The sequence below is a fragment of the Dromaius novaehollandiae genome, chromosome W (assembly GCF_036370855.1).
Source record: "Dromaius novaehollandiae isolate bDroNov1 chromosome W, bDroNov1.hap1, whole genome shotgun sequence".
NCBI lineage: Eukaryota > Metazoa > Chordata > Aves > Casuariiformes > Dromaiidae > Dromaius > Dromaius novaehollandiae.
In genome coordinates this window covers 7674679-7816893 of record NC_088130.1, presented here as the reverse complement: position 1 = coordinate 7816893, position 142215 = coordinate 7674679, and the positions used below count along the sequence as shown (strand labels likewise).

The 142215-nt window shown below is 45.6% G+C and overlaps 4 protein-coding genes across 17 annotated transcripts; 2 read left to right on the top strand and 2 right to left on the bottom strand.

Annotated features, from left to right (window-relative positions):
* Positions 1–21704: 21704 nt before the first annotated feature.
* LOC135324130 (uncharacterized) lies at positions 21705–23918 on the top strand (the record flags this gene model as incomplete). Its single annotated transcript, XM_064499700.1, has 1 exon — positions 21705–23918. A coding segment is annotated over one exon (1974 nt), but the record flags the coding sequence as incomplete, so codon positions are not given.
* Positions 23919–26167: 2249 nt separating this feature from the next.
* LOC135324132 (proteasome adapter and scaffold protein ECM29-like) lies at positions 26168–31222 on the bottom strand. Its single transcript, XM_064499703.1, has 8 exons — positions 31082–31222; positions 30821–30906; positions 30457–30535; positions 29245–29294; positions 28628–28694; positions 28396–28518; positions 27093–27196; positions 26168–26342 (listed from the first exon to the last, which is right to left on the bottom strand). The coding sequence occupies exons 3-8, from the start codon at positions 30499–30501 to the stop codon at positions 26171–26173; spliced, it is 561 nt and encodes a 186-aa protein (XP_064355773.1). The 5' UTR covers positions 30502–30535; positions 30821–30906; positions 31082–31222; the 3' UTR covers positions 26168–26170.
* A 7302-nt stretch (positions 31223–38524) lies between these two features.
* LOC135324129 (proteasome adapter and scaffold protein ECM29-like) lies at positions 38525–56937 on the bottom strand. Of its 2 annotated transcripts, none has more exons than XM_064499698.1 (4): positions 56851–56937; positions 52323–52453; positions 49126–49242; positions 38525–41462 (listed from the first exon to the last, which is right to left on the bottom strand). In XM_064499698.1, the coding sequence occupies exon 4, from the start codon at positions 41076–41078 to the stop codon at positions 39561–39563; it is 1518 nt and encodes a 505-aa protein (XP_064355768.1). In that variant the 5' UTR covers positions 41079–41462; positions 49126–49242; positions 52323–52453; positions 56851–56937; the 3' UTR covers positions 38525–39560. The 2 variants fall into 2 exon arrangements, with proteins under 2 accessions (XP_064355768.1, XP_064355769.1); XM_064499699.1 differs by having other exon boundaries at positions 41230–41462.
* A 2683-nt stretch (positions 56938–59620) lies between these two features.
* LOC135324128 (proteasome adapter and scaffold protein ECM29-like) lies at positions 59621–138228 on the top strand. 13 transcript variants are annotated; one of them, XM_064499686.1, is made up of 50 exons: positions 59621–59762; positions 64115–64326; positions 70753–70883; positions 73573–73689; positions 81352–81470; positions 82607–82747; positions 85049–85217; positions 85864–86003; positions 87694–87775; positions 92933–93052; positions 93228–93313; positions 93599–93677; positions 94840–94889; positions 95440–95506; positions 95616–95738; positions 96938–97041; positions 97794–97917; positions 101123–101203; positions 102222–102453; positions 102942–103033; positions 104784–104918; positions 106610–106775; positions 107193–107365; positions 108532–108633; positions 110272–110395; positions 111246–111391; positions 112400–112454; positions 113248–113362; positions 115240–115305; positions 115568–115685; positions 117587–117754; positions 118666–118745; positions 119497–119602; positions 121498–121545; positions 122677–122798; positions 124065–124215; positions 125105–125170; positions 128063–128152; positions 128658–128724; positions 129711–129802; positions 129884–129950; positions 130191–130382; positions 131264–131472; positions 132165–132208; positions 132819–133011; positions 133710–133863; positions 134507–134612; positions 134808–134896; positions 135697–135768; positions 136739–138228. In XM_064499686.1, the coding sequence occupies exons 2-50, from the start codon at positions 64197–64199 to the stop codon at positions 136876–136878; spliced, it is 5643 nt and encodes a 1880-aa protein (XP_064355756.1). In that variant the 5' UTR covers positions 59621–59762; positions 64115–64196; the 3' UTR covers positions 136879–138228. The 13 variants fall into 13 exon arrangements, 12 of the variants coding, with proteins under 12 accessions (XP_064355756.1, XP_064355762.1, XP_064355757.1 ...); XM_064499687.1 differs by lacking the exon at positions 59621–59762 and adding an exon at positions 60241–60384 and having other exon boundaries at positions 129884–129929; XM_064499691.1 differs by lacking the exon at positions 59621–59762 and adding an exon at positions 60241–60384 and having other exon boundaries at positions 137169–138228.
* The last annotated feature ends 3987 nt before the right edge of the window (positions 138229–142215 follow it).

Below are 142215 nucleotides of genomic sequence, written 5' to 3'. Positions count from 1 at the left end.
GGGGTGATGTCATGGTGCGGCTGCTTCCTATCATCTTGGAAAGGCCATGTCAACTGGGGGAAGTTCCTGATGTCTGGGAAAAAAGCAAACATCACACCCACCTTCAAGAAGGGCAAGAAGGAGGGTGCAAGGAACTACAGGGCAAGATGAAGTCTTCACTGGAGAACAGGAGGAAAAAGAGAAAGGAAGGATGTGATGGTCTTGGACCCAAAAGGTGTGTTGACCAGTATATTGGGAAATACTACAAAGGTGATGATGTTATATAGGAAGGAGAATTTTGGCCAGCAAAATAGACACAGGGCAGCAGAAGTGCTGGCCACATGGTTATTGTGGAGTTTCCCAGCAGTGTCAAGAGGGAACTGCAGAGGAAGAGGATGAGGAGCAGGGCTTCAACAGAGCAAAGACCTTCCCACCCAATAAAGATAAATTCATTCACAACAGCTCTGTTACCTCTCCTCCCTACAACATCACTGGATATAATGGGTGCCCTCCAACAGAAAGGACTTAAAAATCCCAACCTGGGTGTGGAGGGCCCTGACCAATGCTGAGGTGTTTACTGCGGGGTGGGCCAAATTGGGGTAGAAGGAATGGGGAAAGAAAGAGGGGTGAAGTGGTATCCTATCCAAAACATTCAGTCTCAACAGCAGGGGTGTCTACTTGTCTGCAGGGTGTCTGAGATACCACTGCACTGAGTGCAGTGCTGCATAGCCAGCACAGTCTGGAGAATGACTCAGCTCACCCTAAAAACCTAGAGTTTGTGTCAGTGGTTTAAAGACGGGAACTTGAGAAGACTGGTGGTTTGCAAAAACACCTGCAGAGGGCTGGTAAATAAAACATGGGACACACAGGAGACTAGCACTCACCTGGAGCAACAGCTAGACACCAGATGGGATATCCGAGGGCATTGAAAAATGTCACAAGATACTTGCATGTCAGCAGCTAAGGGCTGCTCTGCTGAATCCCTTTCCAGACTGCTCTGAGGATGTCCACCTCCATGAGCTAAATGGGAGATTCACTGCCCAGTTCATGTGAAGAGGGCATGGCTGACCATGAGGCCTGGCTGACCCCGCATGCTCCACATATGGCTGCAAATATGCTCCAGCTTCTCCTTGTGCCAGTCCGTGAGCTGCCCAGCAAGCCATAGGCACAAATGGCCTGTCATCAAGCCGGACCCGGGAATTGTGGAGAGGGGGCTGGAGCTGGGGAAAGGGGCCCATGTTCTGGGGAGAGGGACCTGGGCATTGTGGAGAGGGTCTCGAGGCTAGGGAGAGGGAAAAGGGCATTGGGGAAAGGGAGCCGGGACCCGGACACTGGGGAGAGGGCCCCGGGCATTGGGGAGAGGGACCAGGGGACTGGGGAGAGGGACCCAAGGCTGCAAAGAAGGACCTGGCCATTGTAGAGAGGGATATTTGCTTTGGGGAGTTGGTTCCAGGCAATGGGGAGAGAGTTGGGGACATGGGGGTGGTCTCATAGATGAAGCAGAGGGGCCTGGGGGTCCTCCAGATACCGGCAGGTCTGGCTCAGGTACTTACTGGCTGCTGGCCCAGCCCCTCACAGCTGCAGGGATCCCAGTTAGGGCTTTGGCACAATTGGGCCCATTCCCCTCCCTGGGACATCCATCCCCCCTCCCTGGGACAGGCATTGGAACAGCCAGGACAGAGCTGGCACATCTGGGACAGGTGTTGGTACCACCAGGTTAACAGCTGGCACCATTGTGACAGGAACTGTCACAGACAGGACAGGCACTGGCATGATTGGGACTGGGGCTGGCACAGCTGGGACAGGCTTGGCACCACTGGGAAAGAGGCCAGTAAAGTCTGGACAGGGCTGGCACCACTAGGATGGAGCTGGCACCATTGGGACTGGCACTGGCAATGCTGGGACATAGGTTGGCCCAGCTGGAATAGAGGCTTGCATGGCCAGGGCCTCCTCACCAGGCACTCGCCAATGTGTCAGGTCTGTGCTGTCTTGGCCAGCTCCCGGAGCTGCTTCCAGCTGAGGAGCTCCGCCATGCCCGCGAGGGCAGTCTGGGGAAAAGCAAGGAGATGAGTTTTGGCCCCACAGCCCAGCCAGGGCCCCCTCCATGGCCACTGCCCAGGTACCCTCACAGCCCACCGTTGCACCCCGTACCTGTGCCACGCTGGGGTGTGGGTTGCTGAGGTGGAAGAAGAGGGGCAGCAGCCCCTGGCGTGCCAGCTGCTTCATCTGCTCCCTCTCGTCGCCTGCTGCCCAGCCCAGCAGCTCCCCAAAGAGCCCCATGGCCAGCTCTTGCACCTATACAACTTCCTGCCAGGAAAAGCGTGGTGGCCTCAACAGTAGTGGCAGGGAACCAGAAAAGGGCCTCTACCCCAGCTCCCCGCCACCATCCTCATGTTGGGGAAGAGGGCCAGGAGCTCATGGGCCAGCCACACTGCCAGGAGGCCGGCCTGCTGCGGGTCAGCATGGCACAGCACATTGCACGGCACTGCCTGCACCTTGGTGTCCACCTCCCCGTTGGCATCCTGCAGCTGCTTCACCACATGTGGGATCAGCTCCTGCATCTTCCTTGCCTGTGGGGAGGCATGCAGCGTTTTCCTCACACAGCTGGCTGTGGAAACGCTCTGGATGCAGGCACCGATGGCAGGTGCTCACTCACCATGATGGGTTGCTCAGAGAGGGCGAGGAGGCCACGGAGCACTAGCTAGCGCATGACCAGGAGCTTGCTGTCAAGCTGTGCCTGGCAGAGGCTCAGCACCGCTTCATTGGCTGCCACATGCAGCTCAGGGCACTGCAGCAGCTGCAATGACATGTGGCTGGGGTGGCACAGTGCCTGGTGGCTGCCCCTGGGACTGGGACCAGGGCATGTGGCATGGTGTCTCTGCTATCACCTCCTGCTCAGCCTTGCCCCTGGCTCTTTCCATGGCCCCTCATCTCCTGCCCTGGCCCCTGGTCATTGTCCTCATCCCCATAGCCCCATCCCCAACCCAGTCCACAGCCCAATCTACAGCCCCTCATCCCCGACCCCATTCGTGCCCCTCACCCTTGTCCCCTCATCCTGTCCCTGTCTGGAGCCCCCTAGCCTTTCAGAAGGCATGGAGCTCAGAGGGCTGGCACCCACCCCTTCCCACTCATGTCAGTGCCCCGGGTTGAACCTTGATGAAGGTGGCCATGGAAGTGACCTCCTGGCACTTGTCCTTGATGCTGAGGGCCAGGATCAGGTGCTGGAAAATGTCAGCGTGCTCATCCAGGGGGTTCCCCTGCATCTTTCTGGCAGGAGCGAGAGATGCTGTGGGGGCTGAGCAGGGCAGGCACCCCCACCAGGACCGCCCCCCAGGCTGGGCTGGGGGGCCAAGGAGGGGAGGGGGGCTGTCCAGCAAGGCAACCCCCATGAAGTGGGTCTCAGTCCAGCTGATCATGTCCCAGCCACCCCTCTGCTGCATGGTGGTGACCTGGTCCCCATACCCAGCGCAGAATAGCAGTGCCTCCATGGCTTGCACTGATGTCCTGCCCAGGGAGCAGAGCACTGGTCCATCCCCCCATGCTCCAACAGGGACAGAAAGGGACAGACAGGGGGACGGGGTACCTGACAGGGTTCAGAACTGTGAGTTTGTCCTCTTGGCCAAACGTGCAAATGTCATCCCACACACAGATGAGGGTGAAGGATATTTGGAAGAGGACAGCCAGGTAGAGGTGGGGGAAGAGCACCTTCATCTCCTATTTGCAGGTGTGCTGTGAGAGGATGAGGAACGGTGCCCAGGTTGCCTGCAAAGACCCCAGAGACAGTCCTCGTTAGTGCTGTGGCCACATCCTTGGGGAGGCCTCCCTTACCCTGCAAGCCCATGGGGCAACTCATGGTCAGGGGGAGGATGCAGGTGAGGTCCTGGATGGTAGTGCCTGGCTTGCAGAGGAGCTGGTCCTGCAGCACACAGAGAAATTCCTGCAGCACCTTCTCAGTTGTCAAGGACAGGGAGACCATTACCTCCCACGTGGTCACGGCAACTCTGTGAACCCCAAGCCAGAAAGGTCCTGGTCAGGGTCCAGGTGTCCTGCTTGCCCTCCCCAGAGTCTGCCAAGCTGTTGGCCCCACAGGGGAAGGGGGAAGCAGAACTCCAGCCCCAAGGCTTCTGCCTCCAGGCTGGCCACAGTGGGTGACCCACCTGTCAGAGGTTGGGGAGCAGCTCAACAGGCCAGTGAACACCTCACTGGGGTAGAGACAGGTCAGGAAGAGCTGGACAAGCTTGAGGACATCCAGGGCTGCAGCCTCACTGATGCATGGCAGGTTCTTGTAGATGTGCATCACAATCAGCTGCACCTGGAGGGGACATGGAGGAGGGAGGCTTTGGCACTGGCATGCTGCCACAGGTAAACGTGACCCTTTCTAGACTAAAATTGCACCTGGAAGCCCAGTGTTCAGGGGCCATTGCTGGGGGGGGGGGGGGGGGGGGCAGTGGCTTATGTGCTCCAGCTTGGTGGCGCAGCATCCTGTCATCTCCCCCAGCATGAGGGTGGCTGCCAGGGTGTCGTAGGTGCTCGCATCCTTCATTCCGTCAATGGCCACGAGGACCACAGCCATCTACTCAGTGGTGGATAGGTATTTCGCAAACATCTGTGGGAGGAAAGGCACCATGCACCAAGTGCTCTGAGGGCATGGGGCCGGGGCACTGGTGATGATGACCCAGCTTGTCCCTCCCAGGGCCAATGGGGAGACCCTCACTGCAGTAATGTTACGGTTGGAGAAGGCCAGCCTGGTCACTGTCGGCTTCCCTGGAAATCTTGGTGTACTCTGGGATTTCCTTTCAGAGCTTAAAGCCCGGACAGGAGGGAACACAGTGGTCAAGGAGAAATGCAGGGCTGGCAGCGAGCATGGGTGCAGGCAATGCTGAAAGGAGGGCCTTGGCTCACTGCCACCGCAGCACTTTCTCACTGGATGACGACTTGGCAGAGGTTGAAAAGGGCCTCAGCAGCCACCTGGGCAGTCTCCAGCTCAGCACTGGAGCTGCACAGGGTGAGGCATCCCAGCAGCTGCCCCACAATGGGGAAATACTTCGTCCCCAGGACCCTGCAGCCCTCTTTGACATCATCAGAGTAGGGAGAGACCTGTGAGTGGAGAGGCGACACTGGCACTGGGGTCCTATCAGGCCCCTGCTCATGTCCCAGCTTATTTGCACCTCACCTCTGTCAAGGTGGAGCAGGCCAGGACCTCGCTCAGCTGGGCGATCCTGCCCACAGCCCACTGGTGCTCGTCCGGCCATGGGGATTCTGTGAAGGGCAGCAGGACCTGGTGGGGAGAGAAGCAACCAGTCAGTCCCAGGCTGAGAAATGCCCCAAATCGGTAATCGCCAGATCCCATCCCCATGGCTCCTGTCCCTGCCCTCCTCCAAACAAACCCTGCGCCCATCACTGGGGCAGGAGGGGTGGACAGGATCCTTGGGGCAGTCCAAGGCATAGTGCAGGAGGAGCCCCACAGCCCCCCCGTGCTCACCAGGGCCCGAGCTCCACGACACTCTGCAGATCCAGGAGGCCGGAGATCAGCAACGTGAAGGCCATCACCCGCAGCTTGTCATTCAGGTTGCCCAGGATGTGGAAAGGGGGGGAAGCCGAGATGGATTCTGCCCCAGCTTGGCCCTGACAGCCAGGATGAGCACTTGGCTCCTGGCAGCTCCCTCAGCCCCTACCTGCGGGTCCTCCCTTGGGGGGAAGCGAGATGTTGGCAATGCAGGCTTGGAGGAGGCTGTTTTTCTGTGTCCTCCAGCTCCAGCTTCACCCTGCTGTATGGCAAGAAACACGCAGGAAGTTTCATGCAGCTCTCAGTGACTGCATCCCAGCATGGGACCCCAGTGACACTGGCCCTGGTGGCCTGATGCCCTTGCCATCTCCTGCCTCCCCTTCAGGGGAAACCCTCCAGCCCCCCACCTGCCCCACAGTCAGGCCCAGCCATGCCGGGGGGGGGGGGGGCAGAGGCCCAAGAGCTGCCCCAGCTGGGAGCAGTGCCGCTTGCAATGCCCGGGGCTGGGGCAGGTACCGCATGGCTGTGATGGCCACCACAGCTTGCTGCCACACTGTGCCGGGCTGGGGGTCATGGGGGTCCTCTTCCAGCAGCACCTGGGTGCACAATGCAGAGAGGTCCGTGACTGCAGGGAGGGCTTCAGGTTAGGGAAGGTGTAGGGTTAGGGTTAGGATTTGGATTAGGGTTAGGGTAGGAGGTTGGTGCCTGCACGTGCATGCCCAAGTGTCCTGACGTTGATGCCCACGCAGCCCTGGTGGCAATGCCTGTGGATACCTTGTTCTTGCTGGCAAGGAAGTCCCGAATGCTATCCAGGGCGTCCTTCTGCTCTTCCCACAGGTCCCAGCAGCTGGTAGCCAATGAGCCTGGACAGGCACTGAGAGCACAGGATGAGCCATCAGAGCTGGCTGGGGAGCATGGTGTCCCCATCTCTTGGTCCTCGACACCTCTCTCCCTGCCGGTAAGGTCCTGTGGGGTTGGCCCCACACCCCCAGCCAGCACTGGGGCCCTGCAGTGCCACAGGCACTGGTGCCACTCACCTGCCGGCAGCCGCTGCGAGCTGCTCTCCCTGGGGAGATCCCAGCTGTCCTCCTCCCTGTGCACTGAGGGGCCATGGGGTGCCAGGTGACACCATGGGGGTCCACAGGGGTCACAACAGGGGGAACTACAGGTATCACAAAGGGCCCTATCATCATCACTGCAGCGATGTGTCCCAGGGGTGGCTGGGGGGGGGGGAGGGGTGCTGCTCGTTAGCTAATTACACAAGTGCAATCAATGAAGGGCCACCTCTGAGCCCCAGGTTTCCCATGTGGGACCAAAATAGGGAGGTTGGGGGGGGGGGTCCCTGTGTCCCCAGGGGCAGCCAGGGGGTTGGGACACCTGAGGGCAGCTGGGTGCAGGGCCTGCAGTAAGGCAAATCGGGGGGGGGGGCGCTAGGAATGGGGAGGGGGGCAGGTAGTTTCTGGGGTTTGGGAGGTACCCAAGATCAGGGAACCCGTGTGGGGTGAGGAAGAGGATGCAGCCCCTGGCCACCCCATGATGGTGTGGGGTGAGGAGGAGGGCAAACTCCTCAGCCACCCCACAGCAGTTTGGGGCGAGGAAGTGGGTAGAGCCCCTGGATGCCTCATGCTCTGAGCAGGGGGTTGGACTAGACGATCTCCAAAGATGCCTTCCAACCTCACCATTTCTGTGACTCTATGAAATTGATTTTACCACACAACTCTTTTCTTTGGATACACCTGCTATAGGTGCAAAGAATAAGAAATAATGCTTCCAAATGTGGGCATTTAATAGAAAACATGCTGATGTTTTTAATGTGATAAGAAGTTTCACACACATCACCTGTCATCACTCTCCAGGCATTTCTATTTGTTTCTCACAGTTTGCTGTGCATTTCCTTCCTCTTGTCATGCTTTTCCATTTCTTTTAACATGGAAAAAGGGAAGTGAACCTACACTGTGGCTATACCCATGGAGGCAGGCTCTCAAGGCAGTCCCCCAATGGGCTCCCCAGCCCTGCAGAGAGATGCTTGCCCCTGTCAGAACTTGGGATTGAGGTCACAGTCTTGATGGTAAATTTCAAAATGTCCTGTTCCTCCATGGTGAGGAACCATGTCAGCACCATCAGGGCAAACTCTTACATGGCTCTTTATGCCAATGCAGTCAGAGTGGGACTGAGCCCTGCCTGGCCCTAAGGGCCCCCTGGCCCTGCATGCTCCCAGCTGGGCCCTGCCCTCCCTGTGCCAGCTGACCAATCAGCTAGCAAGTTGGAGGCAGCGAGCCAATCTGTGTCCTGAGAGACATACAGACAGCCCAATGGCAGTGCCACATGGGCCGAGGCTGAAGTGGCCCCTTGTTCCCACTGCCCTGCTGTGCTGCCATGTCCCTGGGCGTGGTACAGCCCAGCTGTCACCCTCTACATCCCCAGCCATGGTATGGCCTGGATGTTACCTCCCTCCCCTCTGCCCCTGGGTGTGGTACAGCCCAGCTGACCCTGTCCCCTGCACTAGGCCTGGCAGAGGCCCTCTCAAATGGGGAAAAAGGAGCAAAATCCTGCTGCTCCCAGAGCTTGGCCACACAGGAGCAGCCATGTGAGCTGTCCAGCAACAGCCCTGCAGGAAGCTCACTGGTAAAAATCTCTCATCTCTTTAATTTATGTCCCCAGGGAATGGGTATAGCTAAAGGCAGAATAACCCCTTCAAACCTGAACAAAAGCGTCCCCGAGAAGTTCACAAACAGTTTAAATGGGCTTGGAGGTTGGAGCAATTTCACCTGACCTCAGAAATCATGCCTTACCTAGAGCTAAACCCAAAGGCCAGGGACCAGCACGACTCAGAAGAGAGCAAATGACTTTTCTAAGAAGGGTCGTGGGGCAATGGCATGTTCTGGGCATGAGGACATATCCTTCCAGGTCTGAACAGGGTCTCTGTCCTTTGTGTGTCCACATTAAGGCACATTTGGGACTGAAACAGGTTTGAGGTCTCCAATTTTCTGCCCATTTATGTCCTGAGTGGAGAAGGGGTGCACAGGCTCTGGGAGGAGACAGAGGCAATGCCACACATAGACACAAGCCTGGGCCACATCTCCACAGGAGCCTCCTTTCTGGAGAAGATGAGGCAAAAGCAGAGGAAAGGGACTTTCCAAGCCCCTTGGGACCACTTAATCTGTGATCCCTTGAGGTGGGAACTGACCCTGAATGGGGCTGTGAATGGATGTTCAGAGAAAGTCCCTGTTCAAAGCCCTTGGGTGAATAAAAGGAAATCCAAGGGATGGAGAATTGGGACATTCTACGTGTTGGGGCCCTTGGGGGTCCCCACCTGTGGCCATGCCTGTTCCTCTCCGCCCTGCAGCGTGTCCCTGACACACAGCCCCACGTTGGCTGGCAACCCTGTGTGAGGCGTGTGGGCTCCCGCGTGTCACAGTGGCCAGGTCCACTGTGCTGGGACCAGTGGTGACCCCAGTGTCTTGCTGCTCCCCATGGGAGAAGGTAGCTGGAGAGAGCAGTGCCGTCCGTGGGGAGTCTCGGCAGGATAGGGGAGATTGGGAGCGCTCAGAAGTGAGGGTCTGGCTCCGCTGCTGGTGCCCAGCCTGCCATCACAGTGCCCTTCTGGGGGACCTGGGATGGGGATGGGTGGGGACCACGGTCCTTGCTTGGAGAGAGCTGGTGTGAGGCAGGGACCACTCACGGTCTGCTGGTTTCTGTCAGCTGAGGTTCAGGCCTGCAGTTTCTGAAGCTCCTGGAGCTTCCCTGAGTCTTTGAGGTTGTCCTGACTCTTCTGAAGAAAGTCATGATCTTACTCCTGAATGGCTTTCTGTTGGACCTGGGTCTTGGTTGCATTGTCTTCCCAGCCAGGGCAGTAATCCACCCCAATCCATCAGAGAAATAAGAAGTTTAGCAAACCAGTCAGAGCCGTTTCTCCCCTTTGTGCCTGCCCAGAGCCCTGCAGACAGCTCAGATGCAATCTCACAAGAAGTCAGGCCTCTCAAGGTGATGGGTGGCTCTGAGATGCCAACCCTTGGTCAGCCGTGGAAGTGGCAGCTCCAAATGTGCTGCCCCCTTGGGATTAAAGTCACAGAAGCACAGATTCCTTGATTTTGGCGGGAACCTCTGTAGGTTTGGGTTCAACCCCCAGCCCAAGGCAGGGCTCAGGAGATCAGGTTGTTCCCAGCCTTGTCCAGTCAAGTGAAGCCTTGTGCCCCCTGCCGGGCAGCAGGGCTGGGGGCCGCGGAGGGCCTGGCTCCCCAACGCTCACAGTCCCACACACCACCCCACCACCGCCACCCCTGCCCTGCCTGGCTCCAGTCGCCTCCCCAGGCCAGGGACACCTCCCCCAGGGCCGTCCGTGGCCCCACCTGGCATTGCTTGGCAACAGCACCAGCTGCAGGTCATGTGACCTCCATATGCTCCCCCCTCCCCCCCCCCCCCCGTGCTGCTTAGCAACAGCAGCCCTTGGGTCCCCAGGGCTCTGTTGGCCTCCTCTGCTCCTCCCCCTCCCTCCCTCCTTCCTTCCCTCCCCCCTCCCTGGACTCCCCAGGCCTGTGGGAGAGATGCCAGGGAGGGCTGGGGGCTGCAGCCAGAGCCCTGACTGATGATCTCCTATGGTCCTGGGGCAATTTGGCAGCCAGGACTGTAAAAGGGCCCTTTCGGTGTTATTTTCTAGTAACGTGGCATAAAGTCAAAGTATCTCTCTCTGAACTGTTCTACCCACTGATGCCATGCTATTCCCATGTATTCAATGATGTGGTGACTGCTGTCTGATGGAAATTAAATGTAACTGGTTAAAATCAGCGAGAAATCACTGACCCTCACACCCCTTCTGGGCATGTTGTGTTTCCTGCATGAGCACGTTTGCTTCTCTAGGCCTCTGCCTACCGGACTAGCCGCTTCTCTGCTTGTGATGTCCTTCATGACTAACTCTTTCCAAGAAATGGTTCCCAGTGAACCCCATGGTTGCTCTTTCTGATTTGGATAAGTGTGTCTTTGTGTGGAATAACATGGAACAGAGCCTGTGTTTAACATTTGCAACCTATAGCTGATATACAGAGGAACTAAGGCAATATTTTCATAAAGTTTCCCCTGATTATTCTCTTCCTCTTGAGTGAAATAGCAACAAAAAAAAAAAAAAAAAAAATCCTGGGTGTTGACTTTTACACAAAAGCACCTCCTAGAATGGGGATTCGAGTCATATGTTTGTGGCCTTTCCACATCTCCTGTGGGGCTCAAGTGAATGAAATGTCTCCCAAATGCCTTCTTCCTGAGCCCAGGTGTCCAGGAAGGGGCATGTGTTTCCCAAAGGGAAGCCTGTGGGGGCTAGTGCAGCTCTGCAGAGCCTTGCCCTGCGTATAGTCCCACTAAGCAGTTCCCTTAATGACTGAGGGGATGGACTGGGCTCTTTACAGATGCACTGACATAAATCTGAGGGGCCTGAAAGAAATTTGGAGGGAAAACTCATTATTTGAAATGTTGCTGGAAAATTGGAGGAAAGAGATCATCACATCCCAACTTGGATGCAAAACTAGCATCATCAGCAGGAATTTGATGGTCAGAAACCTCCTGGCTCAAGGGCAAGAGCAGAAGTGCTCCCAGGAATTGTATCAGACAGGGAGACCAGGAGTGGGGAATCCTCCCCCAACAGACCCCACTGACCTCATATTGTAAGGTCACTGGGAAGGTCAGAAGGCTCAGTGGTAAAACTCATGCCCCTTCCGAGTCCTTGCTGGGGACACAGCTTTCCTCCCAATCAACAGAAGGGACACAGAGTCCAAGGACAAAGGATGGATATAGGGGTAACAGCCTGTTCTGGGGTCCTTGCCCATAGCCCTGGGGTCCCAGGTGAGCTTGTGGGGCAGTGAGCATGGGCCCATCTCAGACTTGGTGCATAGCATCCTTCAACTCCCCTGCACAGGTCACTCCCAGCCGCTCCCACTACAGGCCTTTCCCACAGAGATCAGAGCAGGGCCAGGAGCAGGGAACTCCACAGGGACACAGACTGAGTCCCCGGGTTTGGCTGGGTGCTGCACAGACCCCCTTCCCTCTCCCACAACAGCATCCTCCCATTTTGCCAGGTGTTGAACAGAGGCCTCTCCCTGGCTGATACTGGTTGCCCCTTTGTGCATGGTGCTGCACGGGCCCTCTGACCCAGACCAGGAACCACCCCCGAACATGCTGAGCATGGCACAAACTCCCCTGTAACAAAACATTGGTCCCCACCCTGGGCCTTTCACAACCATCCCCATTACCACTCACAAACCTGAACCCATTAGGCCACCACATCACTCCTTTCCTCAACATGCCCACCACCCCAGTCCTTTAGTCCTTGTCCCCTCCCATGGAGTCCTGCACAAAAAAGTTCTCACTGACGGACTCCTACAGACCTCAGGGGCTTTCCTCCTAGCCACAGGCACAGACTGGGGCTGCAGGGACAGGGCACTGTGGAGAGCAAAGCTGTTCAGTATCTGGGGGACGTCTCCTGCAGGTGTTCGTGTGGGGTTTTCCACAGAAAGAGCCATCCCAAAAGCAGTTTCTTGATAAAATACCTGTGGGCCCCTCCATTCCCACCTCCTGTCTTACCTCAGCAAAGAAAGCTGTAGCCATGACCTGCAGGTTTGCTGACTGGGAGGCCAGCCATCAGGACAGGGTCTGTACTACAGGCAGCGAGACTATCCCAGCACAGAGCAGGACACTGCAAACAGAGGGCAAGGAGGCAACACACAGTCACACAGGGAGGCAATAGCCCAGGGCCCTCAGAAATTCACCTGCTTTGATGCAGATGATGTTCTGACACTCAGGACAGCCCTCAAGGCAGAAAGGAAGGGACCCACCAGCCAGATCCTTAGTCACAGCCACCCATGAGAAGGCAAGGTGCATCCTTGGGGCTCTTACCTAGTCAGGAGACACACGCCATTGTGGTGAGCCTGGGGATCAAGGGAAGCGGACACTGCTTCCTGAGAAAACAGCCATCTTTTGTCAATGCGGTTGCCCAGCACAACCTCTAATGCCTCAATAGAAAGCCTGTTAGAAAATAAATTAATAAATAAATGGATCTTAAGCCAGAGCAGTTTAGAAAAAGATGCATCTTGAGCAGAGCTAACAAAGCTCAGCCACTTTGGGAGGAGTTCACTCAGTCATTCTAAACCCCACTGAGAAAAATGCAATGTACCCTGAAATGAAACTTTATAGCCCTGAAGTCTCCCAAGCTAAAAGGAAACTGGCCTTTCCATCCTTTTTGATGCCCCAAACCCACTAACAGCATGGGAAAATCCCAAGTCTCTTACTTATTCTATGCTAAAACCCCAGGGAATACTGAAAGGCTCTTCTAAAAAAACATTTTACAAAGAATAACTTGCAGACAACAGACAGCATTGATTTTCTCCTGTCCTTTAGGAGCAGGAACGTTAGCAGAGTACTGCAGCTCTATGAGGAAGGCACTTGGGGAGGGCCCCCAGATTGGGGGTATAGATTTTAAGGGGAGGAATGCCCATGCCGTGGCCAAATCCCCAGATGTGGGTACCTTGAGCACACCAGGCACAACTGCCCAAGGAGGCAGCACAGCACAAGTGGGACAGTCAGTCACACCTTGCAAGGCCACAAATTAAATGAGCAAAGCCTTTAGGGCATAAAAATGCAGCACCCCAAGATCTGCTAGGATCTGCAGCAATTCCCATACAGGCCAGCCCAGAGCTCCTCTCATGTGAGCACAGGCTCCACTGCCATCGAGAGCCCAGCTCCCAGCAAGGCGATCAGGCTGGGAGGAAGTTTGCTCCCAGAAATGATCTGCTGCTCCCTCAGAGGGCATGAAATGGCACCACTCAGCCTAAGCACAGGGAGCTCAATTGTGTCATGTTCGGGGACACAGCAATCATGTTCCTGCTTCAATTCAGCAAAGAAGGAAGCACCTAGAGACTGTCAGTCAGAAACATTTCCACAGGAATCAAAACAAACACTATTAAAAAATAATTACAGCAAACAGACAAAGCCAAAGCAAAACAAAGATAGACTAGAGGGGGAAAAAAATTTCCCTGGGTCAGACACTGACTGAGCAAACATGTTTTGGCCTTACCGAAATGACCAGTTGCCAGTCCCATGGGTAGCACAAGTTCCTACAGCTCCAAAGGCAGTCCATGGCCTCCTCCATTTCCAGGGCAGTGTGGCCTGCCCAGTAACACACGAGGTTTTATCTACAGTCCCTCCTGGTCACACTGCCCACTGGGGACCAGCAGAGAAGGAGAGAAACAAGACTCTGCAGGTGAGGATACACAGGAGACAAGACTAGAGCAATCAGTGGTACCATCTGCATAACACCCTCCTCTCTGGGAAATGAAGTTTCTCCATGGAAAAACAAAAGTGCCGACAACCATAACAATTTCTTGCCACAGGTAGGAAATAGGGCAGGCCAAAGTGTTCCCTCAGTGCCATGATTGAACATGGCTTGAGTCTGTGAACTAAAGCCAACTCCTTCCTCTGCCCCTTCTGCTCCTTACCTGCAAGGGTTGTTGTCACTCCTGTGCCCCTTGAGGAACAGCCTTCCCCAGATGTTCACTGGGAAAAAGGCATCTCCTTCCCCAGAGTGTTACTGATCTGCTTCAGGAGCGCTGGGATGAGCTCTGGAAGCAGGGGCTGGACAGCCTCTGTGGTCTGCAGGGTGGGCACCACCTCAGAGATGGCACATGTTATCTACAGAGAAATCTGATCAAAAACCACCTGCTGAAAACAAGGGCTTTTCCCACCAGACCCATGGCCTGCCTGCTGGCCTTTATTGTCTGCAGTTATCACTCCTGCAACAGACTGGAGGCTGGGGAGCAGCAAACTGTCTCTGTTTCCCACACTGCCAATGCTGCAAACGCCCCAGCAAAGCATCCTCTGAGTCTCCACGTGCATTCCCAAAGTGCACACCATTCCCTCAGGCTAAAACACTGTCTAGGAAGTCAGAGATGAAGCTGCAGAAATGTGTCTGCCACTGAATGTACCGTGAGCAGCTCCAAAGAAGCCGGCCTCTCATCTGGCTCATGAAGGGAGCAGTCAGTCCCGGAGCTGTTGTTTCCTGCAGTCTTCAGTTTTTCCATTAGGCACTTCAGGACCTGAATCCCAAAGAAGCTTCTCCCCAGCATCCTCCACAGCTCCACCCTGTCGCTGCAATGAAACAGAAGTTCACCATGAGCCCATATCCTCTGGTACCTGCGATGCCCTCACAAGAGGCCAAACCTGCTTGCTGCCTGGAATGGGGCTTACAATGCCTCATTCTTGACAGAGACAAAAGCACATGATCTTCCAACGTATATATTTTTTTTCTTCAAGGAGAAAAAGCAACCTGCTACTTAACTAAATTCCCCCTCATCCAGTCCAGCTGTGGGGTCGCTGACTATAGTGGGGGAAGTGGGGACTGCATATACCTGTCCATAGGCAGCCTTTTCTGTAGGAGGCTGTTGATCACAGTCTCTGGGTGAAAGTGGGCTAGGACAAACACCGCACCAAAAAGGAAAGGCCTGAGGGTGTCCTGCTTCACCGTCCACATGCGGGTATAAATGATGTTGAAGATCTCTGGCACCTGAATGGAGCAACACAAGAAAGAACAGCTCTGCACATCCTTTTCTCATCCTTCTACAAGGCTCAGGCACAATCATTCAGTGCATAAACAATTCCTGTTCCCTTGAAAATTTGTCTAGATTTAGTCCTAAACTTCATCCCTTCTACCCTAAGTCCTGGCTCACGTTTGGGGGTGAGTGTGCTCCTTGGCATACACACACATGCACACACACGTGCAACTCCCCCCCCCCCCTCCATTAATCAGTGCATGGACCTGGGCTAAACTGTTTGCAACTAATCACTTTGTGCACACAGAGCACACATGCGCATCTCACACAGAATAGGCTGCATAAGTTTGAAGATGTCTGTAGCAATGCAAGATCCCAAACACACTCTTCAAACCCCTAGAAGTGCCACACAGGGCTGTGCCAGGGCACTCAACTCCCTCCAGAGTAACCTAACTGTCTGGGAACAGAGAGACCTTGAAAGTACAGACACAGCACAAGAGTAGGGGCCCCTGGGCTACAAACACAGACCACAAATGGGCAACAACTGGTCACTAAAGGAACATTATCTCATGGGCTGGGCAACGCTGGTTGAGGTTGAGGTATCCAACGTATGGAAAATGTACCATATACAGGAAAACTTCGAGAGTATGGGGAATTGGGGACCAGTGAAGAGAGAGAAAAGGAGGGATTTTTTTTTTTTTTGTTACCAAAGTATTAAAAAGTCCCAAGCAGAATAAGGAAGGAGGAGGAAGAAACCCCCCTTCCCCACAGGAGAGGATCGTCCCCCAAATGAAGGCATTTGTTCAAGCCTTTCTCAGTCAGAAACTATGACAGGGATTTGGACAAATCAACTAGGATATTTGTCCTGTGGAAGAGTTCAGCTTCTCCTGCTGGTGTCTACCTCCAGGGAGTGATACAGACAAAACTTGCTCTGTGTCCCTGGAGAAACAGCAAGCTGTCTGTCCACCACATGTTCACGTGATGGCCCCACAGACCACACATATGGTATCACCGGTGCCAGGAGTAGGCCACAGCTCTGTAGGGGCTGTGCAGTGCAGGCCTCTGGCCCGGTTAGGCTTGTTCACCCTTCTCCTGCTCTACCTAGAGCTTATTCAGCCATAACAGCAACCCTCTAATGGCCAGGCACCTACAACCTCCCTCATCTGAGCTTTAGCTTAGCTTTGTGCAGTCATGTGGGGTAACACCTGTTGTTACCATTGTTGTGACAGCTATCTGTCACTGACCAACAGGGACATCAAGGAATTACAAAGACAGACCACAACTGAGAAAAACTGAGAAAAAAACTGGTCACGAAAGAAACATCACCTCATGGGCTGGGCAACTCTGGGTTCAGGGAGAAGGAGGTATCCAACATATGGAAAATGTACCATACACAGCAAAACTGAGAGTATGGGGAACTGGGGATCAGTGAAGAAAGAGCAAAGAAGGGGTTATGTTATCAAAAAAAAAAACCCAAAAAACGTGCAGAATCAGGAACAAGAAGGAAGGTGGCAGCCCCACTGCCACCGTCATCTTCCTCCCAGGGAGGAACTCAGGACGCCAATGCCTTGCCGCAACCCCCCTTCTTCTGGAAGAAGTAGGTGCTGTCCCCCTTAGGCCCCCAAGCAGGGTGGGCTGAGCATAACACCAGAGAAAGAGGGAGGAACAGGAAAGCTGGTGCATCTCAATTTTAACTGTCTCATTCGTGCAAAGGACCTGGACCAGCTGGGGACTTTCGACTAGAAGTGCCAGTATCCTTTTCACTGGACTAAGCAGAATGCCTGCAGTGGATACTAATGCTTGACTTAGACTGTCAATACACCCTGGGCTCTGCACAGAGTGCATTTCTTTTCACACACCAAGGGCATGAAGCACTGTGCAACAGCCAAGAGAGAAAAGTCCAGAGTCAGAGGCAATAAATGTCTGTTTTACCTCCTGGACTATTTCCCTTCCACATTCTACCAGAAAGGTGGTCATCCACTCTCCAGCCACCCAAGCACACGTGGGTCTGGCAGACAGCATGCCATCCAGGACTGTCATAATGAAGTCTGCAGCCTGTGCTGGGGGGGAGTATTTGCACACAGTCTGGAGAGAAAGGAGAAACAAGAGAGACCACATCACATCACAGCTCTGCTCTGGCTCTTCAGAAAAGAGAAAAAACTTGAGGGGGCTGTTAGTTGGACAGACATGCAGGGTGCAATCGCTTTACAGTCCTGCTGGGCATTCAGAGATTTTATGCTTTATGCAGTTGGTGGACTTGGAAGTGCCTCCCCATAAGCTGTTTGCTTATATGCAAAACTGGTATTCTAACAATAGCATTAAGTTGGATACTGAAGGTGTCACAGCTGCCACAACAGCACACGGAGATATTGGGCATAGTTGTTTTCACTGGAGAGTGAATGGCTTACGTAGGACTTGCATAAAAAAGACATGCAAGCAAATAAATGTTCAAATAAAAGAAACAGAAAAAAAATCAAAGGAAAGAGTTGAGGCTTCTCTTCAACATCTATTTTTCCATTGACATTTATGTGGGTGTGCATGTGCATGCATGAAACACACGTACATGCACAATCATATCATGGTATCTACTCCTTTCATGGTGTGCCTAAAAGATATGAACATCTCAAAAGCCTCCTACTACTTGGTAACAACAGATGTCCTGGTGTGACAGCTCACTCTGGAAAGGGCGAGAGACCCTGGAGGGGAGCAGGGAGATGTGCAGGAGCCCAGGCACTGGGCCCCCACACCACTCTCTTGGGATCATTTACCTTTGCTATTTTTGAAGAGGTCTCAAGCAGAGACTCATCATCTGGGGCATTCAGCTCCTCACACAAAAACCCGATATCATCATTCTCGGGAGTCATGTTCATGGTCTTGCCTAAAATGAACAACAGGAGAAAAAGGGGAGTCACATTTACTCAAACTGAACCACTGGCACCAGATTTTCATAAAGAAAGACCCAAGTGACAGCAGCAAAGGCCACAGGGGGAGCCCAGGGCCTTCCTGAACTCTGTGCAGCAGGATTGTACTAGCCAGGCTCTACAGCTGATCAGTCCCAGGCTGGACAGCCCCACTTTTCCCCTGAGCCATTTGCTGAGGGTGCAGGGTTGTAGCCGCAGGCCTCTCTGCTCTCAGCACCTGCATTCCTGCACAGATCATTCCCGTCTCTGAGAGGGAGGAAACCTCCCCACAAATTCCTCCGTGCAGACAGAGGCTGCTAACTAAAGTGGAGGCAAGAAGCCTAGATGCAGAAGCCAATTCTAATGAATTTCTGAGTGGGGATTGTTATTTTCTGGGGCCATGGAGTGCCTTGTCTGCTATTCTTACATCATTGCTAAGTGCATTTCTCGGAAGAGCTAAGACTGAGTGGAAAGGCATTTAAACAAAAACCTTCAAACCAAGGTCTGGACCTTCAGCTCAGATCCCTCCTCCTTAACTCCGAGCACCAAACTGATTTCCCCTCTTGTCCTCGGAAGGAGATTTCCTCCCCGGCAGGAATCAGGTTGGAGAAGCCATATGGGAAACTACCTGTCTCTCCACTCCATGAGCAGGGAGCAAGGGGGAAAGCATCTGTGAAAAAGTCAGGGACCTCATCTGAGCTAGTTCTCTGATCTCGCCCTGTCTCCCTTGGATGCGGAGGGGGACAGTCCCTGGCATTCGTGACAACATCCTGCTCTCAGGCAGCAGTGGGAAATGGCCCTAACTCCCCACCACAGAGACAGGACTCAATGACCAGGGAGCCCTTGTGACAGGGAGAAGGGAGAGAATTAATATGTGGAGGACTGGCTTGAGGGCAGAGGTCATGTGAAGATTGAACAACTAAAGGAAGCAGAACTAAGTGCATATCGCACACAGTTGATGTGAGCCAAGTCCCGTATGAGAGTAAAAACAGCTAGAGCCAAGGACACATTGTCCTTGGCTCCAAGGTGTTATCAATGATTAGTCCTGGGAACTTGCGGGTGATGTAATGCAGAAGTTGCTGGGTAAACCAAATTGCTGTTACCAATAAGGAGCTCAGCTTTTGCAATATGTATGAGCCTGATTAGTCCTATGCTATATAAAGAAAGACCACACCTAATAAAGTTGAAGTACACTGATCACTCATATTGAGCGTCTGGGTCTTCCCTCCGTCGGCTCCTCCCGTGCAAGTTTCCAACAAATGGCGCCCGAACAGGGACCCTGCCGGTCAGGGACTCGGTGATTAAGAACTCAGGAGTCGACAGAGTGCTAGAGACAGCTGGTCCTGCTGTGCTAAAGGCGACGAGACACAAAAGGGGGTCTACGTGCCAGAGTTACAGAGGAGGTGGAGAGGACACAAACAAAGGGGGTCCGTGCCCAGGACGAGACGGGGTCCTGCCAGAAAGTCTCGCCGCAGGTCTTGCAAAGGTTGCAACGGTAAGTGAGTAACCACGGCGCGACAAGCGGCTTATTATTTATTAAGATGCTTTTTAGAAAAGCGAGGTACTCAAGGAATAGAATGTCATAAGGAACTCCCAGGGCTATTAGCTTACGGAGTGGCTAAGGGGTGTTTTGTTAACCCAGATACCATGTTCGAACAAACTGAATGGAAAAAATTTGGGGACAAGTTGTTTGATGAAGTAATAAGTGACAACAAGACAGCAAAAAAGCTGATGAAGCCGTGGAGGGCAGTTACTAATGCTCTCGCACCTCAAAAAAAAAAAAAAAAAAAAAAAAAAAAAGAGAGAAAAGAAAAAAAGAAAAGAAAAAAAAGGAAAAAAAAGGAAAAAAAAAGAAAAAAAAAGAAAAAAGAAAGAAAAAAAAAAAAAGAAAGAAAGAAAGTAGCTGCCGCCGCCGCGGAGCGTTTGGGAAGCCCCGATGGGTTCAAGGAACCCCCGCATGCAGAGGTGTCCCCTGTGTTCCCATACCCATCGCCCCCCTCGATCCGAACCTTTACTATTGCCCAGGGAGGGTCTGGGAACACAGGCCTGCCAAAAGGAGTAACATTGACCATGCGGCAGATCCCCCCTCCTCCCTCAGCGCCTCCTCCCCCCCTCTCCCCCCCCTCTCTCTCCCCCCCTCTCTCTCCCCCCCTCTCTCTCCCCCCCCTCTCTCTCTCCCCCCTCTCTCTCTCCCCCCTCTCTCTCTCCCCCCTCTCTCTCTCCCCCCTCTCTCCCTCCCCCCCTCTCTCCCTCCCCCCCTCTCTCTCTCCCCCCCTCTCTCTCTCCCCCCCTCTCTCTCTCCCCCCCTCTCTCTCTCCCCCTCTCTCTCTTCCCCCCCCCCCCTTTTTCTCCTCTCCTCCTTCTCCTCTTCCTTTGGCCACAGTTATCTGAGGACACCCATCTCAGGCTATCAATGTGAAATAAGTTTTTCTCTATGATATTAATGGTCAGAAACCACTAATAAAAGCAGTTTGGGAAAAAAAAAAAAGAAAAAAAAAAAAAAAAAAAAAGGGGGTATCCCATCTTATATGGGAATAAAGCAGGGCCGGGAAGAGCCTTTCGGCTTATTTATTGACAGAGTAGCCAATGCTATACAAGCAGCAGGGGTACCAGATTACCTGAAAGGGACTATCTTGAAACAATGTGCAATACAGAATAGTAACCCTTCAACGTGTAGTATTTTAGCCACGCTCCCGGGAACATGGACTATTGAGGCGGGGCTAGAAAGAATGGCGCAGGTACCTGTAGGACCGCAAGCTATGCTAGTAGAGGCGGTGAAACAATTAGGAGAGAGCATGAGAGAGCAAGCACAGGCATTGCGGGATAATATGCAACAGAATCAAAGACAGGTATTCGCTGCCCTTGCTCCTTTGCAAAATCCCGGCGGAAATACCCCCCCTGATCGACGATCGGCACGAGAATGCCAAGCTAGTAGAGTATGGTGTCCCAACTGCAAAAGCAACAAACATGATGGAGCGGCTTGCTGGAAGGCTGGCTCGGGAAACGCCCGGAGAAGCGGGACGAGCCGCCCCGCGACGACACAAAAGGCGGCCTTCACCACAACAACTCAGCAACCCCCGCAGTTAACACAACCACCTCAGCCGGCGCCCAGCTCCACTCCGAACAGCATGAATCCCTTTGTCTTCGACCAGCCACCAGAGGGAGTCTCGGGCTGGACTTGGCAACAGCAGTAGACACCACCTTATTGGATACAAAGCCAACAAGAATCCGGACGAATGTCTATGGACCAGTAACTATTAATCATGAGCCGATAGGTGCCTTACTGATTGGAAGATCGTCCGCTACAATGAAAGGATTACAAGTTTTGACAGGATTGATCGACAAGGACTATTTCGGGGAAATACAAATTGTGGTTTCAGCAATGTTTCCACCTATGCACATACCACAAGGATCGAGAATAGCTCAACTTATTCCGCTTCCCCACCTGACTGAAGGGGTGGCACCAGCGAAAGAGCAACCACGAGGCTATGGTGCTTTTGGTTCCACTGGAAGTGCAGTATTGCTGACTGTCGGAATGCATCAAAGGCCCCGACAAACCGTGACTGTAAAGTATAAAGAAGAATCTATACGCACTAATGCCTTATTGGACACTGGAGCGGATGTATCAATAATTAGCACTAAGATTTGGCCCCAACATTGGCCAACCCGAGAGACCAGCTCTATGGTAGCTGGGGTAGGCGGGGTCACCCTCGCCCGAAAATCATCGACGCTACAATGGACTATAGGGAACAAGGTGGTGAATTGCTCCGTTTCCATTTTACCCCTACCTGAAGGAGTGCAAACATTAATAGGGCGCGATATCCTTGCCCAGATGGGTATGGTGCTTACCTCGGAACACCCTTTATAGCACTGGCCATTGCCTGGACTTTCCCAATCCCACTCAGCTGGAGGACTGATCAGCCTGTGTGGGTAGAGCAATGGCCGCTTAAACGGGAAAGTCTCATTCAAGCACATGAACTAGTAAAGGAACAGTACAAACAAGGTCATCTAAGACTATCTACCAGCCCTTGGAATACCCCAATATTTGTGATCAAGAAAAAATCCGGCAAATACAGACTTTTACATGATCTACGTGCTGTAAACAGACAGATGCATGACATGGGTGCTTTACAACCGGGGTTACCCAGCCCAGCAATGATCCCAGAAGGCTGGCACCTGCTAATCGTAGATTTAAAGGACTGTTTCTTTACCATAGCCCTCCATGAAGATGATAAACAGCGATTTGCATTTACACTCCCTGCTATCAATAGAGAGGGGCCAGACCAAAGATTTGAATGGACAGTACTACCGCAGGGTATGCGAAACTCACCAACCCTCTGTCAACTCTATGTCGATGCGGCACTTCAACCGTTACGTCAACAGTGGCCAGAGACCATAATATATCACTACATGGACGACATATTGTTGGCACAAAAAACCCCTTTTTCTCCTGAACAAAAATTTGATCTAATCACACAATTAAAGAAAAAGGAACTTGTGATGGCCCCGGAAAAGGTACAGGAATCCAGCCCCTGGCAGTATCTAGGTTGGCATATTTCGAATGCCACCATCAGACCACAGAAATTGACAATCAGGACTGACATAAGAACACTCAATGATGCTCAAAAACTATTAGGAGACCTCCAATGGATCCGTCCGGTTGTCGGCATTCCTAATGAACTTTTAAATCTGCTACGCCCCTTGCTGAAGGGAACAGACCCAGCGGCTGCCGTCACGCTCACAGAGGAACAGCAACGGGTACTCCAGGAAATTGCATCGCTAATTACTACGCGTGCTACGCACCGACGCCTGGAAAATCAGCCACTTGATCTTACTATTTTATGTGGCCCACAATACCTAATGGGAGCCATTACACAACACAAAATAAAAACGGGGGAAAAAAGAGGGTTGGCGGAACCCATTGTACTAGAATGGATAGCACCACTGTTACAACCAAAACGAACTATTCAAGAAAAAATTTCAACGCTGGCCGAACTCATTAGGACACTCTTCGCCCCTGACTTACATGATCAGCGTTGGTCAAATCTGACTGCAGCAATCAAACATAGAAGAAGTGAGAATCGTCGAGGCAAGCGTGAATTGAAAAAACTAGGTTCAGATTGTGTTGATGATGTAGAATTATGGGGGCCTGCGGAAAGGTTTTTCGCCGCAGCTTTAGCTCCTAACGTTGCAGTTGCGCATGCCATGTCTAATCTAAATAAACTTGCTTGTTGGGCTGTTAGGCAATCAAATGTTACTACACAAATTCTCTCTGAAATGTCACAGGATATGGATAGCCTGAGACATGCAGTGTTGCAAAATAGAGCCGCTATAGACTTTCTGCTTTTGGCACAGGGACGCGGGTGTGAGGATTTTGAAGGAATGTGTTGTTTTAATCTTTCTGATCATGGACAGTCAATCTATGAGCAATTGAAATGGCTAAAGGACCACACCCAGAGAATCACCGTACAGTATAATTGGTTTGATGATCTGTTTAGAAAGATGTTTGGTAATGTGAGTACCTGGATTTTGAGCTTGATCAAAGAAGGGCTACGTATTCTAGTCATAATTGTATTAATTTTAATTGCTGTAAGAGTGATTTTTGGCTGCTTAACACAAAAGCTTGAACAATTAACTAAAAAGGTCTTTCTCGCACAAAATAAAAACGGGGGAATTGTGGAGGACTGGCTTGAGGGCAGAGGTCATGTGAAGATTGAACAACTAAAGGAAGCAGAACTAAGTGCATATCGCACACAGTTGATGTGAGCCAAGTCCCGTATGAGAGTAAAAACAGCTAGAGCCAAGGACACATTGTCCTTGGCTCCAAGGTGTTATCAATGATTAGTCCTGGGAACTTGCGGGTGATGTAATGCAGAAGTTGCTGGGTAAACCAAATTGCTGTTACCAATAAGGAGCTCAGCCTTTGCAATATGTATGAGCCTGATTAGTCCTATGCTATATAAAGAAAGACCACACCTAATAAAGTTGAAGTACACTGATCACTCATATTGAGCGTCTGGGTCTTCCCTCCGTCGGCTCCTCCCGTGCAAGTTTCCAACATTAATAGGGCGGGTGTAAGAAACCAGCCAAGATTGTTGCCCAGCCCCGCCCTTTTGGGAATGGTGCCCTGGCCTTACATGATCTCGATGTCGCTGGGCAGGGCAGAGGGAGAAGATGAGGCTGACGAAAGGGAGAAGCACCCGCTCTCTTCACCTTGTATTCAGAGAAGGCAGCCTACTGGCGGGATGCAGCCGGCAAGGCGCAGGCCAGAGGGCCCAGCAGTCCTATCAGGGAGCCAAACTGCTCACAGATGCTTTCTCTCTGCAAAAACAAGAGAAGACAGAAAGGTCGCAGGCGGCCCCAGTGGCTCTTCCCCCCTCTCACTGCTGTGCTGGCCCCAAGCGTTCTCACTAGTGAACTTCAATCCCGATCAGCCGGAAAGGAGGAACGGAACTTGGCTAGCTGTACTTATGTTTTATGCAAGTTCTGGTAGCGTTATACATGGGTGGTGTTAAAGGCAGTGCCCCTGTCTGTGGCAGTCTGTCTGCGTAGCTGGCCATGTCAGTGTCCTCTGTGTGTGTGTGCCTCTCTGGGATACACGCTTGGCCTCACTACCGGTTGAACCTGCAAATAGGAGAGCAGCAGCCACATCCTGGCCAGGAAGGAGGAATTCCCGGGTCCCAGAGTTCGCCGGAGGTGGCAGCCCTTATAACATCCCTTAACAAACTGGAGCCCCAATGAGATCCAAAACCATTAAGTGAAGGCCCAAATTAGCAAATCAGAAGATTACTTGCTGGCTCCATTCCACACTCTGCAGACCAGGTCCTACCCCTTCAAATATACTTCTTTGTAGAGGAGGAAAAAAGATCACGGTAACTCACGTAGGAAAGCCATTTTACATCTAGACTTGCAACACATATTGCATACAAAGCAACACATATAAACTTTTGAACCATCTCCAACACTTGCAGACAGACTATTCGTCTAACCTCTGTCCTGCTAGGAGGTATTATCCCCCCCAATCCCTTAGGGAGCAGCTAGTTCTTGCTGCTCCTTGACAGGATTCTTCCAAGCAGGTACCTGAACAGGTCAAAGTCTGCTCTTCTCAAGTCCAGGGTTATGATCCTGTTTTTTGCCTTGTTCCTTCCTCTCAGGATCCTGAACTCCAACATCTCCTGGTAACTGTGGCCAAGGCTGCCCCTGACCTTCATATTCCCAAACAGTTCTTCCTTGTTTGTAAGTATCAGGTCCAGCAGAGTGCCTCCCCTCATCAGCTCCTTGATCACTTGTGTTGTGACATTATCATCATTAATGCACTCCAGAAACCTCCTGGATTGCTTGCACCATGCTGTGTTGCCCTTCCAACAGCTATTGGGGTGGCTCAAGTCCCCCATGAGGACCAGGGTTGGTGAATGTGAAGCTTCTTCCAGTTGTCTGAAGAAGGCCTCATCTACTTCTTCCTGATCAGGCAGTCTGTAGCAGACACCCACCATGACGTTGCCCGTATTGGTCTGCCCTCTAATCCTAAACCATAAGCTCTCGGCTGGCTCATCAGCCATCCCAAGGCAGGGTTACATGCATACCAGCTGCTCTCTCACACATACTCCCCCTCCTCACCTTTATGACCTGTCCTTCCTAAAGAGCCTGTGTCCAGCCATTGCAGCATTCCAGTCATGTGAGCTATCCCACTCTGTCTCTGATCCCAATGAGACTGTGGCCCTGCAACCACACACAGACCTCTAATTCCTCATTTGTTCCTCATGCTACATTCATTAGTGTACAGAGATTTCAGATAGGCACCCAGTCATGCTGATTTCCCAGAAAAGGCAGAGAGCTTCCCCATAATGCTGTCCTCTCCACACTTCTTTATTTGTGTGCATACACTTAAGGTGGAATCCCTTCTGCCCTGTTTTGTGTATTTCAAGGTCTCCCTTGTCTACATCACCCTGCACCCTTTGCTTGCCAGTTCACTACTTCCTCACTGGATTGGAGGTAGTCATCTCCCTCCCCCATCCTAGTTTAGAGCTCTCGGTGAAAGCACAGCATCAGTGCAAGCTAATCCCTTGGGTAAAGGATCAGTCTCCTCAGCTGCTAGATCCCTTGGGACTATTGCCAGTAAAAGGTAACTGAGTGCTAATCAGGGTACTGTGGTTCTTGTGATATTGTATGTGGTCTTCACTTAGATTTCAGCTAGCCCTGCTTCTTAAAGGGGGGGGGGAGGGAAGGAAGGAAGGAGGAAATTGCACCTATTACAAGCCTTAAGCATCAATCTTGTTACAGTATTCTCCGAGGTGGAAGCGCTGTACCTTGTCTTGAATGTAATGGACCATTTCAGGGAAGGAAGGCATCTGATTCCTAGCACTCTCCTTTTCACTTTTACCAGGAAACATTCTCAGCACCCGCTGGGCTTCTCTATGTACCTCCTCCCGCCTTTCAGAAGAAAAGAGGAGAAATAGAAGTTATTTGCACAGATGACCAATAAGAACCAAATCTTAGGGGGAACTGGAGAAAGAGAGAAAAGGGATTTTAAAAGGAAGTGACTTTTTAAAGCAAATCCCCCCCCCCCAGATAGAGGAAAAACAAACAGCTGTTGATCTTGGAGGTGGAGTGGGGGTGGTAAGAACTGCTGCTGAGTATTTGAGAGGTTTTTTTTTCCTCCTTAGTTATACAATAGTAAAAGAGATCAAAACTTGAGCAATTAAGATGAGTTGAAATGAACACTTGAATGGCAGGGACAGACAATTGCAAGTTAAATGATTTTGTGACTTAGTCACCTATCTCTCAGCTGAGTGCAGCAACTCTTCACACATGCACATTGCTAACTCTTGGCAAATACAAGCTAAAAACAGGCTACCTTAAGCTGCCAGGAAAAAAGGCATTTTTGTCACTGTGAAGGTGACTTAAATTAATGCATTTTTATCTTGCAGTTCCAAAAGATTATTAACATGCGCTGCTTTACTGACAGCGGTTCATCTGAAATTGAAAAAGCCATGAAAGAGAATGCAGGCCAAGGCACAGCGCAAGGCTGAGTAACGGTTCTCTGCAGGACTGTCAAGAGCGTCACTATGTAAAGCCCAATTTCCAAGCTACTGCACACAATTGTCTCATACACACACACACACACACACACACGTATATATATTTGGGTGAAAATGAAAAGTTAACACATGTTAAACTTACGGATCTCCTGCAGCTAACAGTAGTAAGTATCTGGAAGGGATGTGATCTGGAGGGAATACTGTGCTGGCATACTTCACGGCCACCTGACGTACTTGGACTTCAGACTGAAAGAAAATAGAGACAAACATATCACTGAATTAGGATTTTAAACAAACACTGTAATGACCTGCACTGTTGTAACTGACCAATCCAGCTGTATTCCCCTTTGATAATAGCATCATGCCCCAAACTCTTTGGACATTTTTCAGACACCCTTCTTGCTAATTCTTCAAATAGCAGGAAATAGGGAAAAGAAAAGCCACTAGTTTCTTGCATGTGATTCCCAGAAGTGTGACTGTAGTTGCACATTTAGTACTCCATGTTGTGTATAAGCCAGGATCTCTCTAATCCTTACACATTTCAGCTGCCCCATGCAAGCAGTCTTGAAACAAAGAATGAGACAAGATCAGTCCACAGAAAACAGAACTGTGAATAGGAGCAGCACAATCAAAGGTGGAAAAGAATCATTAGCTTAGTGAGGCCATCCTCCCTACTGGGTCTAGACAATCTCAAAATGGTGCTGCCTTGACACCTAGATCTCAAGAGCACATGAGCAAATCAGTCATCACTATGAAGATACAGCTTACATAGTTATTTGTGTAACCACCAGGAACACAGATACCTATGCAATCACACCAACTCCCCATGCGAACATGCAGTATGCAACAGTGAGTTATTCTGAAAACCTAAGCCCAGACATCTGGGAAATTTTGATACAAGAACAAGTTGCTCCATAAAGTAACAGAGCCAATGAAGCTTGGTTTCCTGGGGATTTGTGTCTCAAAGCTGAGCAACAGAGCCAATGAAGCTTGGTTTCCTGGGGATTTGTGTCTCAAAGCTGAGCTTGGGGAAGGGGGGGGGAGTTCCTCAGTTACCTAAAAAAATTGAAATCATACTGCAGGTTTTCTTTTGCAGAAGGAACAATCCTTTCCTCCAACCTCCTACTTTCACAAAGCTTTTTAGCAAGATATACTTGAAGCCTCTGCTCCTCTGTCAAGTTTTTTTTTTAGGGGGAAGCTATATATGCAGCACAATTGCAGAAGCTTTGTTTCTTTAGGAAACCAGCCTAAACATGGAAAACCGCACTGACATCTTTATTCCAGCCTCTGCACCTCATTAAAATTATTTAATCTCAGCCCACAGAAACCTCCACACACAGATCCAGTAATACACTCAGTAAGAGAGAACAGTTCTAACAGCACAGAACAGTAAGTATCAGAAAACACTGAGCAATAAACCTTAATTTTGACTCCATTAAAAATACCTTTATTAGGTATGAAGCCACAAGAGCTTCCATCAGAGTATGCTGGGCTCCTTCCAAGCTGCTATATGCTCCAACCATCATAGACAAGGCCTCCTGAATAGCGAGCCTGGTATCAGCCTCTTCCTGCAATACAAAACAAGAATTTTCTGTTAGTTCATGTCACTGTGTGTTGTAAAGTAAGCAAAACTGGCATGAGTTATTAACCTTCTCCCAAAGCCCCATTAGCACCTACCTTACATAAGGCTTCAAAAAACTGCTGTACCAGAGCTATATCCTTGGCAAAGAGCTGAGGCATTCGGCTGAAACAAGATATTTGCTTTTATGCAGGTTTTATTTTTTAAATTTAGATGCTCCCCATTTCACTGGTCTTCCCCTCAATCCCCCACCTTACCTGTCAGATAGAGCCAACACAGAAAGCTTGCTCTACCTTGTCCACTTCCACCATGGGACTAAGTGCCTGTCAGCTTAGCTCAGAAATCAAGATATTCTATGGACAGTCAATTAGATCAACATCATAGAGGTCGGTGTCTGAACTTGTCTAGCTTCAGGCCCTCTAGTCTTTGCTGTACATTTCTTAAACTTATGTTTCTGACAATCCAGAAAGCAGAGCCATTTTTTAAATTCTGTGCATACATTCAGGAGCTGCCATTAACCAATCCTAGTATAACAATCAGCTAACTACATACTTCATTTTACACCTCTGGAGATATCACAAGAGGAGTGCTGTTCTCTGCATGGTATGCTCAGTTGCAAAATTGCCATGTGGCACAAAGCTTGCTGCTGACAAATTAACAGATTGCTCTGGAAAAACTACTCAACATCTCATTACTTAAAATGCAGTTCAGTTACCCGGAGAGTTTTCCAACTGCTGAATACGCCATTGACAACAGTTTGGGATCCTTGAATGATAAAACAATAAACATTGGGTCAGCAAAAAGAGCTATAAGAAAACACATACATGTACATCTATCCCTTATAATTACACCTTTACTTTAAATCCTGTCGCCAAAGCTCTTAAAGAAGATTTTATGGACATGTAAAATAAAATAATTATATCCTGGAGTAAAAACACCACATGAGTGAAAAATGGATGGACTGTGGGTTTTTTCCCAGAAAAAAACCCTGAACATTACAGACGGTAACAAAATAAATAAATAAATAAATCTGCCTTCTGGTCTTTGTTAATTGTATTTTTCAAGGGGGAACAGCTAAAGAGATTTGGCAGATATATGAAGTGGTAGGCAAGTGGCAGAAACCTTTCACTGACTCCAAACAGCAGTTTCACTCAAAGGAAGCTGTCTGTGCAGTGGATCCTGGAAATGACCGATAGAGCATATTTAAATAAGCGTTTAGTCCCCTCAAACACTCCTTCTCCATGCCCTTCACATTGGCAAGGAAGGCCCACACCTCCAAACACCAGCTCAGGCCAGTAGGTCACATCCAGACACCAATGAACCAAGAAGGGGATCAAAGCTGCATAAGTAAGAGGAGGTTTGCAAAAGTCAGGCCTTGGTAAAATATCTTAGGGAATAAAAGTAACATAAATTTGCTTTCTTAATAGCCTTGTGAAGACCTATATCCTCTTTTTGGCTGGACTCATATTTTCGGTGTCTGGCAATACCCTTCCATGTGCCAATAGCCACACTGGATAAAAAGGAGAAAGATGCTACAAGTAGGCCTAAACAGCTGCTTAGCAAAATGGGGTACGCACCCAGAACTGAGGCCCTTATGTATTTCCAAAGTAATCAGTAACAGCAGCTGAATGCTACCCTGGCTCCACTCCTTAGATTAACAGCGCTATGATGTACTGAGACATTGCAAACAGTGTCCAAGCACCTATGCACAGCCATTTGAATAAATAAAACATGGTTTTGCTATAGTGGCTTTTTAAAATATTTACCTCTTCCTCTCCTACAAGCCTCCTCATTAAAGTGCTGCCCTTTGACAGTCATTTAAAACAACTACAAATAGATTTGTCAGTTCACATCATAAAGATCTTGGTCTTTGTTTTTTATTTATAGAAATAAATATGACTTCACAATAAAGATCCTTTCAACTCACCTCTTTGTATTCATCGATCAGCTTTGTAAGTCCATTTAAAAGCATCGGGCCTAAGGGCTTTATTTTACTTTCTGGACAACTGAAATTAAAAAGACCACCAAAGAAAATATTGACGCATTCTTTGTACCTCTTAAAAAAATCTCTGCTGCCAATATCATTTTTTCTCAGCTTTTGCAAGCACACATACAATAACCCAAAACACTTACTTTCCCCTGGAACTATTTTAAAAGATTAAGGGGGGAAAAAAAAGAACAATTGCCAAAGATTTTAATATTCTTTCGCTTAGCTCAGTTCTATATTTAGTAAGCAGAACTGTCTCTAAGCAAATGGGTTGAAAGAACGGCATCCATTCTCAATTACTTACATGACACAAATATGATGCACGAACTGCAGGGACAGAATTCTGAGTTTTGCATTTGTATTTGCACCAAAGAGCCCATCATAAACCACCTGGCCAGAAGAAAGGAAGAAAGAGCACATTAGACAGTGACTGGCTTCATTTTGAAAGGTTTTCTATTCCCCTTTCCTCTCCAAGCACTGCTATTAGTAGCTAAGTTTCAATTCCCTCCCTAAGCATTGGAGAAACTGCATTGCCAAGTTGACAGCTTTGAAACATAGCCTTTACCTGAATGTTAGCTGGGAATGTTTCTGCAGCTTGTCTGGACCGCAGAAGATGAGGAACAATCTTTAATTTAACACGGGTGCTGACAGGTTCTCGTTTCAGTTCTGGTTTCAGAACAGTTCCCTGTCAAAAACAGAATTGAAGTAACAGAGTATTTCTTTGGATATCAGTACTTCTAACTTAGAATCACAGAATCATAGAATAATTTAGGTTGGAAGGGACCTCCAGAGGTCATCTAGTCCTACCCCCTGCTCAAAGCAGGCCGAATCAGATCAGGTTGCTCAGGGCCATGTCCAGTCAAGTCTTGAACACCTCCAAGGATGGAGATTCCACAACCTCTCTGGACAACCTGTTCCAGTATTTGACCACTCTCATGGTTAAAAAAAAAAAAAAAAAAATCCTAAAATCTAATTGGAATATCCCATCTTTCAACTTGTGTCTGTTGTCTCTTGTCCTATTGCTGTGCACCTCCAAGAAGAGTCTGGCTCCATCTTCTCTGTATCCTCTGATCGGGTACTTGTAGACAGCAATAAGGTCTCCCCTGAGCCTTCTCTTCTCCAAGCTGAACAGGCCCAGTTCTCTCAGCCTCTCCTTGTACATCATGTGCTCCAGCCCTCTGACCATCTTGGTGGCCCTCCGCTGGACTCGCTCCAATGCGTCAATATCTTTCTTGTACTGGGGAGACCAAAACTGGACACAGTACTACAGATGTGGTCTCAAAAAGTGCTGAACAGAGGAGAAAGATCATTTCCCTGGACCTGCTGGCTACACTCTTACTAATACAACCTAGGATGCAGTTGGCCTTCTTTGCTGCAAGGGCCCACTGCTGACTCATAGTGAACTTGTTGCCTGCCAGGCCCCCCCAGATCCTTTTCTGCAGAGCTGCTTCCTAGACGGTCGGCCCCCAGCCTGTACTGGTGCATGGGGTTATTCCATCCCAGATGCAAGACTTGGCATTTCCCTTTGTTGAACTGCATGAGGTTCCTGTCAGCCCATTTCTCCAGCCTGTCCAGGTCCCTCTGAATAGCAGCCCTGCCCTCCAGCATTTTGACCGCTCCCCCCAATTTGCTGACATCTGCAAACCTGCTGAGAGTGCACTCTGTCCTGTCATCTAGGTCGTTAATGAAGATGTTAAACAGTATTGGCCCCAGCATTGATCCCTGAGGGATGCCACTAGTTACTGGACGCCAGCTAGACTTTGCACCACTGTTCACAGCTCTTTGAGCCCCGAAGTCCCAGCCAATTTTCCACCCACCTTATCATCCATTTATCCAGCCCACGTCTCACCAATTTGGTGATAAGGAATCACAGAATGGATGAGGTTGGAAGGAACCTTTAGAGATCATCTAGTCCACCCCCCACCCCCCCGCTCAAGCAGGGTCACCTAGAGCCGGTTGCCCAGGAGGGCAAGGAGACTATGGGAGACTGTATCAAAGGCCTTACACTGAAGTCAAGGTATGCAACATCCATTGTCCTCCCCTTATCCACAGCACCAGTCACCTCGCCATAGAAAGCAATGAGATTGGTCAAGCAGGATTTGCCCTTGGTAAACCCATGCTGGCTGCTCATAATCACCCTCTTGTCCTTCATGTGTCTAGAAATGGCTTCTAAGAGAATTTGCTCCATCACCTTCCCAGGGATCGAGGTGAGGCTGACCAGCCTGTAGTTACCCACATCCTCCTTCTTGCCTTTCTTGAAGATGGCTGTGATGTCTGCCTTTTTCCGGTCATCAGGAACCTCCATCGATTGCCATGCTCTTTCAAAGATGCAACCAAAGCAAAAAAGGCATTGAGCACCTGAGCCTTTTCCATGCCCCTCGTCACTGGGTCCCCTGCCCCACTGAGCAATGGGCCCACGCTCTCCTTAGCCTTCCTTTTGCTGCCGATGTACTTAAGAGAAACCTTTCTTGTTGCCCTTCACCTCCTTTGCTAGTTTCAACTCCAGCCGAGCTTTGGCTTTTCCTGACTCCATTCCTACATGCACAGGCAAGGTCTTTGTCTTCCTCCCGAGTAGCCTGTCCCTGCTTCCACCTTCTGTGTGCTTCCTTTTTGTGTTTGAGCTCAGTCAGGAGCTCCGTGTCCATCCATGCTGGCCTTCTGACATGCTTGCTTGACTTTCTGCACATTGGAATGGACCGTTGCTGTGCTCTGAGGAGGCTGTCCTTGAAAATTAACCAGCTGTCCTGGGCCCCTTTGCCCTCCAGGGAAGTTTCCCACTGGATCCTGCCAAGCAGGTCCCTGAACAGGCCAAAATCTGCTCTTCTGACGTCCAGGCGTGTAATTGTACTTTTTGTCTTGCTCACTCCTCTCAGGATCTTAAACTCCACCATCCCATGGTCGCTGCAGCCAAGGCTGCCCTTGGCCTTCACATCATCCACCAGTTGTTCCTTGTTTGCAAGTAGCAGGTCCAACAGAGCATCTCCCGTAGCTGGTTCATCCATCACCTGCATCAAGACATATTGTCTTCAATATGTTCCAGACATCTCCTGGATTGCTTGCGCCCAGCCATATAGCCCTGCCAGCAGCTCGAGGTGGCTGAAGCCCCCCATGAGTACTGGGGCCTGTGACTTTGAGGCTTTCTCCAGCTGCCTACAGGAGGCTTCATCTGCCACCTCTTCTTGATCAGGAGGTCTGTAGCAGACACCTACTACATGACCTGTGCTGGTCTGTCCTCTGATCCTTACCCACAAGGTCTCAACTGATTTGTCACCTGCCCCAAGGCAAGGCCCCATGCATTCGAGCCATTCCTTTACATAGAGCACAACCCCTCCCTCCTCGCCTGCCCACCCTTTCTTTCCTGAAGAGCCTGCATCCAGTCATTGCAGGACTCCAATCATGAGCACTATCCCACCATGTCATCCCAATGAGGTCATAGCTCTGCAACTGTGCATGGACTTCTAATTCCTCCTGCTTGTTCCCTATGCTACGCACATTTGTGTACAGGCATTTGAGATGGGCCCCAAGTTGTGCTGCTTTTACAGGGGCAGTGTGAGAGCCTCCCCTGTCATGCTGTCCCCCCCCAGACACATCTGCTCTACCCCTCGTGCTCTTGCTTCTCTTCAGGTTATGGTAACCCTCCCCCAGCATACCTAGTTTAAAGCCCTCTTCACTAGGTTAGCAAGCCTGTTTGCAAAGACACTCTTGCCCCACTTTGTCACATGTATCCCATCCCTGCTCAGTAGCCCTCACTCATCAAAGAGGGTCCCATGGTCATAGAAGCCAAAGCCCTGCCTGGGACATCAGACATGCAGCTAGGTGTCGACCCACAGGATGCATCTGCTCCTACATGAGCCTTTCTCCCTCACTGGCAGGATTGACGAGAACACCACTTGGGCCTCCAAGCCTTTTGCCCTCGTCCCCAGACCTCTGTAGTCACTCTTAATATGCTCCAGGTTACCCCTGGCAGTACCGTTGGTCCCCGCATGGAAGAGCAGCAAGGGGCAACAGTCCAAGGGCTGGACAAGCCTTGGCAGCCCCTCTGCAGCATCCCGGATCCTGGTCCCTGGCAAGCAACAAACCTCCCAAGACATCAGGTCGAGTTGGCAGATAGATGCCTCTGTCCCCTGCAGGAGAGAGTCTCCTATAACTATCATTTGCCTTTTCCCCTTTATGTGGCCACTAGGTTCAAGCTCAGCTGGCTCTGATGAATCCCCTGAAGGGTCTTGTTTGTCCTCGCCAGTGCCCAGGGCACTATACCTATTCTGAAGTTGCAGTTCTGCAGGTAGAGCAGGAACCTTCCTCCTGTTCCCAGAAGTCACAAGCTTCCAGCTTGCCCTCTCTTAGCAGCCTCCCTCCACTACCTGTTTGACCATGACCTCCGGCTGTCCCTCCTTCTTTGTTTTGTGTGGCTCGGGCTCTTGTCTCCGCAATTTTCTACAAAGACCCTGTTTCGCCTTCTGATGCGACAATCTCCCGTTCGCCTGAGACGGCACGGAGGCTCCCCCTGCCTCCGGGCCAATGAGCACTGACACCAATATGAGGATGCTACAAATGGCGTTTATTGTACGTATGTATTCGCTTATATACCTACAAGCATACTGCTATCTCTACGTCATATCCTTCCTCTTCCTTCCTCTTTCCGTGCCATCGCGAGATCTTCCGATCGCCGTTCCCTACATCTCCCCCTCCCCATGCTTTGACTATGCTATTTGCTTTAAATTGCCGTGTCGCGGGTTAAGCGTTCATAGTGTGGGTGTGGGTGGGACCACCCCTTTTCTAGCAGTTGTCTTACCAAGCATCTAAACACTAATCTACATGCTAATATGCCTAGCACGAGCATCAGCAGCAGGTGCAACTCTTCTATTAGTAATTGCCTGGCCCATGGTCCTAGCCCAAGCCAATTACCACTACTGAACCCAGAAGGTCAAGCTCTTGTGGGTCCCAGGGCAATGATGCATTTAGCGTGTTCTAGCAGTTACTAATATTGCTTGTGTTTGTGCAATGCTCTCTCAGCTTTGGTAGGTCTACGGTCAAATTCAATGGGACCCCTATTAAGCATGTCTTAAAAGGGCTGCCCCGCACCCACCAACATCAGGCAAAATTGCTTATTTCCTGTCCGGTTTGCCAGGTGAGCCATAGATTGTTACTACCCCATTTCGCTAACATTGGTTCGCCTTTCACCCCTTGGAGTCCCAGTCCCAGCATCGCTACGAGGAGAGCTACTTGGGTTGCTCCCCCTGCCATCTTCTCGGGTTTTCTGGTTACGCGTTCTTCTTGTGGTTTCACGCGCCTTTTCTCATCTGTTCTTCTTCTCCTGTCTGTTGTCTTTGCTGCTAGAAGGGATCATCGGCTTTTCAGGGTGGTCCTCCCCTGCAATAAAACTCAGACATTCATTAATTCACCTGACTCTCTGCTTCCTGTCTTGTCCTTGCCCTGAGGTCTGGGTGTACCCACTTCACAGGGACCCATCTTACCATTTCTCCCTGCCTGACCGCTGCATACCCTCGTCCTTGGGTTACCAGTTGCCACCCCTCTTCCCATTCCCCTTTTTCCGGGATTCGGACCTTTACGTCTGGTCCCTCGTGCATCGCTCGGACAGCCCAATGCTTTTCCGCTGGCGTCTTGTTCTCCTCCCCTCTGATGAACTGATTCAGACCGAATAAGGCGCGCATAATTATTTCTGATTGTTTGTGCGCGGGGATTCTTTGTGTATATCCCTCCCCCTCCCCAAGAATCTCGATCCTTTGCTTTAAAGTGCGGTTTGCTCGCTCGACAATGGCTTGACCTGTGCTATTATAGGCAATACCGTGCACTAGCTTAATTCCCCACCGTACGGCCCATTCTCTCGTGCTTTGCGCTGTGAAACACGTGCCGTTGTCTGTTTTAATAGTTTCTGGGGCACCCAGCCAGGCCATTGCCGTGTGCCAATGCAACTGTGCCGCCCGCGCTGTGACTCGTTTATGTTGGGTCGCCACGATGATACCGCTGTGTGTGTCCACTGTGACAGCCAGCCAGGGCCGTGGTCGAAGTCGCTGGCACATTGTGAAGTCCGTTTGCCATATTTGGTTTCCTTTCAGCCCCCTGGGGTTGATGCCGGCGCCCCACAGGGGTTTTTTTTGGCAATACGGGCAAGTCGCAACCACTTCACGAGCCGTGGTGAGGGGGATGTTGCAGCTTTTTGCCAGTGCTTTTGCACCAACATGGAGAAGGTCGTGCACCTGCCTTGCTTCTGCGACTGTCCACACACCTTTGGCCGCTTGATCGGCTTTATTGTTGCCTTCTTGGTACACTCCTTGGATTGCCTCATGACTCCGAACATGAATAACAGAGGCAGTGGCCCGCCGCTGTTGTAGGGCTTCTTCTAGCATTAGCGCAATGGGCGATCCGGCCCATCCGGGATACGACATGTTGTGTAACAATTTAAAGACGAACATGGAGTCTGTCACTACATTCAAATGCTCTTCTGGCCACATTTGCAATGCCTGCGCCACAGCTCGGGCCTCTAGATGCTGTACGCTACTGTCCGGCTCGCTGATCTTCACTCGGTGCCATTGGGCCTTTTGATCTTGCCACACAACAACCGCTGCCCTGGTCACCGATGACGCGTCGGTGAACACTGTGCGCCCTGGTGCAGGTCGCTGTAGCACTCGGGCTTTCAGATGGGGCCGAAGGACGGAGAGGTGTGTATACATCTCCAGCACAGGCGATAATCTGATTGTTCCTGGGAATCCTTCTAAAGCTATTGCTATACTATCTTGTTTCTGGACCACGCTGTCCCATTGACTCCTTTTTACCGGCAGGTAAATGGACTCAGGCTCCTTCGCGAAGTGCCAAACGGTGGCGGTTCGTCCCTTCTGTATCATCTGTGCCAACGCTGTTACGATTGTGACGTATGCCGTACTTATTTGGTTCGACACTATCCACCATACGACTTCCGGACGCTCCGGCGTCCCTTGTCCTAGAACGCCTATGGCTCCTGTTCTTGTAACTGCCACGTACAGATTGATAGGTCTGGCCGGGTCGTATCTCGTTACTCCGCCCTTTGCCATGAGATCTTCTATTTTTCGGAGGGCTTCTAACGCGTTCGGTGTCATCTGCCTCGGTTCCCATGGTTTGTGGCCCTTGAGCAACTCGAACAGTGGCTCCATCCACTCCTTGGGAATACCTATCAGCCCTCGCAGCCATTGGAGAGCTCCAACCAATTGCTGTACATCATGCAACGTCCGTATCTCTCTATTGAGCTTTATCGGCTGTGGGACCACAGCTCTGGGGAGGATGGTGGTTCCCAGATAGTCGACAGATTCTCCCCTTTGCGTCTTTGCTTTCTGGACGTACAATTCTGCTTCATTTAGGCAGTTAATTACTGCCTGTTCTGCCTGATCGGTTTCTTGCTGGGTCTCTGCAGCTATTAGGAGGTCGTCCATGTAATGGATGATAAGCGCGCGCGGGAGCTGCGCTCTTACCGGCTGCAATACCTTAGCTACTGCCGCCTGACAAATCGTAGGTGAAATTTTTTATGCCCTGCAGGAGGGCTGTCCATTGATATCGCGCTGCTGGCTCCTGCAGATTCTCTGAGGGCAGTGTGAAGGCAAATCGAGCTTTGTCCTGAGGGGCTAATGGTATAGAGAAAAAGCAATCTTGGATATCCATCACCACCACTGGCCAATTCTTTGGTATTGCTGATGGTAGTGGCAACCCTGGCTGGAGGGCACCCATCGCTTCCATCTGCTGATTTACCGCTCGTAGGTCGTGCAGTAATCGAAATTTAGACTTATCCTTTTTGTGTATCACAAATATAGGAGTGTTCCAGGGACTGTGGCTTTCCTCCAGGTGTCCCTGCTCTAATTCTCTACTTACTATTTGTCGGGCAGCCGCCAATTTGTCCCCTGTCAATGGCCACTGCTCTACCCACACAGGCTCATTGGAGCACCATGTCAGCGGGACAGCGAAATGAGCCCCGAGGAGGTAGGCAGTGGCCCTTACCCTAAATTTGTTGGGTGAAAGCCGCTTTGCAATAAGGCATCTCGCCCTAACAATGGTTCCCCTATGGCAGTTATGTACGGCCGCACACGGATGATCTGAGCAGGCCTATCCGGGTCCTCCAATACAATTGTGATATCGGTTTCAGAAATCATAGCCTCCGCCCTGCCTCCCACTCCATCTAACGAGCTTGCCACTTTTGCTGGCCAACTCGATGGCCACAACCACGAGGGCACACACGTAACATCTGCCCCCGTATCTAGCATCATTATTAAGGGGATGCTAGGAGGACCCGCCCCTGGTGGGCCTATCAGATGCGCTTTCACTCGGGGTCTCTTCTCACACCCTAAGACCAGGGCCACGCGGGGTTTCCCTTCGGAGTTTGGTCGCTGGAGCTGTCCACCAGCGGTGTGTTGTTGTTGACGGGGGCTACTTGAGGCCGGCTCACCGGGGAGGGGTGGCCCCCTAGTTGCCCTCCCCGCTTCTCGTTTCCCGACCGCCGACAATCTCGTGCTCTGTGTCCTGGTTTTCCACAGGCCCAGCATGTAAGGCTCCCCATACCCCTTGTTGGGTGCGCGTAACTTCCCTTATTCGTGCACTGTGCTCTCAAATGGCCCATTCGCCCGCAGCCAAAGCATGGGCCTCCTTTTGGACCTCCTCTAGCTCTAACCTCCGGCATTGCCATAACTGCTGCAGCAATCTGTAGGGCTGTGGTCTTGTCCCGGTGTTCTAATACGTACTTGATCGTCTGCCCTAGACTTGCTCCCTTAGGCGCTGTTCTTAGGATTTCTTTTGTCAACTCGTTGCCCTGTTGCTTGATACATTCCAACATCACCGCTCCTTTTGCAGCGTCTGGTAAAGATGCAAGTTCTACTGCTGCCTGTAGCCTGTCACAAAACTTGTCAAACGGCTCTCCCACTCTCTGCTTCACAGTCGTCCATGGGTCTGCCTGTTGCACCAGTGGCCCAATATCATCAAAGGCCTTTCGAGATGCTTCTGTTGCCGCCAGTATCTCCCGAGGTCTCAGGCCCGCTGCCTGCTGCTGGGGTGTAGCCATGGCCGCATCATTTCCTCTTAACCGCGCTAGGGTGGATTGGCCCAGTGGGTTCTGCGGGTCTGCCTGCGCGGCCATCAACGCCTGCTGCAGGCGCGAGGTCCACGCTTCTTTCCACATAAGGACCATCGTGGGCGATAAAACCAGTCGCGCGAGGGCGCGACAATCCCACGGTATTAGGCCTCCCGCGTGCGCCGCGTCCAGCAACGTCTGTGTCACCGGGTGTCGCAGGCCCTGTTCTTGCACTGCTTTCAATAGCTGTTGTACCGTCTTTGGGTCGAGGGGCATCCATTCCACTGCCCCCCCCCCTCCCCGGGGCAACTCGTACTGGGAAGGCCCCTATTGGCGCACGAAACTTGAGGCCACTCAGGGCACATTCCGTCGCTATCAGTTTCCAGTCTGTTAGGGGAATTTCTTTTCCCCCTCCCGCTTGGGTGGAACCTGCTGTCTCTGATAGCCCTCTTTGTTTAGCTGTTGCCTCTAATAGCCCTCTTTGTTTAGCTATTGCCTCTAATAGCCCTCTTTGTTTAGCTGTTTCTTCTTCCAGAGCTGTAAGCAGCATAAACATCTGCTCCATATCTCTTGTGACTTTCCTCCTTTTTTTTTTTTTTTTTTTTTTTTTTTTCCTTCGCCTCTGACTGCGGCGGGGGAACTCCGCCCTAGTTGCTGCACCTGAGTCTTCAGTCTCCTCCTTCCGCAATGCTGGTCGACGCCCACTCCTCTCTCGGCCAGCGCCATCTTTTCCCGGGTGCGGCACCCTCGGTCTTTCCCCTGCTTCTGGTCTTTCCCCTGCTTCTTCTCTTCTTTCGTCCTCCCACTGCACCCGAATCATGGCCCCCGGTAGCCAGTCTCGGGGATCATCCACTATAAGCGGTCTTTCCTTTTCTTCTGCCTCCTCCACTTTCACCTTGCTTTCTTTTCCTCTACCCGCCACTGGCTTTTTCATATCTCGGTCTCCACAAAGGTCTCCTGGTTCTCCTAGTTCTCCCCCTTCCATCGCCCTCATTTCTTTCCACGGATACCGCGGCGGAGGCGGAGAAGAGGGCGTTATTGGGTAAGCCTCTGGAGTTTTTGCCTCCCCCTCTCCCCGCTCTGGTTCCTGATTAACCGCCTCCTCCTTTATGTCTGTTTCCACACTCTCCGTTTTCACTTCATCCCCTACTATCGCCCCTCCCTCTATCGCCTCCGTTCGCTCCTCTGCGTTTGCTGCTGTCTGTGTCGCCATTTCCGCGGACATGTGTAGCGCCGCGCGGGCAGCCTGCCAGGTCTCAAGCTCCTCCCTAGTCCTTGCTAAAATGATCGTTATATCTCCCCACGTCTTAAGCTCTGCGGCCTTCTTAGTGGCCATAGCTCTCTGAGCAAGTGCTCGAGTGCACTTCTCCCAGTTAGAAGGGGAAAAAATGTCCCCTGGTCTAACTATCGCTCCATCTTTCAGGAGCCGCCCGACGCAGTTCGTAACTGCATCCGCTCTCATAGAGAGCACCCATTCCCGGGCACCCACGCGTACAACCTTAAGTACCGCGTCCATGATCCGGATCCTCTCGACCGCCTGCGGTCCGCCGTCTCAGCTATCACGTCGGGGTCACCACTTGTCGCCTTCTGATGCGACACTCTCCCGTTCGCCTGAGACGGCACGGAGGCTCCCCCAGCCTCCGGGCCAATGAGCACTGACACCAATATGAGGATGCTGCAAATGGCGTTTATTGTACGCATGTATTCGCTTATGTACCTACAAGCATACTGCTATCTCTACGTCATATCCTTCCTCTTCCTTCCTCTTTCCGTGCCATCGCGAGATCTTCCGATCGCCGTTCCCTACATCCATCGCAGTGAGAAGAGTTGGTGCCAATTCACATTGTTTTTCCACAGGCAAACGAGGGTATCCCATCTTAACATAAATTATGGTAAAATTCTGAAAGGGTAGAGAAAGTATATAATATTGCATCAGTACAAAAGAAAAATCCATTTTTTAAGCTCTCCCCATATGCTGTGTTAAGAAATTGGTGTAGGAAACAACGGAGGTTCTCGAAGACCCAATCCTTATTTCCAAGGCTCACAAGGACTGACTTTCCAGGGGGAGGTTCAGCAAGACCTACTGATAACAGGTTTGGGGGGGGGGGGGGCTCCCTAGCTTTTCTTGTTTACTGCCAATTTCATCAACACCTTTGAGCAAGAGTTTCAAGTAGAGCACTCATGCCAAATAACGTTCTCGGTTACCTATTTCTAAAAGGAAGTAGACACTACTGAATAAATACAAAAGTCATCAACATAGGTAAGAGAACTCTTGAAATGGTTTCTAAATCATACCTAAAAGCTGCAAATGCAATTGCAAACAGAGCCCAGTGATAGGACTGCACAGGAGAGCAATATTTATATCGATCTTTAATTGTTAGTAGTATAAGGATGACTTTTATCCAAGATAAGAAGTGACAGGTGCCCCATCCCCAAACTTCTGGCAGAAGCCCCACCCCTAGCAGCCATCACATGTCCCACTTGCCCCAGAAGTCCCTCCCCTCTTCTGGTCATGTGGTCTGTTTACTCCAACTCTGCTTGCCCCTGGGGTTGCCATTTTGTTCCCTGTGATTGGCTGGCAGGACCAGCCACCCCTTCCAGTTTCCTGGAAGTATGTCAGAACAGGAAGCCCCTGCCCACTACACGGAGGACACCATTTTTGACAATGTCATACCCCATGTATTTTCATACTGTTCTGTGATTGGCTGGCTGCCATTTTTTGATACCGTCATCCCCACGTGATCTCAGAGCACCCTCTGATTGGCTGCCCATTTCCTTTGGACCAGGAATTGCTCATATATAAAAATATATACTTTTATTTTTATATATATATATATACACATATACACACACACATCTATAAAGGAGTATACACATATGCATAAATATATATTCTATAGCTATATTTATACATAAATACATGTTATATATAAATAATATACATATATCCATAAAGGCGTAGGTATAAAATGCATAAAACATTTCAGATGATGAAATGAATAATTAAAGTTTAAATGTGAATAGAAAGTAATTAAATAAAAGTAAAAAGCAGGTTTGGGACACCCCCCCCCCCCCCCCACGACTGTTTTTACTGAACAAGCCCTAATAAGTTTGGGGTGGGGAGAAGTTCAATAGGGTGAGAGACCCCAAAAGGGGGGGGGGGGGCACAAAGAAGTTGGAACATGCCCAAGGGCTAAAGACCCGTCCTAGGAGGCCCACCGAGGGGCCCCCTGCACAACGCCTGCCATGTGCAAAGAAGAGACTAGTCCTGTAAGCCAGACCGAGAGGTGCCTGGCCCCAAACCACCAGGATGACCATGCAGTATTAATGGGGCAGAATTTGGGCTTTGCGCAGTGCTGCAAGACACAGGCAACGCTATCTGTGAAAATGGAAAACCGGAACAAAATGCCAACTTCAGAAGAATATGTGCGTAGGGAAAATAAGGAAAAGCCCCAAAGGAATTCCCAAAAAAGACCATGCAAAACAGAAGAACTGGCTGATGGGCCCATGAATCGCAAACTATATTTCGAGGTATTTCTCACACAGAGAGGGCAGGTGGTGGGGGGGGGCAGATCCTTTTGCCCACAGTTGTGGGGGAGCTTACAGCTACCCATAAGACCATTACGGGGTGCAGACCGGTGCTATATGTGTTTCCTTATCCTTAGGTAGGTACTGTAAATAAGAGGTAGAAGACTGAGCATGTAATCAAGACTGTTTTGTTAGACCATGATTACCGCGGAAGCAGGAAGACCCAGGCTTTGGGACACAGCCTGGAGACCCATGCTCTTAGTGACCACAGCTACTGCAGAAAGAGCAAGGGGAGCAGTGAGAGCAATGGGGGTGTTGCAGAGCTGAATTGGGTACAGAGGAGTGGCAAGCAAGATGGAGGGCATAAAAGGGCTGGTGGTGCTGTTAATTCTGGGGGCTTGGCTCACCAGCTAGTGAAACAGAAAAAAAACGTTACAATGAAGACTGCTAATTAGGAAAGCTAAACAAAGGGGTTACGGGGACCACAAGGGCCTTTAAACGCAAACTGCTTTTCTGAACCTAATGGGGCAGTGAACATGTCTCCTACTAGGGCAAAAGATGACCCCTTGGAAGGGACTTCCTGGTTACTGCAGCCCCCTGTAGAGCAAGAGACTCTGCCCCCACAAGTACACAATGAGGATGTCTCCCAGGAGGGGCCACCAGCTGCACTACCAAGCCCCCAGGGGGCATTTGAAAGCCCAGCTTTACCCCCACCCTCAAATGTAGCAGGGGAGGTGGAAAGGGTGGCAGCCCGACCTGTCGCTTCCATGGAACATGTGTGGCAGTGGGAATGGCTGATCCAGAGGTTTGGGGCTAGGCAATATGTAGAAGAATACAGATTTGTTAATTTAGATCAGGCATCACTACACGAAGCTTATGAAACACTTGTTCGGGGTGTAGAGCAAATTTTTGACCATTTACGCAAGCTGTTTGAACCTGGTGATTATGCTCAGCTCTGTCTTGAAGCTGTCAGCATGCACGACTCTCTATATTCTCCCACTATTAATTTAAGCAATATGAAGGCAGAGAATATTTTAGACTGGGTCAGTACTCTCCTACAAAGTAAGAGAGCTGTGTTTTGATCAGACTTTACACCTGGCTATCAGTATTGTAAAAGCCGTTGGGGGTGGGGGACACAGAATGCTACAGTCTATCCCAAATTCCAAAATTATAGACAAAAAGCGGTGCTATTTAATTGATCTAACAGCGACAATAATCTCTGTTTTGCTGGGAGTCTCACAGCGCTTACAACAGTGAGGGATCTAACACATGCAGAATTGTTAAGTGGAGCAAAAGAGCTACATGACAAACTGGGGTGGTCTGTGCACAGGAAGGTCATGCTGAGTGACATCCCCTTGTTTGAATATCTGCTACATGTTAATATATGCATCATCCTCCTATCTGAGGGCAAAAAAGGTTGGGAGATTTTTAAGCCAAACGGCAGTCTTAGATATCCCAAGACCGGTTTCCTCCTTTTACGTGATGAACATTAGTATGGTGTTAAGGATGTCAGGAAGGTATTTGGGGCAAGAAACTTTTGTGAGCTTTGTCAGACATTGTATAATCATGGCCATAGCTGTAAATCTGCTATGAACAGATCTGTAACGTAAACCAGCACCAGTACTTCATGCCCATGATCAAAAACCCAGAAGCAGGGCAGGGCTGTATTTTCTACGACATGGAATGTATGCAGGAAACTGGGACACATGTCCCAAATTACATTTTTGCCATGAAGTTAGCACTGGAAACACCTTGGGATCAAGAAGGAGGAGGGGTGGAAAGGAAAACTGAAGAAGAATGGGAGTTCAAAGGGGACACATGCCTCGTGAACTTTATTCAGTTGTTTATGGACACACAGTTTCGGGGCTACATTTTCCTAGCGCATAATGCCAAAGGCTATGATGGCTACTTCATTGTTATCCAACTTCTGAAGGAAAAAATGGATGTGCAATTAATCACCCAAGGTGGTAAACTCATGTACATAGATATACCCACCCTGAGTAGATGCTTCATAGATTCTTTAAATTTTTCACCCATAAAGCTAAGCAGCCTTCCCCAAGCATTGGGATTCCAGGGCTGCAAAGGTTATTTCCCTCATTTTTTTCAACACTGCTAAAAATAAAAGTTATGTAAGCCCTCTTCCACCACCAGAATATTATGGTATGGACAGCATGATGCTTGAAGAGTAAAAGCAATTCTTGGCATGGCACACAGCTAATCAGGAGAAGATTTTTGACTTGCAAAAAGAACCAAGTTACTATTGCCAGCAAGACGTAAAAATGTTGAGGGAGGCCTGCAGAGCATGCAGGAATGAGATTATGGTGATGACCCGTTGCACATTCTGAGAAGGAGGCGATGAAGAGGTGAAGGTGGAACGCTGTATAGACCCCTTTCAGTATACTACACTGGCCTCTACTTGCATGTCCACATACCGGTTTATGTTCCTTAAACCTAACATGGCAGCACTCCTCTCTCCAGATGGCTATCATCAGAGGAAAAAGATATTCGACCCCCTCTATTCAATGGCTTATGTACATGGCCGAAAAGGAAAATATTCAAATCTGTCATGTATTACAAGGCAGTGAATATCAAGTAGGATCCTGCTTCTTGGATGGCTTTGCAGTCATTGATGGGGTGCCGACAGCTTTCAAATGTAATGGGTGCTTTTTTCACGGCTGTATTGAATGCTACCATGGAAATGACTGGAACCCTCTGGTGGGGGGCCACCTTTGGATATTTGTATTACACAACCCAACAAAAGATGGACGATCTAAAGAGAGCGGGCTTTAGCATCAGATCTCTATGGGAGCATGAGTGGGTCACTATGAAAAAATCAGAGGGGGAGCTCACAGAGTTCTTTGCCAGGACCAAACTGCCCACACCGCTGATCCCCAGAGATACGCTTTTCAGCAGCAGGACAAATGCCATTTGTCTGTATTACAAAGCAGCCCCCAATGAAAAGATACATTACTATGATTTTATTAGTCTCTATGCCTTCATCAACAAAACAAAACAATACCCTCTTGGGCACCCCAAAGTTATTTTTGAGAATTTTGACACCCTGACGGTCTACTTTTGGATGGTAAAGGTGTCCCCACCTCATGGGCTCTGTTTCCCTGTGCTTCTGCTGACCTGACCTGTTGTCTAGGGAGGTTTGCTGCTTGCCAGGGGCTCGTATCAGGGGCATTGTGTAAGGACTGCCGAGGCTTGTCTGGCCCTCAGGCTATTACCCCCTGGTGCTCTTCCATGTGGCACCAACAATACTGCCAGGGGAGACCTGGAAAGTATCGAGTGTGACTACATGGCTCTGGGGGTGATGGTCAAGGGCATGGGGGCCCAGCTGGTTTTCTCCTTGATCTTGCCAGTGAGAGGTAAGGGCTTGAGGAGAAGTGGATAGATCCTGTGGGTCAACAATTGGTTGCGCAGCTGCTGCCGGCAACAGGGTTTTGTTTTTTATGACCATAGGACCCTCTCTGAGGACTGAGGACTGCTTGGAAGATAAAGAATCTGCCTGACTAAGCGGGGAAAAAGTATCTTTGCCATGGCCAATCTGGTAAGGAGAGCTATAAACTAGGAACAACGGGGGAGGGAGAAGATAACAAACAATCAAATGAGGAAGTGGTGGACGGGGTTGGCAAGCAAAAGGTGCAGGGTGATGTGAACAGAAGGGCCCTTGTAATCAACAGAACAGGGCTGAAGTGGAGTCACCCCCAGCATATGCAAATAAATAAGGACGTACCTACAAGACAGCATTATGGGGAAAGCTGTCACACCCTTTCTGGGAAATCAGCATGTCTGGGTGCCTCTCTGAAGTGCCTGTACCCTAATGCACACAGCATGGGGAACAAACGAGGAATTAGAGGTCTGTGTGCAGTTACAGGGCTATGATCTCATTGGGATCACAGATGTGGTAGGATAGCTCACATGACTGGAGTGCTGAATGGATGAATACAGGCTCTTTAGGAAGGACAGGCTGGAAAGGCGAGGCGGGCGAGTTGCTCCTTATGTGAGAAAAAGCAGCTGGAATGCATGGAGCTCTGCTTTGGGATGGATGATGAGCCAGTGGAGAGTTTATGGGTTAGGATTAGAGGGCAGAACAACGTGGGTGACGTGGTAGATGTCTGCTACAGACCGCCTGATCAGGAAGATGTAGATAAGGCCTTCTTCAGACAACTGGAAGAAGCCTCACGTTTGTAGACCCTGGTCCTCATGGGGGACTTGAACCACTCTGACATCTGTTGAAGTGACAACACAGCAGGGCACAAGCAATCCAGGTGGTTCCTGGAGTGCATTAATGATAACTTCCTAACACAGGTGATGAAGGAGCCAACGAAGGGAGATGTTCTGCTGGACCTGATTCTTACAAACAAGGAAGAACTGGTTGGGGATGTGAAGGTCAGGGGCAGCCTTGGCTGCAGTGACCACAGGATGGTGGAGTTGAGGATCCTGAGAGGAAGGAATAAGGCAAAAAGCAGGATCACAACCCTGGGCTTCAGGAGAGCAGACTTGGGCCTCTTCAGGGATCTGCTTGGAAGAATCCCATGGAATACAGCCCTGAAGAGAAGAGGGATCCAGGAGATCTGGTTGTTTTTCTAAGGATCACCTCCTCCAAGCTCAAGAATGGTCCCTTCCCACGTGCAGGAAATCAAGCAAGAGTGGCAGGAGGCCTGCATGGATGCACAAGAAGCTCCTGACTAAAGTCAAACATAAAAAGGAAGTGTATAAGAGGTGGAAGCAGGGACAGGTGACCCAGGAGGAATACAGAGATACTGTCCAAGTGAGCAGGGATGGGGTTAGGAAAGCCAAAGACCGTTTGGAGTTGAATCTGGCAAGGGACATGAGGAGCAACAAGAAAGGCTTCTACAAGTACATAAGCAGCAAAAGGAAGATTAGGAAAAATGTGGGCCTACTTCTAAATGGGGCAGGGGCCCTGGTGACATACGACACGGAAAAGGCTGAGGTACTCGATGCCTTCTTCACCTCGCTCTTTACTGGTAAGACTGGCCTTCAGGAACAGGTCCCTGAGACCAGTGGGAAAGTTTGGAGCAAGGAAGACTTACCCTTGGCAGTAGAGGATCAAGTTAGGGAACGTTTAAACAAACTAGATATCTCAAGTCATGGGACCTGACAGGATGCATCCACGAGTGCTGAAGGAGCTGGCTGATGTCATTGTGAGGCCACTCCTGATTATCTTTGAAAGGTCATGGCAATTGGGGGAGGTTCCTGAGGACTGGAAGAAAGCAAATGTCACCCCTATCTTCAAGAAGGGCAAGATGGAGGATCCAGGGAACTACAGGCTGGGCAGCTTCACCTCAATCCCTGGGAAAGTGATGGAGCAAATCCTCCTGGAAACCATTTCCAGACACATGAAGGACAAGAAGGTGATTGGGAGTAGTCAGCATGGATTTATGAAGGGAAATCATGCTTATCCAACCTGATAGCCTTCTACGATGAGATGACTGGCCTGGTAGATGAGGGGAGAGCCATGGATGTTGCTTATCTTGACTTTAGTAAGGCAAGAAGGGAGGAGGAGGAGGTCAGGGGGACCCATAAGTGCTGGGGAAAGACTGATAGTCACAGTAAAGCATTGTGGTCAAAGGCTTTACCGACTCATTAATCCCCTTGAGTTGTGCACCTCAATTAGTGACAATTATTCAGGAATGAAATACAAACAGCAATTCACAGCAGAAAAGGTTCAAACACTGAGCTAGACCCACACAGTGTTGATGTGATCTGTTCATGTGTTCAAAGACATGCAGATTTTTCCAATTTAAGACCCTGATCCTGCACACGTCAAGATAAGGACTAGTTCTCACTAGCTGCTTGCACAACGGGCCTCTACAATACAAGTGATGACAATTCATGCATTTCATGAAAGATCAAGAGTAACTGTCAGAAAAAAAAGTCAGTAATGCAGCAGCTTTATGAAACAAACTTTCATCCACACCATACTGTAGAGTTCTGTTAAAAAAGAAAAAGTCACTTAAAACATCAACCTTAACACAATAACATGCTTGTGAAGAACAGATACTTACAGTGACAAAAGACACCGCAGCAGGATCTTGATATTGAACTAGTAAAGTCTCTACTGGAAGCTGAATTATTGGACAACTTCTGATGTGCTTATTCAGGTGAACCAACAGCTCCATGACCTGAGAGGAAAAAAAATAAATAAAACCTCTTAAAGAACAACAGTTAACTTCACAGGTTTGGGCTTAACACATCCACAGTATACTACATGGGCCTATTAAACACAAATCAAGTCTCAGAGTTCCCAATTACTTGATCTCCAGTCTCTGATAAGATGGCAGTAATCGCTTATCATATCATCTTGGAGCCTCTGTGATATGTTTTGAGTCACTGTTGCAAGAACACATCAAACATCCCCAAATCCACTTTACAACTGGTGCCTCTGTCAGCAGAAACATCAGAAAGGACTGATTATTGAGAATGACCAATTGTTTGCTGTCCCTCAAGACTGAAACAACTTGAGTAATTTTGTACTATTGCTGTCTATGCTCTATCTTGTGGCTACAAGATAACCCCAATTTCTGACATAGAACTTGTGAAAAGTCCCAAATGACTTTAAGAAAATTGATGTTTAGTGCTGAACAAGACAGAACTGAAGTATTTTATACAAGCCCCTTCTTCCAGAAGTGCCTCACTTTTTTTTCTCTGAAATCAAAAAAGTCAGAAGTAGATTAAGATGTTGGGAACAGACTACCTCAGTGGAGTCTCTGAAACACTCCCCTTTTGGCCAAAGATAGTGTTCAGTGGCCTACAAGCCTTGTATTGTACACAAGGCGCAAAATACGGGAAAATTCACACAAGCTTATAGTGAAGCAAGAGAACCACATATATGTGACTGAACAAGTTTATTAAACTCTTTTGTAAATTATCCAAGACAGCAACCGAAAAAAAGAAAAAGTTTGACTGATGCCATGCTTCCCCAATCATTAATGCCAAATCAGTGCACTAATGCTCTCACCCAGCAGTACTAATTTGACCCAGATCAGACACGTCTGCACTTCTGTGGAATTAACCAGAGTACAATAGAAAGTTTGATTGCTTTATATGTTTTTTTCAACCTTTACTGATGTTTATGGGGAAAAAAAGTAATTTTTCCCCTCAACTCTGGCTGATAATTTAGAATTACTTCACTGTCTGTGTAAGGACAAAAAAAATCAACTATTAAATAACACTTTTGTTCATTTTTTAATTAATTCTGAAAACAGAAAACCAAGAATCAACTCCCCTTCACTGATCTGTCAAGAACAGAATTAAGGATTATTTCCTTGATTACAACTGATTTGACAAACACCAGAAAGCACAGGAAAGTGGTCATGATATTATCATCATCTTGTACAGAAAATACCATTTAAACAGATAGGAGGCGGAAGAGGAAACAAGTTTTATTTCTTTTTTTTTTTTTTTTTTTTATTCTAACACAAAACCTACACATCCACTAGGAAACTGATGTGGGATTTTGGGAGGTCTCTTAAGACTTACTTTTTAAAACTACAGTCTTGCCCCTTTCCTGAACCTCACAATACTGCAATAAACTTGGTCAACACATTCCAATTTATAAAATGAAAAATATCAGATATTAATATCCTAAGAAATTTAACCAGTTAGTTGGATGTCTTTCCTCACAGCATCATGTGCACACAATAAGCGTGTATTCAACACAACAGTTCATATTTAGTCAAAACATCTGTCTTTCAACACAATGGAAAGGATCCACATCTAGGGCCAATTTTCATGTGATTATTGTTGGGACCATGCTTTGCTGCAGAACTCTCTGAAAAATCTGTGCTCTAATTAATTGTGGATTATGAACTCTACTGAAGAGGCTGGCAATGGCACAGTTGTTTCCCCATTTTTACAACAATAAGTAATAAAAGAAAAACAAAAAAACTTTTTTTAATCTCAGCGATAGCCCATTTGTCCTAAAGAGACCAGAGCTCTGCTCAAGGGAGGCCTTGGTTCAAGTCTCTAGCCAGGCAGCTCCCTCTAGAGGGATGAACAGTTGCAAGAAGAATTCACCCTCAGCTTTCTGGCCCAACTGCTTGCTCTAAATCTGGCCAGATCTCTTATAGCCAGTTGCCACTACCCCATTGGTCTCTTCTGGTCACATCCTCCAAGCACAATAGCAAACATGAGTGGGTGTTTGTGGAGGACTGGCTTGAGGGCAGAGGTCATGTGAAGATTGAACAACTAAAGGAAGCAGAACTAAGTGCATATCGCACACAGTTGATGTGAGCCAAGTCCCATATGAGAGTAAAAACAGCTAGAGCCAAGGACACATTGTCCTTGGCTCCAAGGTGTTATCAATGATTAGTCCTGGGAACTTGCGGGTGATGTAATGCAGAAGTTGCTGGGTAAACCAAATTGCTGTTACCAATAAGGAGCTCAGCTTTTGCAATATGTATGAGCCTGATTAGTCCTGTGCTATATAAAGAAAGACCACACCTAATAAAGTTGAAGTACGCTGATCACTCATATTGAGCGTCTGGGTCTTCCCTCCGTCGGCTCCTCCCGTGCAAGTTTCCAACAGGTGTTTCTCTGCTTAACTTCCAAACCAGATCAGATCTTTTCTGCCCTTAACACTGGGTTTGGTGATCCCATCGCACAATCACTCAACTGCTATTCTGTGATACTTATGTAACAGTATGGGCCTGGAACACACCTGCTACTTAACAGAGTCCATTCCCCTGCTACAGAAAACAGCTATATCACATAATTCCTTCAGACATATTAAATTCCACCTTAAAACCAGTTGGGTTCCTGTTCCTGTAACCAGGTAAGGAATGATACCAATGAGTACATCTCGCATGGTCTTATGCAGGCAGATGCAAGCTTGCCCCACCTGTGCTATTAGCCAGATGGGTGCAAACCAGAACTCACCTAGAAGTCACATAGTTGTAACTTGGGTGACACTGACCCTAAACCAACAAGCCCTGGTCTCAGGTCAACTCATAGCTAGCTGGCTTCAAAGTGTAAACAAGCCAAGTCTGCGTACAACTGCAAAAGACCCTGCTTATATAGAGAATGACTCCCATTTTCTCTCAAGTGTTGCAACAGCACTATCCTCCGCATCACACTCATGACATTTCATGAAAGTGTACATCTTCTTATAGAAAACACCCAAGATCAGTAAATCGTGATATAGCTAGACATCTACATCTCCCCAATCAGTACAACTTATCATTGTGTTAAACTGCACCCATACCTTTTTACGAACTCCTTCCTGTGTGCTGGATAGCTTGAGGAGAACAGGGGGTAGGAATTTGGAGATAACATTCTGTAACTGTTCATCTGTTTCTGCATGGCCAAGGTGCAAGAACACGCGTTCAAGTTGATCTGCAATTAAAAAAAAAACAGAAATCAAATTCAAAATCCCAGCAGCAGGAAAACAACTTTCTCCTAACATCCCCCAATGAGTTTGCAATAAATGCCACATATAACTCTTAAAGTACTTCTACCTCAACAGCACAACACGGTTCCATTTTCTATTTTTAACACTGAATGAACAAATTGTTGATGGCAGACACCAGCTTGATGGCTTCCAGTACCGGAGCCCTCAATTATGTGCAGACCAGTCCTATCAAACGTAGAAGCAACAAACATTTCCTTGTCATGCCTCAGTGCTGTGTTTCACCTATAAGCTGGAACACCTCCAGAGGTGAAAGGAATGGTCAGTATCTCTAGTCATTCTTTGACCTCTCTGCTCTGGCTGCAAAGGTATTGTTTGTAGGGCTGGTAGCTTTTAAAAATATTCTTGCTGTGATCTGGATTCAGATCATGATGTTCCACATACTCTCCTAGATAATCAGGGCAACAAGATTCAGCCAATTCTTATTATTCCTTTTGCTACATCTAAGGTTCCAGTCACGCACCAGGACCCCACTGTGGGAGACACTGTGCAAACAGAACAAAAACACAAAATACTTTCAGTAGAACCTGAGACAGATTACAGCTAGTATCACAGAAAGGAAAAGTCTAGGCAAAGCTCAAGGTATAAACTTGGAGCAAACAGCACCATGGCAGCTGTGTACAAATGAACAGGCTGCACACTTGAAAGCACAAGAAACAAGCTTTAAAGTGAGAGAGAACTACATGAAAAGCTTGAGACTATTGTCCCAATTCATTCCAGAGTAAACCTGTTACTGATGGAAAGGCTAAATCACTACTAAATCCTGAGACATGCATTTGTAGGACACCTTGACACAGGTTAACCTGTTCTTGTGTGTTTCTGGCCTCTTGTTAAGCCACATAAGTCTCTCAGCATGATTTTATGAACTGAACAAACCTTGTCTGGATCAACTAATTATTTGTTCCAATTTGTTAACCCAGTTTTCAAAAGACAGTGTTATCATCCATAGGAATTAGATGGGGATTTCAAAACAGATGAGCACAATTTTGCTGCAACTTAAAAGACAAAGTTTCTATTATTGCTCTATGAAGCTGTTGGAGCATTGTAACAAATTTATTTTCCTCTCACCAGCATGTCTCTTGTCCAACCCTAGAAAGGAACAAAAAAAAAATTCTTTCTGTCAATAAGAAATTAGAAGTTGCAATTGGCATAAGATCAAGGGGGGAAGAATAGGAAAAAATATAGAAGCATCTGCTTTCTGTATGAACTAGCGAAAACCTCTGTTCCTAAAAAGATCAAGACCAAAATCTTCTATCAGCAACTCAAGCACAAGGACTGAGGGCCATCTGTCCTTATACTAAGGAATGGAAGAATCACTGTTTTAAGCAAAAGGATGTAGTGCCCTGATAACTAAGCTAGAAAAAAAGCAAAACATGACTGACAAGAAACCTCAACAGTATTCCCACTGGTTGGGTTGAGGAGAGTTTTTATATATATGCAGGGTTGGGAATGCCTCTATTTTCTGCATTGTGACTGTGCAGGCCACATCCACTCTGACTGCAAGGAGATTGGGCGCTATTGAGGGACTACGGGTTGTAAGAGTTCTACCAGGAGGAGGTAGAAACAGCTCCCACATAGACTGATCTAAAATGTTATTAGCTCAGATTACAGGGAGAACAAAGGGCATCCTCCTTCAGTAGAAGGGATCTGTGAGGATCAGTAGAGGGCAGGCTGTGAAAGGGTCCAGAGGCATAAAAAGGAAAAAGAAGGCCTCAGTAGCTCACCCATGGCATCCATTCAATGGTGTGACAGAAATGTCAGTAGAGTTACAGGCCAGCACTCCATCAGCTCAATTAGAAGCAGGGAAAAGTAAGAAGAGGTAAGGATCTTGGTATTTTACCACAGGAAGCAGTAGCCAAAAGAGGCCACACTAGTATAGGCCAGAGTTAAATGGAGAAGAATTTGGGTGAATGTACAACTCAGTCAAACCTTCAGTGGATAACAAGGGCATTCAAATTTAAATAGAGCTAGCAGAATTTAAGGGGGCCCTGAAACCTCTCACTATGCAGATGCAGAAGCCTTTACTGTCCTATCGTCTAATTTTGTTATCCCTATATTGAGTCCTCACAACATCCTTCCTCTGCAGGCAGCAGAATAAGCGCACATATCACTCCCAATATTTTATTTCACATTGAACTAAATAAGGCAGGCAGTTGAAAAGACAGAGGGCTACAAAATTTTAATGTCAGATAAATTACAAGCCAAAATTTTACAGTGCTTACAGTGCAAACTGACTTATTAGTGAATCTCTTGTCTCAGATTTCACCTAACATTTATGCTATCAGCTGCTTCCGGGAGTCAACAGTTTTGAAATATGTTTTATATTCTGATTTTTTTTTAATCCCAACTCCCCTGTCTCTTCACCTGACTTTTATGTCATATTTCATTTCCCTGGATTATCTCCTCTATGTAGTACCTCCAGGATGTTGTCTGTGTTATCCCTCTCAGCTCCCCATCCCCTCAGGAGCAGCTGGCCCTTGCTACTCCCTGACGATGTATACATTTCCCATTAACAGACCTTCATCCTGATCAGCCAGAGAGGGGAACAGAATGAGACCATTGGTGCTGTTTGTGTTTCTGTGAGTGCTGAGAGTTTCTGTCTGTGTTGATCTGTGTGACTGATTGTGTGTATATGTGTACTGTATACATGTGGTTGCGTGCCTACTGGGAATACAGGCTCAGCCTTGCTACTGGTTGGACCTGGAGACATGGAGCTGTGGTAGCCTTGCTTCTATTGGGCTACCAGATTTGGCAACTCCCTAACAGGCCTCACTAAAGAGGCTCACTTAATCCACCTGTTCTGTTAAAGAAATTGACTCTCAGTTCAAATGCTATTTTGTACATACAGATTTTCTTCCCTCTACTTATGCAAGATAAAGAATTAGCTACTTGCGACATTTACAGCTCTTATAAGCAGCACATCAGCTATTCTGTACAGACCTCTGTGATATGTATTTGTATAACTGAATATCAAGTATGAAACACTGCTTATGAAAGCTGATTCAAGGGACTAGTGAGACTTGGACACATCAAGCTAGACACACTTCACAATTTAACTAATCAGTACCATAGCATCCTAGGAACCCAAGAGGAGAGTCTGGGCCTTCAGAAAAACAGAACGGGAGTTGTGACAACACAATTCTGGGAACAAAGCAGTAATTAATCTTCACCTCCCCCTAAAACTAAACTCTACTTGATAGCAAGGATGCCAGGACTACTATGTTAAAGTATTTCATTAAAAATTAAAACCCACCCCATGCCTTACTAAACTCTGTAAAGAACTATTATGTTGTACTAATATCCCCAACATTTTCTCCAAAAAGGCCCTATGCCAAATAAAGGAATACTGGATAGAGGAGTGACTCAACTTTATTACTTGAATGACAGGGGAAGCTTTAGGAAAACACATGACCATTAAAGCAAAACCTTAAGTGTAGCTCAGCTAAGCAATTGTTTCTGCACTATTCTGGATGCGAGAGAAAGGATAAAGTTAGGGAGTCAAACTCTGATTCTTTCTATTGTGTCACTACTAAAATAGAAGACATTCTTGTGCAAATGATATATTTTTTTTCCTCCTAAAATCTAATATCCGGTATGATTATAGCAGCAGACAGGGAATCAGAATTCACAGGTGATACTCCTGGCTCTACTAATAACTCACTGTGTGACCAAATCACTTTTAAGGGAGCAGGAGAACTAGGCCAGTCACCAGTTTATTTTATAAGCTCTGACTGAGGGGAAAGGATTTTCCTTCTTTTAATCATATTCCTCCATTTCCACAGCAAAAGATTTTATAAAGACTTGAACTGTATATTGAAATCCAAATTTTAGCAATATGTCAGGTTTAGGATCTCCACTCAAATAGTTGACTCTCTGAAAATTACCTTCCTTTTGCACCTGAACTCTTTAAGAGTCAACTAAATGATAAGCACTACAGGTTAAAGTTTCTTATAGCCACTATTTTGAGAAAATTCTCATCATCCTAAAGAAGATCAGGTTTCTTTTAAGATATGTTGCAATTTGGTTATTTAATGCATATCACACAAAACAGTAAGTCTGCCTGAAAGTTGTTCAGTTAAACATTCTTTTGTACCTAAATTTCTTATGCTTTTGTTAAACCTTACTTCAGACTACACCAGTTTCCATTCGTGGACAAAGGAGGTACTGAAAAAAAAAAAATAAACAACCCTATCTTTCCCTTCCTCAAAAAACATACTCTTCTAAGCACACTAATAAAAATCCCCCCAATTCTATACATCTGTATGGATGCAGAGGACAAGTAACCAGGATGACAATCAAATTATTAACATGAATCTTAACTTACAAACATTCTTCCTTTCAGAGTGACTTAATACAAGAAGAATTCCCTGACTGGCAGCAGCAGTGGGGTCTGTCATGGTCACGACAATGATTTATTCCAGCTGTCAATGTAATAAATAGCTGGTCTCAGGTCAACTCATAACTAGCTGGCTTCAAAGTGTAAACACTTAAAGTCACTTAAAACATCAACCTTAACACAATAACATGCTTGTGAAGAACAGATACTTACAGTGACAAAAGACACCGCAGCAGGATCTTGATATTGAACTAGTAAATTCTCTACTGGAAGCTGAATTATTGGACAACTTCTGATGGGCTGAGGGAGCTGGCTGATGTCATTGACCATGATTACCATGATTACCGCGGAAGCAGGAAGACCCAGGCTTTGGGACACAGCCTGGAGACCCATGCTCTTAGTGACCACAGCTACTGCAGAAAGAGCAAGGGGAGCAGTGAGAGCAATGCGGGTGTTGCAGAGCTGAAAGACCATGATTATTATTAGGTACAGAGGAGTGGCAAGCAAGATGGAGGGCATAAAAGGGCTGGTGGTGCTGTTAATGTTAAGAAATTGGTGTAGGAAACAATGGAGGGTTGGCAGATGGGAGTCTTCGTCCTCCACAGGCAGTATTCTCCAGTGATTATCACCTGCCTTTTCTTCTTTGTTCGGTGACTTGGTTGAGGATCAGCAGACTCTTATGCTTCCCTTGATGGAGTTTGTTCCTCCTCACTTGGTCCCGTGGCAATATACCTGTTTTAAAGTTGCTGCAGATCTGTAGGTGGAAGAAGAAGCAGCCTTTCTTCTGTTGCCAGAAATCACAAGCTTCCAGCCTCCCCTTGGGAGGAGGACTCCTTGGAGCGTAGCCTCTAGTTGTCCCTCCTTCCTTGCCTCATGGGGCTTGGACTGTTGCCTTTGCAGGGCCTCTGCAAAGACCTTGTATATCTCCTTTTTGCCTTTCCTGATGCTATAAAGTCTGCTCACCTCCTCCTTGGCCTCCAGGCTCCTTGGCCTGGTGGCTCAGCACCTCAACCCAGAACACACCTCCCACAGGTGAGGACACCATCACCTCCAGCCCCAGGCAGAGGCACCAGGTACTTCCTGCAGCCGCAGACCTGGACAGTGGCATCCTCCTTATGAAGTTCTGTCTGGGTTGAGGCCTCTGATGTGCCAAGGACAGTTTTTCCAGCTGGTGCTGGGATCTGTGCCCTGTGCTGTTTTGACACCATCTTTGCGCAGTCTCAAGCAGAGTTTCTAGGCCACTTTGTGTCTCTGCTGCAACATCTGCTATACCTCTGTTAGCTGCGCTCCTGTCTACTGGTTATATAGTTGCTCTCCAAGCAATAGTTTAGGCAACTGGTACTTCAAATCCCTGATCAGTCACACAAAAGGTGTAGGCACTCCCTGATCAGAAACAGCTAACAGAAGATGGAAATATCTTGAAAATTCATTAAATTAAAAAAAAGTCCTCAAAATGTTTTTAAGGAGATGAGCAATGAAGAATTGATCTTGAACCCCAAAACAAATGGTCAGTTATTTTTAATCTCAAAACTGGTTAATGTCAATTTAGCTTATTGATTTTCTTATCATTAGTAAATACACAAAAAAACTTTTTGTCTCTGCCTTATACGCATTCCTTAGTTTTCAGTTGTTCTTTCTGTACAGGGAAGAGTCTTTTGAAATTCTCCCTGAACATGTTTTCATATTTAAATCTAGTCTTGTAGAGTTTAGTTTTCACTATCAGTTCTGTTAGATGAATGTGGTCTAACTGATGGCCTGTGGAATGCTTCCCTTTGTCCTCTGTCTATTCTATAGAGAAGATGGGGAATGAGTTGGGGAAGCTTCGTCCTGCCGATGTTGTCTAGTGTATGTACCAGAGTCCAGAGTCCATTGATGATAGGGAGGAGGAAAGAATCCCAAAACTGGGGTTTGGTTCCACAGATGTTGTGATAGGACTGCTTTGTTAGAATGGAGATCTTTGTTATCCAAAAATTTATTTTGAAACAGGGACTACACCTCTGTTTCAGTATAACTGGCAGGGATATTTCCTCAAAATTGAACCTTTCCCAGGAAAATGAGATTTTTTCTTGATGGGAATCACCTGCCACGAAACTACTCTTATTTGGGAAATGGCTAAGAATCTGCTGTTAGCATAGAAAAGCTGGCAAATGGGCATCATAGTGTCTGCTGTAAGTTATACTCCAAAGGTATTTTGTTTTTGAGTCTTTTGTCAATGCAGTCCTTAAAGTGATTAAGTTTCTCTGGAGAAATCCAGAGAAAGATGGTGTATGGCAGTTATGTATTTTCTTTCCTCAGTCTTAGGCTTCATATAACAGCAACCCAACCTTGTATTTCAAGTAGCTTAGAATACAAATTTCTCCCTTTGGTTGCTGAGTTTGGAAAATAATACCCTCAGTAATAATCACCTTACACTTTTTTTTTTTTTAAGGCAAATTCAACTGTTATCTAAATGTGTGTTTGCAGCTCTTTTTCACCTATTGCTACCTAAGGGTGAGAGATAATTGTGACTGGGAAGATATTGCTCATGTAGTTATCCCCAACAGGCATTCATGGTGGCAGTAATGATACTGAAGTCTCTTTTTCAAACACCTATAGAAGACAGAAATGTGGGGAGCAGAAGCTTTAGGCGGTTGGAGATTAAGAGTAAGAGGCTTTTGATAGTGGAAGCGGTACCGTCTTTGTGGTTGTGTTACATTCCTGCTAGAAGTACGTCAGGCTGGCATTGACTACAAGTCCCAACACACCCTTTAGAGTTTTAAGTCCTCGAGACTGCTACAAGCAACTACCACAGATAGGGGGAGAAACTCTGCAGTCCTGCTCGTTGACCCATTTTTCTCTTCTACCTCTTTTCTAAGTGAGGAAAAGTGCATCATTAGTGATGGAGGTCAGCATGGACTCGGGTCAGTTTCTCTTCACTCCCCACTTTTTTTCCTTTCTTTTCCCTCTCCTTTTGATGAGAACGCGTGGCAAAAAAAAAAGTAGGAAAAAAGAGGGAAATGATCAAGAATATGGACAGTAGGCAAGCACAGCTTGCTGGGTTTGGATAATGCCATCAGTTTACCTCTGTGTGGAAGTCGGGTTAATTTGTTTCTCGGGAGTAGGGAATGGAGTGGCTGAAGGCAGGGAGGGGAGGGGAAAATAGCCGGCGGTGGTAAGGGGGAGGTTGGAACGATGGCTCAGTTTTTTCTAAATATAAAACTAAAGTGAAAAGAGGGAGGGTGGTGAGTGAGGGAGTTGTGGGGCAGGAGCGCTGCTGTCTCATGCTTGTTGGTGTTTGGGAGAGTCACAGAGAAGAGGGGAAAAGCAAGGCACGGTCCGTCTTCTGCAGCTCCCCCTTCATCAGACAAAGGAGAGGGAGGCCGGGGGGGGGGGGGGGAGGAGAGGACATCCTAACCAACTCCACCCTCTCCTACACGGCGCTCCTAGTTTGAAGAGATTATTGCAGAGTAAATTCCATCCTTTCTCCTCCTCTCTCAGCTGGCAACATGTCTGCGGCAGTTTCTGCTGCCCAGGATGAGCTCAGTAAGTGAATTTGGGGAAGGGAGCTTCCGATTTTGGTCTTTTTTTTGTCGATGGGGGGAGCGGAAGGGGGGCTGAGCTGACTTTCGGTTAATAGCATATCCTCTTCCCCCCACCCTCTTTCTCCCTCTACAGGGATATATTCTCTGTTCTGCCCTTGAGGATGGTTCGGGTACCCTGTTTGTGTGTGGAGAAGGGGGGAGCTGTTTTGGTGGGATCCCTGTGTGTGTGTTTTGGATATAGTGAAGGGGGAGGGGGTGGGAAAGGGAGAGACAGGGTTAGGCCTCTGCTATGCACAGTCATGTTAGGAAATTGAAATTGAAGCCTTAGGGAGGAGATTTGGGCAGAAGAGGAGGTTTCCAATCTCAGCTCCCCTCTTCATCACTGTTGACTGCAAACATTCCTCCTTTCCCTAGGTTCTAAGTTGGGGTTGTGTTTGGGGGGACCAGGTAGTAGTGACCCTGCTTTTCTGGGCGTCTCACGGTCCTCCCTGCCCTGCTGGGAAAGGTAGGGAAAAGGAACGGGGCCGGGGGGGGGGGGGGGGGGCGCAGATCCCTGGCACATCCCACTGCCTTGTATCAGGGCTGACCTAGGACTCCGTACTGGGATATACCTGTGCAGGGAAGCCAGGACTGTCACAGGTTATCTATCACCTTGCCATCAAACACCCGCACACACATTGTAGGAGCACCTCATTGTGTTTGACACACCCAAATCCCTCTGCTAGGAGCTCTTAGGTGGGTGGATATTTGGGGGAGCCGGGAGGAGGGAGGGTGTGACATGTTGGGAGAGGGGCGCTCTAACAGGAAATGTTAACAGCCCTGTGACACTGTTGCAGGCTGGGGAATGTAGTCTTCATCTTTTAAGGACTCTCTTCTCTGTCCTTCCACCCTGTCCTTGCAATGAGGGTTACTGCTGAGTCTGCTTCAGTGGGCAGAGCAGATTTTCCTTCTCTGCTGGCTGGTTAGCTCTGGTCTCCTGGGGCCTGTGCCTTTCCTTATGCTCTGTGACCTTGTGGAAGTGACTCCTCCTTTTTGTGACTCACCTGTGAAATGGGAATAATTTCTATTCCTTTGTCAAAATGATATCCTGAGGTGTACCATCTGTGTGGTTTTTAGAGAGGCTTGGATCACAAGGAAGGTGCAAAGCTTATGAACTTAAGATTCATCTCCAGAGTGGCTGCTGAAAGCTTAATATAGACACAGTATAAACAAACATTTACTCATTTAATAATTCTCTTTGAAATGACAAATAAAAGCTCTTGCCCTCTAGAGCTTTTGTTTTGTATTATTATTAGGTACAGATCTAATACTTATTTTCCAGTGTAATTTATTTTTATATACTTGCTCAAATCTTTTTTTGCACTATAAATACAATCTCCTGCCTCACACTAGTTATGGAAGTGCACCCCCAACTATGCAGCTTTTAGTACATGACCAAAGTAGTCAGAATCTGAGTTACATATGTCTGGAGAAATGTATAACACTTTAAGGATTTTTTTTCTTTCCTTGTTTCTCTTATCATATAATAGAGCTAGTTTTTAGACAATCAAAAAAACCCGCAATAATGTGTAACTCAGCTGAGGAAAATATGTTCCTGGTCCTTTTGAGAAAGTAGATTTGGTAGTGAACTTAATGTTACCACCAAAGACTAAGGAAAAAATGATTTGAACATTTCTAAGCTACTGGCCTTCAGATCTAAGACATTACCGTGTGAGAGTGCAGCGAACAGACACAGTAGTTTGTTCAGCAGCGTCTGGGCTCTGCTTAGAACTTGTGAGGACCTTGTTGGAAGTTGCAGGGGCTTTCTGGGGACCCCCGAGGAACTAGATGGTGAGTGCTGCTAACAGGAAAGGGGAGCTAGGCAAGGACAGCTACAGGAGGCCTTAACTTCTCCTGGGAGAAGCTCTAGCTAGGTGTAGCTGCCGCTTACAAGCTCTCTTGGTTGCCCCTGATCAGAGGGAGTTGGGGCCTTTGATCCAGGTGGCCCTTGATTAGGGTGGGTCAAGCACCCTGTGAGTCAGTGCTAGGGAGAGGCCTATATAAGAGTCAGGCCTAAAGCACAGCTCCTAGAGCTCAATGAATAGAGGTAGCAGTTTGCACAGCAGTTTATGTAGATGGGTGTAAGAAGGCACCTTTGTTTCCAATCCTAGTAGCATGTGCCTCCTCAGATATGGTTATGACATGCTGCAGAACACATTCCCCAGTAGCTGTTGGAGTTGCTGCATTGGCTGTGTCAGAGGCTTCGACCCAGACAGACCCTTTGACAGCAGATGCAGCTCTACAGGTCTCAGGCTGCAGGGAGTGCTTGGGCCCTCTCCGGGAGGCCTGGGCTGACAGTCAGCTCTCCTGCAGAAGGTGTGCTGTTGTTGATGAGTTGTGCCGTCAGGTAAAGGAGTTATGGGAGGAAGTAGATAGGCTGCGTAGCATCTGAGAAGATGAGCAAGAGATAGACGGTATTCTTGGAGACCATACAGCTCCAGGAGTCCCAACCCCCCACAGCAGTGGAGTTGCCGGAGGGCTCTGTGCCGTGTGAAACGGTACATCGTAACACTGTAGAAGAAGGCTGGAAACTGATTGCTTCTCGTAGGAGGAGAAAGGCTCTTACTCTTCCTGAAGACTTACAATTGAGGAACAGGTTTAATGCCCTCCAGGCTGAGGAGGAGCTGGGTATGGCTTCAAGGGAAGCAACTGGGCTGACAGACCCTGGCCATGTGGGAACACCCGGAAGAAGCAGCAAGTGACTGTCGTGGGTGACTCCCTGCTGCAGGGGACAGAGGCACCTATCTGCTGACCTGACCTCTTGTCTAGAGAGGTTTGTTGCCTGCCAGGGGCTCGAATACGAGATGTCATGGAAAGACTGCCAAGACTTGTCCACGTGTCTGACTATTACCCTCTGCTGCTCTTCCACGTGGGCACTAACGATACCAAGGGCAACTTGAAAACCATCAAGCAGGATTTCAGAGCTCTGGGGATGGTGGTCAAGGGTCTGGGAGCCCAGGTCATTTTCTCCTCAATCCTGCCAGTGAGGGGGAAGGATGGGAGGAGTAGATGGATTTTCCAAGTTAACAACTGGCTGCGCCGCTGGTGTTGGCAACGGGGTTTTGGTTTCTACGACCATGGGACCCTGTTTGAAGACTGACAACTGATGGGGAAAGATGGGATCCACCTCACTAAGCGGGGCAGGCGTGTCTTTGCTAACAGGTTGGCCAGCCTGGTAAGGAGGGCTTTAAACTAGGAAAGATGGGGGAAGGGGAGAGTTATAGAGACAGGGTAGTCAGCAAAACACGGCTCAAGTTGGGATGCCTCCAGCGGGTGCATGCAGCTGGGGAAGTGCACATGGGACATGACTATGGGGGATTCTCTTGCACCCCACCTGGGAAACCTGCATGCTCGATTACCTCTCTGAAATGCCTGTACACCAATGCACACGGCATGAGGAATGAACAGGAAGAATTAGAGATCTGTGTGTGGTCACAGGGCCATGATCTCATTGCAATTACAGAGACATGGTGGGATAGCTCGTGTGACTGGAACGCTGCCATGGATGGCTATGTGCTTTTTAGGAAAGACAGACCAGGAAGGAGAGGTGGTGGTGGTGTTCTTTATGTGAGAGAGCAACTGGAATGTATTGAGCTCTGCCTAGGGGTGGATGAAGAGCGAGTCAAGAGCTTATGGGTAAGGATTAAAGGGCAGGCTAACATGGGTGACACTGTTGTGGGTGTTTTCTACAGGCCACCTGATCAGGAAGAGGAAGTAGATGAGGCCTTCTACAGACAGCTGGAAGTAGCCTCACGATCACAGGCCCTGGTTCTCATGGGGGACTTGAACCACCCCGATATCTGCTGGAAAGAAAACACAGCTAGGCACAAACAGTCCGGGAGGTTCCTGCAGAGCATTGATGATAACTTTTGGACACAGGTGATGGAGGAGCCAATGAGGAGAGGTGTGTTGCTGGACCTTGTACTAACAAACAAAGAAAGACTGGTTGGAGATGTGAAGGCCGGGGGCAGCCTTGGCTGCAGCCACCATGAGATGGTGGAGTTCAGGATCCTGCGAGGAGGAAGCAGGGCAATAAGTAGGATTGCAACCCTGGGCTTCAGGAGAGCAGACTTTGGCCTGTTCAGGGACCTGCTTGGAGGAATCCCATGGGTTAGGGCCCTAGAAGGAAGGGGGAGTCCAAGAGAGCTGGTTAATATTCAGGGATCACTTTCTCCAAGCTCAAGATCGGTGCATCCCAATGAGCAGGAAGTCGAGCAAAGGGGGCAGGAGACCTGCATGGATGAACAAGGAGCTCCTGTCAAAACTCAAACAGAAGAAGGAAGTGCACAGAAGATGGAAGCAGGGATGGGCCACTTGGGAGCATTATTGGAATGTTGTCTGAGTGTGCAGGGATGTGACTAGGAAGGCCAAGGCCCATTTGGAGTTTAATCTAGCAAGGGATGTCAAGGCCAACAAGAAGGGCTTCTATAAACACATCAGTAACAAAAGGAAGACTAGGGAGAATGTGGGCCCACTACTGAATGGGGCAGGGGCCCTGGTGATGAATGACACAGAGAAGGCAGAGTTACTGAATGCCTTCTTTGCTTCAGCCTACTGCTAAGACCAGCCCTCAGAAATCCCAGACCCTAGAGACCACAGAGAAAGTCTGGAGAAAGGAAGACTTCCCCTTGGTTGAGGAGAATTGGGTTAGAGATCATTTAGGCAAACTTGACATCCACATGTCCATGGGCCCTGGTGGGATGCACCCACGAGTGCTGAGGGAGCTGGCAGACATCATTGCAAGGCCACTCTCCATCATCTTTGAAAGGTCATGGAGAACAGGAGAGGTGCCTGAGGCCTGGAAGAAGGCTAATGTCACTCCAACCTTCAAAAAGGGCAAGAAGGAGGACCCAGGAAACTACAGGCCAGTCAGCCTCACCTCCATCCCTGGAAAGGTGATGGAGCAGCTCATCCTGGATGCCATCTCTAAGCATGTGAAGGATAAGAAGGTGATCAGGAGTAGTCAGCATGGATTCACCAAGGGGAAATCATGCTTAACCAACCTGATAGCCTTCTATGATGGAATGACTGCCTGGGTAGATGAGGGGAGAGCAGTGGATGTTGTCTTCCTTGACTTCAGGAAGGCTTTTGACACTCTCCCATAACATCCTCATAGGCAAGCTCAGGAAGTACGGGCTAGATGAGTCGATAGTGAGTCTAGCAGAGGGCTACGAAGATGATTAGCGGACTGGAGCATCTCTCCTATGAGGAAAGGCTGAGAGAGCTGGGACTCTTCAGCCTGGAGAAGAGAAGGCTGAGGGGGGGCTCTTATCAATGTATACAAATATCTGAAGGGAGGGTGTAGAGAGGATGGGGCCAGACTCTTTTCAGTGGTGCCCAGTGACAGGACAAGAGACTATGGGCACAAACTGAAACACAGGCAGTTCCATCTGAATATGAGGAAAAACTTCTTTACTATGAGGGTGACAGAGCACTGGAACAGGTTGCCCAGAGAGGTTGTGGAATCTCCTTCTCTGGAGTTATTCAAAACCCGCCTGGACGCAATCCTGTGTGACGTGCTCTAGGTGACCCTGCTTGAGCAGGGGGGTTGAACTAGATGATCTCCAGAGGTCCCTTCCAACCTCAACCATTTTGTGATGCATAGATTGTGGTTTTTGTTTTTTTTTTTTATTCTGTTTGCTTCTATAGAGATGCATTTATTCTACTTTTCATTAGATGTTAGTAGAAGCTGAGTGGAATATGGAGTATCATAAAAATGGAGATGTCTCTTAGGTAATTAAAGAAACAATCTCATGGAGGAATAAGAAGGATCTTTAAATTGCACTGATCCTCAGATCTGAGGACAAAAATCTAAAGCTATTTATTACATTGACAGCTGGAATAAATCATTGTCGTGACCATGACAGACCCCACTGCTGCTGCCAGTCAGGGAATTCTTCTTGTATTAAGTCACTCTGAAAGGAAGAATGTTTGTAAGTTAAGATTCATGTTAATAATTTGATTGTCATCCTGGTTACTTGTCCTCTGCATCCATACAGATGTATAGAATTGGGGGGATTTTTATTAGTGTGCTTAGAAGAGTATGTTTTTTGAGGAAAGGAAAGATAGGGTTGTTTATTTTTTTTTTTTCAGTACCTCCTTTGTCCACGAATGGAAACTGGTGTAGTCTGAAGTAAGGTTTAACAAAAGCATAAGAAATTTAGGTACAAAAGAATGTTTAACTGAACAACTTTCAGGCAGACTTACTGTTTTGTGTGATATGCATTAAATAACCAAATTGCAACATATCTTAAAAGAAACCTGATCTTCTTTAGGATGATGAGAATTTTCTCAAAATAGTGGCTATAAGAAACTTTAACCTGTAGTGCTTATCATTTAGTTGACTCTTAAAGAGTTCAGGTGCAAAAGGAAGGTAATTTTCAGAGAGTCAACTATTTGAGTGGAGATCCTAAACCTGACATATTGCTAAAATTTGGATTTCAATATACAGTTCAAGTCTTTATAAAATCTTTTGCTGTGGAAATGGAGGAATATGATTAAAAGAAGGAAAATCCTTTCCCCTCAGTCAGAGCTTATAAAATAAACTGGTGACTGGCCTAGTTCTCCTGCTCCCTTAAAAGTGATTTGGTCACACAGTGAGTTATTAGTAGAGCCAGGAGTATCACCTGTGAATTCTGATTCCCTGTCTGCTGCTATAATCATACCGGATATTAGATTTTAGGAGGAAAAAAAATATATCATTTGCACAAGAATGTCTTCTATTTTAGTAGTGACACAATAGAAAGAATCAGAGTTTGACTCCCTAACTTTATCCTTTCTCTCGCATCCAGAATAGTGCAGAAACAATTGCTTAGCTGAGCTACACTTAAGGTTTTGCTTTAATGGTCATGTGTTTTCCTAAAGCTTCCCCTGTCATTCAAGTAATAAAGTTGAGTCACTCCTCTATCCAGTATTCCTTTATTTGGCATAGGGCCTTTTTGGAGAAAATGTTGGGGATATTAGTACAACATAATAGTTCTTTACAGAGTTTAGTAAGGCATGGGGTGGGTTTTAATTTTTAATGAAATACTTTAACATAGTAGTCCTGGCATCCTTGCTATCAAGTAGAGTTTAGTTTTAGGGGGAGGTGAAGATTAATTACTGCTTTGTTCCCAGAATTGTGTTGTCACAACTCCCGTTCTGTTTTTCTGAAGGCCCAGACTCTCCTCTTGGGTTCCTAGGATGCTATGGTACTGATTAGTTAAATTGTGAAGTGTGTCTAGCTTGATGTGTCCAAGTCTCACTAGTCCCTTGAATCAGCTTTCATAAGCAGTGTTTCATACTTGATATTCAGTTATACAAATACATATCACAGAGGTCTGTACAGAATAGCTGATGTGCTGCTTATAAGAGCTGTAAATGTCGCAAGTAGCTAATTCTTTATCTTGCATAAGTAGAGGGAAGAAAATCTGTATGTACAAAATAGCATTTGAACTGAGAGTCAATTTCTTTAACAGAACAGGTGGATTAAGTGAGCCTCTTTAGTGAGGCCTGTTAGGGAGTTGCCAAATCTGGTAGCCCAATAGAAGCAAGGCTACCACAGCTCCATGTCTCCAGGTCCAACCAGTAGCAAGGCTGAGCCTGTATTCCCAGTAGGCACGCAACCACATGTATACAGTACACATATACACACAATCAGTCACACAGATCAACACAGACAGAAACTCTCAGCACTCACAGAAACACAAACAGCACCAATGGTCTCATTCTGTTCCCCTCTCTGGCTGATCAGGATGAAGGTCTGTTAATGGGAAATGTATACATCGTCAGGGAGTAGCAAGGGCCAGCTGCTCCTGAGGGGATGGGGAGCTGAGAGGGATAACACAGACAACATCCTGGAGGTACTACATAGAGGAGATAATCCAGGGAAATGAAATATGACATAAAAGTCAGGTGAAGAGACAGGGGAGTTGGGATTAAAAAAAAATCAGAATATAAAACATATTTCAAAACTGTTGACTCCCGGAAGCAGCTGATAGCATAAATGTTAGGTGAAATCTGAGACAAGAGATTCACTAATAAGTCAGTTTGCACTGTAAGCACTGTAAAATTTTGGCTTGTAATTTATCTGACATTAAAATTTTGTAGCCCTCTGTCTTTTCAACTGCCTGCCTTATTTAGTTCAATGTGAAATAAAATATTGGGAGTGATATGTGCGCTTATTCTGCTGCCTGCAGAGGAAGGATGTTGTGAGGACTCAATATAGGGATAACAAAATTAGACGATAGGACAGTAAAGGCTTCTGCATCTGCATAGTGAGAGGTTTCAGGGCCCCCTTAAATTCTGCTAGCTCTATTTAAATTTGAATGCCCTTGTTATCCACTGAAGGTTTGACTGAGTTGTACATTCACCCAAATTCTTCTCCATTTAACTCTGGCCTATACTAGTGTGGCCTCTTTTGGCTACTGCTTCCTGTGGTAAAATACCAAGATCCTTACCTCTTCTTACTTTTCCCTGCTTCTAATTGAGCTGATGGAGTGCTGGCCTGTAACTCTACTGACATTTCTGTCACACCATTGAATGGATGCCATGGGTGAGCTACTGAGGCCTTCTTTTTCCTTTTTATGCCTCTGGACCCTTTCACAGCCTGCCCTCTACTGATCCTCACAGATCCCTTCTACTGAAGGAGGATGCCCTTTGTTCTCCCTGTAATCTGAGCTAATAACATTTTAGATCAGTCTATGTGGGAGCTGTTTCTACCTCCTCCTGGTAGAACTCTTACAACCCGTAGTCCCTCAATAGCGCCCAATCTCCTTGCAGTCAGAGTGGATGTGGCCTGCACAGTCACAATGCAGAAAATAGAGGCATTCCCAACCCTGCATATATATAAAAACTCTCCTCAACCCAACCAGTGGGAATACTGTTGAGGTTTCTTGTCAGTCATGTTTTGCTTTTTTTCTAGCTTAGTTATCAGGGCACTACATCCTTTTGCTTAAAACAGTGATTCTTCCATTCCTTAGTATAAGGACAGATGGCCCTCAGTCCTTGTGCTTGAGTTGCTGATAGAAGATTTTGGTCTTGATCTTTTTAGGAACAGAGGTTTTCGCTAGTTCATACAGAAAGCAGATGCTTCTATATTTTTTCCTATTCTTCCCCCCTTGATCTTATGCCAATTGCAACTTCTAATTTCTTATTGACAGAAAGAATTTTTTTTTTGTTCCTTTCTAGGGTTGGACAAGAGACATGCTGGTGAGAGGAAAATAAATTTGTTACAATGCTCCAACAGCTTCATAGAGCAATAATAGAAACTTTGTCTTTTAAGTTGCAGCAAAATTGTGCTCATCTGTTTTGAAATCCCCATCTAATTCCTATGGATGATAACACTGTCTTTTGAAAACTGGGTTAACAAATTGGAACAAATAATTAGTTGATCCAGACAAGGTTTGTTCAGTTCATAAAATCATGCTGAGAGACTTATGTGGCTTAACAAGAGGCCAGAAACACACAAGAACAGGTTAACCTGTGTCAAGGTGTCCTACAAATGCATGTCTCAGGATTTAGTAGTGATTTAGCCTTTCCATCAGTAACAGGTTTACTCTGGAATGAATTGGGACAATAGTCTCAAGCTTTTCATGTAGTTCTCTCTCACTTTAAAGCTTGTTTCTTGTGCTTTCAAGTGTGCAGCCTGTTCATTTGTACACAGCTGCCATGGTGCTGTTTGCTCCAAGTTTATACCTTGAGCTTTGCCTAGACTTTTCCTTTCTGTGATACTAGCTGTAATCTGTCTCAGGTTCTACTGAAAGTATTTTGTGTTTTTGTTCTGTTTGCACAGTGTCTCCCACAGTGGGGTCCTGGTGCGTGACTGGAACCTTAGATGTAGCAAAAGGAATAATAAGAATTGGCTGAATCTTGTTGCCCTGATTATCTAGGAGAGTATGTGGAACATCATGATCTGAATCCAGATCACAGCAAGAATATTTTTAAAAGCTACCAGCCCTACAAACAATACCTTTGCAGCCAGAGCAGAGAGGTCAAAGAATGACTAGAGATACTGACCATTCCTTTCACCTCTGGAGGTGTTCCAGCTTATAGGTGAAACACAGCACTGAGGCATGACAAGGAAATGTTTGTTGCTTCTACGTTTGATAGGACTGGTCTGCACATAATTGAGGGCTCCGGTACTGGAAGCCATCAAGCTGGTGTCTGCCATCAACAATTTGTTCATTCAGTGTTAAAAATAGAAAATGGAACCGTGTTGTGCTGTTGAGGTAGAAGTACTTTAAGAGTTATATGTGGCATTTATTGCAAACTCATTGGGGGATGTTAGGAGAAAGTTGTTTTCCTGCTGCTGGGATTTTGAATTTGATTTCTGTTTTTTTTTTAATTGCAGATCAACTTGAACGCGTGTTCTTGCACCTTGGCCATGCAGAAACAGATGAACAGTTACAGAATGTTATCTCCAAATTCCTACCCCCTGTTCTCCTCAAGCTATCCAGCACACAGGAAGGAGTTCGTAAAAAGGTATGGGTGCAGTTTAACACAATGATAAGTTGTACTGATTGGGGAGATGTAGATGTCTAGCTATATCACGATTTACTGATCTTGGGTGTTTTCTATAAGAAGATGTACACTTTCATGAAATGTCATGAGTGTGATGCGGAGGATAGTGCTGTTGCAACACTTGAGAGAAAATGGGAGTCATTCTCTATATAAGCAGGGTCTTTTGCAGTTGTACGCAGACTTGGCTTGTTTACACTTTGAAGCCAGCTAGCTATGAGTTGACCTGAGACCAGGGCTTGTTGGTTTAGGGTCAGTGTCACCCAAGTTACAACTATGTGACTTCTAGGTGAGTTCTGGTTTGCACCCATCTGGCTAATAGCACAGGTGGGGCAAGCTTGCATCTGCCTGCATAAGACCATGCGAGATGTACTCATTGGTATCATTCCTTACCTGGTTACAGGAACAGGAACCCAACTGGTTTTAAGGTGGAATTTAATATGTCTGAAGGAATTATGTGATATAGCTGTTTTCTGTAGCAGGGGAATGGACTCTGTTAAGTAGCAGGTGTGTTCCAGGCCCATACTGTTACATAAGTATCACAGAATAGCAGTTGAGTGATTGTGCGATGGGATCACCAAACCCAGTGTTAAGGGCAGAAAAGATCTGATCTGGTTTGGAAGTTAAGCAGAGAAACACCCACTCATGTTTGCTATTGTGCTTGGAGGATGTGACCAGAAGAGACCAATGGGGTAGTGGCAACTGGCTATAAGAGATCTGGCCAGATTTAGAGCAAGCAGTTGGGCCAGAAAGCTGAGGGTGAATTCTTCTTGCAACTGTTCATCCCTCTAGAGGGAGCTGCCTGGCTAGAGACTTGAACCAAGGCCTCCCTTGAGCAGAGCTCTGGTCTCTTTAGGACAAATGGGCTATCGCTGAGATTAAAAAAAGTTTTTTTGTTTTTCTTTTATTACTTATTGTTGTAAAAATGGGGAAACAACTGTGCCATTGCCAGCCTCTTCAGTAGAGTTCATAATCCACAATTAATTAGAGCACAGATTTTTCAGAGAGTTCTGCAGCAAAGCATGGTCCCAACAATAATCACATGAAAATTGGCCCTAGATGTGGATCCTTTCCATTGTGTTGAAAGACAGATGTTTTGACTAAATATGAACTGTTGTGTTGAATACACGCTTATTGTGTGCACATGATGCTGTGAGGAAAGACATCCAACTAACTGGTTAAATTTCTTAGGATATTAATATCTGATATTTTTCATTTTATAAATTGGAATGTGTTGACCAAGTTTATTGCAGTATTGTGAGGTTCAGGAAAGGGGCAAGACTGTAGTTTTAAAAAGTAAGTCTTAAGAGACCTCCCAAAATCCCACATCAGTTTCCTAGTGGATGTGTAGGTTTTGTGTTAGAATAAAAAAAAAAAAAAAAAAAAGAAATAAAACTTGTTTCCTCTTCCGCCTCCTATCTGTTTAAATGGTATTTTCTGTACAAGATGATGATAATATCATGACCACTTTCCTGTGCTTTCTGGTGTTTGTCAAATCAGTTGTAATCAAGGAAATAATCCTTAATTCTGTTCTTGACAGATCAGTGAAGGGGAGTTGATTCTTGGTTTTCTGTTTTCAGAATTAATTAAAAAATGAACAAAAGTGTTATTTAATAGTTGATTTTTTTTGTCCTTACACAGACAGTGAAGTAATTCTAAATTATCAGCCAGAGTTGAGGGGAAAAATTACTTTTTTTCCCCATAAACATCAGTAAAGGTTGAAAAAAACATATAAAGCAATCAAACTTTCTATTGTACTCTGGTTAATTCCACAGAAGTGCAGACGTGTCTGATCTGGGTCAAATTAGTACTGCTGGGTGAGAGCATTAGTGCACTGATTTGGCATTAATGATTGGGGAAGCATGGCATCAGTCAAACTTTTTCTTTTTTTCGGTTGCTGTCTTGGATAATTTACAAAAGAGTTTAATAAACTTGTTCAGTCACATATATGTGGTTCTCTTGCTTCACTATAAGCTTGTGTGAATTTTCCCGTATTTTGCGCCTTGTGTACAATACAAGGCTTGTAGGCCACTGAACACTATCTTTGGCCAAAAGGGGAGTGTTTCAGAGACTCCACTGAGGTAGTCTGTTCCCAACATCTTAATCTACTTCTGACTTTTTTGATTTCAGAGAAAAAAAAGTGAGGCACTTCTGGAAGAAGGGGCTTGTATAAAATACTTCAGTTCTGTCTTGTTCAGCACTAAACATCAATTTTCTTAAAGTCATTTGGGACTTTTCACAAGTTCTATGTCAGAAATTGGGGTTATCTTGTAGCCACAAGATAGAGCATAGACAGCAATAGTACAAAATTACTCAAGTTGTTTCAGTCTTGAGGGACAGCAAACAATTGGTCATTCTCAATAATCAGTCCTTTCTGATGTTTCTGCTGACAGAGGCACCAGTTGTAAAGTGGATTTGGGGATGTTTGATGTGTTCTTGCAACAGTGACTCAAAACATATCACAGAGGCTCCAAGATGATATGATAAGCGATTACTGCCATCTTATCAGAGACTGGAGATCAAGTAATTGGGAACTCTGAGACTTGATTTGTGTTTAATAGGCCCATGTAGTATACTGTGGATGTGTTAAGCCCAAACCTGTGAAGTTAACTGTTGTTCTTTAAGAGGTTTTATTTATTTTTTTTCCTCTCAGGTCATGGAGCTGTTGGTTCACCTGAATAAGCACATCAGAAGTTGTCCAATAATTCAGCTTCCAGTAGAGACTTTACTAGTTCAATATCAAGATCCTGCTGCGGTGTCTTTTGTCACTGTAAGTATCTGTTCTTCACAAGCATGTTATTGTGTTAAGGTTGATGTTTTAAGTGACTTTTTCTTTTTTAACAGAACTCTACAGTATGGTGTGGATGAAAGTTTGTTTCATAAAGCTGCTGCATTACTGACTTTTTTTTCTGACAGTTACTCTTGATCTTTCATGAAATGCATGAATTGTCATCACTTGTATTGTAGAGGCCCGTTGTGCAAGCAGCTAGTGAGAACTAGTCCTTATCTTGACGTGTGCAGGATCAGGGTCTTAAATTGGAAAAATCTGCATGTCTTTGAACACATGAACAGATCACATCAACACTGTGTGGGTCTAGCTCAGTGTTTGAACCTTTTCTGCTGTGAATTGCTGTTTGTATTTCATTCCTGAATAATTGTCACTAATTGAGGTGCACAACTCAAGGGGATTAATGAGTCGGTAAAGCCTTTGACCACAATGCTTTACTGTGACTATCAGTCTTTCCCCAGCACTTATGGGTCCCCCTGACCTCCTCCTCCTCCCTTCTTGCCTTACTAAAGTCAAGATAAGCAACATCCATGGCTCTCCCCTCATCTACCAGGCCAGTCATCTCATCGTAGAAGGCTATCAGGTTGGATAAGCATGATTTCCCTTCATAAATCCATGCTGACTACTCCCAATCACCTTCTTGTCCTTCATGTGTCTGGAAATGGTTTCCAGGAGGATTTGCTCCATCACTTTCCCAGGGATTGAGGTGAAGCTGCCCAGCCTGTAGTTCCCTGGATCCTCCATCTTGCCCTTCTTGAAGATAGGGGTGACATTTGCTTTCTTCCAGTCCTCAGGAACCTCCCCCAATTGCCATGACCTTTCAAAGATAATCAGGAGTGGCCTCACAATGACATCAGCCAGCTCCTTCAGCACTCGTGGATGCATCCTGTCAGGTCCCATGACTTGAGATATCTAGTTTGTTTAAACGTTCCCTAACTTGATCCTCTACTGCCAAGGGTAAGTCTTCCTTGCTCCAAACTTTCCCACTGGTCTCAGGGACCTGTTCCTGAAGGCCAGTCTTACCAGTAAAGAGCGAGGTGAAGAAGGCATCGAGTACCTCAGCCTTTTCCGTGTCGTATGTCACCAGGGCCCCTGCCCCATTTAGAAGTAGGCCCACATTTTTCCTAATCTTCCTTTTGCTGCTTATGTACTTGTAGAAGCCTTTCTTGTTGCTCCTCATGTCCCTTGCCAGATTCAACTCCAAACGGTCTTTGGCTTTCCTAACCCCATCCCTGCTCACTTGGACAGTATCTCTGTATTCCTCCTGGGTCACCTGTCCCTGCTTCCACCTCTTATACACTTCCTTTTTATGTTTGACTTTAGTCAGGAGCTTCTTGTGCATCCATGCAGGCCTCCTGCCACTCTTGCTTGATTTCCTGCACGTGGGAAGGGACCATTCTTGAGCTTGGAGGAGGTGATCCTTAGAAAAACAACCAGATCTCCTGGATCCCTCTTCTCTTCAGGGCTGTATTCCATGGGATTCTTCCAAGCAGATCCCTGAAGAGGCCCAAGTCTGCTCTCCTGAAGCCCAGGGTTGTGATCCTGCTTTTTGCCTTATTCCTTCCTCTCAGGATCCTCAACTCCACCATCCTGTGGTCACTGCAGCCAAGGCTGCCCCTGACCTTCACATCCCCAACCAGTTCTTCCTTGTTTGTAAGAATCAGGTCCAGCAGAACATCTCCCTTCGTTGGCTCCTTCATCACCTGTGTTAGGAAGTTATCATTAATGCACTCCAGGAACCACCTGGATTGCTTGTGCCCTGCTGTGTTGTCACTTCAACAGATGTCAGAGTGGTTCAAGTCCCCCATGAGGACCAGGGTCTACAAACGTGAGGCTTCTTCCAGTTGTCTGAAGAAGGCCTTATCTACATCTTCCTGATCAGGCGGTCTGTAGCAGACATCTACCACGTCACCCACGTTGTTCTGCCCTCTAATCCTAACCCATAAACTCTCCACTGGCTCATCATCCATCCCAAAGCAGAGCTCCATGCATTCCAGCTGCTTTTTCTCACATAAGGAGCAACTCGCCCGCCTCGCCTTTCCAGCCTGTCCTTCCTAAAGAGCCTGTATTCATCCATTCAGCACTCCAGTCATGTGAGCTATCCTACCACATCTGTGATCCCAATGAGATCATAGCCCTGTAACTGCACACAGACCTCTAATTCCTCGTTTGTTCCCCATGCTGTGTGCATTAGGGTACAGGCACTTCAGAGAGGCACCCAGACATGCTGATTTCCCAGAAAGGGTGTGACAGCTTTCCCCATAATGCTGTCTTGTAGGTACGTCCTTATTTATTTGCATATGCTGGGGGTGACTCCACTTCAGCCCTGTTCTGTTGATTACAAGGGCCCTTCTGTTCACATCACCCTGCACCTTTTGCTTGCCAACCCCGTCCACCACTTCCTCATTTGATTGTTTGTTATCTTCTCCCTCCCCCGTTGTTCCTAGTTTATAGCTCTCCTTACCAGATTGGCCATGGCAAAGATACTTTTTCCCCGCTTAGTCAGGCAGATTCTTTATCTTCCAAGCAGTCCTCAGTCCTCAGAGAGGGTCCTATGGTCATAAAAAACAAAACCCTGTTGCCGGCAGCAGCTGCGCAACCAATTGTTGACCCACAGGATCTATCCACTTCTCCTCAAGCCCTTACCTCTCACTGGCAAGATCAAGGAGAAAACCAGCTGGGCCCCCATGCCCTTGACCATCACCCCCAGAGCCATGTAGTCACACTCGATACTTTCCAGGTCTCCCCTGGCAGTATTGTTGGTGCCACATGGAAGAGCACCAGGGGGTAATAGCCTGAGGGCCAGACAAGCCTCGGCAGTCCTTACACAATGCCCCTGATACGAGCCCCTGGCAAGCAGCAAACCTCCCTAGACAACAGGTCAGGTCAGCAGAAGCACAGGGAAACAGAGCCCATGAGGTGGGGACACCTTTACCATCCAAAAGTAGACCGTCAGGGTGTCAAAATTCTCAAAAATAACTTTGGGGTGCCCAAGAGGGTATTGTTTTGTTTTGTTGATGAAGGCATAGAGACTAATAAAATCATAGTAATGTATCTTTTCATTGGGGGCTGCTTTGTAATACAGACAAATGGCATTTGTCCTGCTGCTGAAAAGCGTATCTCTGGGGATCAGCGGTGTGGGCAGTTTGGTCCTGGCAAAGAACTCTGTGAGCTCCCCCTCTGATTTTTTCATAGTGACCCACTCATGCTCCCATAGAGATCTGATGCTAAAGCCCGCTCTCTTTAGATCGTCCATCTTTTGTTGGGTTGTGTAATACAAATATCCAAAGGTGGCCCCCCACCAGAGGGTTCCAGTCATTTCCATGGTAGCATTCAATACAGCCGTGAAAAAAGCACCCATTACATTTGAAAGCTGTCGGCACCCCATCAATGACTGCAAAGCCATCCAAGAAGCAGGATCCTACTTGATATTCACTGCCTTGTAATACATGACAGATTTGAATATTTTCCTTTTCGGCCATGTACATAAGCCATTGAATAGAGGGGGTCGAATATCTTTTTCCTCTGATGATAGCCATCTGGAGAGAGGAGTGCTGCCATGTTAGGTTTAAGGAACATAAACCGGTATGTGGACATGCAAGTAGAGGCCAGTGTAGTATACTGAAAGGGGTCTATACAGCGTTCCACCTTCACCTCTTCATCGCCTCCTTCTCAGAATGTGCAACGGGTCATCACCATAATCTCATTCCTGCATGCTCTGCAGGCCTCCCTCAACATTTTTACGTCTTGCTGGCAATAGTAACTTGGTTCTTTTTGCAAGTCAAAAATCTTCTCCTGATTAGCTGTGTGCCATGCCAAGAATTGCTTTTACTCTTCAAGCATCATGCTGTCCATACCATAATATTCTGGTGGTGGAAGAGGGCTTACATAACTTTTATTTTTAGCAGTGTTGAAAAAAATGAGGGAAATAACCTTTGCAGCCCTGGAATCCCAATGCTTGGGGAAGGCTGCTTAGCTTTATGGGTGAAAAATTTAAAGAATCTATGAAGCATCTACTCAGGGTGGGTATATCTATGTACATGAGTTTACCACCTTGGGTGATTAATTGCACATCCATTTTTTCCTTCAGAAGTTGGATAACAATGAAGTAGCCATCATAGCCTTTGGCATTATGCGCTAGGAAAATGTAGCCCCGAAACTGTGTGTCCATAAACAACTGAATAAAGTTCACGAGGCATGTGTCCCCTTTGAACTCCCATTCTTCTTCAGTTTTCCTTTCCACCCCTCCTCCTTCTTGATCCCAAGGTGTTTCCAGTGCTAACTTCATGGCAAAAATGTAATTTGGGACATGTGTCCCAGTTTCCTGCATACATTCCATGTCGTAGAAAATACAGCCCTGCCCTGCTTCTGGGTTTTTGATCATGGGCATGAAGTACTGGTGCTGGTTTACGTTACAGATCTGTTCATAGCAGATTTACAGCTATGGCCATGATTATACAATGTCTGACAAAGCTCACAAAAGTTTCTTGCCCCAAATACCTTCCTGACATCCTTAACACCATACTAATGTTCATCACGTAAAAGGAGGAAACCGGTCTTGGGATATCTAAGACTGCCGTTTGGCTTAAAAATCTCCCAACCTTTTTTGCCCTCAGATAGGAGGATGATGCATATATTAACATGTAGCAGATATTCAAACAAGGGGATGTCACTCAGCATGACCTTCCTGTGCACAGACCACCCCAGTTTGTCATGTAGCTCTTTTGCTCCACTTAACAATTCTGCATGTGTTAGATCCCTCACTGTTGTAAGCGCTGTGAGACTCCCAGCAAAACAGAGATTATTGTCGCTGTTAGATCAATTAAATAGCACCGCTTTTTGTCTATAATTTTGGAATTTGGGATAGACTGTAGCATTCTGTGTCCCCCACCCCCAACGGCTTTTACAATACTGATAGCCAGGTGTAAAGTCTGATCAAAACACAGCTCTCTTACTTTGTAGGAGAGTACTGACCCAGTCTAAAATATTCTCTGCCTTCATATTGCTTAAATTAATAGTGGGAGAATATAGAGAGTCGTGCATGCTGACAGCTTCAAGACAGAGCTGAGCATAATCACCAGGTTCAAACAGCTTGCGTAAATGGTCAAAAATTTGCTCTACACCCCGAACAAGTGTTTCATAAGCTTCGTGTAGTGATGCCTGATCTAAATTAACAAATCTGTATTCTTCTACATATTGCCTAGCCCCAAACCTCTGGATCAGCCATTCCCACTGCCACACATGTTCCATGGAAGCGACAGGTCGGGCTGCCACCCTTTCCACCTCCCCTGCTACATTTGAGGGTGGGGGTAAAGCTGGGCTTTCAAATGCCCCCTGGGGGCTTGGTAGTGCAGCTGGTGGCCCCTCCTGGGAGACATCCTCATTGTGTACTTGTGGGGGCAGAGTCTCTTGCTCTACAGGGGGCTGCAGTAACCAGGAAGTCCCTTCCAAGGGGTCATCTTTTGCCCTAGTAGGAGACATGTTCACTGCCCCATTAGGTTCAGAAAAGCAGTTTGCGTTTAAAGGCCCTTGTGGTCCCCGTAACCCCTTTGTTTAGCTTTCCTAATTAGCAGTCTTCATTGTAACGTTTTTTTTCTGTTTCACTAGCTGGTGAGCCAAGCCCCCAGAATTAACAGCACCACCAGCCCTTTTATGCCCTCCATCTTGCTTGCCACTCCTCTGTACCCAATTCAGCTCTGCAACACCCCCATTGCTCTCACTGCTCCCCTTGCTCTTTCTGCAGTAGCTGTGGTCACTAAGAGCATGGGTCTCCAGGCTGTGTCCCAAAGCCTGGGTCTTCCTGCTTCCGCGGTAATCATGGTCTAACAAAACAGTCTTGATTACATGCTCAGTCTTCTACCTCTTATTTACAGTACCTACCTAAGGATAAGGAAACACATATAGCACCGGTCTGCACCCCGTAATGGTCTTATGGGTAGCTGTAAGCTCCCCCACAACTGTGGGCAAAAGGATCTGCCCCCCCCCACCACCTGCCCTCTCTGTGTGAGAAATACCTCGAAATATAGTTTGCGATTCATGGGCCCATCAGCCAGTTCTTCTGTTTTGCATGGTCTTTTTTGGGAATTCCTTTGGGGCTTTTCCTTATTTTCCCTACGCACATATTCTTCTGAAGTTGGCATTTTGTTCCGGTTTTCCATTTTCACAGATAGCATTGCCTGTGTCTTGCAGCACTGCGCAAAGCCCAAATTCTGCCCCATTAATACTGCATGGTCATCCTGGTGGTTTGGGGCCAGGCACCTCTCGGTCTGGCTTACAGGACTAGTCTCTTCTTTGCACATGGCAGGCGTTGTGCAGGGGGCCCCTCGGTGGGCCTCCTAGGACGGGTCTTTAGCCCTTGGGCATATTCCAACTTCTTTGTGCCCCCCCCCCCCCTTTTGGGGTCTCTCACCCTATTGAACTTCTCCCCACCCCAAACTTATTAGGGCTTGTTCAGTAAAAACAGTCGTGGGGGGGGGGGGGTGTCCCAAACCTGCTTTTTACTTTTATTTAATTACTTTCTATTCACATTTAAACTTTAATTATTCATTTCATCATCTGAAATGTTTTATGCATTTTATACCTACGCCTTTATGGATATATGTATATTATTTATATATAACATGTATTTATGTATAAATATAGCTATAGAATATATATTTATGCATATGTGTATACTCCTTTATAGATGTGTGTGTGTATATGTGTATATATATATATATAAAAATAAAAGTATATATTTTTATATATGAGCAATTCCTGGTCCAAAGGAAATGGGCAGCCAATCAGAGGGTGCTCTGAGATCACGTGGGGATGACGGTATCAAAAAATGGCAGCCAGCCAATCACAGAACAGTATGAAAATACATGGGGTATGACATTGTCAAAAATGGTGTCCTCCGTGTAGTGGGCAGGGGCTTCCTGTTCTGACATACTTCCAGGAAACTGGAAGGGGTGGCTGGTCCTGCCAGCCAATCACAGGGAACAAAATGGCAACCCCAGGGGCAAGCAGAGTTGGAGTAAACAGACCACATGACCAGAAGAGGGGAGGGACTTCTGGGGCAAGTGGGACATGTGATGGCTGCTAGGGGTGGGGCTTCTGCCAGAAGTTTGGGGATGGGGCACCTGTCACTTCTTATCTTGGATAAAAGTCATCCTTATACTACTAACAATTAAAGATCGATATAAATATTGCTCTCCTGTGCAGTCCTATCACTGGGCTCTGTTTGCAATTGCATTTGCAGCTTTTAGGTATGATTTAGAAACCATTTCAAGAGTTCTCTTACCTATGTTGATGACTTTTGTATTTATTCAGTAGTGTCTACTTCCTTTTAGAAATAGGTAACCGAGAACGTTATTTGGCATGAGTGCTCTACTTGAAACTCTTGCTCAAAGGTGTTGATGAAATTGGCAGTAAACAAGAAAAGCTAGGGAGCCCCCCCCCCCCCCCCAAACCTGTTATCAGTAGGTCTTGCTGAACCTCCCCCTGGAAAGTCAGTCCTTGTGAGCCTTGGAAATAAGGATTGGGTCTTCGAGAACCTCCGTTGTTTCCTACACCAATTTCTTAACACAGCATATGGGGAGAGCTTAAAAAATGGATTTTTCTTTTGTACTGATGCAATATTATATACTTTCTCTACCCTTTCAGAATTTTACCATAATTTATGTTAAGATGGGATACCCTCGTTTGCCTGTGGAAAAACAATGTGAATTGGCACCAACTCTTCTCACTGCGATGGAAGGGAAACCTCAACTACAGCAAGATAGGTATGATTTTTTATTCTTGGAGTGAATTCCACTTGTAGCATTTCAATAAAATGAAATGGGTTTTTTTGATGGTAACTTGGCTGCTTAGGACGTTTGTGGCTCATACAATTTTGATTGGAGAGGTTCAGAAGTCTGGGTAGTGCAAAGAATGCAGTCTCATATTGTAATTATATACAATACCCATTGCATCAGACTTCCCATCTGATAAGAGGCCTACGTTAGAATGTATGTATCTGTCCCATTTCCCCAGCAAACTACAGATTTGAATTGCCAACTTAAGGCCCGACTTTCAGAAAACATCATCTGTCTAGCAAGAGAAGAAGCTGAAAATATCTTAGATTGGCCACCCTAAATTGGAAGATAACCAAAATTCCTATTTACTTTAGACAATGTAAGTTTTAATTAAAAAAACCCAAAAACCTGACCATTACAGGACAGAGACTGGAAACTGCTGTGCACCAAACTTCTAAAAATCCAACTACTCATTTATGGGCCTCCTCCTTATTTGCATCAAGTCTCATTTCTACCATTTTGCCAAAGGAAAGGGGCCTTAAAATCATATCTTCCTTTATACTGTCCTAGTGCTGTAAAATGAATGTATTTTTAAAGTTTTCTTAATATAAGACTCTGGAGTAAAATCTTGCTTCCCCATTTCATGAGATCAGTGAAAAAACTGATTGTCTTTTCTGGGACCATGATTTTGTCTTGCGATTCTAAAAGAGGTGAAGAAAACTTTGGGAAATCCGGCTGCATTTATGTAGAAAATATTCACTGTGCATGTACTGGGGATAAACCTGAGCAGTGTTGATCACCTTCTGTTCCAGGCATTTGCAGACTTTTCCTTGCTTGTGTTTTCTAAAGCTAACTTACTATATGTATAATAGCTTGACGTAATTGCAAAACATTAACTTAAAAATGTGGGCATCAACAATTAATTCATCTCTATAGATTGGCATGTGTGTGTATGAGTAGCAGATAGAAGGTACTGGAATACGAATCTATATACTTTTTATTAAGAATTTTTGCAATTTTAAGGATCTTGCCCAGGTCTGTCCTTAAAGGTTTACCTGTTTAATGTCAAGAATGAAAAGGTGTGGTTTTTTTAATTGGTTGCAGTAAATATAATTATTTTTCAGCCTAATGCATCTTCTAATACCAACCCTTTTTCACATGAAATATCCTATTGAACCACTGAAACCATTTAATCTTGCTGAAAAACCAAAGGCTGTACAGCTGCTCTTGGATTTTATGTTGGATGTCCTTCTTATGCCTTATGGGTAAGTAAGAGTCAAGATCTTGTAATGATGTTTTCATTGTGTGTGAAGCATATTACAAACTGCACCCAAGGAAACCTATTTAAAATATGCTGTTATATTTCCTAGCTCAAATGAAGTCAATTGCATATTTCAATAAGGTACACAGCAGGAAGATAATCTTAAGAATAGGATCAGTGCCTTCCCTGTTTGACTAAACACTGATTTTTGTTCTTAGAATGTTGTGCCATTCTCTCCTTGACTTCTTTTGGGATCAAATGAAGCTGAGACATGTGAACTGTCTTTTAAATGCCCACGCTTTTAAAACAGAATGCAAATCAAATTGTTTACTCATCTGTTCTGTAGTTGAGTTTGGGGGCTTTAATCCTTAGAGGTCCTAAGCAAGAGTAATCTCTGAAAACTTGTACTTTCCAGGATTGGCCCTTTAGTGATGAGGTTTGTCTCGCATCTGTCTTCTGATGAGAAATGTTTTAATCTTGATTAATGGCTTCTCTTGGTGTGACCATTGATTCCTAAAGCAAGAATTATTTACGATGCAACTTGAATTTACCTATCACTGCTTGTTAGGAATCTTCTGGTGTCTTAAATCAATACTTTCTCAAAAGCCACTTCCTATTGTATGTTTTTGTGTCTTTATCGCTTATTTATATTGCTTGGGGAACTTTTGCTTTGAAGAAAATTAGAAATAATTTTAAAGGCAGAACACTTTTTTTTTCCTGGTAGTTCCTCGATTTTCGGTAGGTTTTTTTCTTAAACACCTGAGTCTTACATACCCAAGTGGATCAACACACAAGAGTGACTTTTAAAGTAGTAAATGTGATGTAACACACAATGTTATGTAGCTTTGCTCTGCCAGAGGCCAAGTTCCTGTCAGCTGAATCGGGGGGGGGGCGACACTTCCTTACCCTTTCAGCGCGTAGCCTGTTTGCATCTTATGCTTTCAAGTACATAGCCTTCTGGGCTGTTCACAGCTCTCGTGCTGTGATGCTGCTCCAGGTTTATGCTGTTAGCTTCACCTCTGTACTGTTGTGGCCATAGCTTCAGGAGATGAAGTCCTCTGGCCTTTCAGTGAGACTTTAGTTCTTAATATGCTTTGGTGCTCTGCCTAAGCATGGCAAGCAGTGCCACTACTGAGAGAGACTTGAGAGGGAGGGAGGTCTAGTTTGTTTTTGTTTTCCCTCCAGAAAGTGCTGAGAGAATGCCCTCAGCTAACCTGTGGTCCTGGTCATCTGTCTCTGAAAATCTTGGTCCCTGGGGTGATGCCATTTGCAGCTCTTTACAACTAGTTTATGTTGCTTGGTGGAACTTGCTCAGTCATTGCCTGACTGTGACTCAGCCTCACCAGTCTTCATGCAGTGAAACAATAAGTAAAACTTAACTGAAGGGTTTAAAGCTCAAAATCAAGCACACATGTTTAAATTCTTCTCTACATCAAAAATTTCTCTTGAAGGTTTGGGATAAACATTTACCTTCAGTGTTGAGACCATTTACTTCCTCTCGTTGCCTGTATGCTGAACACAGAACAAATTATGGGTGTTTGGAGCAAAATTATCTTCATTGGTCTCTGCACCACAGTTTTGATGCCTTCATGAGTTTACCCAGCTTCCAAGCACACAGGGACTGGAAAAGTGGCCTTTGTGAGAGTGTGGGTGCTCACAGAGTGACTGGACTAGTCACTCTGAGAAGAACAACTGAGGACTTAACCTTTTTGTGTCTTTTGCATTCCTTTTCTGCTTAGCACTAGAAAAATGGATTTTTTTTCCAAGAGGCAATTATTTTATTTATTTTTGATATGCACGATTGTTTTCTGCCTCTTCCCCATCTTGTGTATACTTCCTTGTTTCCCTTAGTATGTTTGGTCCTTTCAAGGGAATCCTACAGATGTTGCTTAGAGCTTTGAATACAAGTTCATCAAATCTAGTACTATACAGGTATTGACTTCTAATATAGGAGAACCCTGCTAATCCTTGCTGGTCCATAACATGATAACTCTTGTCAAAAATACCAGTGGATCCTTCCCTTTCTTAACCAAGATTTAGTATCAAACAACTATAATGAGTTCTTAATTACTTTTGCAGATTTTACTGTAGCAGAAGTATAGGATGAAGTATATGAATGGCTCGCTCAGAACATCCTCTCTAATGTACTATTGCTTATGGGATAAGTGATAGTGAATCCCAATTTAGCAAGGCTCTATCTTATGTCAGAGTCACGGGTGTAATTAAAGAAGAATATTTGAAGTTGGACAATGTTATGTTTATTGGTAAAGCCTCTGACAAAACTCCTTCCCCCTCTCTTTTTTAGATATGTATTGAATGAATCCCAGAATCGACAAAATGTGCCCTTGCCACAGGGCTCTTCAACAAATCGCACAGGAGGTTCTAGAATCCATCAGCCTCCTCCAGGGATGAGCTTTTATGCAGCCAAACGGGTAATTGGAGATAGCTCATGGACACCAGAACAGCTGGAACAGGTACTTCCAATCCCTGGGACTGATCCTCCGTGAAATGAGAGTGGTAACAAAGGCTGCTACATACAGAGAAAGGGAAGGCTAAAAGAAAAACCTATAAATAACTCTTCCAAATTACCTGTGATGCCTGATAAGGTCTTTACTTGCCCTGAGGGAATTTATCATGAGACTTTTACCTGATGCATTAGAGAAATTTAAAACAATGAGATGAGAGTTGAAGGCTGCCTCCCTCATTTTGTCAGCAGTTCTCAGAATTGGTTAGTAAGCACACACAACTAAAGCCTACTCCTGCATCTTCCTCTTGGAGATAATGAGGTTGCAAAACTTTTCTGTGTTGATGAAAGCCCCAGTTTGAGCAGGGGGTTGGACTCCAGAGGTCCTTTCCAACCTAAATTATTCTTTGTTTCTATGAAACCTCCCTTTTTAGCGGAGAAGTAGCCCAGTCCCTACTCAAAGTGCTGATGTTATACTGCAGGTGCCCTGTTGGACACCATGCAAGAGGAGAGCACTGCAGAGGAGACGGAGAACATGTGAGCTTCCTTACTTAGCAAGGAAAAGCACACGTTTCAGACATCTGAATTATTACAGTTATTGTAACATATACTTTCTGGTCAGTAATCTTACCTTTATGTTCTATGTTGCTGAATAGTGTAAATCGGGGATAGTGAAGTTCATTGAAGCTGAGCAGGTGCCAGAGCTTGAAGCTGTTATACATCTGGTTGTAGCCTCCAGTGACACACGACACAGTGTTGCAACTGCAGCAGATCTTGAACTGAAGAGCAAACAAAGGTAATAGCTTGTGTGTTTAAAGAAGTCAGCAATGGTATTTCTAATGTTGCTAATTGCAACTGATATGGTGCTCTTGGAAAAAAGAAGGCTGCAGTCTCCTGAGTGGCTATGAAGTTGTTGTCTTGGATGCATTGGAAAGTTGTGGGGTAGCCTGAGTGGCCTAGCGGCTAGGAAAGCTACTCTTTTCTGGAGCTGCGGGTTTACTTGTCCGTTTTCAATCATCCTTGGCATTGCTTTTGTGCTATTTTCTTACTCCTCTGTTTCCAAATGGTCATCTGTGGGTTACTGATGGTTTACAACACCCTAGTAAGCAATTTACAGCTGGTTAACACAATTATATCCTCTAGGTTACTTTCACTTAAAAGTTTAATAAGGGGGCAAGGTGGCTTGTGAGAAATTTTGAAGGTTGACAGTGGCCCCTGGTCCAGAAAGTTTGGCACCCACTGTTGTCTGTGTTATAAAAGCTGTTGGCTTCCCTATCTTTCATCATCTAAAGATGATACTCCTGTCTTTGACTCTGCATAAGACCAAATTAATTGATGTTGGTACTATTTGCTAAGTCATTGACTGCACAGGGTTTTCTGGTTCATGTGGGAGATTTGGAGTGGGATAGGCCTGCTTTCGAAATGTATGGGTGGCTTCTGTATTACCAGAAGCGTAGGACTAGTAGGTTTGAGTCAAACGTAGTAAATGTTATGTGAAACCTTCTCCATACAAGTCTTCATGCATCTCAGTCATGGTGGGGAAGATGATTCTAATGAATGTTGACAATCTGGTTAATGAAATTAGTCTGTTCTTTACTGCTTGTCTCTCTCCGTGGTGGTATTTTGTGCCTGGAGAACAAAATACATGTTTGAACAAAAGGCAATGTTGGATATCTTGTATGAGAAATGTATGGTACTCCACTACCCACCTGTTTGGAAATCAGTTGCTTTAATGAAAGGAGGAGGCTTCCCCCCCCCCCCCCCCTTCCTCTTCAACACATGCATACTTGTCTTTTAGGCTTTTTGTGCTCTGAACAGTCTTGTTAATAGCCATTGTCAGATATTCCAGGAAAAGTCTCCTGTCAGAGATTCAAACTCCAGTCAGGTTTGAAGGGACTGTGTTCTGATTTGCTAGCTCCCAGGTTCTCCATGTGAAATGGATTTAGACTGAATCCGTTTTCTCCTGTAAGTGGATCTCTATTGCTAGAGCCATTGCAGTGATTACCATTCTGGTTGACAGGTTCATCTTAGAGACCAAGATGAAATAGCCCTAGAGTTAAAAATAACCTCTTCTCTATTGAAATGTCAAAGCACTGTGGATGGAGAGTGTGGAGAAGTTTGTTGCCAGATGACCATTCTGTATTCATTCAGTGGACAATTGCTGGGGTGTGCTTTGGCAGCCCTAATTTACATGTATTGTTTCAGTGAGAGAAAGGGAAAATGTAGGCATGTATTATTTGGAATCCTTAGAATTTGTGGATGTGATTTGTAATCACTTTTCATTCTTTACCTAATGATTGTATATTATGTGGATGTGATGTGAGAAGAGGGAGTAGAAGCCAATCTAGAGCTACTAAAGTTCAGGTACAGCATTTTGCATCACATTCGGGTGGCTTTAAAATATATATGCGTGCGTGTGTATATATATAAAAAAATTAAAGGTCAGAATCATAACATGTTAGTGTTCAACGTATCTTTTTCTTTAGCTTAATTGACTGGAATAATGCTACTATCATCAACAAAATGTATAAAGTGTACCTTGGGGATATACCACTGAAAATTAAGGAGGTAAGATTTGTTCCTGCTTCTTCATTTCTGAAGCCTTTGTTTTATCTGCCTTAGTTTACTTGTTGGAGAAAGCATATATATTTCTTTAAAATGTCATTTCCTTTGATCTCTGCTTTTGCTGAACATTTTGCCTTTGAATACATTTTTTCTCTTTCCTAATACACATGAATTTACAAAAGGTATTAGCCAAGTTTGCTTGATTTGCTGTGAGGGCAACAAGAGCATGCAGCGACAATGGTGTTCATGAGCTAAGTGAACTGCGGTTGCCAGGTGTTCTGGCAGGCTCATAGTCTTGTGAGAAGGGACCCGGCAGGGCTGGAGGAGGGGGAGAAGCCTCAACCTGGAGCAGCAGGTGCCTGGTCAAGGCTTCCATTTGCTATTTACCTGTTCCTTAGGGAGCACAGTGACATGGGGTGCTGCAAACAGGGACTAGGCAATTTGTGGGGCAGAGTGCATGCAGGGCGCTCAGGACGCTGCTCAGGCTGCTGTTTGTGGTTGGTGCTCTCAGTTTTTCCACTCACTGTGACAAGCTCAAGGCATTTTTCTGTGTGCTTTGGGGAACTGGGATGCTCTGAGCCAAGCTAGCTTCTTGCCTTCTGAGCTCTGGCAGCACAAATAGATACTTTACTTCTGGCCAAGAGTAAAACTGACCCCAATTGAAGAAATAAAGTATTTGTGTGAACTCATGTAGGGCACAGACTAAGGTATTTCAGACAAAAAAAAAATAGCAAAAGTTACAGCGTTTTCTTGCTCCTTAGGGAGTGTGGTGACCCAGAGTGCTGCAAACAAGGGCTGCAAACAGGGACTCGGCAGGTAGTGGGGCAGTTGGCAGTGCAGGGTGTCTGGGACGCTGCTTGGGCTGCTGTTTGTGGTTGGTGCTCTCAGTTTGTGCAGCAGTTCTGGGCTCTGCTTCCAGTTCTGCTGGGGGCTGCTTCTGGCATCTTCAGATCTGGGCTGCTGCTGGGAAAGGCGGACTCCTGACTAGGGAGGGTCAGGCTCCCAGAGAGCAGCAGACAGAGACGTAGTAGTTGTCACGACAATTAGTGCAGCGGGGTGCAGAGGGGCCCAGCATCTCTGCTCAAGACTGCATGGGGCTGTTTGGAGACCGTGCCACAATGGTCTCAACATGCTGCAGGGGATGCTCTCTGGCACCGGCTGGTACAAATGCCCTTGGCACATTGGAGGCCTTGACCCAGACAGAGCTCTATGGGGTGGATGCTGCTGCCCAGGTCTCAGGCTGCAGAGAGTGCTGGGGCCTCTCCCTGGAGCTGTGGGCAGCAGTGGCTTCTCCTGTAGGAGGTGTGCTCTGGTTGAGGCACTGAGTCACCAGGTGAAGAAGCTGCAGGAAGAGGTGAGCAGGCTTCGTACCATCAGGGAAGATGAAGAGGATATTGACGGGGTCTTTGTAGAAAATTGCGGAGACAAGAGCCCGAGCCACACAAAACAAAGAAGGAGGGACAGCCGGAGGTCATGGTCAAACAGGTAGTGGAGGGAGGCTGCTAAGAGAGGGCAAGCTGGAAGCTTGTGACTTCTGGGAACAGGAGGAAGGTTCCTGCTCTACCTGCAGAACTGCAACTTCAGAATAGGTATAGTGCCCTGGGCACTGGCGAGGACAAACAAGACCCTTCAGGGGATTCATCAGAGCCAGCTGAGCTTGAACCTAGTGGCCACATAAAGGGGAAAAGGCAAATGATAGTTATAGGAGACTCTCTCCTGCAGGGGACAGAGGCATCTATCTGCCAACTCGACCTGATGTCTTGGGAGGTTTGTTGCTTGCCAGGGACCAGGATCCGGGATGCTGCAGAGGGGCTGCCAAGGCTTGTCCAGCCCTTGGACTGTTGCCCCTTGCTGCTCTTCCATGCGGGGACCAACGGTACTGCCAGGGGTAACCTGGAGCATATTAAGAGTGACTACAGAGGTCTGGGGACGAGGGCAAAAGGCTTGGAGGCCCAAGTGGTGTTCTCGTCAATCCTGCCAGTGAGGGAGAAAGGCTCATGTAGGAGCAGATGCATCCTGTGGGTCGACACCTAGCTGCATGTCTGATGTCCCAGGCAGGGCTTTGGCTTCTATGACCATGGGACCCTCTTTGATGAGTGAGGGCTACTGAGCAGGGATGGGATACATGTGACAAAGTGGGGCAAGAGTGTCTTTGCAAACAGGCTTGCTAACCTAGTGAAGAGGGCTTTAAACTAGGTATGCTGGGGGAGGGTTACCATAACCTGAAGAGAAGCAAGAGCACGAGGGGTAGAGCAGATGTGTCTGGGGGGGACAGCATGACAGGGGAGGCTCTCACACTGCCCCTGTAAAAGCAGCACAACTTGGGGCCCATCTCAAATGCCTGTACACAAATGTGCGTAGCATAGGGAACAAGCAGGAGGAATTAGAAGTCCATGCACAGTTGCAGAGCTATGACCTCATTGGGATGACATGGTGGGATAGTGCTCATGATTGGAGTCCTGCAATGACTGGATGCAGGCTCTTCAGGAAAGAAAGGGTGGGCAGGCGAGGAGGGAGGGGTTGTGCTCTATGTAAAGGAATGGCTCGAATGCATGGGGCCTTGCCTTGGGGCAGGTGACAAATCAGTTGAGACCTTGTGGGTAAGGATCAGAGGACAGACCAGCACAGGTCATGTAGTAGGTGTCTGCTACAGACCTCCTGATCAAGAAGAGGTGGCAGATGAAGCCTCCTGTAGGCAGCTGGAGAAAGCCTCAAAGTCACAGGCCCCAGTACTCATGGGGGGCTTCAGCCACCTCGAGCTGCTGGCAGGGCTATATGGCTGGGCGCAAGCAATCCAGGAGATGTCTGGAACATATTGAAGACAATATGTCTTGATGCAGGTGATGGATGAACCAGCTACGGGAGATGCTCTGTTGGACCTGCTACTTGCAAACAAGGAACAACTGGTGGATGATGTGAAGGCCAAGGGCAGCCTTGGCTGCAGCGACCATGGGATGGTGGAGTTTAAGATCCTGAGAGGAGTGAGCAAGACAAAAAGTACAATTACACGCCTGGACGTCAGAAGAGCAGATTTTGGCCTGTTCAGGGACCTGCTTGGCAGGATCCAGTGGGAAACTTCCCTGGAGGGCAAAGGGGCCCAGGACAGCTGGTTAATTTTCAAGGACAGCCTCCTCAGAGCACAGCAACGGTCCATTCCAATGTGCAGAAAGTCAAGCAAGCGTGTCAGAAGGCCAGCATGGATGGACACGGAGCTCCTGACTGAGCTCAAACACAAAAAGGAAGCACACAGAAGGTGGAAGCAGGGACAGGCTACTCGGGAGGAAGACAAAGACCTTGCCTGTGCATGTAGGAATGGAGTCAGGAAAAGCCAAAGCTCGGCTGGAGTTGAAACTAGCAAAGGAGGTGAAGGGCAACAAGAAAGGTTTCTCTTAAGTACATCGGCAGCAAAAGGAAGGCTAAGGAGAGCGTGGGCCCATTGCTCAGTGGGGCAGGGGACCCAGTGACGAGGGGCATGGAAAAGGCTCAGGTGCTCAATGCCTTTTTTGCTTTGGTTGCATCTTTGAAAGAGCATGGCAATCGATGGAGGTTCCTGATGACCGGAAAAAGGCAGACATCACAGCCATCTTCAAGAAAGGCAAGAAGGAGGATGTGGGTAACTACAGGCTGGTCAGCCTCACCTCGATCCCTGGGAAGGTGATGGAGCAAATTCTCTTAGAAGCCATTTCTAGACACATGAAGGACAAGAGGGTGATTATGAGCAGCCAGCATGGGTTTACCAAGGGCAAATCCTGCTTGACCAATCTCATTGCTTTCTATGGCGAGGTGACTGGTGCTGTGGATAAGGGGAGGACAATGGATGTTGCATACCTTGACTTCAGTGTAAGGCCTTTGATACAGTCTCCCATAGTCTCCTTGCCCTCCTGGGCAACCGGCTCTAGGTGACCCTGCTTGAGCGGGGGGGTGGGGGGTGGACTAGATGATCTCTAAAGGTTCCTTCCAACCTCATCCATTCTGTGATTCCTTATCACCAAATTGGTGAGACGTGGGCTGGATAAATGGATGATAAGGTGGGTGGAAAATTGGCTGGGACTTCGGGGCTCAAAGAGCTGTGAACAGTGGTGCAAAGTCTAGCTGGCGTCCAGTAACTAGTGGCATCCCTCAGGGATCAATGCTGGGGCCAATACTGTTTAACATCTTCATTAACGACCTAGATGACAGGACAGAGTGCACTCTCAGCAGGTTTGCAGATGTCAGCAAATTGGGGGGAGCGGTCAAAATGCTGGAGGGCAGGGCTGCTATTCAGAGGGACCTGGACAGGCTGGAGAAATGGGCTGACAGGAACCTCATGCAGTTCAACAAAGGGAAATGCCAAGTCTTGCATCTGGGATGGAATAACCCCATGCACCAGTACAGGCTGGGGGCCGACCGTCTAGGAAGCAGCTCTGCAGAAAAGGATCTGGGGGGGCCTGGCAGGCAACAAGTTCACTATGAGTCAGCAGTGGGCCCTTGCAGCAAAGAAGGCCAACTGCATCCTAGGTTGTATTAGTAAGAGTGTAGCCAGCAGGTCCAGGGAAATGATCTTTCTCCTCTGTTCAGCACTTTTTGAGACCACATCTGTAGTACTGTGTCCAGTTTTGGTCTCCCCAGTACAAGAAAGATATTGACGCATTGGAGCGAGTCCAGCGGAGGGCCACCAAGATGGTCAGAGGGCTGGAGCACATGATGTACAAGGAGAGGCTGAGAGAACTGGGCCTGTTCAGCTTGGAGAAGAGAAGGCTCAGGGGAGACCTTATTGCTGTCTACAAGTACCCGATCAGAGGATACAGAGAAGATGGAGCCAGACTCTTCTTGGAGGTGCACAGCAATAGGACAAGAGACAACAGACACAAGTTGAAAGATGGGATATTCCAATTAGATTTTAGGATTTTTTTTTTTTTTTTTTTAACCATGAGAGTGGTCAAATACTGGAACAGGTTGTCCAGAGAGGTTGTGGAATCTCCATCCTTGGAGGTGTTCAAGACTTGACTGGACATGGCCCTGAGCAACCTGATCTGATTCGGCCTGCTTTGAGCAGGGGGTAGGACTAGATGACCTCTGGAGGTCCCTTCCAACCTAAATTATTCTATGATTCTGTGATTCTAAGTTAGAAGTACTGATATCCAAAGAAATACTCTGTTACTTCAATTCTGTTTTTGACAGGGAACTGTTCTGAAACCAGAACTGAAACGAGAACCTGTCAGCACCCGTGTTAAATTAAAGATTGTTCCTCATCTTCTGCGGTCCAGACAAGCTGCAGAAACATTCCCAGCTAACATTCAGGTAAAGGCTATGTTTCAAAGCTGTCAACTTGGCAATGCAGTTTCTCCAATGCTTAGGGAGGGAATTGAAACTTAGCTACTAATAGCAGTGCTTGGAGAGGAAAGGGGAATAGAAAACCTTTCAAAATGAAGCCAGTCACTGTCTAATGTGCTCTTTCTTCCTTTCTTCTGGCCAGGTGGTTTATGATGGGCTCTTTGGTGCAAATACAAATGCAAAACTCAGAATTCTGTCCCTGCAGTTCGTGCATCATATTTGTGTCATGTAAGTAATTGAGAATGGATGCCGTTCTTTCAACCCATTTGCTTAGAGACAGTTCTGCTTACTAAATATAGAACTGAGCTAAGCGAAAGAATATTAAAATCTTTGGCAATTGTTCTTTTTTTTCCCCCCTTAATCTTTTAAAATAGTTCCAGGGGAAAGTAAGTGTTTTGGGTTATTGTATGTGTGCTTGCAAAAGCTGAGAAAAAATGATATTGGCAGCAGAGATTTTTTTAAGAGGTACAAAGAATGCGTCAATATTTTCTTTGGTGGTCTTTTTAATTTCAGTTGTCCAGAAAGTAAAATAAAGCCCTTAGGCCCGATGCTTTTAAATGGACTTACAAAGCTGATCGATGAATACAAAGAGGTGAGTTGAAAGGATCTTTATTGTGAAGTCATATTTATTTCTATAAATAAAAAACAAAGACCAAGATCTTTATGATGTGAACTGACAAATCTATTTGTAGTTGTTTTAAATGACTGTCAAAGGGCAGCACTTTAATGAGGAGGCTTGTAGGAGAGGAAGAGGTAAATATTTTAAAAAGCCACTATAGCAAAACCATGTTTTATTTATTCAAATGGCTGTGCATAGGTGCTTGGACACTGTTTGCAATGTCTCAGTACATCATAGCGCTGTTAATCTAAGGAGTGGAGCCAGGGTAGCATTCAGCTGCTGTTACTGATTACTTTGGAAATACATAAGGGCCTCAGTTCTGGGTGCGTACCCCATTTTGCTAAGCAGCTGTTTAGGCCTACTTGTAGCATCTTTCTCCTTTTTATCCAGTGTGGCTATTGGCACATGGAAGGGTATTGCCAGACACCGAAAATATGAGTCCAGCCAAAAAGAGGATATAGGTCTTCACAAGGCTATTAAGAAAGCAAATTTATGTTACTTTTATTCCCTAAGATATTTTACCAAGGCCTGACTTTTGCAAACCTCCTCTTACTTATGCAGCTTTGATCCCCTTCTTGGTTCATTGGTGTCTGGATGTGACCTACTGGCCTGAGCTGGTGTTTGGAGGTGTGGGCCTTCCTTGCCAATGTGAAGGGCATGGAGAAGGAGTGTTTGAGGGGACTAAACGCTTATTTAAATATGCTCTATCGGTCATTTCCAGGATCCACTGCACAGACAGCTTCCTTTGAGTGAAACTGCTGTTTGGAGTCAGTGAAAGGTTTCTGCCACTTGCCTACCACTTCATATATCTGCCAAATCTCTTTAGCTGTTCCCCCTTGAAAAATACAATTAACAAAGACCAGAAGGCAGATTTATTTATTTATTTATTTTGTTACCGTCTGTAATGTTCAGGGTTTTTTTCTGGGAAAAAACCCACAGTCCATCCATTTTTCACTCATGTGGTGTTTTTACTCCAGGATATAATTATTTTATTTTACATGTCCATAAAATCTTCTTTAAGAGCTTTGGCGACAGGATTTAAAGTAAAGGTGTAATTATAAGGGATAGATGTACATGTATGTGTTTTCTTATAGCTCTTTTTGCTGACCCAATGTTTATTGTTTTATCATTCAAGGATCCCAAACTGTTGTCAATGGCGTATTCAGCAGTTGGAAAACTCTCCGGGTAACTGAACTGCATTTTAAGTAATGAGATGTTGAGTAGTTTTTCCAGAGCAATCTGTTAATTTGTCAGCAGCAAGCTTTGTGCCACATGGCAATTTTGCAACTGAGCATACCATGCAGAGAACAGCACTCCTCTTGTGATATCTCCAGAGGTGTAAAATGAAGTATGTAGTTAGCTGATTGTTATACTAGGATTGGTTAATGGCAGCTCCTGAATGTATGCACAGAATTTAAAAAATGGCTCTGCTTTCTGGATTGTCAGAAACATAAGTTTAAGAAATGTACAGCAAAGACTAGAGGGCCTGAAGCTAGACAAGTTCAGACACCGACCTCTATGATGTTGATCTAATTGACTGTCCATAGAATATCTTGATTTCTGAGCTAAGCTGACAGGCACTTAGTCCCATGGTGGAAGTGGACAAGGTAGAGCAAGCTTTCTGTGTTGGCTCTATCTGACAGGTAAGGTGGGGGATTGAGGGGAAGACCAGTGAAATGGGGAGCATCTAAATTTAAAAAATAAAACCTGCATAAAAGCAAATATCTTGTTTCAGCCGAATGCCTCAGCTCTTTGCCAAGGATATAGCTCTGGTACAGCAGTTTTTTGAAGCCTTATGTAAGGTAGGTGCTAATGGGGCTTTGGGAGAAGGTTAATAACTCATGCCAGTTTTGCTTACTTTACAACACACAGTGACATGAACTAACAGAAAATTCTTGTTTTGTATTGCAGGAAGAGGCTGATACCAGGCTCGCTATTCAGGAGGCCTTGTCTATGATGGTTGGAGCATATAGCAGCTTGGAAGGAGCCCAGCATACTCTGATGGAAGCTCTTGTGGCTTCATACCTAATAAAGGTATTTTTAATGGAGTCAAAATTAAGGTTTATTGCTCAGTGTTTTCTGATACTTACTGTTCTGTGCTGTTAGAACTGTTCTCTCTTACTGAGTGTATTACTGGATCTGTGTGTGGAGGTTTCTGTGGGCTGAGATTAAATAATTTTAATGAGGTGCAGAGGCTGGAATAAAGATGTCAGTGCGGTTTTCCATGTTTAGGCTGGTTTCCTAAAGAAACAAAGCTTCTGCAATTGTGCTGCATATATAGCTTCCCCCTAAAAAAAAAACTTGACAGAGGAGCAGAGGCTTCAAGTATATCTTGCTAAAAAGCTTTGTGAAAGTAGGAGGTTGGAGGAAAGGATTGTTCCTTCTGCAAAAGAAAACCTGCAGTATGATTTCAATTTTTTTAGGTAACTGAGGAACTCCCCCCCCCTTCCCCAAGCTCAGCTTTGAGACACAAATCCCCAGGAAACCAAGCTTCATTGGCTCTGTTGCTCAGCTTTGAGACACAAATCCCCAGGAAACCAAGCTTCATTGGCTCTGTTACTTTATGGAGCAACTTGTTCTTGTATCAAAATTTCCCAGATGTCTGGGCTTAGGTTTTCAGAATAACTCACTGTTGCATACTGCATGTTCGCATGGGGAGTTGGTGTGATTGCATAGGTATCTGTGTTCCTGGTGGTTACACAAATAACTATGTAAGCTGTATCTTCATAGTGATGACTGATTTGCTCATGTGCTCTTGAGATCTAGGTGTCAAGGCAGCACCATTTTGAGATTGTCTAGACCCAGTAGGGAGGATGGCCTCACTAAGCTAATGATTCTTTTCCACCTTTGATTGTGCTGCTCCTATTCACAGTTCTGTTTTCTGTGGACTGATCTTGTCTCATTCTTTGTTTCAAGACTGCTTGCATGGGGCAGCTGAAATGTGTAAGGATTAGAGAGATCCTGGCTTATACACAACATGGAGTACTAAATGTGCAACTACAGTCACACTTCTGGGAATCACATGCAAGAAACTAGTGGCTTTTCTTTTCCCTATTTCCTGCTATTTGAAGAATTAGCAAGAAGGGTGTCTGAAAAATGTCCAAAGAGTTTGGGGCATGATGCTATTATCAAAGGGGAATACAGCTGGATTGGTCAGTTACAACAGTGCAGGTCATTACAGTGTTTGTTTAAAATCCTAATTCAGTGATATGTTTGTCTCTATTTTCTTTCAGTCTGAAGTCCAAGTACGTCAGGTGGCCGTGAAGTATGCCAGCACAGTATTCCCTCCAGATCACATCCCTTCCAGATACTTACTACTGTTAGCTGCAGGAGATCCGTAAGTTTAACATGTGTTAACTTTTCATTTTCACCCAAATATATATACGTGTGTGTGTGTGTGTGTGTGTGTATGAGACAATTGTGTGCAGTAGCTTGGAAATTGGGCTTTACATAGTGACGCTCTTGACAGTCCTGCAGAGAACCGTTACTCAGCCTTGCGCTGTGCCTTGGCCTGCATTCTCTTTCATGGCTTTTTCAATTTCAGATGAACCGCTGTCAGTAAAGCAGCGCATGTTAATAATCTTTTGGAACTGCAAGATAAAAATGCATTAATTTAAGTCACCTTCACAGTGACAAAAATGCCTTTTTTCCTGGCAGCTTAAGGTAGCCTGTTTTTAGCTTGTATTTGCCAAGAGTTAGCAATGTGCATGTGTGAAGAGTTGCTGCACTCAGCTGAGAGATAGGTGACTAAGTCACAAAATCATTTAACTTGCAATTGTCTGTCCCTGCCATTCAAGTGTTCATTTCAACTCATCTTAATTGCTCAAGTTTTGATCTCTTTTACTATTGTATAACTAAGGAGGAAAAAAAAACCTCTCAAATACTCAGCAGCAGTTCTTACCACCCCCACTCCACCTCCAAGATCAACAGCTGTTTGTTTTTCCTCTATCTGGGGGGGGGGGGGATTTGCTTTAAAAAGTCACTTCCTTTTAAAATCCCTTTTCTCTCTTTCTCCAGTTCCCCCTAAGATTTGGTTCTTATTGGTCATCTGTGCAAATAACTTCTATTTCTCCTCTTTTCTTCTGAAAGGCGGGAGGAGGTACATAGAGAAGCCCAGCGGGTGCTGAGAATGTTTCCTGGTAAAAGTGAAAAGGAGAGTGCTAGGAATCAGATGCCTTCCTTCCCTGAAATGGTCCATTACATTCAAGACAAGGTACAGCGCTTCCACCTCGGAGAATACTGTAACAAGATTGATGCTTAAGGCTTGTAATAGGTGCAATTTCCTCCTTCCTTCCTTCCCTCCCCCCCCCTTTAAGAAGCAGGGCTAGCTGAAATCTAAGTGAAGACCACATACAATATCACAAGAACCACAGTACCCTGATTAGCACTCAGTTACCTTTTACTGGCAATAGTCCCAAGGGATCTAGCAGCTGAGGAGACTGATCCTTTACCCAAGGGATTAGCTTGCACTGATGCTGTGCTTTCACCGAGAGCTCTAAACTAGGATGGGGGAGGGAGATGACTACCTCCAATCCAGTGAGGAAGTAGTGAACTGGCAAGCAAAGGGTGCAGGGTGATGTAGACAAGGGAGACCTTGAAATACACAAAACAGGGCAGAAGGGATTCCACCTTAAGTGTATGCACACAAATAAAGAAGTGTGGAGAGGACAGCATTATGGGGAAGCTCTCTGCCTTTTCTGGGAAATCAGCATGACTGGGTGCCTATCTGAAATCTCTGTACACTAATGAATGTAGCATGAGGAACAAATGAGGAATTAGAGGTCTGTGTGTGGTTGCAGGGCCACAGTCTCATTGGGATCAGAGACAGAGTGGGATAGCTCACATGACTGGAATGCTGCAATGGCTGGACACAGGCTCTTTAGGAAGGACAGGTCATAAAGGTGAGGAGGGGGAGTATGTGTGAGAGAGCAGCTGGTATGCATGTAACCCTGCCTTGGGATGGCTGATGAGCCAGCCGAGAGCTTATGGTTTAGGATTAGAGGGCAGACCAATACGGGCAACGTCATGGTGGGTGTCTGCTACAGACTGCCTGATCAGGAAGAAGTAGATGAGGCCTTCTTCAGACAACTGGAAGAAGCTTCACATTCACCAACCCTGGTCCTCATGGGGGACTTGAGCCACCCCAATAGCTGTTGGAAGGGCAACACAGCATGGTGCAAGCAATCCAGGAGGTTTCTGGAGTGCATTAATGATGATAATGTCACAACACAAGTGATCAAGGAGCTGATGAGGGGAGGCACTCTGCTGGACCTGATACTTACAAACAAGGAAGAACTGTTTGGGAATATGAAGGTCAGGGGCAGCCTTGGCCACAGTTACCAGGAGATGTTGGAGTTCAGGATCCTGAGAGGAAGGAACAAGGCAAAAAACAGGATCATAACCCTGGACTTGAGAAGAGCAGACTTTGACCTGTTCAGGTACCTGCTTGGAAGAATCCTGTCAAGGAGCAGCAAGAACTAGCTGCTCCCTAAGGGATTGGGGGGGATAATACCTCCTAGCAGGACAGAGGTTAGACGAATAGTCTGTCTGCAAGTGTTGGAGATGGTTCAAAAGTTTATATGTGTTGCTTTGTATGCAATATGTGTTGCAAGTCTAGATGTAAAATGGCTTTCCTACGTGAGTTACCGTGATCTTTTTTCCTCCTCTACAAAGAAGTATATTTGAAGGGGTAGGACCTGGTCTGCAGAGTGTGGAATGGAGCCAGCAAGTAATCTTCTGATTTGCTAATTTGGGCCTTCACTTAATGGTTTTGGATCTCATTGGGGCTCCAGTTTGTTAAGGGATGTTATAAGGGCTGCCACCTCCGGCGAACTCTGGGACCCGGGAATTCCTCCTTCCTGGCCAGGATGTGGCTGCTGCTCTCCTATTTGCAGGTTCAACCGGTAGTGAGGCCAAGCGTGTATCCCAGAGAGGCACACACACACAGAGGACACTGACATGGCCAGCTACGCAGACAGACTGCCACAGACAGGGGCACTGCCTTTAACACCACCCATGTATAACGCTACCAGAACTTGCATAAAACATAAGTACAGCTAGCCAAGTTCCGTTCCTCCTTTCCGGCTGATCGGGATTGAAGTTCACTAGTGAGAACACACATGTCCTTGTTCTCTAGATTCACAAGCACACCCACATTTGTGTATCCCTCAAATATCAGCACAGGCCCTCAGCCCATCTAAAATCCCTGCCCAGATCCTGGGCCCTCTTACCTGCTGTACGGGTCTCCTACTTGCCAGCTAGTCCAGCTTGGATATCCCTCGAATATCCAAAATCTTCATGTTTGTCTTGTTCCCCCCCCCCCCTTTTTATCAGTTACAAAGTCCAGGTTGGCCCTCTCCAAAGCTATGCCTGTAGTGTCTTAATGGCCCGTCAATTAGTGGCTGAAGAGTTTTGCTCTTTGTCACTGTCTCAGTTACCGCTTGTCTATCAGGTTTGTGTCTCTGTGTTTTTGTTTATCACTTTCCCTGTTATTTATTATCCCCTTTGAACTGAAAAGGTCCTTGATCTGATAACCTTAGTGAAGCAGATGCTCTCACGTTCCACATATCCTTACACAGTTCAGCAAAGGATCTGAGAATGTACTTAACTTCTGTGGCACTTAAATATATGTTTATTCACATGCATAGATGTGTTGCTGAATCCAGCCCTGGCACTGATTTGCATATTGATTAAAGAATACTGAAATGCCTTACTGCTGTGCTCTAACTAGAGATCATTGGAAACCTTCCAACTGCATATTTTTCTGTTGGAGTATTCCAAACTTGTCAAAATTAACATTGCTACGGGAATGTGTTGACTTCACATTTGTATATGAAACATGACGGGTTTCCCACCAGCTTAACATGCCAACCTTCTATTTGGCAGGCTGCCATGCACTAGGGATCTCAAGACTCCCTGGCTCTTGATACAGTACAGACTGCATTCTGTAGGCTGCTTACCTCTCAGAAGTCAGGAAGCTTGGCTTCTCAGCAGCCTCCCAGGTCAGAGCTATAATGCCTAAGGTTTTTTGGCTGCTTGTCAGCTGGGAAGCCTGAGTTGGGAAGTTTTTGAGGTATTTTGTTTTGAAATTTTAAAACATTTTTATTTCTTTCATCAGGAAAAAAGTGTTCTTCCTTCTCCAACCTTCTCCCCAAAATTCCCTTTCATGGGAAGTTTCAGAATTTCCACTATTTTTGTTGATTGGTTCTAATAGGGAAGTAAAATCAATGGTTCTAAAAACACTCTTGAGGTGGTTTTGTCAAATGTACTGCACATTTATTTTTATAGATCTTTTGTATATTTTAAATTGCTAAGCAGAAGATAAATATACAGTTAGTAGCAGCAAAATTTTGGTGACCTTTCTAATATCTCTGTTGTTTGTGGGCCCGAATGTTCCACTGTTAATATACTCTGTTTAGGCCTCTCATCGAATGAAAACGCCAGCTAAATACATGACTGGAACTGCAGCCTTGCCTTTCAATCCTGCCACATTTGGAGAGGTAACTGTCTGTATTTCAATTCCTTGGTAATGTGTACCATCGTTTAATTTAGAGACCAGCATGAGAGGCTAATGGTTATCACAAATCACTCTGCCTCCTGAAGTTCCTCATCTATATATCAATCTTGGAAAGAACTCTGTTTACTTTATCTGTCCCTCCTAAAGGAAAAGTTTGGACAGGATTTTTGTGGGGGGTGGTTCTAAGAGGGCTTCACAATTGCTTTCTGAAGCATACCCAACTCCATAACTTCCCAAAAGAAGGAACTGACAATCCTGTGTAATTTCCCATCATGCTCCTTGAGACTGCTCTTCTGTTTTCATAGCAGATTCCCTGACTTCATTGAGCTATAGACACAAATTCAGAGGTGGCGTATGAACCACATTAGCAACGTGGAAGGATGAGGCATGCTAAATTGAAGTACAGGCTGAACTCCCTGAAAGAAGGCTACATCAGGTTATGATAAACTGAAGTTCCATTTATGATTTAGCCTCTTGAGTATGTTGTGGACACTGTAAGGTTGTCTACCTACACAAGCATATTGCAGAACCTGGTTCTAAGATTGCACAGTAATAGTATGAGAGGCAATGGATACAAATTGGAGCACAGGAAATTCCAACTAGATATAAGGAAAAAAGAATTCACCATGCGGGTGGTCAAACAGTGGAACAGGGGCCCAGAGAGGTTGTGGAATCTCCATCCTTGGAGATATTCAGAACTTGATTGGACACAGCCCTGAGCAACCTGATCTACTTGGCCCTGCTTTGAGCAGGGGGTTGGACTAGATGACCTGCAGAGGTCCCTTCCAACCTAAATTATTCTATGATTACTTTTTTAATGCATTATATGTGTTCTTACCACATTGTTGGACTGTTCTGTCTAAATTTGATTAGAGGAGGAACTGTCTTGTTTTGGGCGAGTTAAATATAACATCTTCCTTTCCCTTCTGCTGGCACCTGCATGGTTTTCCAGGTGCTCTGTGCACTCACTAGAACCCTGTATTTTTCTCTTCTCTCCTTAGATAGTCCTGTACCTGCGGATGTGCCTTGCTCACAGTGCAGGTGTGGTACCAACTTTGCAGAGCTTGGCAGACATGCAAGATCATGCTCCAGCCATTGGACGTTACATAAGAAACCTCATGTCTGGCAACCATGTATCTTCCTCTTCCTTCTCCTCCTCTTCAAAAAGTGTAGAAACCAACCCTGTACAGATATATATTGGCCTTCTTCAGCAGCTGTTATCTGGTGTTGGAGGTGAGAAGCTATGTGCAACAATGTATTTGGAAAGAAGAGAAAGTCTTTCATTAGAAATCGGCTACCACACCCAATGCTTTGAACTTGGCTTCAGTAATCACAGGGTTGCGACATAGGCTGTAACCCCTTCATTTTAATCTTGTTCCCTCGTATGCTGCTGTGTAGGTGTGAGAAAGTAACATAGTAAAATTGCAGTATCACTTGAGATAATGCTTTAAAATTGCAAGGCTATTGTCTATATTTATTACAACCTCCTCATCTGTGAACATTTCCTGTGTTCTGACTTCCTTATTCTGATCTATTAGTTTGTTTAATATCCCTAAGAGATAATAAATCTTATTTTTTCAATATTATTTGGGATCTTCAATAAACTGAAAATAAATATTATAAAATGCCTGGCATTTCTTACCTCTTTTTACCACTAATATAGTTAATATAGTTGTAAATATTGCATTTAAATAAAAAATGTTTCTTTAATTACTGTTTAGGTTTGCCAGTCATGTATTGTCTTCTAGAAGTTGTTTCAGTGTATCCAGAAAAGCTAGCTGCCAGATTTGTTGACAAAATAGATTGGATAAAGGTATGTTGAATACCCATGTGGGTTTGTTTGTTGGTTGGTTGGTTTGTTTTGTATTGGCATTAGCAGAATCTGGTACTTTCTCATGATGAAAATTTTCAAATTGAAATTACATGATGGTCTGACGCTTATACCTATATTCAACAATTCAAGAGATCTTATATGAAAGAGATTAGGGAAAATGTTTTTTGGTGTTTTAATTTTATTGATTTTGTACATTGCACTGTGATTTCTGGATAGTCTGTCCCATTAATCCCCTTGGGATAATCGGTCAATTTCTCCTTTGCTCAGAAGATCTGTTAAACACCAGAAGAAGAATGAAAAAAAAGTCTGTAAATTTTTGAAGGATTTTTTTTTTTAAATTGGGATGTTTCAGTTAGATGGTGTGACTGGGTGACTTCCCAGAAAAGGAAACAAATTTGAGCCCTAACAATTTTAAACCTGTTTCTGTGGAGCTTTTTTATTAACAAAAAGCAAATCAGCTGGAGTCTACTGGGGAATAATCCACAGAGAATGCACCTTTCCCTGGGTTCTTGTCTGAGCAAGATTCCTTCCTTTTCATGATTCTCTTTAAGCATCCAGTGTTTGTTAACCTCTTACAGGCCACAGTGCCTTTGCTTTTATAGAGTGATCTACCATAAAAGGATTTTTTAAGATGTGGTCAAGTTAAAGAAACATTAAAATTGCAAGTGTTCTGATAATTTCCCCTACTAATATCTGTACCAATGTACAGAATTTAACATATCTCATGTAGGTTTAAGTGTTGAGTCTCAAAGGGGAAGATTTAACAACATTCTCATTTTCAGAATTGCTCATCATTTCTAGAGAAACTTTTTCCCCCTTTGACTTGGTATCTGTTAGCAAAATTATACTTCCAGAAATGATGACTGATACTACCTAGTTCCAGAAGTACCTTTGTGAAACAAGATAGCTTTATTCCTTGTGTGATTTCACTTTGCCAAGCAGTAGTAATGAAGGAACAGCTCTAGTAGATCGTTAGAAGTCAGCTTCGTGGGCTGATGCAAATTTTGAACTGAGTTAGAATTCTGTTTTCAGGACTCTTGACAAATCTCACTAATTTCTTGTTTGTTTGCTTGTTTTTTGGTCATTTCCCTTCCCCCCAGTGACCCAAATCATTTAAATCCTTGAGCTTGAATTTTTCATATGAATATGTTGCACTATATGTCAAGTTAATGGCAGAGGTAAGGTTACATCTTAACAAATGGACTGATGTTTCCTAAATGCAACTTTATAACAACCTAGATAATAAAAGATTTTTTATACAAAGTGGATGAATTCATTTGACAAGTGTGATTCTCCACCCCCCCTTCATTTCTTTTACCACCATTGCTTTAAATAGATTTAATCTCTTGGTTTTTTTTTTTTTCCTTTTCATTAATAAAAAAGAAATGGAAACCAAAGAAAAATGTATAACCCAGGAGAAAAAAGCGTCTTTACAATTCTGTAGTGCTTTTTTGTCTTGTTTTGTTTTGTTTTTAGCTCAGTTTGGATGGAAAATATGGAAGTTCTTTGAGGACAAAATTCAGCAAAGCATTCAAACACCATGCTTAATTCAGAAGTGGTGAGTAGCCCTCTTGTGGCCAGTGGAAATCTTCATGCTAAAAGTTAAGCATGTAATAAATGCTTTGCTGAATTGGATCCTAAGCAGATTCTAAACAGATTCTTAGTCAAGAATTTTATGGTGTGGGGTTTTGTTTTATTTTGTTTTGTTGTCGTTGTTGAACTTGTGCAGAGTCTGATGAACACGAACAAAGAAGAAATGCGTGAGCTTGCAGCCCTGTTTTATTCTGTAGTGTTGTCTACAGTGTCTGGAGATGAACTTAAGGCCTCTGTACAGCAGCTGATCAAGATGACAAAAGACAATCATGTAATTACATTTTCTTTATCTGTTCTTTGTAGCTTTTTAGTGACATTTGAATAATGGCAGATCTGAATCTCGCAGTGTGTCTGGGATGTATTAGCCTTATTGTGGGTGTAAAATGAAAAAGTGCTGTTGAACTAGTTGGCTTCTAGTTGGGTGTTGGGAAGGAGTTTTTGTTATAGGCAAGCAGAACAAATCTTTAAGTAAATCAATCACTGAAGCTATTAGCTTAGTCACAAGGGTTTTTTTGGTGACACTTTTCATAAGCACAGCCATCACAGTCATGAATTTATCAGCTTTAGTCAGCTAAATATTCCTTGTCCTATTGAATAGTAATGGATTATACCACTTATCTCAAACAGCTTTTTGGTTTCTTATTTGTGGATGACTAAAAGTACTCACAGAACTGAGAAAATGTTTAACTTGTTACTCATCCCCCTTGCCTAGCTAAACTATAGCACCCTTGTTGCTTCCCATCACCTCAGGGCAATGAAACCTTGTGCTGACCAGCAACCTTTGCTAGGCGAGGCCTGGCTTCTTTCCACCCTCACAATGTGGGGGTCAGCAGCCCTCTACCTCCCATAACTGTATCACTACAAGGTGGGTTCTCTTTCCCTCCTGGAGCCCCTTCCCCCTCTCCTTATTTTTCATCTCTGAATCTTACCACTAATAAAATTGAGGGGAGAGTCATTAAAACTTCCTTTCCAAAAAGTTAACTCCCTGGTGTGCTTTGAATCCTGAAGTTCGATTTCCCCTAAATGCTGTTTTTATCTCAGTCCTTCTAAAGGACTTAATGGGCCCTTGTTTCATATGTCAGATAACACATAACAGGTGCTAATCAGTTTGTCTTACTTAACAAACATTGATTACTTTGATTCTATGAAAGTTATGTCTATGAGCCAAAGCCATGTTCTTCTGAAATTGTTGAGACTTCTTGTAGGCTTAAAATCAAGCATGAAGGGTGCCATTCCTCAGTTTTACTCAGGATGCAGTTTCTGCAACAACAAAGCCAGCAACAGGAGGTTCTCAGCCCCCCTGCTATCTCTTGCTACCCCATTATTCCCCCCTTCTTATTTTGGTTGTACTTTATTCTTACAGCCTTATTTCTGCACAGAATCCTTTTGCCAGAATCCAACTGTGGGAGAGAGCACCATTGCTAGATAGTCTCAGTGCCAAGTCAGCACTGAAATAATTATTGGTTTTGACATTTAATTGTGATAATTAGGTTTCATAGTCTGTGGCCTCCTGAACTGCATAGAGGAGATGCCCAAGAACAGATTTTGTCCACTTGTTTTAATCTGAATGTGCCCAGTTTTAGGTAGAGACAGTACAGTATTGTGTTGGTTCACGTCCAGAAGGCTGTATTTATAAATTAGATGACTTGGATTTTTTTTTTTCTTGCAACAGCTAAGGAGAAGACTTTAGGGACATGAGTTCTGGTAATATATATATTTTTTCTTTTGACGTGTTCTCCTAAATCTCTCGGAGTTTTGTTAATTTTCCCTAAAGGACTCCATCCAGCAGAAAGCACTAGCAATATGAAGCTATACAGAGTCTCCCATTGTATGTTAGAACTCAACATTCTCAAGGGTGACTTTCCAGCTGGTTTGCCCATATGTCTTTTTATATCAAATTTATGTGCAAAACATGACTTATTTTAAAAATGAGATTTCCTATGCTGTTGGTATTGTCTGTAGAGCCCGGAGGTCCAACACAGCTCCTTGTTGGCTTTGGGATTCACAGTAGGAAGGTACTTAGCCAAAAGGAAAATCAGAGCAACGGAACTACGTGACATAGAACAGCCAAACACTGCAGTCGTGCTGGAACAAGAACAGCTTGTAAAGTCAACGACAGAGACGATAGGTAACTTCCCACCTGAGACTTTGCTACATGTGATAGTTGTTTTTCAGTCACACCTGACTGAGAACATTTCTAAGATAGTCTGCCTATAGAAACTGTGTTCTTGATTTTACATGTCTGACGGAATTTCAGGTCTGTCAAAATGTCATCTAATCAGATGTACAAACATAACCATTCTCAACTGCAATTAGGTAGACCCCTAAATAGGGGTGTGCCATTGCCTAGTCTCTTCTCAGTGACTCTTGTTTTGGTTTTGTGTCAGCGTGATACATGCTTCCCTCCTGCTATAAAGGAGATAAACACTTAGCTTCTTGCTTGAGTAAAATTTAAGTGCCTGCCTGCTTACTATTAATGTGTAATGAAGTGTGTAATGTGTAATGAAGGCAAAAATGAAGTCATTCTGTTTGTGTTTTCCTGTAGGGTTTTTTTTGGACAGCACCTCTCCTCTCCTCGTGGTGGCTGCTTGCACAGCTCTGGGGGAGATTGGCAGGAATAGCCCCTTGCCAATCCCCAGTGAAGGCACAGGATTTACAAAGCTCCAACTTGTTGAAAGTTTATTGGCCCGAATCCCTTCTAGCAAGGAAACAAATAAGGCAAGGTTTTGTGATGTTGTTATGACTCTTGCTTCTTTCTAGAATACCCTATCCCCAAGTTTGTTTATCGCCTGCCAAACTCAGCCTATTATACACATGTAAATATTGTGATAGCTTGTAGGGAGGCATAGACCAAGACCAAGAGTTTCAGAACACCATTTTGTATGATCTGTGTGTGTGTGAGAAACAGTCCACGCATAAGTCACTCATTCATAGTTACCAAGTTGAAGCGATAATTGGGAGGCCAACCCCAATTATATGCTCAGAAATGGAGTTTGTACTAGCACATCAGTTGCTTTTGGGTGTTCAAAGAGTTCCTTTGTAGGCTTTTGGTTTTGTCTGGGTTTTATACAGTTTTGAAGCCTTTGTTCACTCAAACCGGTGACTACCACACCCTTTAGATATGATCTGAGTTACAGGATCCTTGTATTATACCTATTTCTTTCTCCATTTATCCTGTTTTGTGGATTCAGCAGAACAACCAGATGATCAATCGGGGCTCTTCTGGAGAACAGCCAGCCCTTTGGCTTTGTGGGTTATCAGCTAGCCAGTCCTTGGGAAGCTTTCACACATGATTCTTAAAGTTCTTTCAGCACACACTCAGTACTCTTCTACTCTTTAGTCTTTTCTTCTGGTAACTATTTCTCCAGTCATACCTAAGGAACCCATTCATTCCCATAAGGTTTTTTTTATGGCAAGCTTTGTTTTTAAAGTTGTTCTTACTGAACCTAATCAGAGTTTTGTCATTGGCTGGGGGGGAGGAGGGGAGCAGAATTAGGCCAAGGGCTTTCAGAAAAATCTAATGTTGTCTAAATAATAATAGTGTGTGCTTTTGTATCTCCATAACTAGGGGCTCATGGGATGAAACTTATGAAAGGTGATAATTTTAATTAAAAAAAAATCAGGAGCATCTTCTTTCACAGCAGAATGCTTTAGCCTGGAGAATACTTCTCAAAAGGAGCAGAGCACTCATTTTGAACTTTTCTGTAGGGGAAAGTCATGACTTGACAGGGAAGTGCACTGGTTGATCTCATGAGTCTCTTACATCTCTAACTTCTGCTACCTTGGATGAAACTTCATCAAGGAGATGTGAAAGAGTGAGTTGAAAGCACATCTTCTGGACTTACTGGGAAAATTGTGTGTTTGTTTGTTTGTTTATATTTAAGATGAAAGAACAAGCAATACAAACATTAAGTTACTTTCCAGTGGGAGATGGAGATTTCCCCCACCAGAAACTACTGTTGCAAGGACTAATGGATTCTGTGGAGGTGAGACACTGAGAACATGCTATTCCTTATACTGCAGTGAGTATTTCCACTAGAATATATTTTAATACTCTGAGGCCAGGTTTACAAGGGGACATTGAGCTGTCTTTTTGTAATAAGTCATTTGGGTTTTTTCAAAGCTGGCTTTAAAGTAGAGAGCAGAGGCAGGTTTTGGGCTTGTAAACTGTGTATATAAAACATTTTAGAATTTTAAAAGCTTGCCAGTTTAGGTCTCCGCTCCAGCCTCTTACATAGATATGTCCTCCCACTGAGGAGGACTATCTGTATGTATAAAGTTAAAAGGGGATTGTAGTAATGAAGCCTTAGGGGGCTGTATGTTGGCCTTCAGGAGTATTTAAATTATCTACTTTTAGAATAAACCTTTTTTTTTTTCCTCTCATCAGAAAGGCATCAATTCACATAACTCAAATTAAAAGTTTTGTTTCTTAATAGGAAGATTTGTTGTTGTTAATCTGAATGTACCACTGTTATAAATGCACTGTGCTTTGTTATAGTACTGGAGAGCTGCTATACATGCTGCAACAAGCTAGAAAGTAGAATTAAACTAATACGCACAGAGGGTTTTTTTTTTCTTTTTGGGGGGGCATTGCACATTTGCGGCTTGGCTTTACCTTTCTTACTTGATCATATTTATGTAGGCTTCAGCATTACAGAAGCAGGTATTAAATATCAAACAGTCTGTCTTTGGGTCCTCCAATGTGATCAAACAAGCAATAACAACGATAAGAATGTTATGTGAATATCTACAAAATGATGCTTATGAGTGTCATGTTTATGTTCTGGAACTTTTTCAAGGGCACTAGAGCTTCCTTTATAAAACATTTGCTTGAAAAAATGGTAGATCTTAGATTGTGGGAAGCTAAGGGCTTGCTTCTTCAAAGGCCCGAGCATCTTTTGCTTCCATAGAGTTAAGGAAAGCAATCTAGAAGGTACTCAGCAGTTGGGAAAAACAGTTCTTAGAGCTAGAGAGTCATCATAAATAATGGCAAGTAGCAGCAAAGTTCTGCACATTCTGTTCCTGAGGGCCTAGAGGAATGGTGGAAAGAGAACAGAGAAACAAAGCAAAATTTTTCCTTTGTCCTTTTTATGTGGAAAATAAATTTGTGCATTTCTTAAAAATGGTTAGCGTCAGGGTGGGATTGCAGGAGAATCTTTTACTGCTACTTACTACAACAGAGCCATAAGACTTATCATTAATGACTGGCAGTTTTGTTTTAAATGTATTTTTTTTTGTTTTATGTTAATCCTGTCTCTTCAGTTCCTCTTGTTTACTAATTTGAACCTATGCAGAGACTGGCATTTGCCAGTCTTTTGTAGGAGGCTTTTTGCCAGGCTTTGTAGGAGGCATACTTGTAGAAATGAAATGTGGAGATTTTAGCCCTCATCAGTCACTTTGGAGAGCTGAACACAGCCTCAGTTTTCATCAGCTTCAGTGGGACCGAGCTGCCAAATTGCCTGGGCAAGTTTGAGAAACTCAGCAAAAGTGTGATCTCATTGCAAATTGGTGCTGAGAATTGGGGTGGGGAAAAGAGATTGCAGTTCCATGGAGTGAGGGCCAAAAGTTTTAGGGTTTATTTAATTAGTATTGTCAATCAGTGAGGTTACATTGTGTTTTTTCAGGCCAAACAAATAGAACTCCAGTTCACCGTTGGTGAAGCCATTACCAGTGCTGCCATAGGAACTAGCTCGGTGGCTGCCCGTGATGCATGGGCAGTCACAGAGGAGGAATATACCTCTCCTGCAGGTAGGCCTTCCTAATAGAGGAAGCTAGGGTGTGGAAGGCAAAATTCCACAGCCCAGTCCTAAAACTGAGCTCCATAGCTTTAGCATTTCTGTGGCTTCTTTATCAAACGTAATTAATTCTTTGTTACTTTTCATTGCATTTGTTTAAGATTTTCATTATGCTTTCCCAAACTGTATTAGTTTCATATGTAACACACACAAACCTTGCAGAATAACATTTTGAAGCTTGCATTGGAAAATGGGATCATAAGAATGAATTCCATGTCTTTTTTCCAACAATTAGGATTGATATGATTAAATGACATTCACATGTGCAACTTGGGAATCTACACACTTATCTGATTCTGTAGTTTGTTTAAGGACTGAGATTCTGGATCCATTGAAAATGTGAGCATGACATAATGCTAGCTCCAAAAAAGGTGGGTACAAGTTTCAGCTTCAGTCCTGCAAACGATTGCTTAATGTTGTGAGAGCAGTCTCACAGGTCTCAGGTATGCACAAAATTAAGCATGTACAGAATTGTGCAGAAGCTGAACCCGGGCTTTGCTTTAGGAATTCTGAGTCCTAACAAAAAAGAAATGTGGTCCACTAAAGCCTACACAGTCCTAAGTGGTGCTTCTTCTGGATCACAGGCTCTGGAACACTTTCAGAAAGGGTTAGAAGTGTGTCTTTGCTGGAGTCACTGGGAAGGTTTTTCTCCTGGGAAAGACTTTTCCTGAGTAAGCAGAGGTGAAGGTGTAGCCTGAGTATTCAGGTGCTGATTAGGTTTTCCATTGCTTCTGCGCATTATATTGAAATGAGCATGTTCAGCCTTAAAGTCCCCACCACCACCTTTTTCCCATTCCAAATAGATGCGAAAGTGAATGACGTGGTCCCCTGGGTTCTAGACCTCATTTTGAACAAACACATTGTCAGCCCCAACCCATGCATCAGGCAAGCAGCCTGCATCTGGCTTCTGTCAATGGTGAAGAAGCTGAGCACACATGAAGAAGTTAAGGTAAGGAGCATGCCTCTTGCCTACCACCAGCCTCTCTTCCCTATTTTCACTCCTCAATTCCTTCCTGTCCCTTCCTTTCCCCTCACTTCTATTGCCTCTTTTCCCTGGTGCCTCTACAGTCCTTGCTAAGGTCTCTGTGAGATGCTGCTTGTCTCACGTTACTAGGAGAAGATACTTGCTGACTGCCCAGTTTGCTGCCTTTGTAAACATCTGACTTGCACTGAAATCAGTATTAGCTTAATATAAATAGCTGTTACAGGATAAAGTGTCAGAATGTCTTCCTTTGGGTAGAAGAGGTTGGTGTCACTATAATTTTTTTTTCTGTTTGTTTGTTTTGCAAAATATTAAGAGGAGGGGAAAAAGGGGAGAATTGGATGGAATTTCTGAGATTAAAATCTGTGAAGTAAATGAGCCCAACTCTGCTCCCTGGTGGAAGTTATGATATGCTGCATGCATTTAGTTTTTTTGGCATGCTTTGGTGAAAAACTTGTATCTAGGGGGCTTGTCTGTGATGAGATGTGAAAGGTTCTATTCAGGGACTTAATAGAGCATTCCTGAACAGAATGTCTTCTCCCACAACAGTGGTGCTATAGGCAGTGATGGGGCCAGGTAATCACTTTTTGGCCATGCTCTGTAGGTAATTGATAGAGCTTTGGGAGAATAGGTGCTTTGCAAATTTTAACCATTGCCTTGAAAACCTTGCCATGTATTAGCCTTGTCTAAACAATGGACCTTGAGGGAGGCAACTAAATTATTTAGATCCTTGGCCCCTCAATTCCTTTACCTTCCTTGTTTAGCACATGGCAGTATGCGGTTTATAAATGGTGTGGAAAACTTCAATCAGGCTACTGCTTACCTCTCTGGAAGGAGGGCAGTTCTTGTCACCTGTTGCCCAGATAGGCAACTCTGTTGATAAAATAGCTTCTTTTTATCTGTTAGATGGCCTAGAGACCAGATAAGGGAAGCAAAACCTGAAATAAAAATAATGACCTTTTACTTATCTTTCAGTCTCACCTCAAGGATATTCAAGGTGCATTTGTTTCATTTCTGTCAGATAGTGATGGTAAGTACTATCATATTTTTTGAGTTTGAGTTTTGTCTTTTAGTAGGTTCTTAACAGAATGGAGGGAATCTTTGAAAGGCACAAAGTCACTTGCAGCTTCTCTGTCAGTCAGCAGTAAAAAAAAAAAAAAAAAAGACTGCAGAAATATTCATTTCTGCGCTAAAAGGAATGATTTCTTTCATACTGTTGCATGTAGAAACAGGATGCAAAACTTCTCTCCGCTGAACAGCCCCCAGCACAAATCTTTTCCTGCATTTCTCCCTGCAGACTTTAACAATGTCAGTGTCTTGCTTCTGCTCCACTTTGGGCAGCAGGGCACATATCGCTGAGTTCTGCATGAGCAGAAATTCTGAGCACAGTTTAAACAAAGGGTTCAGCATGTGGGTCTAACTGTGGAAGGAGTGGCATCCAACGACCTAATCAAAGCTCATTAAAGTCAGAGAAGAGAGTCTTCCTGTTGATTTTCCTGGGCTTTTAGTTCAAGGGCCAGCAACTTTGGTGTCAACAAAACGTTTACAGCTCTTGAAGTGCTCACTCCTATTTTAAAACCAGCAAGGAGAATTTACACAAAGATGTCGCCTCATCTGGTGGGGATCTGGGCCTTCAAAACAAGCTACTGCTTTAGAATCCAAAGTCTGTGTCTTGCCAGACTAGATCTGTTCTAAAATGGAGGACTGTGAACTGCAGCATAGAGCTCCTGTTTCCTAGATCATGGTTTTAGTTGGATCTCGTTGGAATGTTTATTACTACTTACATGCTCTTCTTTAATTTTATTTTGTGAAATCTATTGCAGAGCTTAGTCAAGACATTGCTTCAAAAGGTCTTGGGCTGGTGTATGAACTAGGAAACGAACAGGATCAGCAAGAGCTAGTCACCATGCTCATTGATACTCTTATGACTGGGAAAAGGTACGGTGAGCTCAGGACACAGTGTGAGAGCCCTTTGAAACATGTGTCTCTTCTGAGAGATCTGTTCTGCGGTGGGGGAAGCCAATATGCACCTATTCCCAGAGCGCTGAACCAGAACAATTCTCAGTTAAGTTTAGGGTTTGTTGCCACTGAAGGTGTTTCAATTTTATTCCATTTTAAATTCAACAAAGCTTCCAAATAATGATTCAGATTCAGTCCTGATTGAAGCAGTTAAATTGTTTTGGGTTTGGTTGGACTCCCTGCTTGCTGCATTGTGGGATTGCAAAGGACAATGACCTATTGTTGCAGCTCTGAACAGTTTAGATGTTGCAGAACTGGAGACTCACCTTGTGGCTGAAACGCACCTTTTGCTGAGGAAGTGCTAATGGTGACTTGTCTATTTTCACAGAATCACAGAATAGTTGAGGTTAAAAGGGACCTCTGAAGACTGTCTGGTCCAAACCCCCTGCTCAAGCAGGGTCAACTAGAGCAGGTTGCTCAGAACCTTGTCCAGTCGGGTTTTGAATATCTCCAAGGATGGAGACTCAAAAGCCTCTCTGGGCAACCTGTTTCAGTGTTCAACCACCCTCACAATGAAAATGTTTTTCCTCATGTTCAGACGGAACTTCCTGTGTTTCAGTTTGTGCCCATTGCCTCTTGTCCTGTCACTGGGCACCACAGAGAAGAGTCTGGCTCCGTCTTCTTTACACCCTCTCATCAGATATTTATACACATTGATAAGATCCCCCCCCGAGCCTTCTCTTCTCCAGGCTACACAATCCCAGCTTTCAGCCTCTCCTCGTATGAGAGATGCTCCAGTCCCTTAGTCATCTTTGTGGCCCTTCACTGGACTCACTCCAGTATGTCCATGTCCTTCATGTACTGGGGAGCCCAGAACTGGATACAGTACTCCAGATGTGGCCTCACCAGTGCTGATTAGAGGGGAAGAATCACCTCCTTCAACCTGCTGACAACAGTCTTCCTGATGCAGCCCTGGATGCCGTTGGCCGCCTTTGCCGCAAGGGCTCATTGCTGGCTCATGTTCAACTTGTTGTCCACCAGAACTCCCAGGTCCTTCTCTGCAAAGCTGCTCTCCAGCTGGTCTTTCCCCAGCCTGTACTGGTGCATGGGGTTATTCCTCCCCAGGTGCAGGACTTGGCACTTCCCTCTGTTGAACTGCATGAGGTTCCACTCTGCCCATTTCTCCAGCCTGTCAAGGCCCTTCTGAATGGCAGCACAGCCCTCTGGTGTATCAGCCACTCCTTCCAGTTTTGTATCGTCTGCAAACTTGCTGAGAGTGCATTCAGTCCCATCATCCAGGTCATTAATGAAGATGTTAAATGGTACAAAACAGATTCTAGTGCAAATGAAGCTGGTCTTATATCCCTCCTGGTTAGGAGGAAGCAATTATGTTGCATGAGTGCTGGAAACCCTCTAACAGCCTGTGAGTGACAAAAATTTAGGCTAGGTGTGTGGGGAACTTGAGGGAAATTTCCAGTGGTGGTGAAGAGGAAGAGATGAATGGAAATTTAATTTCTTCCTTTTGTTGTGGGCATGTGCTCTGTTTATATGTATTTGCTCTCTATGGTTTGCCTTGTGTCTGAACTGAAATAAAAAGCCAGCATTCAGTGTTTTGACACTTCACTTTGCATTGCACAGCAAAACTCTAACTTTATGGAGCTTGTGTTTAACATTCCACATGATAAGGGTTAATGAGATTCCTTGCAGCATATCTGTATGATTTTTGCAGGATTGGAACCTAAAGAACGAGCAGTTATTTTTTTAACAGAACAAAACAAATGCAGTTGTTCTATAGTGTCCAATCCATTCAAGGACAGGGTTTGGCAAAGCTAATACTGTACCTCTTTTACCTCAAGAGCTAAACGTGAGGTGACTGGAGAAACTATGGTGTTTCAGGGAGGCCTGAGCAAAACCCCAGATGGGTAAGTTCACTGACAGTCTCCATGACAGCAGGCACAATCAGTGCTGAACCAGTATTCCCTTTCTCGTAAATGTTTCCTGAGTTTTTCAGTCCTGTTCTCTAAGTTACCTTAATTTTTTAGTGGTAGTAGTAGTAGTAATAGTACAGATAGGGTACACACTTCTCTCTGTCTGCTTTAGGCTATGATTTGACTATAGAATTAGGTATTATGGTATTTCTGTAGCCAAAAATAGTGACACTAATTTTCCTTCTGCCTTCCCAAGTCAAGGTTTCTCTACTTACAAGGAACTTTGTTCGCTGGCTAGTGACCTCAGCCAGCCAGACCTGGTGTATAAATTCATGAATCTAGCCAACCACCATGCCATTTGGAACTCACGGAAGGTAACTTGCTGCTTTCATAACACTTCCATTCCCTCTGTGAACTCTGGAAAAAACAGTAACTGTTTTTCTCTAACTCTGGCCTTTATTTCCCCATGGTTAACTGCACATGAGGGCTTTTTTGTGTTGATATTTTTGTTAGTTCTAATGAGATTCCACCAGCCTGAGGAGAGAATTTAAGATTTCTTGAAATTCTTACAACAAAACATTGATATCACATTCACTGTTCAAATCGTCCTTCATGTTCCACTCTGAATTATCTCTGATCACTTAGTGTTAACTCTGGGAGTGTTTAGAGGCCAGGTTCTGGTGTGACCAGGCATTGGGTTAATATTTACAAAAAGATCTGAACTTTCAAGCGTGAGAGAAACTGAGCTTTGGCACATAAGAGGGTAGAGAAAGTATTCAGGAGCCCAGTTCCCAGTAACACCTGCCTAACCACTATTGACAAAATAATAACTTTTTTTCTTATCAAAAGCTCGAACTCTGATATTTTAAAACTGCTGGAACCTTTATCAAAGCCTGTTGTATTCACTTCCTGCAGATAAAGTAGCATCATGGATATTTTAAGATTTATGTGTACTTTGTGAACTTTAACTCAGGGACTGTATTTTTCACTGGATTTACTTAAGGATGGAAGAACTAGTTTTGTCCCTGGGAGTGGGCAGTGCTCTTTTTGTGCTCCAGGTAGGCTGTGTCCTCTGTACTGGAGCATGTATGCTCCCTTCTTGAGGTTTTGATTCACTGGAAATGCTACTTAGTACAGAAAACAAGTCCCAACATTAGCTTTCTTCCAAAGTCTGACAAATCATCGTTTCCTTCAGCGCTTCCCTCTTTCTGCACTGAGACTCCTAGAGTCACAGGTGCACAGGTAGCTCTCTCCTACCCTTGTGGAAATTCACCATCTGGGAGGAGTAAAGGGAATCCGCTCAGCAACTGTAGGGTGGGCTCTAGTGTTTCTTAACAGGAGGGTGCTTCTTCCCTGGATGCTAGATTCTGTCTCCCTGTTCCTTATTGTTTGTACAGACTCTCAATCCTCAAAGCACCTGTCCTCATTGGGAGGTGAAGACAGACTTTGTCTTTATTAGACTTGCTTCTCTAAACTGTGACTCAGACACTGCATCTAGTCCTCTGAATCTCTGAAGTGGGATTTTTAATGGCAGTTTTGATGCTGCTAGTCAAGCCATGTGGACAAAGTCACTAGAGGCCAGTTGGTGACTGAGCTCTTTGTACTCGTCCTGTTGAAACCCATGAGACTTCATGGGTAGGTATCTGTTCTGCTGTGTAAGAATGGACAGTTGGGCCCTGTCAGAGTAGGCAAGGATATGAATGAACATTTGAGTTTTGAAGTAAATATAGACACACACAAAACTGTAATCCCCAGAACTTCCAAAGTATGCAGTTAAGATAGGGTTGTTTTATTTATAATTTTTCAATCTTTGAGTTATTCCTTAAGTGTCCAGTTCTTCTAAATGCAGCAGAGGTTATGAGGAAGCAATGGCTCTCTCTCACCAGTCCTTCAGGAAAAAAAAAAAAACTGTTTTTGGAAAAACCTACTCAAATTTGCATAATTTGAATCCCACCCCCCCCAACACTTTTGCACAGGGGATCAAATGGGACATCTTGAAATGAAGGATGGAGGGAGGGAAGTGTCTTAGTAATGTATTGTCCATTGGGTGACTGTGTGTTTAACTTTATTGTGGCACACTGACCAAGGCTAATTCTGGTATCACTGTAACCCTTTAAATCTCTTTTGTCTTGGTATCTAAACTGTGGCAAATCAGCAGTCTGGGGCTTTGTTCCAAGCCTTTATCAGCTTTGCCACTGACTGTGATAGGCCCAGGAATGATCCCTGAGTGAATGAGCAGATTGTTTCAACAAACATTCCTATTTCCTCATTTCAGGGAGCAGCTTTTGGTTTCAGTGTGATAGCTACCAAAGCTGGAGAGCAGCTGGCTCCATTTTTGCCCCAGCTTCTCCCCCGGCTCTACTGTTACCGGTTTGACCCCAACCTGGGCATTCGACAGGCAATGACCAGCATTTGGAACGCCTTGGTCACTGACAAATCTATGGTGAGTGAGCACCAGGGACTGCTAGAGTGCAAAGTTGTGGGCTTGCTGCCAGCCAGGAGCATCTTGTAGAGATTCTCTTGGGGAGGGAGTATCTGGTGAAAGGAGGCAGCTGCAAGAAAAAGGAAGAAGCATTGTTCTATAAAACAAGAGATGCTGGAATCCATGGATGTGACGAAGGATGTTCAGGGGCATTTCTGCTGCCCTTTATGTGTGGAAGGATCTTCCAGAACTCATTTGTGAAGCCAATGTTCAAGTCTACGATTTACCTGAAAGCAGGGATTTTCTGCACTTTCCACATTGGTTATGAGAAGCTCCTCAGGAATTGTTATAGCTGAAGACTCTGTTTCCAGAGTAGTGGCATCTAAACAAAATTCCTCAGTTCTTCATAAAAGAAGAAAGAAGCTCATGGGAAGAGGTCCTGCTGCCAGTTTGAGGACAATCCCCCCCCCCCCCCCCCATTTCAGACGATAAGAGATTCTCAGGACTTTCCCTTCCTCAAGGTTCTGAAAGGCCTAGAATTGGATTACTGAGTTTTTTGCCCTAGCAACTCCAATCTTACTGTGAAGTCATTGACTCTCACCCCTCCCCCCAAGAGCAGCTGCTTCTCTTCTGAAATACATGTGTGCTGCTGTTTCTAAATCTTCCTGTTGACAAAGGCCTGAAGGACCTTTCTCTTTTTTCCACAGGTCTCTCTCACAGTCCTGAGCTGTAAAGCAGGGGAGAGAAAACTCCTTTTCTAAAGCAGAGTCAGAATAAGCTTGTGCAGGGTCAGCTCTGATAAGATTTAGTTCATCTGCTTTGGCTAGTACCTCAGAAAACATGCTGTATTGTCCAAAAGGACCTTTTTCTCAGAGTGCAGGACAGGGATGCCTGGTCCATGCTTGTTTTAAGATTATTGTTTTTAATACTAGGTTGATAAGCATGTGAAGGAAATTCTTGGAGATCTGATCAGCAACCTAACCAGCAGTCTGTGGAGGCTCAGGGAATCCAGGTATTACTGAAAAATAACAGATTTTTCTTCAGATTCTCGTCTTTTCTTTAATGTAAATCCTGTTGAACTAAAAGTTTGGGGGGAGGAGGGGGACACAACCCTCCATCAGAACAGAGCCTAGTTGCTTGAGAGTGAGCTTGAGATGTAATACAACCCTGAATCTATTTGCTTTATTGATTCTGATGAGTTTTTATTGCTTGCAACCTCAGTGTGATACCAAACAACATTTTCTGAAGGAGGAGTCTTCTGGTCACAGAGTTCTTGGCTATTCCTTGGATGTGAAGTATTGCTTAGTGTTATAGTCAGTGAATATCTGGCTATATAAGTACTTGGCAGCAGAGTACAGTGCTGTTAATAAACTACTTTTTGTGTATATTGGTTTGTAGTTATGTTGTATTGAAAACTCTAAGTTCTAATATAAACTCCAGACTTCAGACCTTTGTGTTTTCTTCTTATCCTGTGCTCAATAGAAAATAAATCTAAAACTGGAATGTTTGCAATAGCTAGAACTTCCATTGCAACAACCTTTCTCAATTGCTCACAACTGTCCTAGACTTCACCTGTCTGGCTGAATTTTTTTTTTCTTTGCTAAGGACTGCATTTGTATAATAGAATAGTTTTACAGTTTGAGGGAAATAGGCACAGCTCCCATTTCTTTTAACCAGCTACTTATATTCATAAAAATATATGTATTTATACTTATATCAAATAAACGCACCTTGTAATGAAAATAAAACTTTCTTGTTTTCAGCTGTCTAGCACTGAATGACTTACTAAGAGGAAGACCTTTGGATGACATTATAGACAAGCTTTCAGTGATCTGGGAAATCCTGTTTAGCATGCAAGATGACATTAAGGTAATAGAACTGATAACTGATCAGGAAGGTCTAACAAAGTACAGCGATAAAATTTTAAAGTGTTTAAAAAAGGGGTTAGAAAATAATATCTGAGAAGAGAGATCTCTGAGGAGCCAAGCTGAAGCCAATGGGAGTTTTGGATATTTAGCATGCTACAAGTTCAGGCCTCTGGTGGTTAAAATTTCCATGCTCCTTGAGAAATTCTTCATGTGTGTTTCTTAAGTTTATAAGTGTTGGTTTTCATTCCTGGTATGCTTATTCTTGAAAATGCTGAGCACTTTGTCCTGGATCAAGAAGAATTTTTAAGTATATGCTTAACACTACGTACAAAAGTATTCATCTTGGCACTGCTGTTATCTCCTCTCTTTTGGGTCAGTTTGGGCATCTTTAGCCAGGTGCAAAGAGACTCTGCAAGCAGGATGTGCACAACTAAAAAGTATGATGCAATTATTTATTGTTTAGCACACACAAGATAGCTAGGATTTAATGAGCTATTAGGCTAAGCATTAGTATGCTCGCCACCCTGATAAGGCACCCGAAGAGTCAATCAGAAGGGGAAGGGTCGGCTTCTGTGGCTCCCTGGGACAGATCCTCAGCGTTGCTGACTTGCCATCTTCCACCAGCTCTGTTGACACTGATGACTCGACACAATGATACCTGACTAGTGCCTGATCAGTCTCCTTGTTTTTTTTTTCCCTTTAGGATTTTATACCTTTCCATGTTGGTGTTTTCCATCTTGAATCCTTGCGCTATTAATGATCCTGTCTCAGCAATCCTACCTCCGTCTGTAATTTTACCTTTCTCATCTCTCTGCAGACTTTCTCACAGCTCTTTCTCACAACTCAGCAATGTTCTCAGCAGTCTGAGCTGAGGTTATGCAGCTGGGCCATATCATCGCTGGACCTTGGATCCTTAGTACACAGGCAGCTAAACCCTGGGAGGTTGCAGCAGGGGTTACAGAGGGAGAGAGAGTTACACTGCTCATGTGCTTAAGTGCTTTGCAGATATGAAGTCAGGGTCCTCAGATCCTTCCAGGACTGAGCCCTCCTCTCCCTAGATCCAGATTTCCCTGCTCAAGCAAGGCTGAGCTGTTTCCCAAAGTATACTGTGTTAGGACAAGGAGGCTACTTCCATACTAGCAAATTAAACGTGCTCAGGAATGTTCTTAGGCACTGATCCAACTGGCACAGAGCATTCTGCCTCTGTGCTAGTGAACAGTCTTAGTCTCCAAAACAGAGTAGCTGCTTGCAAACTGCCTATTGGGAAAGGTCCCTGGGATGCTCTGATTCCTGAAATGTACTTGGAAATTGTTTGGGAGAGTCTACTTGGGACAGGCCAGAATTGTGCCTAGCACATCTTAAGAAGTTACCAGTCTAGATGATTGTGTTCCAGTGCCCGGGAACTTTGCTAGACACTGTTTAGTTTACTGATATAGACAAAGCTGAAGAGACTAGTTGGTGTTGCTGGTGGACCTGCATTAATTTTGCTGTTTGTTTTTATTCTTTCTCCAATTATAAACATGCTGTTGATTAAAGCATCGCTAAGCAAAAAATATGTTGAGGAGAAGATAAAGTATACCCAAAGGATTTTATGTTTTCTTTAGTGGTAGAAGGGTGTGTGTGGTTTCTGGGGCATGAGGAAATTAGAGTACGAGAAATCCTTTTAGTGAACAGAAGCACAGACAGCCTGGTGGTGTCAGGTAGCATTTCTAATCTACTTATCATTGAATAAACCAGGTATTGAGATTGACCAAAGGCAAAAAGTTCTTTGAAAGGTAATAATCATTAGTCATGAATATACTTTTGTCAATACTAGTCTTATAACTGTTTATGAATGCAAACATCTATACGCAAGATTTAAAACCAGTAATAATGGATCGTTTGACTTTTCTTTAGGAGTCTGTGCGAAAGGCAGCAGAGTTGGCCCTAAAAACTTTAAGCAAGGTAAAACTCTAACTTTGTCATTCGTGTACAGGAAGGTGTGTGTGTTATTAATGTCAGATAATTGTTTGTTTCCTTCTCTCTAGGAGTGACTTTTTTACCACAAATTATTCTCTTGCAGACAGCTCTAGTATGAGATGCTGTTACACAGCATTACACTGTCACACAGCACAGCCCACTAGAAACCAATGGTAATAGGATTGGTCCCATATCCCTCCTATACCTTTATTGAAATGGGTGGGGTTTTGGTGCTTAGGGCCTGTAGGGCTGAGACTAATGTGATATTAAGCTGTGTACAACCACAGGAGGAAGATATTGAATTCTGTCTCTTGCTGCCCATGTTTTTGTGGGGATGAGATTTAGGGAGATGTTCTGTAATTGGAACAACAGCATAGCTGGTTGTACAGTGGAACCTCACTGATCTGAAACTCATTAATCCAAACAGCCTAGTTGAGCACGAACCAAATTTCTGTCTCTGTTCCTGGTGCTGTTGCTGCCACAAGAATTTTTTGAGTGTAGTACATGTATCACTTAATGTTTTGTCTGCTATTCTGAAAAAGTCATCTCAGTGGAAATGGAAACATATCTGAAGAACTGTACCTGAAATAGCAACCTTCACATTGCAATAATATAAAATTTCAATGGCCTGAGTGGTGATCCAGTCCCAAAATTTTGCCAGTGCAGAGTTTCAGAACCTCTTGTGCTTTGGGACTTACTGCTGTCCCTCGTGGAATGGTTGAATCCACATGGCTAAGATAGCTCACCCCTCACCTGGGAGGTGATTCAGACCATTACTGGATCCAGTTGCGGATGGGCCTCTCAGCTGCTGACTCTGGATTTGCTAGTCTTTGCTGCCCTTCCCTTTCCTGGAAGCTGAATGTAGCTACATCTCCTTTTAGGAACTCGGTCCAGTGTTTTAATACTTACTAAAGAAGAGAATGGTGGTGTAACAGACCAAATCCAGACCTGATATAAGCAGGCACAATTCCGCTATTTGCGTACAGCCTGGATTCGGCCTTGGGTGCTTGCTCTGGTTGATCCGTGACTTCTTGTGTCCGATAGAGAAGGCATTTTAATATAATTTGAGAGGGAAGTTTATACAAGCTTGTGATGCTGATTCTCATCTGTCCTCAGGTCTGTGTGAAAATGTGTGATCCCTCTAAAGGGGTAGCATGCCAGAAGACTATAGCTGTATTGCTGCCTTGCCTCCTAGACAAAGGAATAGTGAGCACAGTCACTGAAGTCCAGGCTCTCAGGTTAGTTTTGTATCCTGTAAATTCCCTGGGGTGAAGGTATGATTCGTCCCAAGGGGACCCGGGTTATTCATGTGAATTTCAGAATGTTTTTTAATCATTTTGCTATTTAAGTCACAAGTTCCTTCCTAAAAGAGCCCTCCTGCTGAATCCTTTTCTCATTGAGTTCAGACATCAGTTCTAAGAACTCCAACTCTCCCTCTAGTACCTCCTGTTTAACTAAGTGGAGGCAGTGGGGTTGACAGTAGTCTTAAATTTCAAACGTGGAGTATCTGGTCTCGCTGCAATTGCCTAGATTTGTATTTCAGCAGGTCAGGAAGTCCTTTTGTCTCTTTACAATTGGCAAACTGATCTGCAGGGAGCTCGCCGTGCTTGAAGCTCTCCTTTAGAACTTCACAAACTGGTATGTCTCCTCTGAAGGTACACACAAAAAAAAAATAATAAATTCCAAGGTAATTTTTGTAAGAGCAAAGTCTTGTTTCATGTCCGTTTTTTTGCCATTGTTCTGAATGGTGACAGTTCACACCCTAAAGGTGGCTGCATTTGGTGGCACTGATCAAATACATTTTATGTCACGTAACAGTTTGAGGTCCTTTGATGTGTAGAAACTATATATGTTTGTCACTTTGTAATCTTGTTTACAACTTCATTTACTTGACCGACAGAAAAATTACAAGAGTCAGACCTGAAGTAAAGATGTTCTTGGAAAAAAATAATTCACTCTCATTGAACACGATTATCCAGCATGGTTTAAAAACAAACAAACAAACAACAAACTATATTGAATCTTTGTTGAATTGTTTCCTTCTTTCTGATGGGTTTGAAAGCACTTAGCCTTTCTGAATTCTAAGTGACAGTTCACTAGCGCTCTCAGGTAAATTGCTCTTTGAAGAAAGATAAAAGAGATGTAGTCTGAGGGATGCAGCCAGTCTGGAATGAAGATGTGCCATTTGAACATATTGTTGTAGTGTGTGTTTCTTGGGCAGAGAGACAATTGATACTTCTGGGCTGTCTTTGCCTAGAGCTTCTTTTTAAAATGAAGTAATATTGCTTCCTGCATCTGTCCTCAGTGCTGTCTCATTTTCAAGTGCTGCTTGTTTAAGCAGAGAAATATACAGATGATATCTGTTTGCAGACAGATTTATACTGGTGTAACTGAGATTTGAATTGTTCCTTTTGTTAGTACAGAGTTAGAGTAGACCAGAGAGCTTTTTGGACTGACTGATTCTATAGGTTTCTGCGGTGACCTCATCTTTGGTCCTTTTCCAGCATTAACACTCTTGCGAAGATCAGTAAAAGTGCTGGGGCTATGCTGAAACCTCATGCGCCAAAACTCATCACAGCCCTTCTGGAGTCCTTGAATGTGCTGGAGCCCCAAATCCTCAATTATTTGAGTGTCTGTGCTACAGATCAGGAGAAAGTAAGTGCATCTATTATGGGAGAGGGTCTACAGATCAGAGGTGCAAGGATTTAGTGTCTCACGTGTCATAGGCATGAATAGAACAAATAACAGACTTGGCTGAGAAGCGTCTCAGGGTTCTAAGAGAATTAGCTAATGGGTACTGCACAGTTATTTAAAAAAATGTGTCATGGTCATTATAATTGTTTTGTCATTTTTGTTTATTGCACTAGGCCTCCACATATTTCAGAAAGTAAAGAGCAATCTCAATAGCTGCTGTTAAATACTACTTCAGCTCCATATAACTGTAAAACCAGGCACAGGGAGAGCTTACAAACATCCAGACTGCATTTATGCTTGCAAACTTTGCTCTTATTTTTCCCAACAGGTTAATTGCAAGACCTTTGCTTCTTATAACATTAGAATGTATGCTGTAAGAAGGAAAGATGCCATAGCATAGGCCAGAAAGAGTTATTCTCAGCACCGTGTCCTTTAACCCCTCACAGAGAAGCATATTAATCTGTTGCAATCTCTCAAGGAAGTGATTGAAGCCCCACTGCTTAAGAGCAAATTGAGATAGTATAGGGGGAGGGGGCAACCACTGTCCTGCTCCAGTAAGAAGGGAGTAGACAAGATGACAGAGTAGGGCTTTCTCCTTTTTTCTTTTTCATGCTGTCAGGATTGTGTGATTTAGCTCCTGTGCTTCAGCTAGAAGAAATAACCCTCTAAATGGGAAACATTCATAGGCCGTAGAATTAATTACTCTTTGTCTGCATGTATTTGAAATGTGTTGTGGTTTGAGTTTGTGAGGAAGCAAGTTATAGCTGATGTTGCGATCTGGTGACTTTTCCACTGGTTTCAAACTGAGTTTTCTTTTATGTATGGTTTTTTTTCCCCCTCTTTTCTTTAGACTGCAGTGGATGGTGCCAGAGTTAGTGCTGCAAAATCATCTCCCATGATGGAAACAATTAATGTGGTAGGTACTTGATTCAAGAAGGGATCAATTTTAGGGTACCTTGGAGGAGAAGATTGAGTTGAAAAGGCAACCTAACAGAATTCCTCTTCAGGCTTCATTTTTTTGTCAGATCTCCCTATGGATGTCTGTCCACCTTCTCAGATATTGATTTTTCCCACCCTGCCCCTACAACTTACCCCTCACAGCAGTTGTAAATGGCCATTACTCCATTTGGAGTCAGAGGAGTTGTGACAGTTTCTCCATCTATGAACCTGCCTCATTTGGCAAAGAGAATAGAGGGCATCTTTCAAGTGCTCTTCTGTGGATGACTTGGCTGTTTTTGGCCATGCTGACTGACAGTGTTTCTTCATCTCTGACCCTAAAACTCCACAATACACTTGTTGGGCTTCCCAGGAGATGATGAAGTCATTGTTCTTGTGACACCAATGCCATCCGGTCCATGACTTCTGGTGCCTTAGACATTGCCGTCTAGGTCTCACCAGTATTTTAGATGGAGGAGACATTTTGAGAAAAAGCTGATGTCACTGAAAGCGCTGTCAGCAGCTGGAGCTTGGCACCCTAGTTTTCTGTCAGCTGATGCCCAGGCATTGTGTTATGGGGGGGTCTGTCCTGGCAGAGCTTGCTGCCCTCCTACTTGTAATAATTAAGAAGCTGTCTTTTTCTGAAGAGAAGAATCATAAGATAATTCAGGCTGGAAGGGACCTCACGGGATGTCTAGTCCAACCTCCTGCTCAAAGCAGGGTCAACTATGAGGTCAGACTAGGTTGCTCAGGGCTTTATCCAGTCGGGTCTTGAAAAACTCCAAGGACGGAGATTCCACAACCTCTCTGGGCAACCTGTTCCAGTGCTTAGTTATCCGCATGGTGATTTTTTTTTCCCTTCTATCCAGTCAAAACCTCCCCTGTTTCAATTTATGCCCACTGTCTCTCATGCTCCCACCATGCACCAGTGTGAAGAGCCTGGCTCCATCTTCTTGATGACCTCCTTGCAAGTGTTGGAAGGCTGCTATTAGGTCTCCCTGAAGCCTTCTCTTCTCCAGGCTGAACAAGCCCAGTTCCCTCAGCCTCTCCTCATGGGACGTGCTCCAGGCCCCTGACCATCTGGGTGGCTCTCCACTGAACTTGCTCCAGTTTATCGATGTTTTTCCTGTACTGGGGGGCCCAAAACTGAATGCAGTATTCTAGTTGCAATCTAACAAGTGCTGAATAAAGGGGGATAATCACTTCCCGCGATCTACTGGCTATGCTCCTGTAAATACAGTCCAGGATGCTGTTGGCCTTCTTTGCTGCTGGGGCACACTGCTGGCTCATGGCCAGCTTGCTGTCCACCAAGACTCCCAGCTCCTTTTCAGCAGAGCTGCTCTCCAGCCAGTCAGTCCCCAGCTTGTATTGTTGCAAGAGGTTCTTCTTTCCCAGGTGCAGGACTTGGCATTTGTCCTTGTTGCATTTCATAAGGTTCCTGTTGGCCCCTTCCTCCAGCCTGTCTAGGTCACTTTGAATGGCAGCCCTGCCCTCGAAAGTATTGACTGGTGCCCCCCCCCCCCCCCCAATTTGATGTCATCTGCAAACTTGATGAGAGTGCTCCTCCTGGCACTTCACACAGCCAGGAAAGTGGAGGGCAATGGGTGTGTGAACACCTGAGCTGTTTTGGGTAAAGTGAGGCCACCAGAGCTATTCTCTGTTTTCTGGTCTTAAGGAAAACCAGCAACAAAAACAACAAACCCTTCCTTATTTTAAGAGCATTTGGAGTTGCAGGGCCTCTCTGTGCCAGAGGGAACTGCATTTCAGTGTCAGGTGGAGTGGTCTCTATAAATAGTCTATAAAGCACTTGTGGATGAAAGGCTCCATATAAAAGCATATGCATAGATGCCCTACAGGCTTGAGTAGCTGCTGCAGTTGGTGAGCTGTTGGCCATGCCTTTTCCACCTTCCTCCTAGCTGTGGGGTGGAGAATTGTGCTGCCCTCTGCTGTCACTGCTTAAGATTTCCTGGGGAGGGGGGAGAGAATGAGAGATCCTATGGCTTCCTTGGAGCAGCAAGGGGCAGACTCCAAAATGACAGACTCTGCTGACACGAGGATGTCCTGGTTTCTGAGCATCCTTCCCTCTATTCCTATATATCCTGGGGCTGGCTGTGAGAGACAGGAGTAAATTATGCCTTTGACAGGTTATAATGGATTATTCTTTTTCTCCCTTCCCCTTGCCAGTGCAGGAGGAAGTGCCAGGAGAATTAACTTCTGAGGGTTACCTCAGAGAAGGTTACCTTCAGCTGATATGTAATCCTTGGCTCTGCTAGAGGATGGATCTCCCCTCTGCAGACAGTGCTACACAGAATGCTGGTAACTTGAGGCTTTCTGTTTTGCCTACTAGCATCTTAGACACAGGAGATTAGAAATCATTCCAATAACATCTCATCTGTTCCTTTATTTAACTTTTTTTCCACTTGTTTGCCTTGACTTGTTTAAAATCAGTCTGACTAGTTTCATTGTCTAGTTTGGCTATGTTACAATTGCTGTGTCAGAGCTTCAGACTTATGGGAGAACATTGAGGTTTGCCCTAAGATGTGCACACCTCTACATCTTTCTTCTCCTCCCAAAAAGGAATTTTTGCTAGTATGTTTCTTTCACCTTTCCAAAAAGGTGAAATATAGACAATACACCAGTTCCAGCAGTACAGCTGCTAATTTCAGCAGGGTCATCTCAGCCTAGAACTGAGACAACAGAATTTTTATGTGGCTTAAGCTACCTCGTGGTGTCTTTCTCACAGCATGCAACAAACTCTTGCAATGCAGCAAAATGCTGGCCTGCAGAAACTGAGACAAGCCACAGTTGGAGGCAGACCAGCTTATGTGCATCACCTTTAAGGTTTTTCTTTCTGTCCCTTGGCTTTTTCTAGTGCTTGCAGTATTTGGATGCATCTGTCCTGGGTGAGCTGGTTCCTCGGCTCTGTGAACTGATCAAAAGTGGAGTAGGTTTTGGCACAAAGGTACGCTTGCAATTTCAATTGATCTTTTTGCAATAACCTAAATATGGCTCATCTGACTTTCCTCTTTTAAGGTGACAGCTTTGGCTGATGCAAACTGGGATTGTTTTAGGACTGGATCTCTGTCCACCTATATCACTTATTTTCAATGCAGGTGCCCCATTAACCTCACCTTGGCTATGTAGTTGTTGGGTTCTATGAGCGTAGAGTGTGGAATGTTGTTTTTGATACCTGTAAATCTCTCAGGCCTGTCTGTCCTGAGCATGGGTCCTGGTAGCTTTATCACTTTCCTTTTTCTGATTTGATTGTTCTCATTCATTTTGATATAAACTGGTCTTCTGCTTCTAACATTGGCTCCCTTGTATGTTGGAGCAGAGGCTGGCTGGGTCCAGAGCACTTCGTACAAGTACTTCCAGCACCACAGCAAGTATTGCTGCTTGATTCTAGGGGCTAACGATGTTTTTTGTTTGTTTGTTTGTTTTTCTTTCCTTCCCTTGCAATCTTCCAGGGAGGCTGTGCCAGTGTAATTGTGTCATTGACCACACAGTGTCCCCAGGATTTAACACCTTATTCGGGTAAGGCTTGTTTCTAGAGCAAGGTTTTAAAGTTGATTTTGTTGTTCTTTTGTAGGTAGCGTTCCTATCCTGTTGGCTCTTGATTTTCATCACCATAATGGCCTTTGTGTATGCATTTCCCTCAGACTGTCTGAAGCTGCCTTGTGCATTTGAGGGTTGGCATGTTAGGGATAGCTCCTTAGGATGTTAAATGCCTACACCAAGTTGGAGGGAGTGGAGGGAAGACTTGAGGAAATTACCTTCTGCAAAATAGGAACAGGCTGAAATGTCTCTAGGCTTTGTTAGAACAGACTAGCAATGCCTGTGTTAGCACAGTGCTGTGATAAACACTTGTTCCTTCAGCTTGTGCTACCCAGCAGAAGGGTCATAAACAGAGGCTGCATGTCTGACCCAATTTAGAGCACCTTTTCTGGGGCTTTCCCAGTGTGTCACCCTTTGTTAAATGCACTGGCCAATAATAGCTGGATCATAGGAAAATGTTTAAGAAATTTGCTATCTCCAGCCTAATGGAGCTCAGGCAAGAAGGCTGTTACTCTTATACCTTTGCTCCCGAGTTTGAGTCTTGTCGACAGTCACCAGGATCTTGGTTCTCTGTTTACACCCAGGCTTTATTATGATTTAAGAGTACTGAGAAGATCTCCTTCTATTGCAAAAAAAGAGAAATGCATCTGAATGCAGCTGTGCTGCCAATGTCAGGGGAGCACCAACCAACTAGTGTTGGTTAAAGTATGCAGACTGTGATTGGCAGAACATCAGCCCCATCCAAGCCTTCCTGCTATTATAAGCTATGTTATGCCATGTTCTGGTTAGGCATAAGGGCTAGACAGATCTAGAACCCAGTTTAAATGTACATAGCAAACATGAGAAGAGAGAAAGCACATAAACACACATAATTTGAGAAAATGTAGGCTGTAGTTCCTGTCACAGCAATAAAAACATGATACTTCTGGCAAAGTGAAGTCAGTCTGGGCACCCTCTTTCAACAGGCAAATTCATGAGTGCTTTACTCAGCAACTTGACTGATTGTGACAGCGTGGTACAGAAGTCTATTGCCTTTGCTATGGGGCATCTAGTACAGGTGAGTTGGGGTTTGAGTGGGTTTTAATTCTTTTTTTTCTTAGTGTATATTTGACTGATTTGAGTCTCTCTTCTGTTATAGACCTTCCAGGACAGTAGCACTGAGAAGTTACTGCAGAAACTTAGGGGTTGGTACATGGAGAAGGATGGTATGTGGCTTTTGGGATATTCAGTTATAGCATATGATGCAGAGGAGTGGTTCCTGGTGATGGAAGAAACTGATAAAGAAATGTTTCTAAATTGTGATGCTTAGTTTTGCTAGCTGAATAACTAGCATGTAACGTTACACAATGCTGTGCTCTTCTCTGCTTCCCAAGAGGCTGACCAAGCTGTTAAGGGAGAATCTTGCCCCTCAGTCACCAAACTGTGATTTGTTTTTCCTCCTTCAGAGACAGTTTACAGAACAGGCTGTGCTTTAACTGTTCATGCCATGGGACGTTACAGCCCAGATGTAATGAAGAACCATGCCAAACAGGTCATGCCAGTGGCATTTCTTGGCATGCATGAGGTCCTGGATGAAGAGAAAGGAGAGAACGACAATTCTACTCTGTGGACTGAAGTCTGGAAGGAAAATGTACCTGGTAAATTGCCTAAAGATGGGTAGGAACTTGCTGGGACTATATGATGTGAAATATCATGCGTGCTGGGAATCCTGTCTCCATTTTCTTCCATGCCAAAGACTTCCTGTATGAGTTTGGGCAAATTATTTGGCCTCTCTGTTGTTATTAAAAATAATTAAAATAATAATAGTGTTGCTGATACCTGAGGATACACACACACACACACACACACACATGAATAAGTATTTGAAGATGTGAGGCATTTAGTGTCACAGTAATACATCCATATCGTGCTGCGGGTAGATGGACATTTCTGGAAATGTTGGTGCTAGCATTCAAAAGGTTCTGTGCATTCTGCAGCTGTAGGGGGCTTTGGATGGTCCCCACCTGGGGTTGGAGATCTCATCTGGTCCTCTGATAGTACCTGTAGTTTTAACTTCAAGGGATTAAGTTACCCTATAGAAAAGCTTCAGACCCCAGTTTTGCTATGTTTTCTATCGGTAGAGGAAGATGCAGGTATGTAATGCATGATGAAATGGCCTTGCTGGCTCCTCCTCTGACCTGATTTTAGATCTCTCTCTCCCCCACCCCTACCCCCATCACCAGCTTCTCTTCCTGGGGGTTGGAAAGGGGGCTGCCAGAAAAGGCTTCCCAGAAATTTGTTCTTATAAAAAAAAGGGAGTTATATTTCTTCAGGTGTTTTTGAAGTACTTAGAAAACAGAACCCAACTTCAGTTAACCTGGGAGTCATTCAACTTTGTCCCTTTGAGGTAGGGGCTGCTGACTTGGTTTATGGCCAAAAAAAGAGAAATCTGTAACTGCCATAAGCCCTTTTTTGAAACAAGACCTGTTTTTTACTCTTTTTGTGGCAAAATTACAATTTTCTTCTGTTTGACATGCAGGTACTTATGGTGGCATCAGACTGTATATGCAGGAGTTGATAGCCATTACCCAGAAGGCATTGCAATCCCAGTCTTGGAAGATGAAAGCCCAGGGAGCAGCTGCCATGGCATCAATTGCCAAACAGACTGGATCCTTGGTACCACCATATCTAGGAATGGTACTCTCTGCATTGTTGCAAGGCCTGCCAGGAAGAGTGTGGACTGGAAAGGTAAAGAAGGAATTGATACCTCGTAGATTGATACAAGCACAAGTATTTGGTCCCTGAGGCAGGAAATAGAGCATTCTGTGCTCTGTTGGGAGCACATCATATTCCTGTAGAGAGGCTTGTTCCAGATGTACTTTTCTCTCATCTTGTATGTCACCATGGTACAAAGAGGAGCAGTGGTGTGTTCTGGACAAAGCTGGTGCTTCTCTGATGATTCTGATGTCTCTGATACTTTGTTCCTATTTGATCCAAAAAATATGAGGGGGAAGGTGTGTTGCTTTTTGAGGAGAAGTGGTAGGAACACTGGGTTTTGTCCCATATTTAATGGAAATAAAAATGTCAAGAAACATGAGTGGATGGAGTTCAGAGTGCTTTAGCGGTTTGGTTCCCATTTAGACTAGTTCCACTGCACCATATTTTGGCCTTGATGGGGACTAACTTGCGTTCAGAGGCACTGCAAGGCCTCTTTTCACTGCCAGATCAGGGTGGATGAGAAGTCAAGAACTCTGAGTCAGGAAGGAAGAGAAAGAACACCAGCCTGCAGGGGACAGATGGGATGAAGCTGTCCCGTCTCTAGGCTGGTGGCATTGGCATGCCTCTACCCAACCTCTAGCAGTAGAGTACAAAGGATGCCTCTGTGCAGTAGGACTTGCTGTGGAGCATTTCTCAGCAGGTGTCTGTTTTAATGATTGCAGGAGGAGCTGCTGAAGGCCATTGCCAGTGTCATCTCTGCATGCAGGTAACTGTCTTGAAAGAGATGGTATCTTCAAGCTTTGGGATCTCAGTTGCTGCACAGGGCCATTGCCTGGCTGATGCTAAGGAGCGTCTCTTGCTCTTCCCACAGGGAGGCAAGAAGAGGTAGAATGTTGTGAGCACTGTCCTGATCTTACACCAGGACGTGAAGAGTCTTTCTCCACTCCCGTTGAATCTATGTCACTGTGGGGAGGGCTGGGAAGTGGCAGAGGATGCTCCAGAGTGGGCTGCAGAGCTAAATAGCAGAACTAGGGCAAGGAGGGGGACAGGAAGATGCACTTGTGGCCTTTTGTCACCAAAGAGGGAAGGAGAGGCGAAGGGACAAGATGGACAGTTTAAAGAAGAAAAGGGAGGAAGTGGTAGAAGATGAGTGAGGGGAAAAGGCATGCTGGAAGCATGTAAGGAAGGATGGAGAAAGAAAAGGAGGGAGGACAGATGTAGTGATAGTGAAGAGTACCAGAGTGTAAGTTTAGTTACAGCTGTTGGTAGGCAGACTCGGACCTGAGTATGGGAACTGCTTGCTAGCTGTGGGAAAAACTGTGTTTGGGAAGGGATTAATGTGGGGCTGGATAGTCCTAGTACTCCTGGTGTTTCAGTGCAGAGCTGCAGAAGTCTGTGCCTGGCCAGCCCAGTGTCGATGAGGTTGTTCAGGCTGTCCTGAAAGAGTGTCACAAAGAGAATGTCAAATACAAGATTGTGGCAGTGCGCTGTGTGGCTGGGGTGCTACAGGAGATGAAGGAAGATCGGTTCCAGGAGCTGGCAGATATCGTCTTTCCTATGATAAAGAAGGTGACCTTTAAGCTTCTTGGGTTTTCCCTCATTCGAACCAAAACACCCAAACGGTGACAAACTAGCCAGGCCTGTTAGACCCACTGCTTCACCCTTTCCAAACCTCTGCCTTGAAGGCAACTGATATGAGGAGTACCTTGCACTCAGCCAGGTCCTGGATGGGGTTGAATACCAGCCTGTTAGCATGCCCCAGGTAGGGTTATAGCAGTGCTACTCAAATCCTGAATAAGCCCAAACTGCTTTCTGGGCCGAATCCTTTCTGTGGTGTCCAACTTTGCCCCAATACAGCATTAAAAGCTGATTCCTGGCTGCTCTGCAATCAATGAGGGACTCCTGGCAAGCTATGTAGAGGTAGGGTGATGCCCCTTGGTCTTTTTTTTTCCACATTTCTTCTCCCAGGAGTTGTGTGTGTACAAGTGGCTGTTTCCTTTGAGTATCTGCAGTGCTCCGCAAATCAGCCTCTTAAAGAACAAGGGAGTTGTTTGGATGCAAGGCTACGGAAGCCTGGTGTGCTCTCCTGTAGGTTGCCAGTAGCGTCAGAAGTGCAGTCAGCTGAGGGGGCCTGTGTTCTCTCTCTGTGGAAACAGTGACTAGGTATAAGGACTGATGCGTGCAAACTGCCAGGGAAGGCTAACTCAAACTGAAGTGTTTGTCTAGCCTGTCCTTGTCCCTTTGTCAATCATTCCTTTCTCTCACAGCCTCTGCAGAACTTTCATGAGAGCATGGGTGCTGGTTCACCAAAGCACAACAAAGAGGATGAGAATGAGAGGGAGAAGGAAGTGCAGATGGAATCCCTGCTCTGTGCCTTCGAGAGCTTGGGCAAAGCCTGGCCTAGGAACCCAGAGACACAGCGTAAGTCAGATAACAAACAATGTGCAAAGCAGAGAGTCTTGTGTGAAACTGTCTTCACTTAAAAAAAAAAAAAAAAAGAAAAAAGAAACAAAGTCACTGCCTGCAGCATGCAAGAAATGCTTTCCAGGCTGTAAGTGAGAAAGCAGCTACAACAACCTTCCTGCTGATTGAGCCTGTCCTAGGGGAAATTCCTCGCCATTGTCTTCAATTCACTTCACCAAACTATTCTGAGTGTGCAGTGACATGATAAAACTTTTTAGGCCATTATCTTCTAAGGTAGGGTGCCTAAGATGACTCAATCAAAAGCAGCCTAGTTCTGCTGAGCACATTTGCTTTCCATCAAAGCTGGTACAAGGTGAAAGAGCTGGGTATGTCTGAAAAAACAGGCTGCTTTTATTAATGTGTTAAAACTTAACGTGTAGCTGCTCATCTTTAGCTATGCATTAATAAAAGTGTTGTCCTACCTAGATTGATAAAGGTTTTAGGGTCATTTGTTAGAGGATGACGACTTAACTATTCTGCAGTGATTTTAGCTCAGTGTAATTTAGAGTACAGTCCAGGGAGCCACCTGGGAGATAAACCAGAAAATATTCACTTCTGCCTTTCCCCTTTCTAATGTAATAACATCCTTACTTTTTTGTAGGCTGCTATCAGCAAGAGTTGTGCAAGTTAATGTGTGATCATCTGAAACTTAGTACATGGAAAGTGCAGCTCGGAGTGCTACAGGCCATGAATGCCTACTTTCAAGGGTAATTTCTTCTGTCTGTACTTTGCTTTGATGTGGTTTTTCTTTGATGCTCCAATCTGCTTTGTGAAATTATGAGAGTCACACAATGATGTGTCAATAATACTTAATGGTTTCTCAGAGGAAGTTGAGCAAATCTGTAGAGAGACTTCTGTTCCTACTGACACAGGATGTCTAACAGTACTTTCACATTTGATAGGTTAATGCTGTTCAATGAGGAGAATTCAGACCCTGGGGCTTTGACAGAAATACTGTTGGAAACCTGTTCATCTATCACCCATTCTTTAGGTGAATGGATTTTTTTCTCAATTTTTGGTTGACGATGAATTGCCTGTTAATACACTTCTCTGAGGCTGACTAGTTGTTTCTTTGACTTCAAGAGAAAGTTCAGTGAAGGATAAGCATAGTCTGCATAGCCTAGCTGTCAGAGCCCACAAGCGGGTGTCAGAGGTAACACCTTCCCCTTTTTTGCCTTGCACTGCGATTATGACCTCACAGTAGCTGCTAAAGACAGTACTTTGCAGGATGCTTTACCCAGGAATGTTGAATACCTTTGGAGCAAGAGAGCTTTGAACAGGCAGCCTTGAACAGGCCTCCAATCAGGGTGCAGCACACTGTGAAGATCCTGTCCATGGAAAGGTTACCCGACATTTTGGTCTTTTGAGCTCTTATAGGATTTTCTTAAAAGAAAACAACTCTATTCATCATTTCTACTGTCAAACAAAAAGGATGTTCACATGAGAAACTGCTGCTTCACTTTTAGATAAAGACAAGGACATGCAGGTGGTGTAATCACCAGTGCCAAGTGGGAGCTGCCTACAGGCGCCTTCGTTACACTTAGCCAGCTAACTTTATCCTGCGGCCAAGGGATATGTGCAGCACAGCACGGGTCTGAAGGTCAAGCTATACGTTGCAGCATAGCACAGCACACACAGCACAGTACAGGCCTGTGCCTACTCAGGTTAACTGTTATGTGGATCACTAACTCCTTGATGTACAGTGGTCCTCCAGTTAGGATCACTACAAGTGGTGACTGCTCTTTGTGCAGCTAGTGCACATTTGGTTCTGAATGTGTTTTTTCTCCTTAGAAAAGAAAAGCTACACATCCATAAGAACAGAAGCTTTGTCTGTGATAGAACTACTGCTCACCAAACTGAAAGGTGAGGCTCTTTGTCTACTTGTCACACAGGAGTTCAGTGTTTGGTAAAGTTGGTACACGGCTGCGTGGCCTGGAAATGTGGAGAGGCAGCATTACCTTTTGTTTACAGCACTGAGTGGTTTAGGGGTATGCATATAGCTCTGGAAGGGTGGTTGGGACATGGAGCTTTGTAGTCGGGGGCAGGGAAAGGGAAATGGGAAACTTAGGGCTTGGAGAAACTATGGATGAATTCAAGGTGTAAAGTACTAGTAGTAGCCCATTGAGTGAGAGAAACCTCCAGCAAGGAGGGTTCCAGGGACTGCTCACAGGACTTAATCAGGCAGGTTGTTTCTACCTTTTCACACTCCTGGGGTCAGATTTCGCATTATGTTCTGGCTCCATAGGAGGGAGAGCCTTTGCACAGAAGAGATGGCTTTTACCCTTCCTGTGCCAAATTGAGCTCCTCATTGTTGATTTAGTGTTTCATCCTTTGCAGAAATTAATTGAGAGAATAAATCTCTTTAGGTCTTTATGTCCTATATGTCTGCAATTGCCCTTTAGTGAATGTCTCCTTTGTATTTCTATTATGCCCTACATGTTTCCTATATTTTAGCAGAAGAAGGGTTTGCATTCATCTTCCTTGTGCTTCTTACATCACACAGAGCAATTGTGAAGTGAGAAACATACGTACCTTCAGTCCCTTCTTTTCACATGTTCTGAGCCTGGAGAATCAAGTTCAACCTGGTCTAAATGGGCACAACTCATAGTGCAGCCAGTGGAAGCATGTACTGGTGTGTCCATCTGAATTTGCTTCTTCAGTAGCTTTCTCCTCAAGAGGCAGTATGGATTCAGAAGGAAATGTGAAGCAGTCTCTTTCAGCTCATCCAGGGATGGGGATAGCTTGTTGGGTGTTTTTTTGTTTTGCTTTGTTTTTATAGCATTCTAGTATTTGAGTGAGAACACCAGTCCAGTGTCTGTCTCTGTCTACACAGAAACTAAACAATGGGAAAGCCTTACACTGGAAAGCAGAGCACTCCTCATTGGTTCATTAACTACGGTGACATCAGATAGCAAACCCGAGTTACAAGAGAAAGCATCTTCATTGAAGAAAACACTTGAAAATCTTGACTAAATTGTAAAGCACAAACTACAAGGTGTCATGTAAAACAAACAAAAAAGTGCAGTGATGTGAAAATCAAGTAGGAAAATGAGAATTACTCTGTAGCATGCGTCATTCATTGGTTAAAAGAAAAAATGCCTTAAATTTTGTTCCTTTAATGTTATTTTTACTCTTTTAAGCTGCCAGTTAGTTGTTATTGTATTAGTAAATACCTATAATGATATGCCCTATAAGGCTTGTAAGCATGCAACATAAAAAAGTGTTAAGGGCAAGATACATTTAATTTTTCTTTCTTTTAATAGGCAAAAGAACGTTATTTAATTTTTTCCAGATCATCTTTGTCCCTTGAAGGAATTGTTGAAAAACCACCAGCACTGGAAAATGAAATGTATATTTTCATGTCACTGTATCTTGTGTGTAGAGATCTAATACTTGCTGTCTAAACAGTGATTCTTTGGGTCTCTATAGGAGAACTAGTATTTGTTATCTGCAAGGAATGAAATGCTGCCTCTGCTAAAGTCTGCACTGGAAAACAACTCCTACACTTCCCAGGGGCAGGATTTCATCCAACAATTCTCCCTCTGCTTCTCCTGTCTGCTCCTCCCTTGCAGCCTGTTTTCTGTCAGTTGTGAAAGGTAGAGTAATTAACTTTCTTTCCTCCATCTCTGAACTCAGAATGGACTGACTGAGACTATGCCTTCCTCAGCTAACAACCCCTGCTTCCCCAATTTTAAAGAAGAACCTTTTTCCTCAAAGGATGCATGAGAAAGTACTTAACTGAGCTGTGTGGGGATGAAGTAGTTTGGGTCTAGTTATAACAAGCCAAGGTGGAAGACTGCTCTTCTCAAAATTGTTTTTACATGGACACTCCTCAACTGCAGCAAAAACAAGATAAATTAAAACAATCTTTTTTAGGCATGTTTTTGAAGAGTGTTCAGAGTTTGCAATGACACATTTTTATAGTAGTAATCTTTTTTTCCCTTTGTGTTCGTAAGCCTGTTCTTGCTTTGGAAAGCTGTAATGATTTAGATCTGTCAATGTCTGTAACAAACTGAATCATCTGTCATTTCTCAGAAGCCTATCTCACACTGGTTTCTAGCAAATACTCTTTAATTTACATTTAAGAAGAAAGACCATATCTGCATTAACCCGGAGTAAAAAATTCTATTTGATGAAACGACCATGCTGCCTTGTCCCCCTTTTCCTCTTTACAGACAGGCATAAATCTGGCCACAATGACAACAGGCTTTTAGCAGTGTAAAGTGACCACTGTACCTTGATCAGACCAGTATGTGTACAGCTTCTCAGAGGTGAATGCTTTGCTGATAGTGAAATAAAATCATTAGTGTTGGCAATATCATGGCTATGGCGTTCAGCAGAGTTTGTTTTCTTACAGCACAAACTCTGTTCAGCAGAGTTTGTTTTCTTACAGTCTCTCTCTCCAGTTCCTTTGAGATTTGATCTGTTAAGTAGAGAATCTTTCAGATAACTTTACCCTTCCTCTATGCCCATTCAAAATCAGGTATAGAAACACCTACTTTTTCCTCAGGTGGTGTTTCTCATTCAGCGTTTCTGGTGCTGTAACAATTTAGTTGTCTGACTTTGTGGGGAAGGGAGGAATGGTAAGAAACTTGGCAAACATGGTCTGACCTGTCCCACTGTGGCTCTTGTGTTGCAGAAACACCAGCAAACATGAGCGCATCATATACTAGCACTGGTCAGTGGGCAACTCCTTGGTGCTGAGAGCTGGTGCTACAACACTTGAATCCACGCCTTGTGGCACAGAGCTGCTCTTCATTTACATATAGCTTGGACTACTGAGCACAATTGTATATTTTAAAATCTTACTGGGCTTTATGGTACTTACGGTGCTTACTTTATCTTACTGGTACTTTATGGTGCTTACTTTATGGTACGTCAAAAACTTGCCTACCATGACACATTGTGTCACAAGAGCTCATTTTTTGTATGAGATGAATATTTTCAGTTTTGCTTTGCTGTAGCAGTTTCTTGCCTGACTTGGGGTCTTTTCACATTGGACAGAATGACAGTTTCAGAAAAGCAAGAGCTCCAAGTCTCTGGTAATTTCATTTTTCACTTTGGAGTATTCAGAGACAGAGCCTTATATGGTGAAATGACCATAAGTAGAACAACTCTAATAGTTGTCAATAACAACCATATTTCTCCACTGGGGGGTTACAGTACATAGAAGAACATATTCTAGGAACTCTAAGAACAGCTGGATTAACAACTGTGGCCAGGATTGTTTGGGAGGTTAGAGATGGTATAACAGTTTCTCTCTGAATCACAAAGCAATATGTTTTTACTAATGATTACAGAACAAATTCAGAGCTCCTCTCTAAAGCATGTGCCTATACACAAAGTCTACCTGCACAGGAGTTAATACTAATTCAACCAAAGGTCTGATTCCCACCCCAGCTCATCTGTAAACTTGACAGGATTAAAAAAAAAAAAAAAGATGTGGCCTTCCTAGAGTTTTTCCTCTAAAAGTGATTGCACTATGTAAAACACACTGTTCTTTGCCCATTGTGGGCCTTCCCTTGCTGCTCTGATGCTACTTTGTATACCAGGAGTGAGGTGTGCAAGTTTGACACTATCACACATTCTAATCTGGAAATTGTTGCTTAAATGGTTGCAAAAAGCTTTCTTAATGTTGCAAGTTTTCCACTGAATTTGTTGCAATCTGTACTTGGCTGTTAAAGTATGTAAGTGGACTGATTGAAAGAAAACCCTCCTGCTTAGCAAAAAATTAAAAATTAAATAAAGGTGCATGACCTGTTCTTAGAAGTAACTACTAATTCCACCCCCCTGAACATTTCACGTATTTATATTCTAAATTCAAAGCTAGCCTTTGTGTTTATGCTCTGATCTGACCTGACATCTGGTATTTTTACTTTATGTAGGAGCACCTCAGGCCACTGACTTAGTTGAAGCTGCACTTAGTCCAATATTTGAGCTACTCAGAAAGGTGGTTGTGTTGCAAAGATACAGTACCTCTAAATAGTAAGAATTGTATGAAGGTGTTTGTAAGCCAAGAGCTTGGTCTGGTGCAACCAGCAAGGTTTATGAGATGTAAATGAAAGGAAGATGAGGCCATGATATTGCAAATAATGTATGTAATAGCCACTATTCAAGGAATTTAATGTTTCCAGACTATTTTTCAAAGCTAAGGAATCACCACAATAATTTCAGATAGAGTTTACCTTTCTACACATTATTCTGCCAGAAAAAGATTTCTTCAGGCCTCCTTGTAGAATTAGAACTTGCAGCAGAAGTGTAGTATGACCACTAACTGTGGGGAACCTTCCATTTTCCACTCACTGTGACAAGCTCAAGGCATTTTTCTGTGTGCTTTGGGGAACTGGGATGCTCTGAGCCAAGCTAGCTTCTTGCCTTCTGAGCTCTGGCAGCACAAATAGATACTTTACTTCTGGCCAAGAGTAAAACTGACCCCAATTGAAGAAATAAAGTATTTGTGTGAACTCATGTAGGGCACAGACTAAGGTATTTCAGACAAAAAAAAATAGCAAAAGTTACAGCGTTTTCTTGCTCCTTAGGGAGTGTGGTGACCCAGAGTGCTGCAAACAAGGGCTGCAAACAGGGACTCGGCAGGTAGTGGGGCAGTTGGCAGTGCAGGGTGTCTGGGACGCTGCTTGGGCTGCTGTTTGTGGTTGGTGCTCTCAGTTTGTGCAGCAGTTCTGGGCTCTGCTTCCAGTTCTGCTGGGGGCTGCTTCTGGCATCTTCAGATCTGGGCTGCTGCTGGGAAAGGCGGACTCCTGACTAGGGAGGGTCAGGCTCCCAGAGAGCAGCAGACAGAGACGTAGTAGTTGTCACGACAATTAGTGCAGCGGGGTGCAGAGGGGCCCAGCATCTCTGCTCAAGACTGCATGGGGCTGTTTGGAGACCGTGCCACAATGGTCTCAACATGCTGCAGGGGATGCTCTCTGGCACCGGCTGGTACAAATGCCCTTGGCACATTGGAGGCCTTGACCCAGACAGAGCTCTATGGGGTGGATGCTGCTGCCCAGGTCTCAGGCTGCAGAGAGTGCTGGGGCCTCTCCCTGGAGCTGTGGGCAGCAGTGGCTTCTCCTGTAGGAGGTGTGCTCTGGTTGAGGCACTGAGTCACCAGGTGAAGAAGCTGCAGGAAGAGGTGAGCAGGCTTCGTACCATCAGGGAAGATGAAGAGGATATTGACGGGGTCTTTGTAGAAAATTGCGGAGACAAGAGCCCGAGCCACACAAAACAAAGAAGGAGGGACAGCCGGAGGTCATGGTCAAACAGGTAGTGGAGGGAGGCTGCTAAGAGAGGGCAAGCTGGAAGCTTGTGACTTCTGGGAACAGGAGGAAGGTTCCTGCTCTACCTGCAGAACTGCAACTTCAGAATAGGTATAGTGCCCTGGGCACTGGCGAGGACAAACAAGACCCTTCAGGGGATTCATCAGAGCCAGCTGAGCTTGAACCTAGTGGCCACATAAAGGGGAAAAGGCAAATGATAGTTATAGGAGACTCTCTCCTGCAGGGGACAGAGGCATCTATCTGCCAACTCGACCTGATGTCTTGGGAGGTTTGTTGCTTGCCAGGGACCAGGATCCGGGATGCTGCAGAGGGGCTGCCAAGGCTTGTCCAGCCCTTGGACTGTTGCCCCTTGCTGCTCTTCCATGCGGGGACCAACGGTACTGCCAGGGGTAACCTGGAGCATATTAAGAGTGACTACAGAGGTCTGGGGACGAGGGCAAAAGGCTTGGAGGCCCAAGTGGTGTTCTCGTCAATCCTGCCAGTGAGGGAGAAAGGCTCATGTAGGAGCAGATGCATCCTGTGGGTCGACACCTAGCTGCATGTCTGATGTCCCAGGCAGGGCTTTGGCTTCTATGACCATGGGACCCTCTTTGATGAGTGAGGGCTACTGAGCAGGGATGGGATACATGTGACAAAGTGGGGCAAGAGTGTCTTTGCAAACAGGCTTGCTAACCTAGTGAAGAGGGCTTTAAACTAGGTATGCTGGGGGAGGGTTACCATAACCTGAAGAGAAGCAAGAGCACGAGGGGTAGAGCAGATGTGTCTGGGGGGGACAGCATGACAGGGGAGGCTCTCACACTGCCCCTGTAAAAGCAGCACAACTTGGGGCCCATCTCAAATGCCTGTACACAAATGTGCGTAGCATAGGGAACAAGCAGGAGGAATTAGAAGTCCATGCACAGTTGCAGAGCTATGACCTCATTGGGATGACATGGTGGGATAGTGCTCATGATTGGAGTCCTGCAATGACTGGATGCAGGCTCTTCAGGAAAGAAAGGGTGGGCAGGCGAGGAGGGAGGGGTTGTGCTCTATG

Coding starts and splice junctions, on each gene's coding strand:
- LOC135324129 (XM_064499698.1), bottom strand. CDS start 41,078: ATGGACGCGGTACTTAAGGTTGTACGCGTGGGTGCCCGGGAATGGGTG.
- LOC135324132 (XM_064499703.1), bottom strand. CDS start 30,501: ATGCTTTTAAATGGACTTACAAAGCTGATCGATGAATACAAAGAG. Junction 28,695..29,244: donor GCAGTTGGAAAACTCTCCGG/GTAACTGAACTG, acceptor ATCTTGTTTCAG/CCGAATGCCTCAGCTCTTTG. Junction 28,519..28,627: donor TTTTTGAAGCCTTATGTAAG/GTAGGTGCTAAT, acceptor TTTGTATTGCAG/GAAGAGGCTGATACCAGGCT.
- LOC135324128 (XM_064499686.1), top strand. CDS start 64,197: ATGGGGGACTTGAACCACCCCGATATCTGCTGGAAAGAAAACACAGCT. Junction 94,890..95,439: donor GCAGTTGGAAAACTCTCCGG/GTAACTGAACTG, acceptor ATCTTGTTTCAG/CCGAATGCCTCAGCTCTTTG. Junction 103,034..104,783: donor ACAAAATAGATTGGATAAAG/GTATGTTGAATA, acceptor GAACTTGTGCAG/AGTCTGATGAACACGAACAA.